At 40.2% G+C, this 144,179-nt stretch overlaps 2 protein-coding genes and 3 long non-coding RNA genes across 8 annotated transcripts; 3 read left to right on the forward strand and 2 right to left on the reverse strand.

Moving 5' to 3' along the window:
* The first annotated feature begins 5,998 nt into the window (after positions 1-5,998).
* On the forward strand, positions 5,999-106,414 carry LOC141351440 (perforin-1-like). The gene is made up of 3 exons (XM_073858161.1): positions 5,999-6,128; positions 103,268-103,785; positions 103,884-106,414. The coding sequence occupies exons 1-3, from the start codon at positions 6,099-6,101 to the stop codon at positions 105,022-105,024; spliced, it is 1,689 nt and encodes a 562-aa protein (XP_073714262.1). The 5' UTR covers positions 5,999-6,098; the 3' UTR covers positions 105,025-106,414.
* On the reverse strand, positions 71,850-97,171 carry LOC141351445 (uncharacterized). Of its 3 annotated transcripts, none has more exons than XR_012359700.1 (5): positions 97,076-97,171; positions 89,622-89,638; positions 89,494-89,511; positions 87,635-87,821; positions 71,850-71,956 (listed from the first exon to the last, which is right to left on the reverse strand). It is a non-coding gene; the product is annotated as an uncharacterized lncRNA (long non-coding RNA). The 3 variants fall into 3 exon arrangements; XR_012359701.1 differs by lacking the exon at positions 71,850-71,956 and adding an exon at positions 90,259-90,304 and having other exon boundaries at positions 87,513-87,821; XR_012359699.1 differs by lacking the exon at positions 71,850-71,956 and having other exon boundaries at positions 87,513-87,821.
* Positions 106,415-109,547: 3,133 nt separating the features above from the next.
* On the forward strand, positions 109,548-110,138 carry LOC141351328 (uncharacterized). Its single transcript, XR_012359548.1, has 3 exons — positions 109,548-109,622; positions 109,729-109,920; positions 110,002-110,138. It is a non-coding gene; the product is annotated as an uncharacterized lncRNA (long non-coding RNA).
* A 14,678-nt stretch (positions 110,139-124,816) lies between these two features.
* Positions 124,817-132,860, reverse strand: LOC129442488 (uncharacterized). 2 transcript variants are annotated; one of them, XR_012359689.1, is made up of 2 exons: positions 125,107-132,860; positions 124,817-124,915 (listed from the first exon to the last, which is right to left on the reverse strand). XR_012359689.1 is itself a non-coding variant. In XM_055202611.2 (2 exons), the coding sequence occupies exon 2, from the start codon at positions 131,622-131,624 to the stop codon at positions 125,712-125,714; it is 5,913 nt and encodes a 1,970-aa protein (XP_055058586.2). In that variant the 5' UTR covers positions 131,625-132,252; positions 132,444-132,860; the 3' UTR covers positions 124,823-125,711. The 2 variants fall into 2 exon arrangements, 1 of the variants encoding a protein (XP_055058586.2); XM_055202611.2 differs by having other exon boundaries at positions 124,823-132,252; positions 132,444-132,860.
* Positions 132,861-142,823: 9,963 nt separating this feature from the next.
* On the forward strand, positions 142,824-143,222 carry LOC141351329 (uncharacterized). Its single transcript, XR_012359549.1, has 2 exons — positions 142,824-142,983; positions 143,141-143,222. It is a non-coding gene; the product is annotated as an uncharacterized lncRNA (long non-coding RNA).
* Positions 143,223-144,179: the final 957 nt, after the last annotated feature.

The raw sequence follows: 144,179 nt of genomic DNA on the forward strand, positions 1-144,179 counted from the left end.
TTCCTCAGCACTGCCTAGAGGACGATAATAGCCGTGACATGCGCCCTTGGCAAGGAGCAGGCTGAGGTGGCGGCGTAGATGGACCGGAAGGGGGCACCTGGCTTCCAACGCGGCATGATGGCCTCAGTCTGCTGGAGTCGAGTACTGCTGTAAAGCACTCTACCATATCGCCGAAAAGGCCAGTCTGGACATTCAGGAGACAATTCTTATCGACCTCACTCATGTCTGCGAGACACAGCCTGAGATGGTGTTCCTGGACCAGTAATGTGGACATCGCACAACCAACAGCCTGGCGGTGACCTGGACGCACTGATGGCTGAGTCGTGACCTCCCTCGTGTAGATCTGTCAGAGCCTTAACCTGACATACATGCGGCAACACCGCGTAGTGCAGGGGCCGCCTCTTCGCGAACCTGATTTGCAGACGCCGTTCGTGCGGACAACTGCTACCAGTCGGTGAGGAAAGGACAGTCTGTCCCCTCCAGAGTCGGGACATCACCATACCTTTAGCAGCCCGTGAATCGAGAGAGGTGAGGGCTGAGGGCTGAAGGGGTCAACAGATACCGGCAGTCTCATAGAACATGAGCCAACCGTTCTCGATGACCCAGCCGGCACATCATGGGCCTCGGGGAAGGTAGGTACTGGGGGTGAGTGTTAAGACGCACGAGCAGCTCCGTATACCAAGCGTAAAGGGCAGGACAGATCGGGTGGGGTAGATTGGGTCTACTCCACGCTACTGTCACCGCCGCCCGAGGGAGCATGGCCGTCATCTCAGGATCAAACTCGGGGTGTGCAACCCAGCCCGAAGGGGCTGACGGCCCACCTCCAATGCAGCAACATGTATTGGGGGGACCAACAGATACCGGCAGTCTCGTAGAACACGAGCCAACCGTTCTCCATTGGAACCGCTGCTGCGGATCAGCACTGAGAGCCAGAGGACATACCTGCTGACCGATTCAGTACTGTGATGCAGAAAAAAAATGTCCAAAAATTTTCCCATGGCACCTTTAACTAAGCTCCGCAACCGAAAGGGCGGGGCGTTCCCGGAGGAACATAACCCGTCTCCGCATATCCGCAAGGGCATGCTCTCGCAGTGAAAACATGAACCCTCCACAAACGCCATCTCAGCGTGCTGAATGCCCAACACGAGAGACGGAGATTGTGACCATCTTTGAACCCATACATTTGCCACATCCGGAACTGCACGGACGAAATGACGTCTTTAAAAAGACGCACCCCGCCGTGACCAGGGCCGGATTAACCATACGGGCAACTGGGCAAATGCCTAGGGGCCCAAGACCTCCAAAGGGCCCAGGGCAGCATGGGCACGAGCAAAATACTGTATTTGGTAATCTCCCGCTGGCCGCTTTATATTAAACAAACTGTCAACACGGGCTTTTACGCTGCAAAGAGAGACACTGCAATATGACTTTGAACGTGAGTTGAGAGCGGTTGAGAGTCAGTCTCATGCGGACTGACCAATGAACAGAGGGCCTCAAGTTAAGACCCTCTCCTCATTGGTCAGTCTGCATGAGGTGGGTCAAAGGTTCGCCGAGCGTTACGCGAGCGTTACGCCGAGCGTTTTCTGCTACTGCAGAAAAAAAGAGAGACATATGCTGCGTCCGAAAACTCTAAATTGCTGCCTTCTGAGCCAGCTTTCCAAGGCAGAAAGGCATCAAGGCATGTCCGAATTCAACGTTTGGTTTACTTCCTGTCTCCTGAGATACCTATGCGTGGACGTACATTAAGAATGTGATTGGTCAAGTCGGGTCGAGTTCGAAAAAATAAAATGGCGGCCAAGGACTCGACTGGACCACCAATTTAGTGTAAATAAAGGTAGATTTTCACTTTTTACACCTTTTAATTGCATTTCTAGAGAGAAATTAGTATTGTAGTTTTTAAATATGTGATTAGTTATCACAAAGGCGCTCTCTGTATAAATTTCAAACACGCTGCCTTTGAAGTGTGTCCGAAAGTCTTTCTCTGAGCTACCTTCATGCCTCCGAAGTCATTTCCTCATGAGGCAGAGAGGCAACGAGTCACTGCCTTGCAGGGACGTGCACAGACATTTTGAGGGGCAGGGGCTCAAGTGAAATAAAGGGCACCTTTCATAATTATGTATATTTTTTCTTTTTTTTTTAAACAAAAAGTATATATATTAACACAATTCTGACTTCCTTTTTAAAAAAATTATTTAAAAAGTTAATTAATTTTATCTTCCTCAAACTCACGCAATTGTTTAATTTTCAAAAGATGTCTACAAAATAATCAGTTCACACAGACACCATGGTCTCCTTAGTATTCTAGGTTTATAGAGCAGCAAAGGAAGCCATTACACAATGTGCATGTTTTGAAAACATTAAATTACACATTAATTACAAATTTGTTAAAATGCTAAAAAGAAAGTTGTGACTGCTGAGTTAGCGCTACAAGACAATAAATGCTATATCATATGCTAGCGTTTAGCTGATTAGTTGTTAGTTGTTACTCAAAATGTATTTTTGTCTGATAAGGGCTCAAAATATAAGGTCTGTTTACTAATGTGAGCTTCTGGCATGAGCCTCAGAGCAGAGCAATTAGAGCAGAGCTCAACATTATTATTCAGAGCTCAACATTATTATTCATGACCCTTTCAAATAGGGCAAAAACAGACCATTTAATTAAAATGACAAATTCTAGGGTTGTAAATAGACATGTAAAAACGTTTCTGGATAATTTTTGCACTTAATAAAGCAATACCTTCTATGTAATTGTCAAAGAACAATTTAACATATTATGACAACACATCCTATGGCACCTTTAATCTTAGGTTTCATATTTATTAGGGTTACACATGTCAGATACAACAAATATAGATTAGACCTATTTTATTTGTATTTTATATTTTACTTTTTTGTGATGTCAGTGAAAATTCAGACTGGGCAAGTAAAATACTGAACCATCAGATTTCTTCCCAATCTACTCCAGCACTCCAGTATAACACATTATACTTATTTAACAGACATTACTAAAAATGCAAACCAAAAAGCTTACTACTGCAGTTAGCAATTATTTTATTGTTTGTGCTTTATTATTTTATGAGCAGTCTGTTTAAACTACATATACTACACTGTTACAAGTTTGCAACTCTTCAGGTTAATATGGGATTGCCATGGAAAACAATGTGCCTGAATCGTTATGTGTAACAACGTGTCCCATATTTTGTGCATAAAACTGTTAATATAAGAATGCTGTCTTCCTCACACACTTACCGGTAGCTGCCTGCATAATCATGTGCTGAGTCCCAATTCGCCTACTTATACTACGACCTAAAAGTATGTACTGTTTTTGTGAGGAAAATGTACGTACTTTTGAGTGTGTAGCAAAACAGTATGCACGTTCTGGGACGTACTTCGACGACGTCATGCAACGTGAACGACAACATGGTTGCCTAGTTATGCACACCAAACGCAGGTCGTTTGTGAGGCGGCTGGTTATGATGTTCATGTGCAACAATGTGTGTAACGAAAGCTACTTATTTTAAAATCAAAATAGTTCAAGTTTATAGTATAACTATTGTTTAACGTATTTTATGCTTATTTTATACTTATGTATGCAAAGCAAAAATACCGCGATGAAAATGAACCATGCTTTTACTATAGTAAAAGTTTAGTAACCATATTCCCTAATAAAGTTAACATTTGTACAGCCACAGTATTACTACAAATAAGTCAGTGTTGTTAAACTATGATTAGTGTAGTAAAAGGTGTTTATTTTCATAAGGGTTTATAGTAAGGTATAAATCTAAGACGGAAACATAAAAAGAAATACATAAAAAAGACACATGCATGACACAGTACTACAGCCATGGTACTTTATTTTCACAACATCAACCGAATATTACGACACAATGAAAGATAACTTTAATTAGGGTTAAACATTTGAATTCTTACACTTAAAAGCTGAGGGCGCATCTCCGCTGCTGCGTCTGGCTGCCACATTTACATCACCACAAAGCTTCTCCCTCCCGCACGCAATGGTTTGTGGGCAATATTAGCCGTTAGAGTGTGGATCGATCTGCACTTCGAAATCTAACCGGAAATAGTAGACCATCCGGGTATCTTTGGGATACTCATTTCAACATACTACGTTTTGGGACGTACTAATTCTAGTTTCGAATACTATTTAGGACGGATAGTATGCGAATTGGGACTCAGCAATGGACATCGCGTCTCTTCAGGCTGAGCTTTGGCGCTTGAAGCGAGAATGATGCAGCACGAGTGTAGACAAGCCAATCATAAAGCGAAGTATGTTAGAGAGGCGGGACTAAGGAAAGGTAAAGCCAATCATATTAGCGATGTGAATTTTGGAGGCGGGACTCATCTGTTAACCGTTTGTGTGCCACAAATAGCGCTATTTTTCTTTAAATACGAGTTTAAATCTCATTTAAATGATTCCTGAATAAATTCATGTTAAATTAAATAAGCAACAAGTAAAAAACACAAGAAACAGACAGACATCAGTTGTTATATGAATAAAGATCATATTATTATTTTTTTTAAAGCACCCCAGAAAAAAAGGGCACTTTCTCTCCAGGAATAAAAAGGGCAGGTGCTCAAGCCCCCTTTTATGTCTATGTGTGCACGTGCCTGCTGCCTTGAGTTTTCGGACGCAGCGATAGAGAAGCTAAAAATTAAAAATCCGAAGAGTTCACAACACACATGTGAGTAAACAACATTTAAATCATCAATCCAGTTTATTACTTTATCTGGAGGTAAGGCGCCAATAAAATAAAATAAGCCTTTATGTGTTTATGTCCTGATGGTTTTTAGCTGCCTTCCAGCATGTTTGCTTGTGCTTCACAGTGTTAAACTTACTTTCTCTGTGTTCATTTATAAATCTACGTTCAAGATGTAACCTATATGATCTTAAATTTCTGTGAGGAAATTCATGCGTTGATGTTCAGTTCAGACTTGCAAATTAAAGATAATTTTCTTCACTTTGGTTTGGGTGTCTAATATTAGGCTATATGATGGTCTTGTAATAATAATTAAGTAAAAGCCTATTTTCATTTTTAGACAATGGTAGTGCATTTGTATGAGCATTCAAATATTTGTAAATCAAAATACACCTGATGACAGTTAGAATTTGAAGTATTGAGTATATTTACTGTATATTAAAGTAATATATTCTGTATATGACCATATTATGGTGATCCTGGGGTCGTGATGATGGGGCCCTTGAATATTGTTGCCCAGGGTATAACAAAGTGTTAATCTGGCCCTGGCCGTGACACGAGAGAATGGCTGTCTTTAAAAAGACACAAATTCCACCCGTCACGTCGTAGTGACTGACAGAAAGGGAAGCTGTGCTGCTGATAGATCTCTCCTTAGTGCCAGTCAACATGTATTCTTTTGGCAGCTGACATCATGAGATTAGACACTTCTAGCAGCTGCTTAAATACCCATATAGACTACTTAACATTATGAACAATATATTTATGTTTTATTTTCACTTGTTACCTTTTTGTCCACTTAAGTTACTGCTTTTTAAATGTCCCCCCAGATAAAAAACTGTTACATTTTTAAAGTTTTTTTTTTTTTAATAATTCCTCAGCTAAATATTTATTATATGGGTTACACAGTATTTTATAAATAAAACAAATAAGTAAAGGCAGTAGGCCTTGTATAGGTTTAGAATGTATATAGTATTCTAATAACTTACAGATTGTCTTTTTAAAATCTGTGTTATGTTTAAATAGTACAGTTATGGAGAATACAGGAAAGTGGACGCAAAAAGGAGCGACAAAAGCATCATGAGACCGGGTCGCTGAATGCGCTGTTGAGCAATTTAAGAGCACTGCAGCCCTTGAACTGGGATGCACCCTCGCACTGCGTCCCAAACCGCCTACTTCCATACTATATAGTAGGCAAAGAGTACGCGAAGTAGTGCTTGTCGCCTACTATATAGTATGGAAGTATGCGGTTTGGGACGGCGCGAGTGTTTCGAAATCGCCAATCCCTCCGAGTGAGTGGGCGGAATCTGCGTGAGAGTGTGGTGCGAGTGATTCACTGTCTTTATTTCTAAAACTTTCTCTTGTGAATTCTTGGAACTGCCAAGCATGCCAAGTTTGTCAGCGTTTTACGCGGAGGTAAGTGATGTGTATTTATATTATAAACATAAGCAGCATGTCGTATATATTCTGTAATCTGTTTAATAAAAAATTGTAGTAATATACAATTACTTTAGTAGGCTGCGGAGCCCGCCTCGTCACCCCTTGGAGAAAAAAAATCCGTAATCATCGTTTTGTAATTCGTCCCCTCAGTTTATAAACCGTACTCCCTGATTATTAAACTGTTCCCTCAGTTTTACGAACCATGCGCTCGGATTAATAAACCGTACAGACGAGTTATTAATCCGTGCTTTCAGATTTGTAAACTGTACCCTCCGTTTTTGCAATCCTACTCACAGTTTTGCAAACTGGATTTGTAGCCCCTCCCTAATTTTAGAAATCGCTTTGTTGCTGTTATTCTTGCTTTCCAAACTTTATATTCATGTTGGATATTTTCAGAAATTAATAAAGTTTTAGTTTAAGTTTAGCTGTTTTATATGTTCCTAACTGCAAACGTGCTTTATGTTATACGTGATTATTTATGTAATATTTTAATCGGATGCTACAGTCCTTTGTGCATTTAAATGTAGCATGCAATTTTAAACAATTATGCAATTTAATTTAATTATTTAAATACGTATTTGGTTAATATGTTATTATTAAATAACTTTGTAAAATGCCAGTCAGCCAAAGACAAAATCCAAGAATCTGTGCACTCTCCTCTTGAAAAGTTGACACAGTATGGTCATCCAACTCTCTATCATATTTTAGAAAATTAAGGAAATTCTCACTGTAAAAAGTAATTCATTGGCTTTGTAAATCTCATTAACCCAGATAGCACAGGTACGTCTGCAAGATGTCTGGTAAAGATCTGGAGATCTGGAATACATCTGGTGTGTAAAAACATCTTATAAAGGTCTTAGAAAGAGCTGCTTTACATACATTCTAAATCAAAAACGTCTTGCAGACGTCTTCAATATGTCTATATGACGTCTTTTAGGAAACGTCTCAGAGACGTATTGCAGATGAGCAAACAATCTAAATAATACGTCTTGCAGATGTAAACGCAGACATCAAATAGACGTCTTCGAGATGTATGTGTGCTATCAGGGAAAATAAATTTTAGAGTAACTAAAATCTCACTTAGGTGATTTTCTGAGTTGGGCAAACCAAAACAAACTAAATAGACTAAAAATAGACAAAAACAGATATCTTTGTGTAAAATGTAGCCTACACATACTTTTTATATGTATAGACCCTTTTACTGTTTGTACACAATGATGACGTGGTAACGTATGCAAGCGCATCTTGGCAATGGATGGCTAGAATCAGCAGTGAAGCTACACAGACACAGAAAGTTATTTAAAAAAAGACTTTATCAAACTTTTCAACACAGCTACCAAATGCGTGTACTATAGTGGAGTGGATAAAAGATGTTAGCAGATGGCCAAATATAAAGTGGCCAGATACATATATACGTATATTATTATATTATATTAGTGCAACCAAACGCAACAACCAGACATTTTGATGCTGGGAAACCGTTTTGATAAACTTTCTGTGTTGCTAACACGTTATAAAAACTGGGGAACAACATCACTTCTGTTGCCAAGATGGGTGCGCAGGCTATTTGATCACGTGCATAAAAGGGTCAAATTTCATCATCAAATAAAATGATCAAATAAAATAATTATTTAAAGGGACAGTAATTAGGATTTACCCCCATCTAGTGGTGAAATTATATTTTGCATTCAAACGAATAGTGCTCTCTAGCGCCTCGCTTTTTCCAAATGCGTGTTGCAACTACGGTAGTTGTTATGTAATCACTGATCTTTGTGTCCGTTTCAGCTGGTTCAATGTAAGTAAAAAAAAGAAATTCTAAGCTTACAAAGAAAAGTCAGATCATTGGCAAAGGTCATTTGACACCAATGAGGACACATTTATGAATAAAGACATTGATTTTCATTAATAAAAACGTACAGTCCCTTTAACTAACAAATTATTTCTAATAAATATCCTTAATATTTATTGCATATTTTAATCAATATATTTGAGAATGTCACACTTAAATATTTATGTGTTTAAAACTGTAATAATTGCTCATTTAAAAATTTAAATTTTATGTTTTTAATTTAAACTTAACATCAACAATCAAAATTTTTACATTGTATTATTTGGGTAAATATAGTAGATCACATGTTAATTTAAAAATCAACAAAGCAAAGAGGTTTTATTCAGCACCAGATGAAATTGCGTCTTTTGCAGACAACAAGCTTTGTCTAAAAGTTAATAAAAGTAATTACATTTTCGATATGTACTTTGTTAATTAAATAGGTGCAGGATCCAGCTGATCCATCTGTCTGGAATCAATAAGTGATTCTGCAACCTCTCAGAGTTTATTCAGCTCATTGCCTTTGTAACATGTACTGTTTGGCATTTTTAGAGTATTATGTTGACTTTAGACTTATGTCATGTGTAAATAAATGTTCAATAAAATTATTGTGTACAATTGCTTTGTTTATCGTTCATAAATGATGGTATGAAATAAATTCTCTTTACATTAAGGAAATTCAACCAATTTTTTATTTAAATAAAATTCACAAAAAAGGTACATCTACTTAACATTTGTAATTATATTTACTCAATGTTCTTAGTAGGCTTCAATAGGATTTCAATTGCATTGCTTTAAGATCTTTGATTACATTTACTCAAATTTTTTTGTGATAGGAAAGTAATTTAATTATTCAAAGAGCACAGCTATATTTACACTTTGGTGACCTAAATAAATATGTAAAATAAAAAGAGTGACGATTATTCTATCAGTATTTGCAAAGATAGCTGTTACCAGTTAATATAACAGCACAACAATGTATTCAGATAAATAAACTTTACGCAAGGACACAGACAATATTTCATTAACAAAGTACAAATTTTAAAGGTGACATAGAATGGTTGAAAGGAGTATTTATACTTGTTCTGTGACGTGACATGTAGACAAAAATGTTTTTGTTTGGGTCTGTAATGCCTTAGAAGTTTCCTAAAATCCTCTCTCAGATAGCTCTATTAGGGTGGGGGATTTTAAACAAGTGGTTTTGCACCTATTTGGCTCCCCCTACTGGCTTAACTTGCAATCTCATTACTGATTGTCTGACTTTGCTGCCACTCAAAAAATGTAGCCAATTATTTTAAAGTGGATGGGCAGTTAGATGCCTGTGATGTCATAAGCATCAGTTTTTCAGATTGGGCAGTTTTCTGGCTGACATTTCTAAGATAAATTTCTATGAGACTGAGATGTTTAGCATGTTTAGCACATTTTGTATGTTTGTGAATGTGGGTAGACTGCCATTATTCAACAAAGACAAGGTAAAAATGGTTTTTCATTCTCTGTCCCCTTTAAGTGTAAATGTTCATAAACATTTTGGCCTGTCTTTGGCTGACTGCAATTTTACATACTATTTTGATTACCAAATAAATATTTAAATAATTAAATACAATTGGATAACTGTTTAAAATTGCATGCTACGTTTAAATGCAAGAAGGAATGTAGCATCCAATTAAAATATTACGTAAATATTACGTACAACGTAAAGCACGTTTGCAGTTTGGAACGTATAAAACAGCTTAACACAGTTAAAAATGTATTGATTTCTGGAAATATCCAACATGAATATAAAGCTTGGAAAGCATGAATAAAAGCAACAAAGTGATTTCTAAAATGAGGGAGGGGCTACAAATCTGTGAGTACAGTTTGCAAAACCGTGGGTACGGATTGCGAAAGCGTGCGCATGGTTTATGAATTCGTGGGTACGGATTGCAAAAACTGAGGGTACGGTTTACAAATCTGAGAGCACGGATTGTTAACTCGTGCGTACGGTTTAGGGCTGGGCGGTATGATGGTATATTCCGTTACCGCGGAATAAAATGTCAGACGTAACAGATTTTTATATTCCGGCGTCTATTCCGCCGAATGCAAATAAGTGGGCGTGACTAACTCTGCCCTCCCGCATGTTAGACTGAGTGTGACGGAGAAACATGTAAAATAATTCACTTATAAAAAATGAATGAGTTATTTGTGTAATTTTTATAATAAGTTCCAGTGAATCCACTGCGGGTCTCGCAGCGAGACTCGCGCTCTCTCTCTCATGCGCGCTCTCTCTCTGTGCTCATGCAGCAGCGGCCGGTCTGTCGCGTGCAGAGGTCTCTCTATGCACGCACAAGGAACTGCGACTCCAAATAAAGAGCTCTTCTCGCACATGATCCTAATAGTTATAAAGTTTTCTGAACTTTATGCAAGCTAAGACAAAACTCGCGTTTATATCAGTGACACGTGCGCTACTGGAGCGATGTAGTTTGACGCGTCATTTGCTTATAGTACAAATATATTTGATCGGAAAGACGAGAAAGAGACGCAAATGTTAAGTTCTAATAGAAAGTAAAGGGCGTCAAGACCTTAAAACACACTTCATGATCATCACATCATAGCACCTGTCATATTTATAATATCTAGAGCTTTGTCTCTCATATACAGGTGTTTAACCTGTCTGTAGGCTTTTGCATTTATAATTGTTCATTTTACATATTGCCTACTTTTAGTGTAATGTATGCATAAATACAAAATACAATGAAGGCATACTATAGCTTCAATAGTCTATAAAATTAATAACTCAATTATAAACAAGATTCTGTCTTTTCAAGACTTATCTGTTGTTATCTTCTGGGTATTTTCACATTAACATTATTAACTTTAAATTGCTAATACGTATTTTAAAACTGCGGTGAGCATTTAGTTAAAAGCTATAGTGAATTGCAATTTTCTGTACATTTTTATAATAAAAAAAACAATATAAACTGAAAAACATGTATACCGTGAAATATACCATTCCGTGAAATAAAATGACTTATTCCGTGAAATAGATTTTTGGTCATTCCGCCCACCCCTAGTACGGTTTATTAATCCGAGCGCACGGTTTCTAAAACTGAGAGAACTGTTTAATAATCAGTGAGTATGGTTTATAAACTGAGGGGACGAATTACAAAACCGTGATCACAGATTTGCGGGTCTTTTTCCCAAGGGTTGACCAGGCGTGCTCCATACTTTTGAGTTCAGCTTGAGTGCTATTTACCGGGGGAGGGGTGTTCTATGGTGGCCAAATGATGCACAACACAACTAATTTTAAAAAGCAAACGTAAGTTCACAACACAAAGAACTTAAGGCACAACACAAAACAATAAAGCACAACACAACAAAATAAAGCCACAACACAACTAAATAAACCACAACACAGCAGAAACAAACCACAACGGAAATGCACTTTCAATATAAAAATGTGCCACGTTGCCGTCATATTTGGAAGGTCGCGCTCTGCTGTTCCCAGCTAACACACAACATCCTAGTTGCGTTACTGGTCATTGAATTGCTTTGGATTAGTGTGTGTGTTTTTTGAGATATGATGGTAGTGCGCTTCTTCAATGTGGGTTACTCGTACTCTTTAGCCAATTAGATGCAAGCTCACCATTCAACCAATCATAACCCGCCTCAAGGAGCTCAGCTTTGCTAGCCTGGTCCAACCAGAATCTCGTACATTCATTTAATTTGTACACAGAGTCTGGCCACGCTTCATTGCAAAGCGTAACTTCCGTTAAGGGGGGTCCTCTGTTGAAGTTTAAAACTATTGGATCTCCCCAGAGTCACTCAGGATCTGCCATAGCCAATTGCTAACGTGACGTCTGGTCGTGACGTATGTCATGCGCCGAAACCGACTGGAAACAACAAGTCTGAATGATCAGTAGTGATCGACTGATATATCGGCCAGCCAATACATCGGGCCGATTTTAGCAGGGTTTAGATGTATCGGCATCAGCCGATTTGCGACTTGCCTTCGCCGATAGTTTTTCCTCGGCATTAATTATAGACAGGCCTCCACAGGCAGCTCTGTGTTGCTGGAGATGCTGCCTGCAACCCGTGCATTGCCCCTCCCCCCACTAGCAGAGCGGAGCGCTCCAAGCCTGCTCTGGTAAGTTTTAAACTTCAAAGCATCTTTTAACTGTTTGACTGAAGTATTGCCATATACTTTGAAAGTGTAAACACGTTGCTCTATATGTGCGTGCAACCATAGCTAAGAAAGTTTGGTGGTCCAAATGGAAAACGCGAAATGCCTATAAAACTGCTTGCCATTGTATTTAGGGAGCTTCAAATAGCTTTTAGTCTAACCGTATGCATACGGCAGCTGTTATGAACACTGGTCATAGGATTAAATAATGCTGACGTTGTTCCGTGATTCTGTGGTATTTGTAGGAGTTTTATTCAGAGACCACCACTCTGACGTTTGGACGTGATGCGTGCTCATAATGCCGCAAGCGAACGCAGGTCATGTGATCAACCGAACAGCTGATCATAGCTGGACAGGGTGGGTTTTTAATTCTCATCTCCATAAATATATGTAGTAGTAAAAGGCTAAAAATCAATATCCATTGCTGATAGTTTCTCATCATTGTGGAGAGCGCAGTTCATGGTTGCATACGTTTATGGTTGTTAACGCGGAGTTTCGCGGAATTTTCGTCAGCGGAAAAAATTAGAAATTCGACCCTAAGCACTTAGTTCCGAGCAGTTCCCACATGACTTTTATGTGACTGGAGAACTGTTATTTTGTAGGTTTTGTCAACATTTCCGTTCACTGGGAGCGCAAAGATACATGCACTCTCTCATCCATGTCTCTCTCACTGCACCTCTTTCACGCGCTCTACTATCTGACCGAAGTCCGAACACAAATCCTCATGTGTTTGTTCAGTTTTATGCATTTCAAGCGAGCTAAGGCAAACTAACTATCCCTCGCATTTATTATAGGGCCATAGGGTGTGTGAGGTACAGAAGTGGGGCAATGTGCATGTTTTTCAGAATTATTTTTAAGTTGTTTTTTGATCAGTATTGCTGTTTACATTTTCCTTGTCTTCTTATGAAAGACATTTGCTCTACAAGAGGTTAAGTTAAGTGCACTAAAACTTAGACCTAAGCATAAAATAGGTTGTAAATAGACGGGTTGCACGGCGACGTCACTAACTGGTTGCGCGCGCAACCGAGAAGCAGAAAGAAGAGAAGTGCATTGTGTTGTATGCTAGTAGCGGTGTCTGTAAGTCAAAATGCCAAGGAATTGTTGCGTGGAAAATAGTACTGTTCTGTTGTTTAATAGGCACAATGACAGCCTTTGTAATGTAGGACGACGCGACAACCAGCCATAACTTCTGATAACTCTTTATTATATCCAGTACCGTAACACACACAGTATATGTCACTACTGTTTCCTGTGTATTCCAAAACTACCGTAAATAACCTAATACTACATCCCCCTTTCCAAATAAGGATACTTTTCTTTTAAACCTTTAGGGATGCAACATAAACTTGAAATAAAGAAATATTTATCTTTTCAATAAACAATAAACATTCTCAAACAATACGGTTTAAATAACAAATTCTACATTTTGAACAATACAACTTTTTTCCTAACTAGAAGGATGGGGTAGACTGCCCAAAACCTTCAACCGAGTGTGGGGATTATTCTGCCCCATTGGCCTCTCAGTGTATATCCAGGGTATCGCTAACTACATTCAAAGTCCTTCAGATACCCAGGAGGTGCTCTAATCCTGGTAGGATATCTTCTGGCAGCTTGTGCCGTCGGCTGGTGAACCTTCTGACTTTCTGGTGTGACCATTAAATCTGAAGAGTGTGGAGATACCTGGCTCTCTGTCAGGTCAGGAAGATCAGAAGAGACCACAGGAGCAGTCGGAGTTGGTGAGAGATGAAACCTGTTTCTCCTAAGTGTACCCCTTGGTGTCTCTATAAGATAAGATCTGGGTGTGCCAGCCGCAGACACCCAAGTACCCCTTTCTGACATGTCTTTGACCCAAACATGTTCCCCAGGCTGCAAGTGTGTCATGTTATGTGCTTGTGTCTTCTGTCGAAATTTTGTTTCTGTTTACATTTGTATATCAGCTCCTTCTTCACCAGCATTTTCACATCTGGACACTTTGGATTAAGCTGAGATGGGATCAAAGGAACCCGCGTTCTTATCTTCCTTCCCATGAGGAGCTCAGCAGGACTATAACCATTAGCCAGAGGAGATGCACGGTAAGCCATAAGTGCAAGGTAGGGATCATTTGCCTTTTTGAGAAGATTTTTAATTGTCCTCACTGCACGCTCCGCCTGTCCATTGCTTTGCGGAAAATGAGGACTCGATGTCACATGGCTGAAACCCCAGTCCAGTGCAAATACACGAAAACACTCTGAAGCAAACTGTGGTCCATTGTCGGAGCGCACAACCTCAGGGATTCCATGACGTGCAAAGATGGATTTAAAGTGTTCAACCACAGCCTCTGAAGTTGTCGACGTCAGTTTTGCAACCTCAAAGAACCTAGAAAGTAGTCCACGATGACCAAGTACATCTTGCCGTCTTTCTGAAACAGATCTGCTCCAACTGTGGACCATGGCCTCGACGGAAAATCAGTAGGCAACATCGGCTCTCTGAGGTTAGTTCTCTCTCGTGCACATGTGTCACAGTTCTCAATCATTTTCGTCAGCTCTTTACTAAGACCTGGCCACCAAACCGATTGTTTAGCTCTCTCCCTGCACTTTGTGATGCCCAGATGACCTTCATGCACTTTCTGTAGCATCTCGGCTTGGAGCGACGCTGGAATCACAATCCTGATACCATTCAACAAAAGTCCATTTTGCACAGAAAGGTCCCCTGCAAATGACAGGTAAGGCTGAAAAACTTTTTCAATTGAGAATTTACTTGGCCATCCTGACACACAATATTTCTTTAGCTGCAGGAGTGTAGAATCATCATCTTGATGTTTCTGGATCTCTCTGAGTCTTTTTTCTGTAGCCGGCAAACTCGACATGACAGAATCAGCATACAGATTGATGTCCTCTTCAGAGAGCCCTTCTGCTGCATCGCTAATGGGAGCTCTAGACAACACATCCGCCGTTGCTATGTTTTTACCCGCCACATGTGATATGGTGTACGAAAATCTCAACAACCGCATGCGAAGCCGCTGAATGCGTGGAGGGAGCTCATCCAATTTCTTTGAGCTAAGCAGAGGAACCAAAGGTTTATGATCAGTCTCGATGTGGAAATGTTTCCCAATGAGAAACTCGGCAAACCTCTCACAAGCCCATGTGGTGGCCAGCGCCTCCTTCTCTATTTGCACATACCGTTTCTCTGTATCACTGAGAGACTTTGAAGCATACGCAACAGGTTTCCACACATTCTCTGCTTGCTTCTGTAGGAGAACAGCACCCAGCCCATAAGAAGAGGCATCCGCAGAAACTACTGTATCCTTGTTTGTATCATATAGCGCCAAACCGGGAGGTTTTGTCAGTTCCTCTTTGATTTCCTCAAAAGCCACCTGCTAAGGTGATCCCCAGACCCACATATTGGACTTTCTCAACAAGTCTCTGAGTGGTTGTGTTTTCTCCGTCAAATGTGGCAAGAATTTACCAAGGTGGTTGACCATTCCCAAAAACCGCCTTGTTTCGCTGACATTACATGGTTGTTTCATGGCTTTTATTGCTTCCACCTTATCTGGGTCTGCACTCACCCCTGTCTCCTCAATGATTTGTCCAAGAAACTTGATTTTACTCCTGGAAAACTCACATTTCTCATTGAGAGTGACACCTGCTTCCTGAAGTCTTGAGAGCGTCCGTCGCAGCCTCTCGTCATGTTCACTTTGAGTGGACCCCCAGACAAGCACGCCATCCATTTGACAGACGACACCTTCCAGACCCTCAAGTATTCTGGACATGCGTTTTTGGAAATGCTCAGGTGCTGAAGAGATTCCAAAGCATAGACGGTTATAACAGTATCGTCCAAATGGAGTAATAAAGGTGGTGAGCAAAGAGGATTCCTTAGAAAGTGGAACCTGCCAAAAGCCAGCATTGGCGTCGAGCTTGGAAAACACTTTGGCTCCAGCAAGTTGTCCCAACGTGTGCTCCACCGAAGGCAAAGGATGTTTTTCCCTCATAACTGATCTGTTCAGTTCAGTGAGATCTGTGCAGATTCTCACTTTCCCAGTCGGCTTCGGCACTACGACCATGGGAGCACACCACTCTGTCGGTTCCTCGACCTTTGAAATAACCCCCTGATGTTCCATTCGGGTTAATTCTTACTTCACTTTTGGTAAAAGAGGGAGGGAAATGCGTCTAGGTGTTGACAGAGAAAAAGGTTTTGCCCCTGGCTTTAGCACAATGCTGTACTCACCCTCCATTTTGCCTAAGCCGCTGAAGAGTTTTGGAAACTCAATTTTTGAGTCAATTTTGAACACTACATCCAAATCGTCAATTTTTATCTCAGTCATCCATGGGCATCCAGCCAGATTTGTTGTTATTGAGCCTAGGAATGCAATGTCTTCATCTGCATTCTCAGTTATTGTGGCAATATTTACCTCGTGCACTTTCTTTGACTTGCACATTTTTGCATAATGTCCTGTCTTATGACACCAGTTGCATATTGCATCTCTTGCTGGGCATAGCTGCAGGTTATGGCCTCTTGTGTCTCCGCATCTAGAACACTGAATCCCCTTTTTATATTTTTCATGAGGTGGTTTCTTTGCAAATTGTACATAATGTGGCTTCACTTGTTTTGATTTCACATTGCTGTACTGTTTAGCCTGCACGCTGTATAACTGTTTGTTTATGATTTCCCCTTTAAAGTTGGACTTGAGCAATTCTTGTTGTTTTTTTACTAGTTCACTTTGTCGAACTCGTACAACAGTTTTCTCAAGTGTCAATTCAGGGTCTAGTTGTAGGGTCTAGTTGTAGCCTTTTGTCTGTCAGACCCACGACGAGTCGATCTCTTACCATCTCATCGTGCAGCTCTCCGTATCCACAGTGCTAGGCTAAACAAGCAGTTCCGTTATAAAGTGATCTACAGACTCACCCACGGCTTGCTGTCGCTGATTAAATTTAGCTCTCTCAAAAATCACATTTCTGCGAGCGATGAAGTGATCATTCAGTCTTTGCTTCACAACTTCGTAATCAGCCGCATCCTCGGGACTTAAATGCATGGAAGTTAATATGTCTTCTGCTTCCTCACCCATCACGTAGATCAGAGCATTCACCTGATTTTCATCCGCCTGCGTCTCCAATCCCGACGCAATCCGAAATCTTTCGAAGCGTTTTATCCATTTCAACCAGTCATCCGCTTTAAATGTGAATTTCTCAGGCGGAGAAACCTGAAACTGATTCATGATGATGCCGTGAACTTGTCCAGACAGCCCCCCTTCGGCCCACAGGACAAAACGAAACTGAAACGAAACTAATGTCCCGACTTCAAAAACTCACTTAAAAGTTGCTTTTCTGCACTTCTGACACCATGTTCTGTTGTTTAATAGGCACAATGACAGCCTTTGTAATGGAGGACGACGCGACAACCAGCCATAACTTCTGATAACTCTTTTTATTATATCCAGTACCGTAACACACACAGTATATGTCACTACCGTTTCCTGTGTATTCCAAAACTACCGTAAATAACCTAATACTACAAGTACCAACAGAGTCAGTGCTGGGTGCCTGATGTTAACATACCAGTAGATGCGACTATTACGTTACTAGCATTATAATTATAACATTATAATTCATACATGTATCACAGTAACACTGCAAAAATAAAGACAAAAAAACAGATCCAACTAAAATCAAGTCTTATTTATATACAAACAATAAAGAACGCTTCAATAATTAAGGTTGTTGCAGTAGCGGATCAGCTCACCAATCGGGCTTTCTGCCTCCTGGATGCGTGCGCACCCTGCAATGTTTGTAAACTTGCAACCCCTCTATAGTTAGTTACTTTCATGGATAAAGTAAAGTGTTCCCCTTGTTATGCTGCTTGGTTGCTGCTACTGTGTGCAATGGTGTAATTATTTTATTTATGTATTTTAAGCAGCACTGAATTTTCTTGTTCTATCTTACCTGTTTTTACTATTTGTTAAATATAGTTCAATAAATGTTCCTTTTTTAAATTAAGAGTTGTAATATTTGGTTTTATCATTGTGTCATTTTTATGATGTAAACTGAATGAGCAAAAGCAGTATCGGCTCCAAATATCGGCTAAAGAAAATCAGCAGCCAGTATCCGTCATCGGCTAAGGCTGATGGAAAAAAATCGGTATCGGCATTGGCACAAAAAAAATCCATATCGGTCGATCCCTAATGATCAGCCCAACAAAACAAAATCTTGCTCCGGCTTTAACTTCTGTATATTCGGCAGTTTTGCAACAACGGACCGAATAGCTTTTCTCACGTCTTTCTCCGCTGCCATTAATGAACTTCAACTCAAACTGACGCACAACCTCAACGTCATCGTTCTTAGCCACCCCCCTCTGTTCGCTGATTGGACCTGCAGATTTTTGCAGGAGAAAACGAAACTCTACAGTGCAGTCCCAGTAGTACTGAAATGAAATGAAAATTAAGCGGAAGCACATTGGAGGGCGGAGCCAGGCTACAGCTTTGCACACCTTTTGCACAAGCTTTACGTCATCAACCAAGCATGGCGAACGAAGAGCAGGATATACTTGTAAGTTATTACTTTATTTCATATTATTTTCATATTAAATTAATATTGCATTAAGGTAGCACAAAAAATTAGCAATGTAGTATTGTGTGTGTGTGTGTGTGTGTGTGTGTGTGTGTGTGTGTGTGTGTGTGTGTGTGTGTGTGTGTGTGTGTGTGTGTGTGTGTGTGTGTGTGTGTGTGTGCGCGTGTGTGTATAATGCTATATTGCAAAATTTTTGTGTTACCTTAATGGATTTAAGCTGTCTTTTGTGTTTTCATATACACTTGCTGTTTCTCTGACTTTCTCATCGACCTAAAAGTCATCCTCACCCTGATCTCTCATGCAGTGACCTGATCCTTACTGAAAAACTACTCATAAGGTGCGTTCCATTCGACCGTAAGTGGACTGCGAAGTGGACTTCACAGGGTATTCTGCCATCTTAAGTGAGATTCCAATCCGAAGGAAGCGAACATGTTCAGTTCGAAGGGCACTGCGCACAGCCTAGGGAATCAGGGAACATCGTTACATCACTTCACAGGAAGTGGAGAGCGATAACCACCCAACTGTCATTGCGCGCATCACGTGATCACCAGTCAGAACGGTCAGACCGCTATGAAATTATATGACAATCGTTTAAAAACACATAAATACACATAGTTAACCAAATATAAGTTTACTTTCATATTTGAATGACGGTTACAGCAGGGCTTCAATTCTGTTATGTAATAGCAGCAATAGTCAATTAAAGTGTATAATATGTTTTTTTTATTGTAAAGTGTACATATTTTAAATGTGATAGTAAATAAAAATTTAAATATGAATGTAGTCCTATATATATTTATGTTATATCAATCTGCGTGAGCCCGTCGTTGACTTTCTTTGATGACGTTTGCAGGCCGTTCCAAATGAGCGGTTATTGTCCACTTCAACTGATATACCGTGCTCAGGGAGTAGGGAGCAGTGAACACTCCGTAGGGACCCTGTTAAATGGAACGCACCTATAGTCAGTAACAATCATATTCCTGTACATACACTGCAAAAACAAACACTTTAGGCATAAGGAAAAAACGATATAGTGTTTACTATTTAACTAAACAGATATGTCACGGGGTGACTATGTACAGGTGGAACTAAAGTGTTGAAAATATTTCCGCCTGGGCCGTTTTTTGTGTAACACCTGGCCGATTCCGGGCAACGTTAGCACACAAAATACGCATCAGGTGTGTGAAGAGAATGTGGCGATCAGTGATTGGATCATCGAGAGGGAGGAGGACTTATATAAAGGGCTGCTTAAGAAGCAGGAAGCGGTGAAGTTTGTTCCGTGTGTTCGCCGGGAGTGATACAGAAGTAGCTGGTGTGGTGGTGAGAACGGATGTTTGGACTTACAGGCTGTGGTGGGAAGAAAAAGGAGATTTATACATGAAACACGGAAGAGATAAGTGACAAGCCATTTGTTTACATTCTGCTTTCATCACTGCGTGGTGTGTCTTGAAGGAATACTGGATGTTTGAAGCACACAAAGAACGGAGCTTATTGGATATGCATTAGAAGAGCGAAGCGGATCTGGTGGCTTAATGCTTTTGAACATTTGTCATGTATAATGAGAAGTGAAGTATGAATATTTAAAGGGACAGTTCGACATTTTGGGGAATTCCCTGTTTGTATGCTACCACTAGTATTCTTGCCAAAAGCTCAAATCCTCCTAAACAACGAATGTATTGCCCTGTGTTACGTTGAACTGGGGTGAGAACGACCGCTGTTTGGTGTGTTGATGTCTTTCCCTCAATGCCAAATCTAACTACCAGTGTCTGTTAATCACCCAGTTTATATCCGTGTTTCCTTGATGGAGGTGGTAGAGGAGGGAGTCCCCGGTTTGTGACCTTACCCTCTGTGTCTGTCCCACGCCTAGACTGCACTACTGGCTAGGACTCGGAACCTGGTTGGATACGTATCACTGGCCTTATATCACCGTGAGTGTGTGGAGTGCTGTGGATGATTTCTTTTGAGTGTATACACAAGGAAAATTGCAGTGCTTTTATCAGTGTTTGTCAGTGATCGTGTTCTAAACCGAGGGAAGAGCTCTGAAATTTTTTTCAGGCCAAGTCATATTCCTTTTAAACAGTGATGGGAATAACGGCGTTATAAGTAATTGGCGTTAGTAACTGCGTTATTTTTTTCAGTAACGAGTAATCAAATAAATTACTGTTTCCCCCGTTATAACGTCGTTATCGTTACTGACATTAAAATGCTGCGCGTTACTAAAATTGATCTCACTGTAGTGATTTTCACCCGTGTAGGCTTGCTCTCTCTCAGCCAGACACTGTTTTTCTCTTGTGTGTGTTGGGAGAAACATAACTGATGATGATTGGTGTGTCTGTGTGTTAGAGGGGGTGGGAGAGTCCAGTTCCATCCCGAGAAAAGAGATCCTCTGCGTGGGGCAAAGTTTGCTCTTTTCCCAGTTGACCCGAAGACCCAGACGGGCGAGATGCCGAAGCACTAAGTCTCTGTGCTCGCAAAGCGTCCGCCGAGAATGCGCTATTATAAGCCAATCGTCGAGGTAAGCCAAAATGCGAACACCGCTCTCTCTCAGGGGCTTTAACGCCGCTTCCACCACTTTCGTAAATACCCGGGGAGAGAGAGACAGCCCGAATGGTAGTACTTTGTATTGGTATGCCCGCCCCTCGAACGCAAAGCACAGAAACGGTCTGTGGCGAGGGAGAAGGGACACATGAAAGTACGCGTCTTTCAGATCTATTGCTGCAAACCAATCTTGGGGGCGTATTGACTGAAATATCAGTTTCGGCGTTAACATTCTGAAGGATCGTTTTGGAGAGATCGGTTCAGAACGCGCAAATCCAAGATCGGTCGTAACCCATTGCCCTTTTTTGGAACTATGAAATACGGGCTGTAAAAGCCTGAGCTCAACTCGGCTGGAGGGACCGGCTCGATCGCATCCTTCGCCAGGAGGACATCGAGTTCTGCACGCAGTACATGTGCATCAGATGCTTTCACTGTAGTGAAACGAATGCCCGAGAATTTGGGTGTGTGTCGGTTGAATTGAATTTCGTAGCCGAGGCGGATCGTGCGTAATACCCATCGGGATGGGCTGGTAAGCTGAAGCCAAGCTTCCAGAGACTGTGCGAGGGGAATTAACGGCACAACCGGAGTGCTCGCGGTGGGGCAGACGAGCAGAACAGGTGAGACTGCCGGTGCGCGCGCCGTAAGAGCGCACGTAACTACAGTGTGTGTGTGTGTTGTGACACTGACCTGAGACCGCTGAGGGTGCTGGTGGTCCGGTCTCCGCAGGGGAGAGCTCGGACTCCTTAGAACACCCGCTGGCGATGGAGGAGAGGGAGGATGAGCAGATGAATGCCCGCTCACGGCTTTCTCGATCCTCTGAAGACCTGGAGAAGGAATAGGAATGCACTCTTTTTGTGGTTTTGTGGGTGCCGGCTGAGAAGCCGGCGGAACAGAAACAAAACGAAACCAAAGATTTTCCACCCGGCCCTCCTCCGGGGGAAGGAGCAGTGCGTTCACCGTCTCCCGAAGAGTGATCCCATCCGAATCCAGGTCGCCCGTCTCAGGGCCGCTTAGATCCCCGTTTGCCACCACGGGAAGCGGATCGAGCGGGCAGGGCGGGCTGTCGACGGCTGTTCCCCCTCCGTTGCCTAGATGACGTCCTGGGGGGGGGGGTGCAGGGCGCCCTCGGCGAGGAGCAGACTGGGCAGCCGGTGCTGGTGGACGAGAGGCAGGCCTCTTGCGCCGGGGCATGATCTTGGAGATCGCTTCAGTCTGCTTCTGAGCGGCGGTGAATTGCTGAGCAAAAGACTCCACCGACTCGCCGAATAGGCCAGTCTGTGACACTGGAGCGTCCAGGAACTTGTTCTTGTTCGCTTCCGTCATGTCGGCCAGACATAACCATAGGTGGCGTTCTTGGACCACGAGTGTAGACATCGCACGACCAATCGCCTGCGCCGTCACCTTCGTTGCGCGGAGAGCCAAATCAGTGGCAGCCCGGAGCTCCGAGAAGACGGGTGAATCGTGCCCTCCCTCATGCAGATCTCGTAAGGCCTTCGCTTGATGGACCTGCAGCAAAGCCATTGCATGCAGAGCCGAAGCCGCCTCTCCACAAGCCTGATGGGCAGCGCCCGTTAAATCGGACGACTGTCTGCAAGCCCGAGAGGGAAGGGTTGGGCGGTCCTTCCAGGAGGCAGCGGTGGCCGGACACAGCTGCATCGCGACTGCTCGCTCCACAGGGGGGATCCCCGTATAACCCTTAGCGGCTCCGTTGGTGAGGGAGGTGAGGGGGAGGGCTGAATCGGCCATAACCGGGTAGAGTACGGCGACTTCCAAGTCCGTGACAGCTCCTCGTGCATCTCGGGGAAGAAAGGTACTGGTGGAGAGGGCTGTGAAGCCCGGGCAGCTCCGAAGAACCAATCATCCAGGCGGGACGGTTCATGCTGAGGGGGGTTAACCCACTCTAACCCTACGGTCTCCGCCGCTCGAGAGAGCACACCCACCATCTCCGGGTCAAACTCCGGCGTCACGACCCGACCAGAGGGAGGAAGAATGTGGGAGTCAGCTTCGGAAAGAGGGGCTCCACCCTCGGGTGTTGCGGTCGAAGCGGGTCCAGAGGGAGGCACATTGGATTCTACAGCGCTCGCAGAACACGATGCTGTAGTCTCCATAGGCACCTCTATCAGCTGAGGACGGGAAGGCTGAGAGCCGGAGGACGAATCCCCCGACCGGCTCAGCACAGTTAAACGCAGATCGTCCTTAGAGAGCTTCGCGGTCGCTCCGTGGCGCCGGTCTGAACTCACCGGACGCGGACGCCGTTCCCGTAGAAACGACAACCGCCTGCGTAAATCCAGAAGGGACATCTCCTCGCAGTGAGAACATGCACCCCAAGCGAACGCAGCCTCTGCATGCTCGATGCCCAAGCATTAAAGACAGCGCTCGTGACCGTCCTTTGGACCCATGTACTTGTCGCATCCAAGAACACACGGACGAAAAGCCATCCTGAAAAGGACGCTGATCTCCGGATATACGAGAGAGTGGCTGCCTTTAACAAGGCACAAAGCTCTCCGTATCACTCTCTTAGGGAAATTCACTCTAGATGCTCAGTTGATGATGCGCACAGGGATCAGCAACGCACTCACTAAAACTCAAAACAAAAAAGACGCAGAGTAGTGGAAAAACTGCGGCGTCCGCTGTGGTACTGCTTATCCAACCAACTTCAGCAATCGTTTCCCACCAGAGCAGAAAGTAGCTTCTCAGTAGCAGATACTGCCGGCTTTCGAAGCGATAAAAAGCTGATTTCTATATTTGCACCTGTGGCTTATATACGCACCTGGCGGGGCGGCGCCAGCATTATGCAAATATCTCAATGCCAAGTTCATTGGCGTTTTAGTAGTATTCGAAGCAGATTGGTCTCTCTAAGCGAGTTCCCAATTCGACGGACTGAGAAGGGAACTATAATTACTTTTTTAAAGTAACGTTCCCAACACTGTTTGTAAATAGGTGAGACCAATAGCATTCTAAGGAGAGATGCTTTTTGCCATTGTGCAAGACTGTGTTAATTTAGATTTGATGGGACTTATTTTATGTATGTCTACTCTGAGGACTTTAATTTTGAAAAGCATTCACAATTAGCCTGTTGGTTCAGGAAGCAGGAAGTATCAGTTGTACTGCAGAAGTTCATAAAAATGTGGTAGCTGTGATAACCTCAAACATCTTCTTTCTTTGCATCTGTTACATGCAATGTCTGTAAGTACAGAGTGTTAATATATTGTGTGATATATTTGAGAAGGTTATTTTGATATTTTGATGTACATTTTCTTGATTTATTTAACCTTACTTTATAATCAATTTGTAATCTTTCAACTTCATTCTTAGTAATAGTGAATTTTGTATATTTTTACAGTTTCACAGTTGAATCATAAACTTCATAAACGACTTGATGTCTCCAGCGAAGTTCTTTGAGTCACTGTTTAACTTACTGGATAGTTACATGCTAGAGAAGTCTAACAAGGCCAGTACAGCCATTAATGCCACATTAAAGTCTACTGTGGCATTTATAGGGTTGCCAACTGTCACTATGAAATACAGCAGCAGTGCGAGTATGTTTTTTTGTGAATTAACAGTGTAAACACTTAATTACAACATATGATAGGTTTATTAATAGTTTGTTAATTTACAGCTTTACTTTTAACACAGTCCTTTAATTGAACCATCACCTTTAATATATGTCTAAAACAAAACACTTGTGACTCCTGCACTAAGGGTTAAAACGTTATCCCATCATGTTAATATACTTGTGACAAACTAAAAAATTGATTTGGTAAGATGTAGTTTGCAGGGCATTTCAGATTAAGGTGAAACCGCTAAATAACTCACTATATAAAAATAAATATGAATATCACAACCTTTAATGAATCTTAATTATTTATTAACTGTAAATCTTATTAATTTTAGCATTTACTTATACATTTTTTTTAAATCAAGGTTGAAACTGTTAACATTAGTTAATGCACCATGAACTAACATCAATTACTTTAATGACATAAACATGAATTAATAAATGCTTATATACTCTATATTTTTCATAGTTTGTTGATGTTATATAATGCATTTAATAATGTGAACAAATACAACTTTTTTTTTAAAAGTGGTACAGAAATGTTTATATCATATTATTCAGTGCACATAAACAAACAATCCAGGGTCTGTTCTGCTCACACAACAGCTTACAGTCACAGCAGTAACGTTATGTATGAATATAAACCCTGAATGAGCAACGCGAATAAAACTCGTGTACAATTCGCACAGGATGCCTGTAATCATAGTGACAGTTGTACATTGATTGTACCCTTTATCATCAAATTATTATTTTACAATAGAGGCAGAGCTAAGGTGCTATTTTATGCGTAATGTTAGGCACTTAAAACAACGCATTGTGCGCAACATGCGTATATTACATAAGAACAAAATTCAAGCTCACTAAGGATAAACAGTCAGTGATGAAATAAGGACAATAAACAATAATGTATATATCTTAGTAAAGGTATTAATTGATTTAGTTAGGAGCAGTGAGAGATTAATTGTTTGATTAACATTAGTGACAGATATAAGCAAAAAAGGTAACTTACCCTTTTTTCTGCTTTCTCCTAAGCCCTAAATGGTCGTGTTTGAGGATACTTGCAAAGACGGATTTTTGACACGTAACCTTATGTGTATTTAAGGCCAATAAAGCGGCAAAAATACTCACAAGCTCAAAGAGTAGGGAATGCGCGACTTGCTTTTCCTCTCATACAGAAACAGCGCGCACATTTAACACTGTTGTTGTTTCAATTTAAAATCACTTGTTTTTAAATGCGGCTACATGTACAAACGTCAAGATTTCCTGACCATGCGCACATGCAACTGCAAGAACTGACAGGTGGATGACATCAAAGTACTGCGAGAGCATTTCGGAAGCAGTCTCGTCTAATGAGTTCTCGGTTCGCTCTCACGGAGCTTTGATGTCATCTGACTGTCTCTTGGTTCTCGTGGCGCCACGTGAAGTTTACCCATGAGTTTAACAAACTTGTTGTATATGCCACTGGTTAGATCAGCGTAGCAGTCAAAAACGATCACGTATGTGACAAATCAATTACCCCCATAATACAGGACCCATAGGCTTACTGTGCAAAGACACGTAATTACCTGGCTGTTTGACTTTCTTAGCCCACAAACTGAAAGGCTTGCCAATCTTCCTCATTTCGCTAAGCCAAGTTAATCTCCATTGGTCTTTTACACCTTTATCGATGTCCAAAACATCGGATTCTTCCTGCATTACAAGTATGTCCATGCTAGCAGAGATAAAGTTTTACCTCAGCTTACTGTGAGATACAGCCAGAAAACCCGGAGTGGATCTGGTGCGTATGATTACAGAATGCTTACAGTGGGGAGAGGAACGTGATTTCGCTCCACTCAAGGCTTTGATCACATTCCACTTAACAAGGTGAATACACGGCGTCTTTATGAAACGTTAATTTAATAATTTTGCAACTGACGTAAATCCGTCGTAGACCACTGCAATCGACGGAAATCCGTTGCTACGACGGAGAACTTTAATCCATGATTCCAACACATGTCCAAGACTGGGGGACTGGTCGACCTTCCTCATCGTCCGGTGGTGCTATGGCCATGGAAGTAAGAGTTTTCTTTGATTACTGTGCCTTGTGTCAGGATAGGGAGTGTCTTTACTTGTATACTGCTGTTGGGATATTCTCTGGTTATCTTCACGTCTAACAGCTCTATTGTTGAGTGTTTCTAGATGCCAGTTCATGCTATGACGTCACGCTCAGTTGTTTGAGAAAGGAGATTGGATGTTGCTGCCTCCCTCAACCAGTAAGCCAAAAAGTTAAAGCCTTCACCCTTACCTACATATCACTGTGTCTTTTCTTATTGCTACCAGCCACTGGTCTGTACGTTTGCCTGTATGGTGAAGCGCTAAAGCTCCGTGTCCTTGCCTACCTCCTTGCCCATATGCCGAAGAGCTAAAGTGCTGAGTCTTCCACTGTATGTCCATCTGAGTCAATACTTGTGTACTCATGTGTGTCTTCTTCCACCAGCCTGTACGCTAAAGAGCTAAAGCTCTGCATCTTCACCTGCCTGCCCTCCTGAACGTCTTAGGGCTAAAGCCCTGTGTGCTCACCTGTATACCCACCTGTACGCCCAAAAGCTAAAGCCCTGTGTACTTGCCTATAGACATACTAACAAGCCCAAGAGTTAAAGCCCTGGGTACTTACCCGTATACCTACCTGCAAGCCCAAGAGTTAAAGCTCTGTACCTACCTGTATGCCCACTTATGAGCCGAAGAGATAAAGTCCCAAGTACTCACCTGTATACCCACCTGTGAGCCGAAAAGACAAAGTCCTGAGTACTGACCTGTATACCTATTTGAAAGCTGGAAAGCTAGAAATTCGGTATCCGTACCTGTATGGAGTTGAAAGAGTTGAAGTCCCGTATACTCGCCTGTATCCCCACCCACAAGCCAAGGAGTCAACGTCTGTGCTTGTACCTGGGGGCCACCTCCACCAGTTGCCTGGAATCCGAAGAACCAAAGTCTGTATCTTTACTCGCAAACGGAGGAGTTACCACCAGTGCCCCGAGTCCCACGTTGTGTCCTCCAGCTTGGCCATGGAAGCTTTTAAACAGTTCAACCCCTTTCCATTTTCCCCTTAATTTAAATAAAGCTTTGTTACCATTTTATTTCTCTTGTCTGTCTGTTCATTGGGGTATTTTGGGAACTCATCGGGGTGGAAATAGAGCATTACATACATTACATACATTACATACACACTTCACAAAAGACATACTGTATGAGATCAGGCTCATTTCACTGAAAATGTTTATGTAACTGATAAAGTCCATCCGAGTGGTTATTACAGAATAATCCATTACAATGTGCAAAACAATAGTCCTGTCCAGATTGAGGCTGTGGTGTGATATTCAGGAGGTCAGACGATTAGAATCAAGTATTGCAAATTGTCATGTAATAAGAAGCAATATTTTATGAAAAAATATGAAAGGTTATGCAGACTAAAATAATAGGAAAAGCACATTTTTCATTTCAGGAGTACCTTTTAAAAGAGTGTCACCTGTAAGCTGCCTGTCCACACAGTCCTCCACGTAGCAGAGGCATTTAAGGACTTTGCCAGTGCTGTAGCTCCTTCGGTCACCACTATCAGGATGTCACACAGTGTTCGAATTATGTCAAAGGTTATGGGGGGTCCCCTACCTAAGCCCCACCCCCTGGCCAAGCCTCACCCCCCTCATTATAGGGTCGCTGTGATTTGACAAAGTAAGATGTGATCCTGGATCAACAATCATCTGATCCTGGTTTTAATCAAAGAAACCCCAAATTACCCTTAACTCAAACCCTAAGGGGCGGTTTCCCGGACAGGGATTAGACTAGTCCTAGACTTAAACACTTTTAAGAGCTCCCCAAACTGAAAACAACTGCACTTACATATCTTAAAATACATCAGGGCCCTTTGTTTAACCTCAAAATGCACACAGGTAATGTTTTTAGTAAGGCATGTTTGTTAAAACTAGTTATATTTCCGAATTAAACTAAGGCCTAGTCCTGGATTAAGCTAATCCTGGTCCGGGAAACCGCCCCTATATGTTTTTAACCCCTCAAATTAGTGTGAAACACTGCAAGGCCAGACATTTTCAACAGAATAGTGGTGAAATAGGGTGGACCTCATTCTTAAATTACATAATTTTACTATATAGTAGTGGTTAAATGGATTACATTTTTTAAATCATAGATCGAATAATTTTCGAATCAGCAAAATGAAATTAGAACAAATTAAGAAATGATGAGCATATAAAAATACAAAAGAACAAAGTTACAAATAAAGTAAGATCTAACAGTAGTATTTGGGTATAAATAGAATCAAATAAACATTAACACTGTCTTCTTTATTATATAAATTAAATATAATTAATCTTAGAAGTGATTTTCCTTTGTTTTCTGTTGTTTAGTTAATATAAATGACAGAAACGTAAGCAGATAAGAACTGCTACTTTCAGACCAACACAAAGATCTGACTTCTTTCTGAACTGTTTGCACTCATTTTATGACATAACTGAATGTTTTTATGAGCATAGATGCCAAGACTGTGGTATTTCAAAATAATTTTGTGTTTGCATGCTCGCGCGTCTCCGTGCATCCGCTTATGAGTGTGCGTCCATTTGAGTATGTGTGCGCGTCATTGCCTGTGCACACACACAACAGCTCACTTTAACATCTTGCGCTCAAATTTTTTTAAATCGCTTGCATGTTAACATTTGCAAGGTTTAAAACCACACATGCAAAAGATAAGCTTTCTATAAATAGTTATTTATTTCTGAATGATGCATATTGAGCGATTAGTATTAAAGATACTGTCATTTATTATCATTTATGCATGATTTCTTCTGCTTCCCCAATAAAATGTTTCTTTTGACTTGGTGGACCAGGCAGTTGTCAATTTGTGTGTGTAGCCTCGCCACTGTTATGAAATAATAGTTTGAGAAGAATAAAAAAACCCTAACCCGAAAGATTACTAAACATTCTTACCGTCACTGTGGTGAAAATAATCCACACGACACGCAGACAGAGACATTAACTCGTCCTTCAATTCCTCCAGAAAACAGCGGGAGGCGCACTTGTGAGTTTATATTTATTTCAGACTGAAATCATTTGAATTAGTTTATTGCAAAATTGGGACAAATAACGGCCAGTAGCCTATCGCTTTGTGACAGCGCAACATGAGAATTTTAAATTCATGTTGTATTTTAATTTTTATAAAAAACAGGGGACCCCCCTAATTTATATTTAGGGGGGTCCCTTGAGGCTTATAGCAGGTCCGGGACCAACCCAGACCTCCTTCAATTCGAACACTGATGTCACATGTCAATTCTTTGGTGGATTCAGGCTTTGGCAAAGTTTAGGATGAAAGTGTACTGTCATAACTACAACCTCTGCCATTATTTGGCTACAGCCTTGACACATCTGTTTGCTTGTTAGTTATGTTTACAGTTCTGAAGTGTAGGCAGTACAGTGTAAAAGTTATTTTCAGTATATTACATATATACATTACTGCATTGTAAATGTTCAAAGTCATTCATTTATTTTTAAATTCATGCAGTGCAGGCAACACTGAATTAAAGGTAATTATACGGTATACATGTCAACATTATTGAAACATGAACAAAACTAAATGCAGTGCACCTTGGTTCACTGTAATAAGGTTGGTACAGCGTCCTTTCTCAACCAGCGACGCCCTTTAAGGGTCAATAGCACGATCAAATCATCACTTTTAAAATGACTGCAGATCCTTGTATGAGATGTGATGTTAAAACTCTCACAGCGAATGTTGTGAATCCATTTTCTGCGTGTTTCTTCCTCCACAGGAAACGTTTGGAAACTCATACAGTTGAACTTTGAGGAGTCCTCACATAACTGGACACAGCAATGTTCAGCTTAACTACTTTGATCCCGCTGTAGATATTTAAATTTTCTGAAAGCCATTACTATAATGGTTAACTATATAATGCAATACATATACTTAAGTTAAATATCGCTCTCAAATGAATTGTATGAAAGTAAAGACGTTGAGATTTTCCGGAAATACGTTAGGAGAGCCAGATTGCGCAAAAGGTGTGCAATGCTGACCTCCTTGAGTGCTGCGCTCATGGCGGATTATGATTTGTTTAATGGTGAGCTCGCATCTGATTTGCTAAAAAGTATGAGTGACCCAAGTTAGAGAAGCGTGCTCCCATCAACGTCTCAAACGCACACTCTTATCCAAAGCAATTCACACATGAAACAGAAGATTCGTACATTCACAGTCATTATAAACTCAAAATTCAAAACTCCGTACACGGTTGTGCATTTGTGAATTGTTTTTTTTTTCGTTTGTAAAATGTATTTTATGAATATGTATTTTATTTTGTGTATGTGAATTGTGAATATATATATTTTTCATGCACGTGAGTTAGGTTTCATATGTGTGAATTTGGCTACACGTGTATGCATCGTGTTTTTTGCATGAATTATATTTGAGATCATTCTGCTCCCATAGTAGAGCCCTTTGATTTCGTGATGTGTATAACGCGGACGGAATCATGGAATCCAAATGTGCAGAAACATTTTTCTGTTGTGTAATGTTGTCAAACAGAGTCGCAAACAGGTTTCGTCAAAGCCTGGAACACAGTAGACAAAATAGGTATACTAGCTAACAAAAATATGTAACTGTTACGTAACGTCGACGTTAATATGATGACCAAACTTATGTCATGGTGATGAACAGAGTTACGGTGTGGCGAATGGAAAATTTCTGGATTCATTGCCTCAACATAACTTCGCAACCTGATCTACCTGTCTTGGACACGTCGTGACAATGTAATGGATTTAAAGTTTTATGTTGGTACCAGTTAGTAATTATACTTTTATTTAATATTCTTTGGGCGGATATCTGCAGTACAACTAATTTAACTTGTCCTTATTTGCCCATAAATAAAAAACTTACCATAACATACAGTGAGGAAAATAAGTATTTGAACACCCTGCTATTTTGCAAGTTCTCCCAATTAGAAATCATGGAGGGGTCTGAAACCGTCATCGTAGGTGCATGTCCACTGTGAGAGACATAATCTAAAAAAAATCCAGAAATCACAATGTATGATATTTTTACTATTTATTTGTATAATACAGCTGCAAATAAGTATTTGAACACATGAGAAAGAATGTTAATATTTGGTACAGGAGCCTTTGTTTGCAATTACAGAGGTCAAACATTTCCTGTAGTTTTTCACCAGGTTTGCACACACTGCAGGAGGGATTTTGGCCCACTCCTCAACACAGATCTTCTCTAGATCAGTCAGGTTTCTAGCCTGTCGCTGAGAAACATGGAGTTTGAGCTCCCTCCAAAGATTCTCTATTGGGTTTAGGTCTGAAGACTGGCTAGGCCACACCAGAATGATATGCTTGATATGCTTCTTACAGAGCCACTCCTTGGTTATCCTGGCTGTGTGCTTGTCATGTTGAAAGACCCAGCCTTGACCCATCTTCAATGCTCTAACTGAGGGAATGAGCTTGTTCCCCAAAATTTTGCAGTACATGGCCCCGGTCATCCTCTCCTTAATACAGTGCAGTCGCTCTGTCCCATGTGCAGAAAAACACCCCCAACGCATAATGCTACCACCCCCATGTTTCACAGTAGGGATGGTGTTCTTGGGATGGTACTTATCATTCTTCTTCCTCCAAAACAGGTTTAGTGGAATTATGACCAAAAAGTTCTATTTTGGTCTCATCTGACCACATGACTTTCTCCCATGACTCCTCTGGGTCATCCAAATGATCATTGGCAAACTTAAGACAGGCCTGGACATGTGCTCGACACCTGACACCCACATGACACCTCACCGACAGGTTTTGTGAAATCGCGACAAATGCCTGAAACCACAGGCAAATTGATGCCTGTGCACGCGAGTGACAATCACACAGTGTGAATTATCAAAAACGGGATCTGAGAGAATCGCAGACGAGTTGCCGACACCCGTGTGATATCTGGCATGCTAAATATCTGGACCTGTCGGCGATTCAAAATCATGAAAGAACCGTTTATTGAAAATAATGGTAACTGGTTAATACCGTTATTTTTTCTGTTCTTTGACAAGATTTCTGTCTAATATGACTCTGTGAAGAGCACTTCTGGTCGGAGAAATGAGAAGCTTGCTACCAGCAAGTTAGCCTAGTCAAGCCCAAGTCTCTACTGCTTGATGTATGCACAGACGCACATGCGGTTAAATGTGTCCGGTCCAACTCCAATCAAACGTGATTATCGTATGCCCTTCAAAGATCAGAACTCATGTACAAACTTGAGAGAGAGTTGCACTATTGTGTCTCATACTGTAGTCCATTAAAATACATTTGGTGAATAAAGCACTGAAAAACAACATTATTTTCACTTTATGTGGAGCGACTGTTTATGCTGCATCTTCTTCCCGAAGCGCTGTTTGGAATTCGTCCCCCATCTGTGTGCGCGCGTGCTTAAAGGTGCAATTTGTAAGATATTTGCAGTAAAATCTCCAAAAACCACTAGGCCAGTGTTATATATTTTGTCCAGCTGATTACTATCAATATCTGTAATGTTTTCAACTACTTGTAAATCGTGAGAAAATTTCCATTCAAAACATTGACACGGGGCAGTGCAGTCTCCTATCAATGACGTTAATATCGATGTGACCCTTTGTCACTGCCTTTACTGACGTAAACCACATGACCACACTGGTCGAGCTCGAAAAAATAAAATGGCGGCCAAGGAAGCGGCTGGAGCACAAATTTAGTGAAAATAAACGTATATTTTCACTTTTTAAGCATTTTAATTTCATTTCTAGCGAGAAATTAGTATTGAAGTTTTCAAATATGTGATTAGTTATCACAAAGGCGCTCTTTGTTTATATTTCAAACACGCTGCCTTTGAAGTGCGTCAGAAAGCCTTTCTCTGAGCTGCCTCAATGCCTCCGAAGTCATTTCCTCATAAGGCAGCGAGGCAACAAGTCACTGCCTTGAGTTTTCGGACGCAGCCAGTGTCGTGGACAAATGCGGGACTATGCGTTAACGCCTGTCGGGCTACGCACTTGCTTATGAACTTATGGATAACTCTTTACCGTCTGCCGCTTGTTGTGTCAGCTCCTGTAAGCGTACGGGCCAACCAAACGACCCAAGAAGAGTTTGGAACAAAACGAGGGAGGATCAATTTGGTGTTGCATTATCTGGATAGAGAGAGCTTCACGACAACATTTAACTAGACTGAGATTCTGATCCTGCTTGTGTTTTACGCGATGGGTGAGTTGTTTTGATTCGTAACCCTTCAAAAAACGTATGCTATTATATTGATCACAACATTAGTGTGTCGATTGTAATCAGCGCGTCTTCCCGCGGACGATATGCACATTAAAGGTATTGTACAGCAATATAAATGGTCATTTTAAGACACTTCACAATAAGATTTGTACTGTCAATACATTATGTGAAAAATCATTGTAGATTGTAAGTTGAAAACTTAACTCTGGGCTGTGTTTACCATCGAATTTGGACTAATACTGTAATATCAATATGACTAACAATTTACATCACATATAAACTTACATAATGAAATAAACGATGTCATCAAACGCAACATTTATAAGACTTGATTACCTTATCCATCAACGTGATTTCTCGTTCTCGTCTGATTTATGGCTAAAGTTAAAGACTACAAATCCCATAATTCCACGCTGCTTCAGAGCGTCAGTAAACAACATCATTGTTTTTGTTTGATCTGGCGCCATCTTTCGGCACATAAATACAAATTGTATCTTTAAGTGCATTCAACAAATGTATGCATGTCAGAATTACAGATATGCCACTTACATAATGTAACCTTTTTTAATGTTTGATGGCAAGATAGAGACTTAAGGAAAATTATGTAGACTAATTATTTAACTCTTTCACCGTCATTGACCAGATATCTCGTCAATTAAGAGAAAACCTTCCCCACCAATGACGAGTATTTCCGTCTATCCGCAATACCGCTATTATCCACCAAGTGGCGCCCTTCCGCAACTTTTATACCTGGAAGTATTGCCCTATGGCAAGCGGCTGCATGTCCGTGTTTGTTTTAAAGATCGCTCTGAATGGGATCTCTATGAAAAGTCCGTCACAAAAATGGAATTATCTCAGCTTTTTGCTCAAAATTTGGTGTTTTTGCAGAAACCTACCCATATTCAAAAGCTGATTACAAAAGAACTACTGAAGGTAGGATGAAAGTTTTTTTATGTTTGAAAGCAGAGGGTCTGTTCTTTCATCTGCTATATTGTATGTTTATATATTTAAAGAAGAACATTTTCTGGAAGGCATTAAACTTTGGTAAAAATCATGAAAAACACTGGCGCTGGCTGGCAACTTTTTTTAAAAACCCTGGCGGTGAAAGAGTTAAGTTTAATGTCCTAACGATCAGCCTATTTATTTATGGAAGGTTATTAACCATTTCGGGAACTTCATTTTTGTTCTAACCGGTTCAGGAACGTCAACTTTATAGGGTTGAACTGAAAACCGGAAACGTTAAAATACTGTTTCTGTTCGGAACGAACCAATTGGGAAAAAATTCTGGTTCAAAGCCCTGGTCATGCTAACACATTGACCCCAGGGCATCTTATGAAAAACTTTTCATTATTTTACTCCAAGCCAACAAAAATTTAGCAAGACCAAAACATTTTACAGCTGATCACTTTTAAAAAGTTCAGTGACGACATCCCAAGTATAACAGCAGCAATGACGTCCTTAATATTGCAAAGTAAGTGTTTTGATTAATGCCATTAATGTTTATCTTTTTAATCAGTGCATACCACTAGTCAACTAAATGAAAACAACATGGAAAAGATGATTGCACTTTTATATATTGATTAAATAGGTTTTGAAAAAACCTTAAAGGCGGAGTCCACGATGTTTGAAAAACGCATTGGAAAAGGAGACGGGCCGACTACCAAAACACACTTATAGCCAATCAAATCAAATCAAATGCTGGGTTGCGTATGTGTGGGGCGGGTCTATCAACAGAAGGTCCAAATTCTATTGGGGTAGGGGCGTGTTTGTTTAGGTGATTTCAAATATCAACATTGGCTTTCAAACATCATGGACTCCGCCTTTAATGGATTTATTGCATTTTGTGGATAAAGATAATAATTGAAAATCAAATGATGGATTACATTTTTTGTGTTTTTATAACCTAAAGATGCTATGTGAACGTTTGTAACAGAAAAAGTGTTTTTTATCTTGTCACTTTTGGTATAGAAAACACGAAATTAGTCAAAATGGATTTATTGCGTTTTGGAACCAAACTCAAATATCTTTGTCACCTTTTTACCCCTGATGAGTTTGCACCCCTGTGATTAAGGCTGACTAAAAGAGATAGGTGTTGTATAGCATTTACAGTCAGGCATATTAGGCCTAAAAAAGCTAAATACCAATTTTAAAACGGTTTGGTTTCTTACAAATATTATTATTGTGGATATAATTCTGGATGCTTTAACATGTTTCATTATTATTTTTTTTTACAAGTATGCAGTGTAATAGGTACATCTTTGATGTTTATTACAAACCAAACCAAAAAAATTAAGCAAGTTATGGTCATTTAAAAGTGCCTGCACCATTAAAACTCAATGCTACAAGTGAGCGAGCTGCCTGTGGTAAAGATGGTCGCCAAAATGCGGACGTTCCACTCAATTGGCCAGCAGCGCGGGCGAGACATCTAGCCTTTATACATATCTATGAAAGAACTCTGTGTATGTTTTAAAGATTGCTCTGCATCTGGTCTCTATCAAAAATTTAATTCTCAACTTTTTGCTCAAAAAATTGGTTTTTTGAAAAAACCTACACTATTAAGAAAAATGTTTCTATATAGTACCAAAAAGGGTTCTTCAGTTTGTAGCAGCACCCTTTTTGGTGCTATCCCTTGTGAAAAATTAGCGTACTTAAGTGTATTGAAAGTGTACTTTTTGTGTGCTTAAAATAATAAGAGTATACTTTTTGAGTGCACTTGCTGATAATATAATATAATATAATATAAATTAAAGACCACTTAAGTGTACTTAAATGGAATACACTTTAATGACACTATTTATTAACACACTTAAAGGCGGAGTCCACGATGTGTGAAAGCCAATGTTGATATTTGAAATCACCCAAACAAACACGCCCCTACCCCAATAGAATCTGGACCTTCTGTTGATAGACCCGCCCCACACATACGCAACCTGGCATTTGATTTGATTTGATTGGCTATACGTGTGTTTTGGTTGTCGGCCCGTCTCCTTTTCCAACGCGTTTTTCAAACATCGTGGACTCCGCCTTTAAGTGCACTTTTTACAACTGCACTATGTAATAATATGTATTTAATTTTAACTTATAGTAAGTACACTTTCATCAAAATATTTGTAAACACACTTAAGTGCACTTTTTAAAATGCACTTTTTAATAATGTCTAATTAAGCTTCACTTAAAGAAAGTACACTTTCATCATAATATTTATAAACACACTTAAGTGCACTTTTAAAATGCACTTTGTAATAATATCTAATTAATTTTAACTTATAGAAAGTACACTTTCATCACAATATTTCACAAACACACTTAAGTACACTTTTTAAAAATGCACTTTGTATTAATGTCTAATTTAGTTTAACTTAAATGTAACCCTGGTTAAATAATTATCAATATTATTATTTTAAAAGTTTGCTTAAATATAATAGAGACTATTCAAACATCTACATTTATTTTATAAATGAGGAAATATATGTGAATAATTCTGTAATGACACAAACGGCGTGGAAGCAATTGCAGGTGAAAACACAAAGTTTATTAAATGAACAGAGAGAGAGATGACAGATTAAATGATTAGGCAAGCAATGTCCAGTGTTGTAGGCAATGGTGGCGAAGACTACGGTGGTAAGTTGGTGATGATGTTTATAGGGTGTGACGTTGGTGGAGTGGTGAGCAGTGGTGACGATCCAACCTGAACACGGGAACATCCACACGAAGACGACGACAATAAACAATCCAACTTGACAAACTGTAATTCACAAAACGACACGATGATCCACACAACACAGGAACCAAACAAAGAGTGAGAATCTGGCAGGGAACAGAGAGTCATGTGAGTATTTATGGAGGAGATGCAATGATGATCAGCTAGAGCGAGACAATCAACACACAGGTGAGCCGAATCACTCTAATGAGCACATGGCAGAGAGGTAAGCAAACAAACACACACACATGACACGGAGGAAACAATGGATTTCCTACCGTAATAGTACCCCCTCCCCTAGGAGGTCACTTGACGTTCCCAGCATGCTTTACCTGTTGATTGTAATCATCAACAAGGCGGTGATCCAGTATGTCCCGAGCAGGAACCCACTTTCTCTCCTCCGGACTGTAACCTTCCCAATCCACCAAGTACTGAAATCCGCGTCCCCTCTGTCTAGAGTTCAGAATACGATTAACCGAATACGTGGGCTCGGTTAATCAAGACGAGGCGGGGGGGGGGGGGATTAAGATGAGAATAAATCTCCGGTTTAATTTTGGATACATGAAACGCGGAATGAACCCTCCTGTACGCCGGAGGAAGGTTAAGGCGCACTGTTACCGGATGAATGATTTTAGTAACAGCGAATGGGCCAATAAATTTGGGAGCAAGCTTATTCGATTCAGAACACATCGGAATGTTTTGGATAGAAAGCCACACTTTTTGACCGATGACGTAGATGGGAGGCTTTGACCGGTGGCGATCGGCCTTAGCCTTGGTGCGCGACCTTGCCTGGAGCAGAGCTAAACGAGCTCTGGTCCAGGTACGGTGACACCTTTGGACTAGAGCGTGTGCGGAGGGGTTCGAGACCTCGGATTCCAGACTAGAAAAATGAGGTGGTTGGTAACCTAAACTACACTTAAAAGGAGACATGCCCGTACATGACACTGGCAATGAATTGTGTGCGTACTCCACAATTGAGAGTTGCTGACTCCAGGACGACGGATTCTTGGAGACCAAACATCGCAACACCCTTTCGACATCCTGATTGGCTCGCTCGGTTTGGCCATTGCTCTGGATATGGAACCCTGAAGAAAGACTAACAGTCGCTACTAGCAATTTAGAAAACTCTCGCCAAAATTTGGACACAAATTGGGGACCCCTGTCAGAAACGTCTGTCGGGACGCCGTGTATACGGAAGACGTGATCAATGACGGCTACCGCTGTTTCCTTGGCTGAAGGTAGTTTGGGCAAGGGAATAAAACGAGTCGCCTTTGAGAACCGGTCCACTACGGTTAAAATCACTGTATTACCCTGTGAGGGTGGGAGGGCGGTAATGAAATCTAGCGAGATGACAACGGGACTGACAACAGTAAAAGTAACCCATCCAGAGGTCGATTGGAAGACTTACCAGTGGCACAAACCGAGCAAGCCAAGGCGAAATCGTGGGTGTCACGAGCCATCCCTGGCCACCAATCGTTGCTTGACTAGGAACCTAGTTCTACTAACCCCTGGATGAACAATGGCCCCACTGGAGAGCGTCTGACCGTAACTCCTCCGGCACAAATAAACGGTTCAGTGGGCAACGGGCCAGGGGCGTTACCCCTTCTAAGGCTGTCAAAACCTTTGATTCGACCTCCCATCTGAGCGTGGAGATAATGATGGTCTCCGGCAAAATACGCTCGGGAGTAGCAGTATGATTGGAAAGCTCAAAAAGACGGGATAAAGCATCGGGTTTGATGTTTTTGGAAGTAAGAGAGTGTAAAATCGAAACGACCGAAAAACAGAGCCCACCAAGCCTGCCTGGAGTTAAGTCTTTTGGCAGTTCTAATGTATTCGAGATTCTTATGGTCCGTCCATACAATGAAAGGTACCCCTGACCCCTCAAGCCAGTGACGCCATTCCTCCAGTGCTAGCTTGACTGCTAACAACTCTCGATTGCCAATGTCATAGTTAACTTCCGCAGGAGATAACCGATATAAAAAATACGCACAAGGATGAACCTTTCCGTCTGAGGATGCGTGCTGGCAAAGCACTGCTCCTACCCCCACCTCTGACGTGTCGACCTCCACTATGAATTGACGTGAACGATTAGGGGTAACAAGAATGGGAGCTGAAACAAAGCAGCATTTCAGACCACCTGAACATCAAACTAGGGGAGGTCAAGGTGGTCAGAGGCGCGGCTAGTTGGCTGAAATTGCGAATAAAACAGCAGTAAAAATTGGCGAACCACAGAAATCTCTGCAGGGCCTTGGGAGACTCTGGGGATGGCCAATCTACCACAGCCTGAACCTCATCAGGATCCATGCAAACACCCTCAGTCGAAATGATGTGTCCTAGAAAAGAAACAGACTGTGTATGAAAAACGCATTTTTCCGCCTTGACAAAAAGCCCATTCTCTAGCAACCGCAGAAGCACTCGTCGTGCGTGTTGCAAATGTTCCTGGAGAGACAAAGAAAAAAATCAATATGTCATCCAGGAAAACATATATGAACTGATCTACCATGTCTCGCAACACGTCATTAACGGAACCCAGTTTCCAGTCGATTTTGGGGTTGCGAGTATGGAGCCAGGGATGTCCGAGAACGATGGGAGAGAGAGATGTGTCCGTAATGAAAAAGGAAATCTTCTCGGTGTGATTGCCAGAGGTGATGAGTGTAACCGGAGCAGTGGTGTGTTTGATGGTGGGTAACTGATGTCCATTAAGGGCGAAGGGTGCAATCTGGTGTCTGAGCGGAATGAAGGGAATCTGAAGCTTACGAGCAAGTGAACTGTCGATGAAATTCCCCTCCGCCCCGGAGTCCAGAAGTGCATGGTCGGTGTGAGATTGGTGGACCACCGTAGTCTCACCGGGAGGAGAGTGGATGTAGTTGAGGTCTTGTGAGCAGAGATCCCGCCCGATAGTAGCCTCCGTCTTACTACCTGGCTTGGTCTTTTACCGGGCTTTTCTGGCACTGATGACCCGTCTCTCCACAGTATAAATACAGTCCTTGGGATCTCCGCCTGTTCCTCTCCTCCCGGGAAAGCCGAGCTCGACCCACCTGCATGGGCTCCGGATCTGGGAGAACGCTGATGGGGACCTCGCTGGGAGGACTGGATGGCTCAGGTCTGCGCTGTGGGCTGGTAGAAATCCTTCTACGGGCAGCTATGGTCAGCCTAGCATCGACCCGGATCACCAAATCAACCAGCCCATTGAGAGATGCAGGTAGCTCCGCCGTGACGATCTCCAACTAAATGAATTTAACATGGCAAAGATAAATGCACATTTATATAGGCTATTGATTCAACAGATTTATAGCATTTTGAATAAAAACTTGTCATGGATTTATTGCATTTTGTGGAAAAAATAATCTGTTTTTATAATAAATCTTTGAAAATCAAGTTATGGATTTGAATTTTTTATGTTTCTATAACCTAAAGATGCTGGCTGGCAACTTTTTTTTAAAAAAATGCTGGCGGTGAAAGAGTTAACGGGATGTTACAAATACATTACTAACTGTAAAAATAAAAGTCAATAGGATTGTGTCAATGTTTGTAGAAGCTAGCCCAAAAAGTCAATATTATTTCATTTGCTGAATCATTGTAAAGTACATACTCCATCCAGTGTTTCTTTTGTGGCAATGATGCTGAACATTTGTTCAGATAAGAGTAAGATAATAGATGGTCTGCTGTTGTCATGTGGATCTTAAGATGCAGGCTGTGATTAACACAGATTTCCATCACCTTGCAGTGGTCATCATTTGGTGGACTGTACTGTACAAGGTTGAGCATCAGGTCGAACAAGTCGGTCATGGGTGAAAGGATAAGACATGTAGAAAAAAGTTAATATTAGCCTGGAGTTTGCTTACATGCCGTATGTAAAACATGATTTCACAGAAGCTTTAATATGATTCTGCTCAAGATACTTGTTTTGTTAGTAAATTATGTGAATGCTTGGTGAAAGATTTATTCATAAATTTCAATTATGTCTCTCTTACCCGTGAATGTGTCACTGAATTCACCACTGTTATCAAGCCTATGGGCGACCTGCAGCTTTACATGATACATCTCTCAAATCCAGTGGTCATTATAAAAGATTTTCAAAATGTTTTTAACAGTAAATGATGATTATTTTACTCTCTTACCGGTTTGTGTTGTTAGTCTGCAGGCGGTTCAGCAGGACTGATGATTCAGGGCTTTTACAGGTGAAAATGATCAGGAGACAGCTTGAAAATAACTAAATTTAAAATAAAAAAGGCGGGAATTAAAGAACCCTTTTGTCAAAACAAAGAACCGTTTCAGCAAAAAATGGTACTTTAGTAAGCTATGGTTCTATATAGAACCTTTGTCATCGTTTAAGAACCTTTGAAGAACCATTTTTCTTAAGAGTGTACAAATATTTAAGAGGTGATTAAAAGAGAACCAGGCACGTGCACAGATAGGGCTCAACCTGGGCAGAACACATGCCCTCTTTGTCCTTACACTCCGAAGTGCCCTTTTTTCTAGAGAATTTGATTAGATTTTTTTATATTCTTTAATAAATCAATCCTATTGCTATTGGTAACCCTTAATGTATGTCTGTCTGTTTTACAAATATATTTATCAAATTAAAGTTATTAAAAAACAAAATCTTTTTGGTTCCACTCAAACTGTCAGTCAAACCTATTAACTCCGCCCCCTGATTGCGACGAGCTGAAGTTCCACAGCAGAGCAGCTGAACGTCTTGCAATGGTAAATAAATATCTTCTTGTTGTTTGAGTACAATGCCGTCTCATTACGAAAGAAACACTAGTAACTTATGTCTATAACGGCGCATGTTTTATAAATTTGAGCAGGGCCGGTTTAGACGAGATTGGGCGAGAGGGCAATCAGGGAGGCACCAAGGGCTCCAAACTGTGACCAAAATGAGTTTTTGACACAGCGCGAGCAGTTTTCACTGCTGTTCACGCATGTGCAGGGCACCCGTGACAACAATACGGAATGCAGGATCGGGTTTTACCGCTTATTTGCATGACGCGTCTCAATCGTTTACCTATGGGTTGTCGCAGCCCGGGTGAACCGCGAGAAGATGCGCCCGCGCGGGTTTTAAAATTTAACATTGCAGAGATGAGAGATAGAGAAAACTTCTAGCCTACATAAACACCAAAAACATTACATATTAGAAACGCACATTTAAGGAAAACTGTGGATATCATAGAAGACGAGAGGGATACAAGTATGTATATTGTCCTGCCACTCATCTCATTACAATATGCTATCTGGATATGTATGTATCTTATGCCTAGAATTAGCCAAGAGGGCTGTATGATTCTTTAGTTCATAACTTTTTATTCTGAAATCAACTGCACAAAGTAAAGTCTGTTTAGTATTTTTCAGTAATGCAGTTATTTGGGAAAATGTGAATAAGTGCAGGCTGATTTAAGGTGTGCTCAAATTTTTCTGCTTGTGCTTCTAACATTTTCTGTCAGGGGCTACAGTGCTCCAAATCACCAAAAAGTAAGCCCTGAATGACTAGACTAAATTTTTTATACATTTTCATTGCTGGCTTATTTTAAGGAAAGAGTAGTTCATGAGAGAGAACAACCAACCTAAGTGCACCTTCAAGAGACCAACGTTGCTGGTCCTCAGCACAGTTTTTGCCAGGTAGGCAGATACATGTTGGATATGCTAATGGTATGGCTAATTGAATAGTTTTTTTCTATATTATTTTGATCTTAAATCTCATATTTCCCCTCTTCTCAATGACATACATAAACATGTTAACCAAATAATAAAAATTAGCTTATAAAACCAAAAAGAATAGCTTTTTTTCCCTCAAACATATTTTTATTTAACTTTATGTATGCAAAGCAGAGGAAAAAAAAGAAAATTAATATATTACACAATTAAAAAGAGGGAGTACACAAGAGCAGTTCACAAACATATGACTACAAATAGGCCTAATACAGACCAACACCCAGGAGGCAAATTGTTAAAGCCAACTTAGAAGGCCAGATATCCTTTGTTTGCACTGTATAATGCCAAGATATCATAAAATGCCAATTTTTATTCATTAATGGGGAATTTTTCAATTATTAAAAGTAAATAAATATAAAGTTTTAAGACGATTATTATGTGCTATTTATTTGGAGGGGGTGCCCTTTTTCAGTTTCAACACATGCCCCTCAAAAGGTCTGTGCACAGCCCTGAAGAGAACTATTGAAGGTAGGATGAAAAGTTTTTTTTAAGCATAGGGTCTGTTCTTTCATTTGATATTTTATGTTTATATATTTAAAGAACAACATTTTCTGGAATGCATTAAACTTTTGTGAAAATCTTGAAAAATGCTGGTGCTGGCTGGCAACTTTTTTTAAAAACGCTGGCGGGGAAAGAGTTAAATGCCTTCTAGTGCAAAAAACTATGTTGCATGTGTACACCTGCATTAAACACCTGGTTAATCGTGAAACTAATAATCGTCCCATCCCTAATAGTGTCAGGAGAGATAGGGACAATGGCAATTAAACAGAACATACTTTATAATATAGTGGAAAGAGGAAAGGAGTTGGAGTTTAGTATAATAGAAGTTTAGACCAGTGCGGGCAATATCAAAATAGTAAATTGTTATAACCAGTGCAAGAAACTGTCATTGGAAAAAATAGAGGCACTCACAAAACATTTCAGATGGTAAGGTTTTTTGTTGCAGGGATTTAATGGTATCTTTTTTAGAGATAGGTATAGATGTGGTATAAATGGGAAAGACGGATGGGTTTTTTGTAATGCTGATTGGGTGAAATTTAAGAAAATAAGCGGTGTAATGTTTGAAATAATTCATGGTGATGATGAAATAGAAATATTAAATCAGAGGATTAAGATGGCAATAATTGAGGCTGCAAATCAATTAATTCCTAGAAGAAAAGAAATAAGGAAAAGGAAGATTGTCCTGTGGTGGAATGAAGAATGTGGAAAGTAATATTTTGTAAATGAATAAAGTTTTTAAAATACTTAAGAAAACTCACAATTTTGACAATTTAAACAAGTATAAAATGATACAAGCAAAGACCAGAAGAAATATTAAAATAGCAAAAAGGAATATTAGAGGTTATTTTGTAAATCAATAGGAAGAGAGAAGGAAGTGGATAAAGTTTGGGGTATGATAAGGAGAATGAATGAAGTCAAAAGAGAGACAAGATATCCAATGGTAATGAACAATGAAATTACAGCTGTTAGGGAAGAAGAGAAAGGCAATATGCCAATGATCGCCCACGTCACTGTGACGTCACCGCTCTAGCTGGAGGCAAAAAATAAATAGGAACTCATAGCCGGCGCACTAAAAGTTTGAGGTTTCGACTTTAAAATGTCATCTTGTTGTGTTTTTGGCTGCCAGAATAGAAGGAACAGCACTTTACCGGATCCCGGCAGACATTCCTTCACAGAAATCAAGAAGACAATTGTGGTTGAATGCAATACGCCATACAGACTGGACGGAGACGATCATAAATAATGCTGCTCGTGTTTGTAGTGCACAGTTCATATCATGTAAAATAATCTATGCATATGTACTGGTGTGTTGGTTTTATCTAGTACAAATCAGCAAGTTTCTGTTTTATAGGTGAAAAGTCGCCAACCGCGCAATTGTTTAGCTTAAATATTAAACAAACATACCAATAGATGTGTGTGCCGTCCTTCTTAAAATAATCCCCATTGCTAAGCATAGTTATCCCAGCGATAGGTTACATTAGAAAATAAGACTTGACAAAATTCCCCAAACCACCCAAAAGTAATTCATATGCTGTCTAGAAAATATCCAAAACCTGGTTAAAATCGCAAGAGTTAATTTACAAAAATACCCGTCACAGTGCACAGAATCATTGACTGTAAATATTCAGACAGTTCCTAACCTTCTGCGTCCATGTTTAATAAATGTCTCATAAAACGTGCTAGTTTATGCTTGTCAACATTGCCTCCACGGCTCTTTTTGCCTCCAGCTATGCCTCGCCCACCCAGAGACGTTGCAATGTTTACAAACTTTTAAGGGTTCTATACATTTGTTAAATTCATAGTTTAGATAATATCAGTGAAGAAGGGAAGAAAGGGAGAGAGAAAAGTGAATAAAAATATAGAGAACACTAAATGCGTTGTCCCAGAATCCACCCATCTCTGTGTTATTATTGAAACAAGTTACTTTTAACACAAAATGACACTTAATGTGTTAAAATTACACAAAATGTGTAAAAAGCTTAACACACAAAGATGTGTAAATCCTTTCTAAGAGTGTAGATGACCCCCCCCCCCAGGGGATATGTAGGGGTGTGTGTGGTTTGGTAATTATCACGTGGTAGGGGCCAAATGAGCTCAATCCTATACTCTATCTATATGCATGACTGCCGCCCAGTTCCTCATCAGAACAAAATCATTACATTTGCGGATGATACTACTATGGTGGGATTAATCTCAAAGGGGGATGAAGCTCCCTATAGAAATGAGATCCTGAGGTTTTCAGAGTGGTGTTTAGCCAATAATCTAACATTAAATACCACCAAAACAAAGGAAATCATCCTTTACTTGGGAAGGCACAAGGCAGATCCAGCTCCCCTCTATATAAATGGAGACTGTGTAGAGAGGGTTCAAACTAGGGATGTCCCGATCAGGTTTTTTTGCCCTCGAGTCCGAGTCATTTGATTTTGAGTATCTGTCGATACCGAGTCCCGATCCGATACTTCTATAATACATAAAAAAAGAATAAAGAAGAGCGAAAAAATCAGAACCAGGATGTTTCTTATGTCATGCCGCACGCATTGCTGTTTCCGTGTGGAGTCAAAAGAGTCTAACTCTGTGCCAGCGCATAACTACAGATGTGTTAAAAATAATGAGAATATATATAGTATATGTACAGGGGGTAAATTGGGGTTTGTTTTGTGGGGATGCTCTTTTGGGAGGGAGGGTTCGAGGGGTAACATGTTTAATACCAGGGACGTGCACAGACATTTTGAGGGGCAGGGGCTCAGGTGAAATAAAGGGCACTTCTAATTATGTTTTTTTTTATGTTTTTTTAAACAAAAAGTATATATATTAACTTCCTTAAAATTTAATTAAAAAGTTAATTAATTTTATCTTCCTCAAACTCACGCAATTGTTTCATTTTCAAAAGATGTCTACAAAATAATCAGTTCACACAGAAACCATGGTCTCCTTAGTATTCTAGGTTATAGAGCAGCAAAGGAAACCATTACACAATGTGCATGTTTTGAAAACATTAAATTACACATTAATTAAAAATTTGTTAAAATGCTAAAAACAAAATTGTGACTGCTGAGTAGTGCTACATGCCAATAAATGCTATATGCTAGCGTTTAGCTGAAGTTCTATTAGTTTGCAATTAGTTGTTAATCAAAATCTGTATTTTTGTCTTATAAGGGCTCAAAATATAAGGTCTGTTTACTAATGTGAGCTTCTGGCATGAGCCTCAGAGCAGAGCCAATCAGAGCAGAGCTCAACATTATTATTCATGACCCTTTCAAATAGGGCAAAAATAGACAATTTCATTAAAATGACAAATTCTAGGCTTGTAAATGGACATGTAAAATGTTTCTAGATAATTTTTGCACTTAATAAAGTGCCTTCTTTGTCAAAGAACAATTTAACATATTATGGCAACACATCCTTTGGCACCTTTAATCTTAGGTTTCATATTTATTAGGGTTACACATGTCAGAAACACCAAATATAGATTAGGCCTATTTTATTTGTATTTTATATTTTACTTTTTGGTGATGTCAGTAAAAATTCAGACTGGGCAAGTAAAATACTGAATCATCAGATTTCTCCCCAATCTACTACATCACTCCAGTTTAACACATTATAGGTAGCTCAAACCCCCTTTGATGTCTATGTGTGCACGTGCCTGATTGACGGCCCCGAAGGTTGTGGCATATGGCTGTAAGACGCCACCCAATTGGCCCAACGTCGAAGTCCAATGGCGTGGTGAAGGTATCACGTGTTCTTTCCTTCCGTAGGCTTCTAGAAGAATAATTCCATTTATTTAATTTATTCCTTTGACCTCTGTGGTTAAATTAGAATCTGACTCCAATTTAATATAGTCATAATTTAGTGTATTATTCCAATTATCTGTTGATCATAATTTAGATATTGATTATTTACAAAATTCCCATAGTCTTAGTTATTCGTTCATTAGGGACCCGGTATCGCACAGAGTATACGCTGGCCGTTGCGTATATCTCACGGACACAAAATTGTCAGTCTGGTCTTAGTCAGAGGTTGCCGGGAAAACTAATATTTCTATGTCTGGGCGCTCCATGCTTGCTCCGATCATAAAAATAGTTACTTTAGTTTAGCTCTCATGCAACTTGCTAAGGCAGGTGATACACATAAATCTGAGAGTTTTAATGAATGTGCCCCATGCTCCATTCGACCATCAAAACACCAGTGTGATCATATCCTGACAGAATAATCTTGCGGTAATACCAGACTCCTTCTAATCTACTAGTCATAATAATTTCTGAAAGAATTAAAATAAATCAATACAATTTCTGAAGAATTAAAATGAATCAATTATAACAATTTATTATACCAGGCAGGTTCCAGCTTAAAGAATATCATATAATACAGAATATGATTCAATTCCAATTAAAATGATCAACAGTTGCAAAAGTTACAAAGTCATACCTGGCAATAGACACTCTGGCTACAGAGTACTTCTATCATGAATATAATACACCCAAAATGGTGTAGGAAGATTCTTGTTAAAGGTTTCTTCCATGATGTTTGAATACAAACAGAGTGTGGAAGCTCCTGGTTAAAGAATGGCTCACAGAACATTTTGCCAGGCCACCTTTTATACACAGCTTGAGACAAAAACATAAAAACCCAGTTTGACCTGTACCAAGTGATACTAAAGTACACCTGGTCAAAATCCAGTTTGACCTGTGCCAAGTGATACTAAAGAGCACCTGGTCAAACTAGCCAGAAGTATCTGGCAAAACCCCACCTCTACAAGAAATGCATCTTATATCCAAAGTTCTAAAACCTTGATCCATCTTATCTTAGACTTATAGAAATGAGACCTTTTTACTCATTTCACCATGACCTTTAAAATGAAACCAAACATGAATATAAAATTGCAATCTCAGAACCACAAAATATGTATACATTACATAATATATTTCAGCAGATACTCAGTAATGTGAGCCTAAAGGCTAACAGTGCAAAAGCCTTTGTGATGAAGAGATTAGGAGCACCAAGAGTTTCATGTCTGTAACCAGTTCCACCTAAGAGTCAAATTTGGGTTAGCAACACCACCTGAGGTTTAATTGTTTTACAGTGTCTCTTCATTAATAAACTTAAAGTTTATTATATACCAGCTGTACTACATGGCATTGCTTAAACTATACACGTATACGGAATATTTCATTAAATAATTTCTTGATGTTACAACAAAGAAATCCCTAAATCTAAGATAACCCTTTACTTTTTGTCAAAGTGGACTGTATTACATTTATTTTACCACCACGGTTTTAGAAATCTTTAACATACTCGTTTACAATATCCCCCCCCCCCCCGTGAGACGCGGTGGGCTGCGGGTTTGAGAAAGGAGGGTGAGAGAGAGACACACCGATCGTAAATACCACAGTCCAGAAAACTGGACAGACAAAACATCAAACTTTTTTCACATCAATAAATATGACAAACATTCGCGTAACAATAAACACACGCAAAGGAAAACCAACGCTTTGATTGACACATCGTAAAAACACACTCACTCTGGACCGCTGTCTAAAAAACAAATGACAGCTTGTACCGCTTTTGGTTGATAGGTGCACTACCTGTCAAAACACAGCTAACAAGGGGTTAATAAATCACTTTTTTACAGCTAGTGGGTAGCTATTACTGCTTACGGCTAAGAAACCAGTGCAAAAAGTTAATCTAGAGCCCTGACCAGGCAAATAACATATAATTTCTACTTATAACAATTAACAGAAATTATAATAATTCCTAACCAGTTTCTTTTAACTTAAAAGGCTTACTACTTTTGGAGGCCACACTGTCACAGTACGTTGGAAAAAAACACACTACATCGGTTTTTGTGCTATATTTTTAAATTATTTTAAAAGCACAATGTTTTGTTAGTATTGTGAGTGTACACAAATAAAAGTACAACATTTACAGTTCCATAGTAAGATAAAAAATACTATAGAAGTGAATGAAGCTCATGAATGGTTTTGTTACAAACATTCCTCAAAATATTTTCAGTTGTGTTCATCAGAACAAAGACATATATACAGGTTTGTAACAAAATAAGGGTGAGTAAATGATGTCAGAATTTTCATTTTTGGGTGAACTTTAAATACGATGCGGTCAAAAATTTGGGTGCACCTAACTTTTTTAACCTAAACCAGTGCAAAAGTTCATCTTGAGCCCTGACCAGGCAAATTAGATGGCCACTCTTTTACTTCGATTTCATGATCACTTATTGTCTGGGCAATAACAATTGCAAGGCTGGTGCCCTTTCCAGACATTACTTTTTTAAAAGATGACCATTATCCTCCTGAAACTATCTTGTGTATCCCACCGTCGTCGTCTTGTGTTGTCTTTGTTGGATGAAAGGAAAGTTCTACGTTTGTTTATCTGTGACTGTGAAGTGTGTTTGTGTTGAAGTTGACATCTGTGTTCACCTGCCATCATCAACATCAACAATTCAAAACTCGTCTGCTGGTTTTGAATGACATGTTTTAATTAAAGCTGCAAGCAGCAATGGAAGAGCCCTCGCACACATGAGCGTGGCCTCAAGAAAGCAATGGAGAGTGGGAACATAAATCTAAATGAGTAAATATGGGTGGATAATTAAAGAAATTTTGAAATGCTATACCTCCTATTGGCAGCAGGTGGCGCTATGACTGTAACTGAATATTGCTATGTTGATGTGTTCAGGCCAGAACTCTTATCAAACATGTGAAGGCTGTTGCAGGTCGGGCATTGTATGCCTGAGTTACAACAGCTTCCTGTTTCTTGACAAAACATCAATCTTTGCCAGCCTGCCATGGACACACACTTTAACACCCTTTTTTGAAAAGATGCATGAAGCACATGGTTCACATGAGGCAAAGAACATATTTTGGAATGACGTGCAACAGACATGACACTCCGAACACATATTCTGAATTTGTGCAAGAGAAGTCACCAGCCGCCACTGGTCCACAGTCCGTTGGGCCTTAAGTTCATTTACACGAATGCTCACAAACAGTTTAAAATAATAAAGTTGCATCTATTTTAATAAGCCTGCCAACCGGGGCGTGTAGACACCTTTTACTGTTGCATGTGCCCCAGTGTAAATCTGTTGTACCCAGTGTCCTATGTTGTGCTCCAAGTTTAAGTTTTTACTTTACTTGCCAGTATATTAATTTACACTGCTAATCGCGGCACAAACGGAGCTATATGAAAAGTAATTCACGCTTGTAAACGCGTTGCAGTCCCACATTAACGGAAAAGACAAACTTGCGCGAGCATGCAGAAATTGATGTCCACGAGCGGAGCATCTGTGTTTACTTTTTGTAGCACGCAGTCGCCGCTCACTCAGAAGAGCACGTGACACCACGCGAGAAAACATGACAAAACAAAAGTATGTTTCTAAATAATATTAATCTTATTCTTACTCGAATGTTACTGGCTCCTGTAAATGTACATTCGATTTTTTGTGCAGAGCAAGGAGCAGAAAGTATAGATGATGAGGGAGGTAAAACGAACTATATGCTCAGCCAGTCAAAACCAAGTATAGAGGTTTGCATTATTGCTGAGAAAATCAAAACATGTTTGTGTACTGTTCTGTATTGTCAGATATGTAGATCTACTTTAGGACACTACATAAACAGTTGGCATCACTGCTGAAAAAAACAGTATACCAACAAACCAGCATTTGTTTTGGTGCTGGTTTGCTGGTGACCATCACCATAGACCAGCTTAATTCTCATGCTGGTTTGGTGCTGGTTTAGCTGGTGGTCATCAGCATACCAGCACCAGCAAGACCAGCATATGTTGTGTTTTGGTGCTATATGCTGGTGACCACCAGCTAAACCAGCACCAAACCAGCATGGGAATTATGCTGGTCTATGCTGTTTTTTCAGCAGGTTTAGACACTATGCAGATAATATACACAAACGATCATGCACATATGCTTTTTATTGTAGTAGCTAAGTAATGTTATTGTAATTTTTTATAAAAGACTCATTATCATCAGTACTGTAGAATGCAAATCTGCTAACATGGCATTTATGCCTTAAAACATATTAATAGTCAGTGATGCCACAGTTACTTTGAAAAAGTAATCTGATTACTGATTACTGATTACTCCTTTAAAAAGTAACTAAGTTACTTTACAGATTACTTGATTTTAAAAGTAACTAAGGTAGATTACAAGTTACTTTGTTAGTTACATTCCAGTAGCTGCCAACACCCCCACTGCCTCAACATTAAAAATGACAACCGGTTTTGCCAACACTCACTTTATTGGAAGTGCATTTTTAACAGTAACGTCAACAATGTATCTCCTGACATTTTAAGTTGAACTGTTGTGTTTTAAAAAACTCATATATATATATATATATATATATATATATATATATATATATATATATATATATATATATATATATATATGAGTCTTTCTTGACTTCACTAAACATAAATAGGGGTGAGCAGGGGCCATTTTCAGAAAAACTTAATTTTAAAAGTTAATGTTTTAGACAGAGATATATTTTTGCTGTGGTCAATAACTCACAAGTGTGGTCTATCAAAACCAGCTGGAATTTTGAACAAATGTAAAACGACTTCTGTATAATTTCACTTTAAACAAGAGTACTGAATTGTTACTTTTGACCTTGACAGCAGGGACGAAAGTAACACACAGGTGGGTCAAAAGTAACACAACAAAACATAATAGATTTTTGTGTTACAGTTGTTTTTATTAAATATATATTACTATGACCTCTTTAATATGTAACTGCAAACTTATTTTGTCATTTATCTTTGTAAAAAATAATTAAATTACATTTTTATTTTACATTTCAGTTTTATCAAATGTTTCAAAAGCAACCAACAGTACAAACTTAAATTGCTGAGACTAAAAAAAAATTCAATAGTTTGAACACTATGAAAATAAAATTAAATCAAATTAGAATAATATCAATTTTTTACCATATATTATACACAGTATTAGCAGCGGGACAAAACTAACAAGTGTTACTTTTGACCCGACAGGATTTACTTACTCTATAAACTCGACTTACTTTTATTTTGAAAAACTGAGAAGTCTTCAGGATGTTATATACCTTGTAGATTTATCAGTATTGTAACACATGAAACGAGAAAACAACGCGTTGTAAGAAAAAAAGACCGCTTTTGGAATGTACTTATCATGGTTGAAAACACAGTTCTGGATCTACACGTGGAAATCGGTGAGTTGTTGGCACCCTTCTGTCTCTAGAGACAATGGATTCTGCACCTGACTATTTATTTAGCTGTGGGGCAGCAGCGCCGGCTATGGCTGAATAAGCCAATACGGGAGCCGCAGCTCCTGCCGCACTTGCTGCAAATGTGGGCCATGGTGGGTACTATAGGGGGAGCAGTGGTAGGCTGGGTTCTCTGCTGCTTACGGCTCTTCCTTTCCTCATGCTGGATTCCTCTCTTCTCCTCAGCCTGCTTGATGCCAGTTATGACACTTGCACTCCAGCTATTGCGGTCAGAAATTGCTGTTTCAAGATCTGCTGGGTTAATGTTGCATGACTTCAGATCCCTCTTGCAGACATCCTTTCAGAGGTTATGTGCTAATATGCTGTCATAGTGAGATTTAGATGTTATCAGGGCTCGGAGAAAATCGCTTTGTTACTTTCGTTCTTCAACTCTCCCACACTTACTGGTTTTGCACTGAAGTCCAGCTTTTGTTGTTTGGGTAGTGGATGAACTCCTGCTCACTGCTTCGCATCACCGGGTGGGACTTGCTAGTTTGACTGTCTGCGCCGTGCCGCGACTGCAAATGTTTTTTTTTTTTTAAATTGACGTAGAGTTTTTGTAGCTGCATCTCTCTTCTCTCTTCATTGTACGTTGTTTACGTTTGTGTCGCTTACACGTGACCTGAATTGTCCTCGTGCTGAAAACGTGACTTGTCGCACACCTGACTTCACTTCCCGAGACGCAAGAAGAAATATACAAGAAAATATATATTTTACTAAGGAAAATTTCAAAAATAGTAACGCACAGTGACTTGGATAAGTAACTTTAATCTGATTACTGGTTTGGAAATATTAACGCGTTAGATTACTCGTTACTAAAAAAAGTGGTAAAATTAGAGTAACGCGTTACTAAGTAACGCGTTACCGGCATCACTGTTAATAGTGTTCATGTTAGGTATGTTAAAGAAAAAGTAGTGGGAGGCCTGTGCACCAGTAAAGCTTCATGTCAACGGGCCTGCTGGAAAATAAAACAACCCAGACAGCACACATACACTTTTGCCGACGTTGTGCCGACTTTCAAAGTTCCATCGGCAAGATGTCGCTCAGGGAGCGTTTGCTAATTGGGAAGATGTCGTCTAGATGTCGGCATCTCGTCGCAAATGCCCTCGGGCCGATGTTTAAACGATGCAATTTCAGCCGCTCTGCACGGGCTTTACGGGCATTTATTTATTAATTTAAACCTTTATTCATTCACACTTATTCAGAATAATGTGCTTCTGTGCAATAATAACTAAAAACAAGTACACCACTGTCAATAACCGTGTCATGACCTGGTCTCTCCATTTCTTGTCTTATCCGAGTTTGAGAGATTAGGTTGTGACAGTACGTGTCTGCCCTGAGAGAGTTGTGTGACATGCCCTTCCGCGGTCCACGTTTCTCTCAGGGTTCGTGAATTGTTTCCCGCTCCCTTATGGTTGATTAGCTTCAGGTGTTTGTTGTTTAGAATTCCCTATTTAATATCCTTCTGTCCTGTCCTCCGTGCGTTGGTATTATTCTCTGTTCCCTTTCTAGATCCCTGTGTTAGTCTCTGTTCCTGGTCTCTTGTGTAAGTTTATGTAGTTAGTGTTTTCAAGTGTTTATGTTAGTTAGTTTAGTTTGTGTGTTCTGTTATTGTAATGTTTTACCCCCTCGTGGGTGTTTTGGTTCCGTATGTTCATGTTTATTAAAGTATTCTTTATTTAAGTCTGCGTTTGGGTTTTCCTCGTCTTCCTCGTGTTCCAGCCGTTACAAACGTTGCAAATTTATTCATTTCACAAATATAACACATAAACAACTTGGATAAATCAGTAACAGAATATGTAGATGTGTCACACATAAATATAAATTACATATTCTGTAACTATTATACACTGCTATACTACTGTGTAAACGTTTTTAAACATTTAACTAAAATATTTCTTATACCCTTCAAAATAATATACTCTTAAGGTATATGATTCAATTATGTTTGTGGATAAAAATATAGTGTCAACATATACATTTATATCAATTGAGAACTAAAATTTAATTTAAAACTTTTTTTCAAATTACTTGGACAAAATGATAAACAAGTAATTTAAGCTCATAATACATTGAAATTTCTTAAAAAATATCTCAGGGTGAGATCTCAAAAAATTACTGAAAAAACCCAAGGGTATATATTTCAAATTCTAGGCAAAGGGTGGCTGCATTTGAAATGCTAAAATATAACAGTTTGGATTTCAGAAGTTTTAGACTCAAGATAATTCACACATGTTGTACAAATGGGACATGGCCTGTGAAAACCCAGCAAAGTATTTCTTTGTGACTTGCTGTTTTCTACATAAAATCATCCTACACAATACAGAAAGCATTCTCTGAAAATACAACCCCAAAACAGAAAAAGTTGGGACATAGTAGAAATTGTGATTAAAAAAGGAATGGAATAATTTACAAATCTCATAAACTTATATTTTATTCACAGTAGAATATAAATAACATATCAAATGTTGAAAGTAAGATATTTTGAAATGTCATGCCAAATATTGGCTCATTTTGGACTTCATGAGAGCTACACATTCCAAAAAAAGTTGGGACAGGTAGCAATAAGAGGCCAGAAAAGTTAAATGTACATATAAGGAACAGCTGGAGGAGGACCAATGTTTAGGAATAGGAATGTTGTCCCATTCTTGTCTAAAACAGACTTCTAGTTGCTCAACTGACTTAGGTCTTCTTTGTCGCATCTTCCGCTTTATGATGCACCAAATCTTTTCTTTGGGTGAAAGATCTGGACTGCAGGCTGGCCATTTCAGTACTCAGATCCTTCTTCTACGCAGTCTTGATGTTGTAATTGATGCAGTATGTGGTCTGGAAAATGCAAGGTCTTCCCTGAAAGAGACGACGTCTGAATGGGATCATATGTATCTAGAACTTGGATAAACCTTTCAGCATTGATGGTGCCTTTCCAGATGTGTAAGCTGGCCATGCCACACGCACTCATGCAACCCCAAACCATCAGAGATGCAGGCTTCTGAACTGAGCGCTAATTACAACTTGGGTTGTCATTGTCCTCTTTAGTCTGGATGAAATGGCATCCCAGTTTTTCAAAAAGAACTTCAAATTTTGATTCGTTGGACCACAGAACACTTTTCCACTTTGCCAAAGTCCATTTTAAATAAGCCTTGCCCAGAGAAAACGCCTGTGCTTCTGGATCATGTTTGGATATGGCTTCTTTTTTGACCTACAGAGTTTTAGCTGGAAACAGCGAATGACATGGTGGATTGTGTTCACTGACAATGATTTTTGGAAGTATTCCTGAGTCCATGTTGTGATTTCCATTACAGTAGCATTCTTGTATGTGATGCAGTGCTGTCTAAGAGCCCGAAGATCACGGGCATCCGGTATGGTTTTCCGGTCTTGACCCTTACGCACAGAGATTGTTCCAGATTCTCTGAATCTTTGGATGATATTATGCACTGTAGATGATGATAGCTTCAATCTCATTGCAATTTTCTCTTAGAAGCTCAGAAAACTATTTTTCGCTGCAGCATTGGGAGAATTGGTGATTCTCTGCCCATCTTGACCTCTGAGAGACACTGCCACTCTGTGTTTTATGTGTCTTGTTTATAGAAATAAAGACTGATAACTGAGACTACTTTGACTCTTGTTTATTAGTCTCTCGTGCTCTGTATATCTTTCATGAGGTTACCCGGATGTGTCACAGTATTCCGGTCCCCACTACAACAAACATATAACACTTGTTCCTACTGTTACATCCTTTTCCTTTTTTTTTTTTTTTTCAATTTCTGTTGTAACCAAAGAAAATTATATTTGTAACCTAAGAACATTAAATGTTTTAATTATTACTTATATTCGGTAATTTATGTTATAACAAACAAACATTCAAGTAATATATTTGCATATTACTTTTGTGAGGTAATTTCACATTTCCTTTAGAAGAAACAAACATTTCCTTTAGAACAAAGAAACATTTAGGTAATATTTTTACATATTACTTATATGAGGTAATTTCACATTTCCTTTAGAACAAAGAACTTTTTTTTTTTTTTAACTTGTCATATAGTCATTTAAATATTGTGGTTTCCTTATTACACGTCCTGCTTTTGTGACAACAGACGCTGGGACGTCTGATTGTTGAGTGTTCTGCTTTAAATTATCCACAGTACTTGTAAGATGTGATTGTGTATCTGCAGTTTCTGACTGTTTTGTATTGTCTGGAACAACAGTCTGTGTTTTGGTGTAGACCCCGGTGTTCACTCCATGATCCTTTCTGAGATGTCTCCTGTTCCTTCTTATGACCCCTCCAGAATCCAACTGGACATTGTATGATCTCGAGTCGATGGGTTCAATCACAGTCCCCTTTTTCCAGATCCTATAAGGTCCAAATGGTTGTATTCTCACAGAGTCCGCTGGTTTTAATGTGTCCATGTCTTTGGCTGACCTGTTATAGTATGTTTGTTGACGTTGTTGGTTTGTTCTCAATTCTTTAATGGAATTCTGAATCTTTGGTTGCAGGAGACTGGTTTTTGTGGGTAGAAGTGTCTTGGTGCGACGGCTAAACAACCTCTGTGCTGGGCTGGTTGATAATCCATGTGTTGGAGTGTTTCTATGATCCAGGATTGCTAAATATGGATCCTGTCTTGACATTTGTGCTTTCAACATCAATCTCTTGGCCGTTTTGACAGCTGATTCTGCCTTGCCATTACTCTGAGGATAGCCAGGCGATGAGGTCTTGTGCAGAAATTCCCATTGATGACTAAACTTCTCGAACTCCTTTGACGAAAACTGTGGACCATTGTCAGAGATGACAATGTCTGGAATACCTTGACGGGCGAAGTGACCTTTCAGCTTTCTTATGACCGTAGTAGATTTTGTGTCTGTCAGATAATCAATTTCCCAAAAATTGGAATAGTAGTCTACTGTAATTAGATAGTCCTTGTTGTCGAAAGTAAACAGGTCCGTGCCTACCTTGGCCCAAGGTCTGTCTGGTATTTCATGTGGATGCAATGTCTCCTTTTGCTGGTTGCAGTCAACTGCGCGGCAGGTGTCACATTGCTGTACATACGATTTGATCTGCTCGTTCATTCCTTGCCAGTACACACACTCTCGGGCCCTCCTAAGGCATCCTTCCACGCCTAAATGTGAGGAGTGTATACGTCTTGTTATTTCCTTCCACAGTTGCTTAGGGATAACAGCTCGTTCGCCCCTGAAAACAAGTCCATCCTGGTAGCTCAGCTCCTCTTGAAACAGGTAATAATGACATATTTCCTGTGGTGTGTCAGCTTTGTTCCTCGGCCAACCTTGTAATATGGCTTTAATCAGTGTCTGCAAAGTGTCGTCCTCTTTTGTTGCTGATCTAATTAACTCAAGCCTGTCAACAGAGATTGGTAGGTGTTGTGTCATGTTTATAGTCTCCAACTCTGCCTCAACAGATCCTGTGGGCATGCTTTCAGGCAAATATGCTCTACTTAGTGTGTCTGCTAACCACATCTCTGGCCCTGGCACATACACAACATCCACATCATATTTTTGAAGTCTCAACATCATTCTTTGGAGTCTTTTAGGTGCACTCAGCAGTGGCTTACGCAGGATGTTTTCTAAGGGTTTGTGATCACTTTGTGCTGCTACCTTCCGTCCATATGTATAATGGTGAAACTTTTCCATTCCAAAAAGTAGAGCTAATAACTCTTTTTCAATTTGTGCGTAGCCCCGCTCTGTGCGTGTTAATGCTCTGCTGGTGAATGCGACTGGCTTACCTCCTTGCATGAGTGCAGCACCAAGGCCTCCCTCCGAGGCATCACACTGGATGGTAAGTTCTTCATCAGGGTTGTAATACTTTAACACTGGAGCATTTGCAATTGTTTCTTTTATCTTACCGAACGCCTCTTCATGCTGCAAGCCCCATCTCCATTCACAGTCTTTGCGGGTTAACTCTCTCAGGGCCTCACATTGGTCAGAGAGGTGTGCACAAAACTTTGAGAGGTAATTTACCATCCCTAGTAGTCTCTGAACTCCTTTCACATCTGTTGGTTTCGGCATGTGTGTTATTGCTCGAACTTTGTCTGGGTCTATTTTCAATCCATCGAATGTCAGGAGGTGTCCAATGTATGAGACTTCTCTTTGTTTGTGTTTGAACTTGTCGGCATTTAGCTTGATCCCTTTTTCTCTGCACCTTGCTAAAAATGTGTTCAGCTTTTCATCATGGTCTCTCTCAGCTAATTCTTGTGTCTCCCCTTGTCCTGTAATGAGCACATCGTCAGCAATGATGTATATTCCTGGCAGGCCTTCTAATGCAAACGTGAGCTTCCTTTGAAAGATTTCAGGGGCCGGACTTATGCCCATCGGCATACGTAGCCATCGATATCTTCCAAATGGGGATGCAAATGTGGTTAGATAACTTGTTTCTTCCTCCAGCTTTACGTGCCAGAATCCACTTTTAACGTCGCACACTGTAAACACTTTTGCTTTAGACAGTTCAGGGAGTATGTCGTCTATAGTGGGTAGTGGGAAATGACTGCGCTTTAAAGCCCTGTTCAAGGGTCGTGGATCTATACATACTCTGAGTCTGCCGTTGGGCTTCTGTACGACCACCATATTACTGATCCAATCTGTACTTCTCTCTACTGGCGCAATGATTCCTCTCTCCTGAAGATCTTGAAGCTCTTCCCTCAACGGTTTCATCATAGACACTGGAACCCGCCGTTTTGGTAGCTGTACAGGTTTTACCGTTTTATCAACCTCAAACTTATATTCTCCCTCCAGACAGCCATCGCCTGTGAATACATCAGCAGACTCTTTCTTTATCTGCTGTAGTGACCACTGACTCGACGTAGGTTTTTCTGTGCTGACTATGCTGTCAATTGCAAGAATGTTTTCGTAGTGCACTTTAATGAGCTTCATTGCTTCACTTGCTCTCTTTCCTATTAAGGGAACAGTACAGTTGTCATCAACCACCTGGAATTCCAGCCTGTACAGTTTGTGGTTTCTTGGGTTTCTTATTTTCACTTTGCACTTTCCTAGTGGTTTCACTTTACTTTGATTGTACATTACTAGTACAGACTTTGTATCCTCCAGTTTTATATCAGGGCTCAGCAGATTAATAGGAATCACATTACAACTTGCTCCACAGTCGATTTGAAATTTCACAAGTTCATTTCCCATAAGCATCCCTGCATATAGCTGTGCTTTCTTTTCCTTGTCTTTGTCATTTTTGCTTACTGTCTCTGGGTTTGATACACCAACAGTAAGAATGTCCTCATATTCATCACTGTCTTGTTGAGTCACATTATTTACTGATTTGTGGTTTCCATGTCTCAGCTGTGCTCTACATTTAACTGCAAAGTGATTTGCCTTCCCACACTTTTTACATTTTTTACCAAAAGCTGGGCATTTCTGTTTGCTCTTTTCATGCTCCTTACCACAAAATCTGCACATGATCACAATGCCGGGTTGTTGTCTATCTTGACGTGCTCCATGTCTGATGGCATGCACCTCTTCTACCGCTGCACCTGCTATGGCTTTGCTGTTCTGTCGCGACAGCTCTGCTGCTCTGCATATACGTATGCACGTCTGTAGTGTTAAGTCTTTTTCACGAAGTAGTCTCTCTCTCAGTCCTTCACTGTTAATTCCGCACACTATTCTGTCACGTATTAGTGAGTCTTTGATTTCTCCAAAATTGCATGTCTTAGCGAGCATTCGTAACTCCGTGACGTAATTATCGATCGTCTGTTCCGCTCCCTGACTTTTTGAGAAGAATCGATAGCGTTCAACTGTCTCGTTTATACTTGGATTACAGTGTTCATCAAACTTTGCAATAATGTTCGTTACCGTTCGTGCATCCGCAGCTATATCACTCATCAGCGTTTCCAGCAGTTCCCGACCGCTCTCACCGATGAGGTAGTAAAACAATTTTACCTTCGTCTTTTCCTCCGCGTCCGACATAGTCAGCTCTAAATACAGCTTAAACTGGTCCCTCCAGGATTTCCAGGACTTGGAAAGAATTTCGGCGTCAATGCACAGCGGTGCTGGTGGTTTTAATCCTTCCATCTTGCAGCTCTATTCACGTGCAGCTTTACTCACGTGCAGCTCTACTCACATGCAGCTCTCCGCTCTAACTGTTAATTCTAAACTAGTAAACTAACAGTCTACAATTGCCCACGCTGCCACCATGTTTTATGTGTCTTGTTTATATAAATAAAGACTGATAACTGAGACTACTTTGACTCTTGTTTATTAGTCTCTCGTGCTCTGTATATCTTTCATGTGGTTACCCGGATGTGTCACAGTATTCCGGTCCCCACTACAACAAACATATAACACTTGTTCCTACTGTTACACTCTGAGAGGCTCTTTTTATACACAATCATGTTGCCAATTGACCTAATAAGTTGCAAATTGGTCTTTCAACTGTTCCTTATATGTACATTTACATTTTCTGGCCTCTTATTGCTACCTGTCCCAACTTTTTTTGGAATGTGTAGCTCTCATGAAATCCAAAATGAGCCAATATTTGGCATGACATTTCAAAATATCTTACTTTCAACATTTGATATGTTATCTATATTCTACTGTGAATAAAATATAAGTTTATGAGATTTGTAAATTATTCCATTCCTTTTTTACTCACAATTTCTACAGTATCCCAACTTTTTCTGTTTTGGGGTTGTATAATCTTGACATCTTCAATACTGACTGAGTAAGGTCATGCCAAAGACTGAACTCAATGTTAAATCAGTAAATTCAAACTTTAGATGTCATTAGATGTTAAGACAGTAGCCTGGATTTCATATACAATGTCTATTTATGTATCTTAGAAATATATTGTAAATAATAATGTGCATGTACATAACAAAAACATTTAATCATAAAACATTCTCGTCAGGTCGTCTTTCTTTGTTTCCTACACTTGTCTCTGCAAGCAGCGCCTTTAAACCTTAGAGGTTTTTTCTTGGTTGCCTTTGTTTCCTGTCCCGAACACCGCCTTTTAAACATCTGGACACCACTTCTTCCTCTCCATTGTTTCTCTTTGTTGCTTTAGGATCACCTAAATGGAAACATCCAAAAAAATGTATTAATCATACGATCACATTTTTATATTTAAATGTAGGTGGCAAACATGAACAATCGTGTATATTGGATAGATAATCAAAAAGTGGACCCACAAAGCATACAGTACTTTATGTAGGCATATAAAACATCTGGTCTACTGTGTTGTTGCATTCCTGAATGTGTCTGGCTGTGCATTATAAACAGTGTTAATTCTTCTTTGCATCCTCAGCTATACTTAAAATGAGTGCTATAGGAGGAATTAATGCAAATGTCTTGAAAATTATAAATGTTATTGTTAGAGATATCTAAAGATAACAGTCACCCACTTGCTTACCACCAAACTGTGTTGAACAAGTGCTTGCATCAGTGTTCGTGTAATCGAGTAAAGTTGTAAGGAACACAGACAAAGGATTCCAGAGCAGAGTGATGTTTATTAAGCTCACACAAAAAGTCTCTCAGTCACCAAAGTCACTTTAGGTATCCGGGGAAAAATTAAACCTCCGTGGAATTACAGGGCGAACCGAACGACGGCACAACCCAAAAGGGACAGCTCGCCAACAGCAACAGTCCAGAGCTGTGATATAGAGGAGAAACACAGTTAGTGGTGGTCAACAATGAAAGCGCTAGACAGTGCAACAAACTGAACAGCTCGCTGGAGATGAGCAGTAACAAAGCTCTGGTGACAGTGGTAGTAATCCAGTAAACAAGAGTTGACTCAGCTGTGTGCAGCAGATAATGAACTGACCTGAGACTCGTAGTAATCCAGTCTCTTCACAGCAAAGACAATCTTAGTTCATGAGCAGACCGTTTGCAGAACTGAGAAGACTGAAGCAGTGTGACGGCTGGAACTCTGCAAGGACGAGACAGCAGATAACACAGACTAATATTTGTGAACTAAACTGGGAACATAACATGACAGGACAAGATGGCGAAATGCATCAGAGGCACCTCTAGTACATTCAATGACGGACTCGCAAAGACTGAGGGGAACGAGAGAGTTATATACTGCTGCCGATTGGGGATCAAACAAGCTTCAGGTGATGATGATGTCAGTGAGGAAATCACAGCAAACGGGAACCCCGGCGGCGCACATCTAAAATGGACTTGACAGTGTAAGCCGGGATACCATCAATAAGATGAGGGGCGGGAGCAGACGGGGCAGGATTAAGGGGAGAGAAAAATACCGGTTTTAACGTGGAAACATGCAAAACCGAGCCGACCGAGAGTTGGTGGCAATCTGAGCTTAACTGTCACCAGGTTAATGACCTTAACAATAGTGAATAGCCCAAGGAAACGGGGTGCTTGCTTACGAGAGGGCTCACGCAGAGGCAGATCCTTAGACGAAAGCCATACCTTCTGCCCACAAATAAAAGGAGGGGCTGGTCGGCGGTGACGGTCAGCCGCGGCTTTGGTTCGTCTGGAGGCTTTAAGAAGAAGATTTCAAGCTCTCCTCAAGGTGCGTTTGCACCGTTTGACGAAAGCTAACGCAAACGGAACCGCTACATCGGGTTCTTGAGATGGGAACAGAGGAGGCTGGAACCCCATGGACGCCTCAAAGGGGGACATGTCAAGGGAAGCCGTCGGAAGGGAGTTGTGCGCATACTCTACCCAGGGTAACTGTTGGCACCAGGAATTCGGATACTGAGATGTCAGACAACGGAGCGCTCTACCTAGATCCTGATTAGCCCGTTCGCATTGCCCATTGGTCTGGGGATGATAACCTGAAGACAAGCTGGTCGTACAACCGATCTGTCTACAGAACTCCTGCCAGAAACGAGAAATAAATTGGGGACCCCTATCAGAAACCACGTCAGTAGGCAGACCATGTAAGTGAAACACGTGTTTGATCATGGCACTAGCGGTTTCCTTGGCAGAAGGGAGTTTGGGCAAAGGAATAAAATGAACCGCTTTGGAAAAATGGTCTACTACTGTTAACACTACAGTGTTACCTTCAGAACTGGGTAAGCTGGTAACGAAATCAATGGCAATATGAGACCAGGGATGAGATGGGACAGAAAGAGGCATAAGACAACCAAAAGGAGCTTGATGGGACGTCTTATTGCGGGCACAAACTTGACAGGCTAATACGAACTGTCTGACATCAGGACCCATAGAGGGCCACCAGAAATGTTGGCGGACGGCAGCCAATGTTCTCCGAATTCCCGGATGACAAACTAACTTGGACTCATGACACCACTGGATAACCTCAGAGCGTAACGCTTCCGGAACCCACAATCGCCCCGCCGGACACTCGACTGGCACTTCACCCTCTCGACCAGCCTGCTCTACTCTTTGTTTCGATCTCCCAACGCAGCGAACCCACCACCCGCCCCTCCGGGAGGATGGTTTCATCTCTGGTGGGCTGAGGACCTTCGAACATACGGGATAGAGCATCGGGCTTAGTATTCTTGGAACCAGGCAGGTACGAGAGAGTGAATTTAAATCGCTCAAAGAAGAGTGCCCAGCGGGCCTGACGAGATGTTAATCTCCTGGCTGAACGGATATATTCTAAATTCTTATGGTCCGTCCAGACCAGGAAAGGCTCTGAGGTCCCCTCCAACCAGTGACGTCACTCCTCCAAAGCCAACTTGACCGCCAGCAGTTCCCGATTACCTATGTCGTAATTCCGTTCTGCTGGGTTAAGCTTATGTGAGAAGTGGGCACATGGATGCACCTTGCCATCCTTAGAAGACCTCTGAGACAAGACAGCGCCGACCCTGACATCAGAAGCATCAACCTCAACAATAAATTAGGCTGCCATATCTGGAATAGAGAGAACAGGAGCAGAGATAAACCGGGCAATTATCAAAGGCTTCCTGAGCTGCTTTATTCCAAGCAAACCTGGTCTTAGTTGAGGTGAGCGCCGTAAGCGGCTGAGCAACCTGGCTATAGTTACGGATAAATCGCAGATAAAAGTTGGCGAAACCCAGAAACCTTAATAGCTCCTTGCGGGATGCGGGGAAGGGCCATTCAGCGACTGCCTTGACCTTGGCGGGATCTGGATGTATCTCACCAGCTGCTATGACAAACCGACCTCTGGTGGAACTCGCACTTCTCTGCCTTAACATACAGCTGGTTCTCTAATAGATGTCTAAGAACTTTGCAAACGTGTTGAGTGTGTTCCTGCATAGAGGGAGAAAAGATGAGAATATCATCTAAATACACAAAGACAAACTTATTAATCATGTCTCTCAACACGTCATTGACCAGAGCCTGGAAGACAGACGGTGCGTTACAAAGCCCGAAAGACAGAACGCAGTACTCAAAATGTCCAGTAGGGGTGTTAAATGCCGTCTTCCATTCATCCCCCTCTCTTATGCGTACCAGATGATAAGCATTGTGCAAATCAAGCTTGGTAAAGACCTTGGCTCCATGTAAAAGCTCAAAAGCAGATGACATTAAAGGAAGAGGGTACCGATTCTTAACAGTAACATCATTTAATCCTCTGTAATCAATACAGGGACGCAGAGAGCCGTCCTTCTTTTTAACAAAGAAAAACCCCGCCCCTGCAGGCGAGGTGGAGGGTCGGATGAGACCAGCACGAAGGGCATCCTTAATATATTTATCCATAGCCTCCCTCTCTGGACCAGATAACGAATAAAGTCTACCTTTAGGCGGAGTCGTGCCTGGGAGGAGATCGATAGCACAATCATACGACTGGTGGGGAGGAAGGGAAGGGGCCCGGGCTTTACTGAAAACCTGGCTGATGTCGGCATATTCCGCCAGGACTCTGGTCAAATCGGCCGCTGGTATCTGCGGAGGGGAAGACACAAGAGCAGAAACAGCGGAACCCAAACAAGAAACATGACAAGACTGAGACCAAGACAAAATAACACCTCTCTGCCAATCCACGTGAGGATTATGCTGTACGAACCACCCATGCCCCAAAACAATGGGATACAAAGTAGCATGAAGTAGGTACAGCACAATCTTCTCATGGTGATTCCCAGAGATACGAAGACTTACAGGTGTGGTGCAGTGAGTAATCTGTGCCATCTGCTGGCCACGCAGAGAGAAGACATCCAGGCGATTCTTGAGAGGAACAATGGAGAGACCCCAGGAATGAGCTAATCTTTGATCAATGAAGTTACCTTCAGACCCCGTGTCTAGCAGAGCAATAGTGGATATATCCCGCCCGGCGAAGGATATCGTGACAGGCATGTTAGTGCAGGAATTTGGGGAGAATTTAGGTGTAGAGGCGCCCATCAGTCCTCCCGACTTCACTGATGGGCGGAGCCCTTTTAACGGACAGTCTTTAGCTATGTGACCCGGCTTGCCACAGTACAGACATGGCGCATTGCGAAGACGTTGTTCCTTCTCTTGAACAGATAACCAGAATTTACCAATCTGCATAGGTTCTGATTCAGATGAAGGGGGGGTAGATGAGGGCAGTGGTTGACGTGGAGACAAGGATGTTCTTGGTTGTCGTAGAGTTCGACGCTGTGCACGTAAAGATCGGCGAGCTTTAATGCGGAGAGCTAAATCAATAATTGCCTCCAGTGACTCTGGCAGTTCGTGCGTGGAAATCTCGTCCCGAATCTCATCGATCAGACCGTCAACAAAACGCGCCCGGAGCACTTCCTTATTCCACTTGCAGGTGGCAGCAAGAGTCTTAAACTGAATAGCATAGTCAGTTACTGATAACCCAGACTGGGTAAAATGAGTCAGATGGGCGGCAGCAGCGCCACCACGGGCAGATCGATCAAACAGCCTCTCCATCTCATCTTTAAACTCCGTAAAAAAGTGACAACAAGGATCGTGGGAATCCTAAACAGCCGTGGCCCAGTCCCGGGCCTTATCGACAAGACGAGTGATGACGTACGCCACCTTAGTACGTTCTGAAACATAACGGCGGGGCTGCAGAGCGAAGATCAGAGAACATTGAGATAAAAATGCTTGGCAAGCGGCTGGATCTCCGTTGTATGGTGGCGGGTCAGAGACATGAGGCTCTCTCTCGAGTGGAGATGCAGAATGTTCCCGTTGCATACGGGCCAAACGAGCAGTGAGATTGGCGACTTGGGCAGTAAGATCCTCAATCATGTGATTGGTGGAAGTTAACTGGGCAGTGTGTTGGCCTAACCAGGAGCCCTGTTGTGCAAGCGCCGACCTCATGGAATCGGCCTCTGCGGAATCCATTCTTGGCGAGTCCATTCTGTAAGGAACACAGACAAAGGATTCCAGAGCAGAGTGATGTTTATTAAGCTCACACAAAAAGTCTCTCAGTCACCAAAATCACTTTAGGTATCCGGGGAAAAATTAAACCTCCGAATTACACGGCGAACTGAATCACGGAACAACCCAAAAGGGACAACTCGCCAACAGCAACAGTCCAGAGCTGTGATATAGAGGAGAAACACAGTTAGTGGGGGTCAACAATGAAAGCGCTAGACAGCGCAACAAACTGAACAGCTCGCTGGAGATTGGCAGAACTGAGAAGACTGAAGCAGCGTGACGGCTGGAACTCTGCAATGACGAGACAGCAGATAACACAGACTAATATTTGTGAATTAAACTGGGAACATAACATGACAGGACAAGATGGCGAAATGCATCAGAGGCACCTCTAGTACATTCAATGACGGACTCGCAAAGACTGAGGGGAACGAGAGAGTTATATACTGCTGCCGATTGGGGATCAAACAAGCTTCAGGTGATGATGACGTCAGTGAGGAAATCACAGCAAACGGGAACACCTGCGAAAGACGCGCACATGGATCTGTGAGGCAAACATACAAGACAACAAAGGAAAACAGACACACAGCAAACCGGTAAGACCGAAATCATGACAAAAGTATAACCTTATTAAGTATAACCTTAAAATGTATAAGTATAACCTTAAAATGCAGTCTTCTGCAGAGAGAAATAACAAATAATAACAAACCTTCAGACACTGTGGATAAAACCTATCAATTGCATGACTTTAAACACATCATGTGTCTTTACGGCATAAACACAGATTCCAGAAAATCATTGACAGTGTGAATGAACCAAAAATCAAAGGGTACTGGACCAAGTTTAAGTATAATATGAATGGGCCCTTCTTCAATGTATTGTGTCTAACAGATACCAAATAGCAAAGTTTGTCTCACCTGTGGGTCACAACACTTAGTTCTGTCCTAGTATACACCTCGGTCTAGATCTCATCCAAACACTGTAAACGGAGCAGAACAGAAATGTTAATTTGTAAGTAGAAATGATAAGTGGACCCAGATTTGTTCCAGAATGTATTAAATGAAATTAACATGGTCTGCTTTGTCTAAGATAAAGGATAAATGCACAGTTAAATAAAAGACATTTTAAAAGGGTTGAGTTGTCTGAACCAAGTCATCTTGTTGCTTTGACGTCTTTGTTTTATTTTATCTTTACCCTTCTGCTTGTTAACAGCACACATCTTCAGTTATGTTCAATTATGACTTTATGCATTACTTAATTACTTTATTAATTTTATACACACCTTCAGGATCATGAGTGTACTTTAATAGATAAGACTGAGCAGTGTTGATTTACCATCAGGGATTTTGATCTGTAACTGAATTCAGTCAAAGCAACCAGATGACTGTCTGATGACTCGAATGAGTTAAAGGATTACTCTTCCCACCAAAATGAAAATTGACTGATTATTTACAATCATGTCATCCAAGAAGTTATCTATTACTTTTTTAACAGTACACAATCAGAGTTATATTAAATAATTTCCTGGTTCTTTACATTTATATATTGTATTTATATTTTTGCTTTATAATGTCATTGACTGGGATCAACGCTTTTCAAAGCTCAAAAGTACATCCATCCATCATCAAAGTAATCCACACGCAACCCAGTGGATTAATAAATGTCTTCCGAAGCAAAACAATACATTTGTGAGAAAAACATATTTATAGCTTTTTATGATAGAGACAAGACATTTACAAAGTTAAAAAGACAATTTAAATATGGCGGCACGTGTTATCGCATTGGATGTTATGCATCTCATGACTAGTCGTAATATGAATTGTGATGAAACACAGTAGAGACACGTGAGAAACAATGCGATTGAGTTGTTGTAGTCTGTTTCCATTACATATGCATCGTAACTCGCTTAAAGCTTAAAATATAAAGTTTTTCTCACAAGCCTATCATTTTGCATCAGAAGACCCACTGGGTTATATATGGATCACCTCAATGATGGATGGATGCACCCCTGGAACTTCAAAACACTGATGCCCAGTCAATGCCATTATCAAGCACTGAAGAACCAGGACCAGTGGCGGACAATGACTTATCTTCCGAGGGCGCACAATGCAATGCGAAGCTCATCCCAACATGTATGTAGCCCGTCATGTGTGTGGTTCGTCATTTTTAAAATATGTGTTAGGTGAATCACGTGTCATGTCAAAATAAGTGCCTGCTGCACACACATCTGAAGGGTTTATGATAAAAGAGACCTGCATTATCTCATGCGTAATCAGAGTTTACTGTTAAGTGAATGTGTTGCGTGTATTTTGTGAATGTGAGAGTCTCTTTTATCATAAACGGTTTTGGCGCGTGTGCAGCAGGCACTTCTTTTGACAAGACAAGTGATGCACATGGTTTACATGACGCAACAAACACATATTTTGAAAACACGAGCAACACACATGACACTCTGAACACTTATTTTGAATTTGCACCCCTCAGAAGAGCAGTAACGAGCCGCCACTGGCCAGGACAGTATTTAATATAACTCTAAGGGCTCTATCTTACACCCGGCGCAATGCAGCGCAGTGCGCGATGCAAGTATCTTTCGCTAGTTTCCACCCTAATTTTCACGTTTAGCGCCGCGTTGTTTAAATAGCAAATGCATTTGCGCCACCTTTTGCGCCCAGGGGTGTTCTGGTCTGAAAACGAGGTGTGTTCAGGCGCATTGTTGGTGCGTTGCTATTTTGAGGCAACTTGACTACGCCATTGACCAACAAAAACCTGGTCTAAAGTCTAAAGTCAATGGCGAAATGTGTTTTATGTTATTTAAAGAGCGCATTAGTAAAATGTGCCTATAAACGGGAGGACAACGCGGGTTTGCTTATCACAAATTACATGAATGCGCAGCAGCACAAATGCTTTTAAATATGAAAGATTAAAGGATTGAATGTAAAAGATTATTATTGAGTCTCTTGGACATAAATGAGGACTAATTATGAGACGTTAGAAGGCACAAAGAGCTGCTTCACCTGCAGCCTGGTAAGTAAATAAATGCTTTGCTTTAAACAAATGCATCTGTTTTTAAATGTTTTTTTTTAATGCTACCTCACGGATTTATTGTATATGATGACTCTGTACCTGTGGATATGGTGAGATGAGAAACATTTTTATGTAATGCTTAAAAAAAACTCTTTGCTAAAAAACACTGTCCAAAGTGCTGAAACGTGAGGAGAGCCGTTTGTAAATTCTTTATCTCCTGTTTGTTACAAATAAAGTATTTTTAGAGTACAAACATTATCTTACATACTTGTAAATTATTTTTTGATGATATTGGATAGCCATACATTTAAAGCAATTACAAGCATGCCTTTTACTTCCATGACTAAAAGAAAACGGGTTTTAAAGGTTTTAATAAAAAAATAACAATTTCAATACAAGTGAAAAACAACACAATTATTTAACATTAATCTTACACTGGGGATCTTCTTCCTCCGCTTAGTTTTTCAGTTTACAAAGTCCGTCATCTAAATAGGGATTAGACAAAGCGCCAGCGCAACTTGCTTTTAAAGGGGATGAGAGCTGTGAATCTCATTGGTTTATTGCACGTTACACCCAAAATACTCCCATTACAATAGGACCAACCCTTTTCGACCATGCGCTCGGCGCACAAACCATTTTTCCTGTCGTTAAATTAGCAAAAGTGGATTTGGACACGCCCATTTAGACGTTGCGCTGTGCGCTTTAGACAATGCGTTAGATTGTTAAAATAGGGCCCCTAATTGTGTTTGGCTAAAGAAAGAAAGACAAACATCTTGTATGACATGGGGTTGAGTAAATAATCCTTCATAGCTAAACGTTTACGTAAAAATTATAATTGTATCATTTACTCACCTTCATGTTGTTATAAACTTGCCAAAAATTCTTTAATCTGATAAATGATGTCAATCATATAGTTGATGGTACCCATTGACTTCCATAATAGGAAAAATTAATTTTATTGAAGTAAATGAGCAGCTGTGTTCCTAACATCATTTATCAAAATATCTTGTTTTGTGTATACCACAATAAATAAACTCATGCCGGTTAAGAACATAAACAGGGCCTGTGTGATGATCACTAAAGCACAATGAAAGACATGTAAAGCTATCTTACCTTGAAATAAAATTTGACACAGACTACTGAAAATCTAATGAATGAAAAGACAAAAAATAATATATTACGCACAAATGTTCAGAACAACATTGCAGTATAGTGCTTAGTATAATGTGTTTTAAATAAGTAAATTCAACTTACATTATTTGTATAGTATATATCAGTACAGTGACATGCACAAGTTTGGGCACCCCTGGTAAATAAATTCTGTTAATGTAAACATTTAAGTGAGGGGAAGATAAAATGATCTCCAAAAGGCATAAAGTTAAACATGAAACACACATGATTACCACTGTATGTCCAGTGCTGGCATCGTCTGAAGTCCTTGCAAGGGCCGATGTCATGTTTCCATTTGTGTTAGGTCATCTGACAGAGGCAGGATCCAGACTGCAGCTCACATAATTGCTAGTAGAAATAGAAAAGCAAATTGAGAAAATTTGTATGACTGCTGTTCATAGCTTTTTAGGTAGTGGATAGTTGTGATTATTAAGTTATTTATAACCTGAGGCAAAGGTAAGGTAATGCAATTATGTGTATGCTAGACTTAGAGCTGTTGCGTTTGGTCGATAGACTCCGCGGTGTCAATTTCAACGTCGATAATTAGTCAAAATAAATATTGTGTCATCATGACAAAAATATAGCCTTTTCCCCTTTGACATGGCAGATTTAACATTCACAATGAGAAATATTTGCAAACTGGACTGAAGAAGAAATCAGGGGGCTAGTCACTATCAGCTATGAACATTCACCAGCATAACAAAACAGCGGATGGGTTGGCGTGTAACGCAGTGCTTCCCAATCCTGGTCCTCGAGCACCCCCTCCCAAAAACTTATATAAAACACCTGATTTAAGTTATCAGCCTCCTTCCAAAATGGTAAACATGTCTCCCTAACAAGCTGATGAGTTAAATAAGGAGACATCTGAAACTTTTTGGGAGGGGAGGCTCGAGGACCAGGATTGGGAAGCACTGGTGTAACGCACTCCTTTATGATCTTATCATAAAAAATAAAAAAAACGTGTGGTTTCTCGAGAGAGAAATCACGGATAAGCAAACTACAGATGCTACAAAAAAAAAACTGCCAAGTGCAAGACTTTCTGCTTTGCTACTGTTCGGACGCTTTTACTTGCGCTCTGTGCTTTGCGCTTTTGCTTTTTCGCTTTTATCTTTTGATTCAACTACCAGCAGTTCAGCACAGTGCTCAAACTAAACAATTGGGCTCTCAAACTAAAACTACAAATTCCTGGAACTATATTGATATTTGGAATATTCAACAACTTGGGGTTTCTATCATAGCAGTCTACCAGTCTGCTATTGCCGGCAGCTGACAATCCTAAAACAGGACAACACAGCTGCCCACACTCAAACAGAAGAAAAGAAGAAAAAATGCCTTCTTTTGGATCTCAATCCACCTGCTGCTCAAACTGCCACAGACTTTTACAAAAGATTGCGGTTCTCGAAACAAAGTTACTTGTGGCGCTGCCGACCCTGCCAGAACATACAGCGGAGTTTCATCGTGGTCCTTCTCAACATAAAGCTGGTGAGTCCTGTGAACCTAATGCTTATAAACAGGTCCTAGTGAGCTCAGAGAAACCTGAAGTAATTGAGGACACAAACCGATGGCATAAACAGGGTGCGAGACCCAAAAGTGCTCAAGACATTAGACTGTCACGAGTGTCACAAATTGCTGCATTAGCATCATCTACCCCAGATATGGGTACAACTCGAGTAGCCAATATTGGTATTCTACCACCCCCTGTACGGCTTGAAAATAGATTTGAAGCACTAATGAGTTTGGGTGAAGAATCCCCAAATGTTAATGGACACAGATCACATCAGTCAGTAGCTTACAGAGCTAACAGACGCTCAATATCATACAGGCAGCGGCGCTCCGCTCAGACAGCAGCCGAGCCAAACACGCTGATAGTGGGTGACAATATTATCAGAAACTTTGAAAGCAAGGCTACCCGTACATACTGTTTTCCTCGTGCAACGGTTTCTGATGTTAACAAGGAACTTGGCAACATTCTGATGAAACATAAGTCTGTCAGTCGGATTGTCATACATGTGGGAAAGAATGATATTCGGAAAGAGCAGTCTGAGCTCCTTAAGGTGGATTTCAATGAACTTTTTGAAACACTTGCAAGACTGAAAGTTAAATCTTTCATCAGTGGACCTCTCCCAGCCCGAGGAACAAATATGTTTTCACGGCTACTAAGTTTAAATTCATGGCTGCAAAAAACCTGCACCATGAGAGGACTGAATTACATTGACAATTTCAATATCTTCTGGAGCCAAAGGCAACTTTTTAACACAGATGGTATCCACCCAAACAAACTGGGTGCTAGGTTGCTTAAAGACAATATATTTTTCTCCATGCATCATCCATCAGCTGAGTGTGCCAGTCCACTACTGAACAGCGGAAATGACCACAGGATTTTACACCAGCACCTGGATGGACATTCAGAAGACAAGGATAAAACTCTGCAGTCACAACTACTGTTCACAGACACAGCTCAGGCTGAGCCCTGCCCACAGACCTCGCTACAGCTGGATTGTGAATCAACACCCAAGGACGTTTCTGTTGATAATGACCAGAGGAATGATAACACTCCCTCCCAGCCTTCAGGAACACCAGAATCACAGCTGATGTCGTCACACTCTCTCTCCCTCTCTCCAACATCACCACTTCTGGGCTTTTCAGAGAAAATGGAGAAACTGGTATCTGCTGGAACAAAGCTCTCCAACTCTATTGCTGCGAGTCCCCAAATATCAACCAAGAAACGGCGGGCTCCTCAACCACCAAAGCCTTCAGGCCCAGCCTGCCCTCCCCCTCCATCTGAGAGAGCACTCCGACCTCTGCCTCAACGTCAGGGACCACACCAGCCCTCATCTGCAAACAGCACTGGTAACTGATGTGTGTTGGGCTCCCGCTACGTCAGCAGTAACAATCATAAATATTTTAAGAACAAGCGGGTGCCCGATGTCCCTTTAGCTTTCCCTATCTCTGTCCTGACATGTGATAGAAAGATGAAGGCCGTCTTCAGCCGCACAGCAATTCTATCTAATCTACTGCCTATTATACGTCATTCTGAGATTGATACAGTGCCAAAACCAGTTACTGTTAAGTTAGCACTTCTGAACATCCGTTCACTAAAGAACAAATCCTTTTTAGTTAATGATCTTATCACCACTAACAACCTGGACTTTATGTTTCTAAATGAAACTTGGTTAGATGACAGCTGCAGTGCTACAGTCCTCAATGAATCAGCCCCACCCAACTTTACCTTTATAAATGTCTGTAGAGCTATTAGAAGAGGTGGAGGAATAGCTGCTTTATTCAAAGATGCCTTTCAATGCAAGCAAGTGTTACTTGGTGATTACCAGTCTTTTGAATATTTGTGTATTGCTTTAAAAGGTACACCACGCATTCTGTTTACAATTATTTATAGACCTCCCAAATACACCTCAGCATTTGTTGATGAATTCACAGAACTTTTATCAACAATTTCCTCTGAATTTGATTATTTTGTTATTGCTGGAGATTTTAATATTCATATAGACAATGCAGAAAAAAATGCTGCAATTGAACTGTTAAATGTTTTAAACACCTTTGATCTGACCCAGCACGTGCAAGGTCCTACACACAATCGGGGACACACTCTTGATCTGCTCATTAGCAAGGGTCTAAACATTTCATCCACTGTAATCAAGGATGAAGCCCTATCTGACCATTTCTGTGTTTACTTTGATTTATTGATCTGTCCTGCCACTGATGCTAGATCTGTCTGTGTTAAAAAAAGGTTCATAAATGAGAACACCAGTGAGGTATTTATGAATGCTATATCAATGTTGCCAAACATATCGGCAGACTCTGTTGATGTTCTCCTTGAAAACTTTAACATAAAAGTTAAAGATGCCATTGATGGTATAGCTCCAGTAAAGGTCAAGGTGATCACTGGCAGACGTAAAGCACCCTGGAGAAACACAACAGCAGTACAGCACATGAAAAGAACATGCAGAAAAGCTGAACGTATGTGGCGGAAAACAAAACTTGAAGTACATTATAGCATCTATAAAGACAGTCTTCGTGCTTTCAATGTAGAACTAGGCACAGCTAGACAGACCTTCTTTTCAAACATTATAAACAAAAACATAAACAACACTCGCACTCTTTTTGCTACTGTAGAGAGACTAACAAACCCCCCAAATCAAGTTCCTAGTGAAATGCTCTCTGACAACAAATGCAATGAGTTTGCAACCTTTTTCTCTGAGAAGATCAGTAATATCAGAATGGCGATCAATACGGCCTCATATTGTACTGTGATCAGTCAGATATCATTGCAACAACCTCAGAAATTAGCCATTCTCTCAGAATTTGAAATAATTGATATAAAAACCTTGGAAGAAACAGTACAACATCTTAAAGCATCAACTAGCAGCCTTGACACACTCCCCACATCTTTTCTCAAAAAGGTACTTAACTGCTTAGAAACTGACCTCTTAAAAATAGTAAATACCTCTCTGATCACAGGCACCTTTCCAGAGTCATTAAAAACAGCAGTTGTTAAGCCTCTCCTAAAAAAGAGTAACCTAGACAAAACCATACTTAGCAACTACAGACCAATCTCAAATCTTCCGTTTATAGGCAAGATCATTGAAAAGGTGGTTTTTAATCAGCTGAACAAATTCTTAAACTCAAATGGCTATCTGGACAATTTTCAATCTGGTTTCCGTCAGCATCACAGCACAGAGACAGTGCTCATAAAGATAATAAATGATATTCACTTAAACTCTGATTCAGGTAAAATATCAGTGCTGGTGCTACTAGATCTTAGTGCTGCCTTTGACACAGTAGATCACACCATACTCTTACATAGACTGGAAAACTGGGTAGGGCTCTCTGGGATGGTCCTCAAATGGTTTAAATCATACCTACAAGGAAAAGGTTACTATGTGAACATAGGTAACCATAAATCTGAGTGGACATCCATGACATGTGGAGTCCCACAGGGTTCAATTCTTGCACCGCTTCTGTTTAATTTGTATATGCTCCCACTTGGTCAAATAATGAAAAAGAACCAAATTGCTTACCACAGCTATGCAGATGACACCCAGATATACTTAACCCTGTCACCTAATGACTACAGCCCCATTGACTCTCTATGTAAATGCATTGATGAAATTAACTGTTGGATGCGTCAAAACTTCCCCCAGTTAAACAAAGGCAAAACTGAAGTCATTGTATTTGGAAATAAAGATGAAACTCTCAAAGTTAACACATACCTTGACTCTAGGGGTCTAAAGACACAAAATAAAGTCAGAAATCTTGGTGTAATTTTAGAGTCTGACCTTAATTTCAGTAGTCATGTGAAAGCAATAAGCAAATCAGCTTACTACCATCTCAGAAATATTGCCAGAATTAGCTGTTTTGTATCAAGACGGGACTTAGAGAAACTTGTTCATGCTTTCATCACCAGCAGGGTGGATTACTGCAATGGACTTCTTACGGGGATCCCCAAAAAGACCATTAGACAGCTGCAGCTCATACAAAACACTGCTGCCAGAATTCTGACCAGAACCAAAAAATCTGAGCACATTACTCCAGTCCTCTGGTCCTTACACTGGCTACCTGTTACATTTAGAATAGATTTTAAAGTATTGTTACTCGTTTATAAATCACTTCATGGCTTAGGACCCAAATACATGACAGATATGCTAACTGTATATAAACCTAACAGATTACTCAGATCATTAGGATCAGGTCAGTTAGAAATCCCAAGGGTTCACTCAAAACAAGGTGCGTCAGCATTTAGTTATTATGCCACCTCTAGCTGGAATCAGCTTCCAGAAGAGATCAGATGTGCTTCAACACTAAACACTTTTAAATCTAGATTAAAAACACATCTGTTTAACTCTGCATTTACTGAATGAGCACTGTGCTGCTTCACACTGACTGCACTTTTAACTCAAGTCACTTTTACTTCTGTTTTATTCTCTTTTTAACATTTTAAAGTGTTTTTATTAAAATCACATTTATTTTCTTTAATTGTTATTCTAAATTCTCATGTATCTTTGTTTTTATTGTGATTTTATTGTGTATCTATTATTTTTACATTTTTTTTTCTCTTTTATATATTGTTTTCTCATTTCTATGTAAAGCACTTTGAATGACCTCTGTGTATGAAATGTGCTATACAAATAAACTTGCCTTGCCTTGCCTTGCCTTGCCTAAATATGTCATGTCTTTATGGCATGCGTGCAGGGATGGGCAGTATTTCAAATACATGTATTTAAAATACTTATTTGAAATACAAAATAGTATTTTGTATTTTGTATTTTAAAGCCTTTGAAAAAAATGAAATGTAATTTGTATTTAAATACATTTAAGATGAGTATTTTTGTATTTTTAAAATACTCAAAATACTTTGAGACCAGAGTTCAGGTAAGCAAATATATCTGTGCAGCTTTTAGTGGGCAATAATTGAAATGTTGGAGTTGGGAAAAAAGCAAGGGCGATTTAATTATTGGGTGTGATTGTGATTTGTGTTATAACTGTCGCGAAAGGAAATTCAAATTCACACTTGCACATTGCACGACTGAGACAGAGTGTGGTACGCTGACAAATAGGCCTACACTTTTGACTTAAAGGAAAACCACAATTTTTTAATATTTCACTATGTTCTTACCTCAACTTAGACAAATTAATACATAACTATCTATTTTCAATGCATGGACCTCAGCGCACAGTAACATCTTAACAGGAGTGATGATGTTACTGCACCAGAGGTTGAAGTGCTGCAAACTAAGTGCTCTTCCGCCATACAATATAGTTCTCATTTTTTATTCACTTAAAAATCACATTTTATTTTGTGCCACCATACTTACTCATGTAACCAAGGCCATTATCCTAATGGGCAACATGGGCGCAGCCCAGGGCCCCGAACACTAGGGGGCCTCCGAGACAATTCTATTTTGAGTTTTTAAAAACATTTTGATTGACGTAATTCTGCGTAAATGCTACCTAGAGCAGAGGCCCCCAACCACTGGATCGCAAGAATGTTCTGAAAAAATGTGTATAATAGCTACGTAATAGCTTATGGGATATTTTGTCCTGTAAGAGCCGACTTCAAATAACATCGATAATTTCCACTCTTGTACAAGGCCGCGGTCTCTCTCTCTCTCTCTCTCTCTCTCTCTCTCTCTCTCTCTCTCTCTCTCTCAGCGCATCGGCAATTAGAGTTTGAGTATACAGTACTTCTAAAATACAGAGGTATTATTTATGAATCATTTGCGAATGTACCTCGCAAATCATGTATACGTGAAGACGTTCAACCTTGTAACATCGCAAATGACTGAAAAGTAATTTCAGAATTATCCAGATCAAACCATGATCAAAATAAACTCTTTAACTGCAGTAATAATATTTTAACGAGTACACTTTTAACGTAGGTTTAGGAACCTAAACAGTCCTGTGTCAATCATCATTAAAATCATATCGTAAACGGGAGTATGTGCCTCCGCGCCCGCCCGGCCGCAATTCTTCTGGCATCACTCAAACTTGGGGCTCGAACCTGACCTAAGGTCGAGCTGCCTTCAAAAACAGCAAGCCAAGTTGTTTACTGTTAATTATTATGACTAAATAGGCAGGGAATCTCGTGAAACAATGAAAGTAAAACAATCCGCCAAAATATGATTTAACTTGATTTTGATGATTTAGTCGAGGAATTCTCTTTAAAGAAGAGCAGAAAGAAGCACTTTTAGTTGCTTAATAAATGTTATCTTCTGTGCTGTTCTGATTGTAAAATTATTACTTGATAATATTGTTTAATTTGTTTAAATAATTTTAGCCTACTTTTTAGAGCCCTGCATTTCAGCCCGAGCCCGACGGGGTCCGACCTGTTTACGGGTCGGGTTTCGGGCCAATTTTAACGTCACTGCTGATATGCGGGCCGGACCTCGGGCTTATTTTGGCTTCTCCATCTTTTTATATTTTTCAATTAATTAAAATAACCTTTTGACAGACATTGATGATTGCAAAACAACAACCGAAGACGTTTAACCTATCGAGTCCGCTACGCACAGCCATACATTTACAATGCAGCTGTTGCTTATTTAAAAGCAGGACCTTCAGCCCACCAGGAACAATTATAAATTGAGTACTAGATTAAAACCTTGGATACTGTACATAATCTATGCAGACAGCATCCAAGACATAATCTATTAAAGACTTCTCCCTGTATTAATTTCGTGTAAGAAGGCTGTGTCTTTATTTCTTGTTTGTGTATGGATCAACTTTTTCATTAGTTTAACTGTTGGATGAATACATGAATAGCCATGTTCTGTGGTAAGTCCTTACATTTAAAAAAAATGTATATGCAAAAGCGAAGTTGTAAGATAAGGCAACAATCATGTTTATTCTGTTTCATGTTTATTTCATTTCGTTTTGTATAGCCCTTTTTATTTTTTTATTTCTGCACCCGTTGCAACTGCGAGCAGCAGAGCAACCTGCCTTTGCTTTTTAAAAATAGTGTGTGTTGATGATAAACGTTTAAACTAACATTGTGATATGCTGAAAATATTTATTTTAAATAGTTGTTATTATAGGCAAGTGAAGTGTTGATTTGAGAGGCTCAATTCATCATACATGTCGTCAACTTGCTGTTGGCCGCTAACCACTTGTTTATCATAAAAACTTTAACAAACAAAAACTGCTCTAAAATGTACACTGAAAAAACGAACTTTTTAGTGTAGTAATATTTATTAGATTAACTCTCATAATTTCTACATAATAATATTAACATTTATTGAGAACTAGATTTTCCTAAGTAAAATGATGATAAATACACAATTAATTCATATTAAAAAAATGAACTGTGTGGGAATAGTAAGTCTTATTAGATATTTTCTTGTATTATTTAACTGTTTTATAGTAACTGCACATAATCCTAAAATAATTAAGTAAATTTTAATCAAAAACTTTAGCAGATGCATACATTACATTAAAAATAGGCAATATGTAAAATGAACAGGTATAAATATATGCAAAAACCTACAGACAGGATGAATACCTAGCTTATATGAGAGACGAAGCTTGATATTATAAATATGACAGGTGCTATGATGTGATGATCATGAAGTCTGTTTTAAGGTCTTGACGCCCTTTACTTACTATTAGACCTTAACATTTGCGTCTCTTTCTCGTCTTTCCGATCAAATATGTTTGTATAAGCAAATGGCGCGTCAAACTACATCGCTCCAGCAGCGCACGTGTCACTGATATAAACGCGAGTTTTGTCTTAGCTTGCTTAAAGTTAAAACATTACAACTATTAGCATTATGTTTGAGAAGAACCTTTTATTAGGCGTCGCAGCTCCTTGCGTGTGCCTAGAGACCTCTGCACTCGAGAGACCGGCCGGCTGCTGCACGTCACGAGCACAGACAGAGAGAGGGAGAGAGAGCAAGAGTGAGAGAGAGAGAAAGAGAGAGAGAGCGAGCGAGAGTCTCGCTGCAAAAAATTACAGAAATAACTCGTTTATTTTTTATGAGTGAATTATTTTACTTGTTTCTCCGTCACACTAAGTCTAACAAGCGTGAGGGCAGCGTTAGCCACGCCCACTTATTTGCATTCCGCGGAATAGACGGATTAGAAAAATCTGTTACGTCTGACATTTTATTCCGCGGTAACGGAATATACCGTCATACCACCCAGCCCTAGTTTAAGCTCTTATATATTGATGTTGTTTTGTTGTAAATAATAATTTTGTGAAGTCACCGTTTATGTGATCAGTGTTTCTTTACATTGCTTTACATTGCTGCCACAGCCAGTACGGATAAACTCCTGATACTGGGTGACTTCAACGCCAGAGTTGGAAGTGACCATCAATCATGGAATGGAGTCATAGGTGCACATGGTATTGGAAAATGTAACAGTAACGGTCTTCTACTGCTGCAAACATGCGCTGAATTTGACCTACTTATCACCAACACGTTATTCCAATTACCAAAGCGCAAGAAAAATTCATGGATGCATCCTCGCTCACACCACTGGCACTTGATTGACTATGTCATCGTGAGGAGGAGTGACCGGCACGATGTTAGGGTGACCAAGGCAATGTGTGGTGCTGAATGTTGGACTGACCATCGTCTCATTATCTCCAAACTTAACATCCGGATTAAGCCTAGCAGACGCCCACAAGGACAAAGACATGTTAAGCGTCTTAACATCGCCCGCCTACAACATGAACACACCAGACTGGCCTTTGTTGACGCTTTAGAACATCATCTGGAGTCTCTAAGCTTCGAGCATATAGATGCTGAGGCAGACTGGACTGCTCTCAAGACCGTGCTGCATTCTACAGCCCTTGAATCACTTGGTGTTCCATTACGTACAAACCAGGACTGGTTCGATGAGAACGATGCAGATATCCGAGCACTCCTTGACGAAAAACATCGCCTGCATAAATTATATCTGAATGACAGCAGCTCAAGTGCGAAGAAAACTGCCTTCCTTAACATTCGCAGGACTGTTCAGCAGAAACTTAGAGTCATGCAAGATGCCTGGTTGTGCACAAAAGCTGAGGAGATTCAATCCTATGCTGACAGTAACAACACCAAGTGCCTCTATAATGCACTCAAGCAGGTCTATGGCCCGCAACACTCAGGAACTTCACCTCTCCTGAACCTAGATGGAACAACACTCCTTACGGAGAAGGACAAAATACTCGAAAGGTGGGTCGAACACTACAGTGCGGTCCTAAATCGGCCATCATCCATAAATGAGGAGGCAATTGCGAGATTGCCGCAAGTTGAAATAAACCAGTCCTTGGCAGTTCTACCAACCACTGAGGAAACATGTAATGCCATAACACTTCTCTCATCAGGCAAAGCTCCTGGGTCTGATGGCATTCCAGCAGAAATCTACAAGGCTGGAGGGCCTCGTTTAGTCGAGAAACTGACCGAGCTCTTCCAGACCATGTGGAAGTTAGAAGCAGTTCCCAAGGAGTTCAAGGATACTACTATAATCAATCTATATAAAAGAAAAGGCAATCGGCAGGACTGCGACAACCACAGAGGCATCTCCATACTATCAGTCGCTGGCAAAATCTTGGCGAGAATTCTTCTGAACCGCCTAACTGTTCATCTAGACCAGGATCTGCTACCCGAGAGTCAGTGTGGTTTCAGAAAAGACAGAGGAACCACTGACATGGTGTTTATTGCTCGGCAGTTACAGGAAAAATGCCAAGAACAAAATGTTGATCTATATATGGCCTTCGTTGATCTAACAAAAGCATTCGACACAGTCAGCCGGGAGGGCCTATGGAAAATCATGGCCAAGTATGGTTGTCCAGATAAGTTTATTGGCATTGTGCGTAATCTCCATGAGGGCATGATGGCCAGTATCAGAGAGCAGCAAGAACATTCTGATCCGTTCCCAATCACAAATGGGGTGAAGCAAGGCTGCGTCTTAGCGCCAACGCTGTTCAGCATGGTGTTTTCTGCCATGCTGCAAGACTCATTCCAGAATTACAACACTGGGATCAAATTCATCTACCGTTTTGACGGTGGGCTTTTCAATCTGCGGAGGTTGCAAGCCAAAACTAGAGTGGAGGAAGTCACTGTTCGAGAACTTCTGTTTGCTGATGACTGTGCTTTGGCTGCTGGCTCAAATAAAGATCTACAGGACAGTATGGACCACCTCTCCTCAGCTTGCAACAACTTCGGCCTGACAATCAGCACAAAGAAGACGAAAGTCCTATACCAATCCGCTCCTGGGAAACCCTACACTGAGCCAACCATCCTTGTGAATGGGCAAAAGCTTTCAGCTGTTGACAAGTTTATATACCTTGGTAGTACACTGTCTCGTGCTGTGCACATAGATGATGAAGTTAGCATCAGGACTGTCAAGGCCAGCGCTGCCTTTGGACGTCTACGTGACTCGGTATGGGAAAGGACTGGCATCAAGCAGGAGACAAAACTCAAGGTCTATCGGGCTGTTGTCTTACCAACTCTCCTGTATGGGTGTGAAACTTGGACAGTCTACCAGCGTCATGCCAAAAAACTGAGCCAATTCCACTTAAGCTGTCTGAGGAAACTGCTGAGGATCAAGTGGCAGGATAAAATCCCTGACACGGAAGTCCTCAGCAAGGCAAATATCCCCAGCATTTACACCATGCTTGCGAAGGAACAGCTTAGATGGACTGGCCACGTCACCAGAATGCCCTACGTGAGACTTCCAAAACAAGTCTTCTTTGGCGAGTTGAAAAATGGCAAGCGAGCACAAGGTGGACCTAAAAAGCGCTACAAGGACACCCTTAAAGCTTCCATGAAGAGCTTTGGACTAGACCTGAAAAGCTGGGAATCCCTAGCACAGGATCGACCCGCCTGGAGAAGAAAAGTCCAGGACGGTGCAGTTCTCTGTGAGAGTAGGAGAAGCTCCTGTGCTATCTTGAAGAGGCAGCAGCGCAAATCTACCAAGAAAGTATATATGGCTGCACCACAAAGCTTAACATCCTCCCTGACCTGTCCAGTGTGCCATAGGGAATTCCAGGCCCGAATTGGCCTCTTCAGCCATCTGCGCACTCATCAAAACCTAACATAATGACAAATGTGCCATGGTCATCATCAACTTTGATGGACGAACAAGAAAAAAAAAAACATGAAACCTGTTCAGAACGTTGTATTGTAATTCCCTCCACAGTGCTGATAAAGCATGTCAGAAACACAGTTTGTGTGCGTTTCTGTTCAGAATCAAGTTTATTCAATGACTGACTTGTTGTCAGTCATGAATTTTGTGTAATGATGCTGTTTATAATACTAAAAATAACTAGGTCCATAGACATATGTTAAAGAAAATAACGAACAGAAAATACGATTTATTTTAATATTATTAGGACAGCAATGCTTCAATTTTCAAAAAAACCTAATAGACTATACCTAGACGATTAAAATAAATCTAACTTATAAATAAAATAATTAAGTAACATTTAATTAATTATTTAACATATGTTTTATCATACAATTTTGGGTAAATTTTATTTGATTTTAGTAGGTAAGTTTTACTTATAAAAAAGCAGTACATTTTAATAAAAAAAAGTTCGTGCAAATTGTTACGAGGATTTTTTAAAGTAAATTTTACAAGTTGTTTTTTTCAGTGTAAATAAAAAAGAAATATAACTATTTTCCCATTTAAAACAAAACTGAACTGCTTTATTTGCTGCAAGAGTACAGCTGTACAAGCTGTGTAAGCAGTTATTTTTTGCTATTTCTGCGGATTTCTTTTGCAAAATCTATGCGGAATTTTGCAGAATGATTTAAAATGTTTTAAAACGATAGAGATCTCATTAACTTCTCCGCAGTAAGTTTTATTTCAAATTCAAGTTTTACATATTAAATAGACTATTAAAAAGTTTGTGCTGCTCTCATAAAAATCTCACAGCAGACAGCACAGACTTCTACTCACAAACATACGCAATGCAGTAACTATATCTGCGGACAAAGATTCCTATGGGGAGAATTAAAAAGTTCGGACTCGGGTCGGACTCGGGCTGAGAATTCTGGGATCTACTACTTTTGCGTCAACTTGATTTTAATAATTTAATTGAGGAATTATATTTAAAGAAGAACAGACAGAAGCACTTTTAGTTGTGAGTTGCATTTAATAAATGTTATTTTCTGGGCTGTTTCTGATTGTAAAATTATTACTTGATAATATTGTTTAATTTATTTAAATAATTTCAGCCTACTTTTGCGTCAACTTGATTTTAATGATTTAATTTAAGAATTCTCTTTAAAGAAGAGCAGAAAGAAGCACTTTTTTTGTAAGTTTTATTAAATAAATGTTATTTTCTGGGCTATTTCTGATTGTAAAATTATTTGATAATATTGCTTAATTTATTTAAATAATTTTAGCCATTTAATGTTGCACATACGCTGTAAAAAACAATATAAAAAATATAGACAGTGCATCGTTTTTGCATCCCTTTTTTTAGTAAGTTTTACTAAAAAAAATTACGCAATGGGGCACTTAGTAAATCCAGCCTTTATTTTTTTCAGTGTATATTGGGGGGCCCCAAACCAGCGTTAGCCCAGGGCCTCACAAAGGCTTAACCCGGCACTGCATGTAACTACTCATGTAACAGTCTTTGAATGGGGAAAACATGGAAGTGTTTGGTGGCTTTTAAATTCTTCCCTGTTTAGATCCTAAGGAATGAATGGGACTAGGCTAAGTGCTAACACATTCATGACACGCTGTGCAAAGAAGTGCACATATTGAAAAAAGATAGGCATGTATTAATTCATCTAAGTTGAGGTAAGAACATAGTAAAATATTGAAAAACTGGTGTTTTCCTTTAAAGGCCCTTTCACACGTGAAACGGCAATTGGTGAAATCAGCACACAGTTGCTGATTTCTTTTTAGCTTTGTGCAGTTGAAGCCTTGTTTACATTTTTGCAATTCGCATGGCGCTACTCTAAGGCTTGAACCCAGGGGCGTTGCACAAGATCTTGGGCCCTATGCATAGGCAGTCCTGATGGGCCTCCATGCCCCACCCCATAATATATTTTAGACTTTTCAAGGGCCCTCTCTTCCTTTGGGGCCCTGGTAATCAGTACTGGTTTTACCCCCAGTCTGACGCCCCTGCTTGAACCTGCGGGCTCCTCAGTACTACAAGACTTTTAGGCTTGACGTGCTCTCTGTTGTATAATTCTGTAAATGACAGAGGGCGACTCTTGAGTAATTGTTCTCAAAACCATCAAAAAGCAGCGATGAGAGAAAGTAGTTTGCCGAATAATTTGTCAAACACTCATCTCGTGAGAAGTAAATACGTGGATTTCTTCACATATAAACTGTTTAGGTTGTGGGTCGACAACACATGAAAAAGTTTTTACTTTACTTGAATGGGTGTTCATAAGGCTGACATGACACGTGTCATGAATATGAAGGAGATTTTATGGACGTTTATGACAACTGTCATTAAGTGTCATTTTTTTCAATTTTGTAATTTTTATTGCAAAGATGACATTGTTTGAGATGTCTTTGTTATGACAACTTGACATTAACCCATACATCATAACTTGTCATGACAACTTGACATTAACCAAGACAACATAACTGACCACTTTTTACCAGTTTAATGACAAATTTAATTTGTCATTAAAATGCCATTAAGTGTTAATACTCTGTTAAATAGTTTTATAACAGCATCATGAATATTCTTTAGTTCATAATGTTTATTTGACCGAGTATTAATAATATTTGACATAGTATTAACACTTAATGACATTTAAATGACAGTTTAATGTAATGTTAACCCACAAAGTTAGGTAGTTTCTTAAGTTTGATAATTATTGTTTATGACAGATTTATAACAAGTTTTGTTGTATTGGTGTATGTCAAGTTGTCATAACAATATCTCAAACAATATCATCTTTGCATTAAAAATTACATTATTGAGTAAATGACACTTAATGGCAGTTGTCATAAATGTGCATAAAATCTTTTTCATGTTCATGACAAGGGTCATGTCATGATTATGAAGGTGTCATGTCAGTCTTATGCACACCCCTTCAAGTAAAGTGTTACCAAGTTTTTTTCTAGTTTTTTGTTTCCTACAGGGCAGGGGAAAGCAAGAGGTACGTAAAATAAAATGAAAGTTTCTAAGCAGTTGCACACATCTAAATGCTTTTTGGCATTCAGAAATAGACCCAGATAGATTTCAGCCTAATAGGGATACTTGCACTGAATCACCATGTTCGCATGTATTTTCTGTATTTTCAAAATACAAAATACTGTATTTCTATTTAAATAAATTTTTCCTCGCAGTATTTTGTATTTGTATTTAAATACATTTTTCGACACAGTATTTTGTATTTGTATTTGAAATACATTTCCATGTATTTATGCCAATCTCTGCATGTGTGTGAAAGCACAAACAAATTCAAAAAACTATTGGAAGCGTGAATTAACCAAAATCAAATAATCCCGAACAACTCCCGGATGTGTTCTCTGTATTTTTTCCATAATATGTATGTGAAAAGGGCTACAGACATTAACCATTCATTGAAAGCAAGTTGTCCATTGAACCTTAAATGTCCTTGTCAGTATCGGGAAAGCGGTCCTGAAACAAATATCCTCGTCGTAAGAGATCCATGGCGTATTGTCTCGACTAAACATATGGAGTCCTTCTTTAGGATCTCTGACTGCCGCACTCTTATGTTGTTCACCTGGCGTGTAACACCACAACCCAAATTGTCTTCATTATCCCAGGCACCTGCACAGAAACATTGAGAACACAAGCTCCAGGGAAGCAGTGAGTGTGCGTCTTACCTACACCTGATGTAGCGTGTAAATGCCGGGCGATGGAGGCCCAACATAGCATCCGGTCTCATGAAGGGGGAGAAGCAGTTTTAAGTGGATATCTCAAAAGCCTGAGGCAATGTGGGGGGGGTCAGAAGTGCTGGCTCGTGTCTTCCACTGTCGGTTTGCTGGCATTGGAGAGAATCTTATCTGGATAGGCCGCATCCTAGATGTACATGTCCTGCACAGAGAAACAGATGGCTTAAAGGTGGCATGTCCTTTCTCCGATAAAACTAATATGACAGTATGGTTAAGATCAAAAACACTTAGGGCCCTATCTTGCACCCAGCGCAATTGACTTTGTCAGTGACGCATGTATCATTTCGTATTTTGCACTGGCGCACAGCGGGTTTTTTCCTCCACAGACGCACGTCGGCAAACTAGGGAATGAACTTGCGCTCCCTGGGCGGTTCAGCGCAAAAAAGGAGGCGTGCTCCGGCGCAAACCATCTCTTATGCTATTTTGCAGTTTCAAAAAACAATTGCGCTACTAACCAAAAAAAACTAGTCTAAAGTCAGTGGCGCGTTGCGCGTAGTTCATTATGCTATTTTAAGGGCGCATGCTTGACCATAATGTATAGCGTGCACCACGCGCATTGCTTATCTAATCTTCACAGATGCAACAGTTATTTTTGCAAATCAAAAATTGTTACAATAAAAAATATGAATACATGAGATAAGGGAAATCATTAAATCATAAATTGTTACAATAAAAAATATGAACAGATGAGATAAGGGAAATCATTGTGGTGAGCATTGTGGTGATAGTTTTTATTTATGTTGTGTGAGAGCGTTAAATAATTATCATGCAAATAACGATTAAAATATTTTCATAAGTTTGTTGTGTGGCTGTATTACATTTATTTTATCTAAATAATAATTAAAATGTTTTCATAAGAAACCTTCATGTATGTGAACTTGATTTGTAAGTGTACTTTGGGGTTGGACCTTGCTTGCGTTTCTTGTGTCCGATTTCAAAGCCCCCAAACCCTTTCAGCAGTGAGGGTGGACGCAGCGATGTCCTCCTGTGTGCCCGGCGTGCCCGATTTATGCTGGCAAGCTTGGGATTCCCCCGTCTCCTGACATTGTAGTGCTTGGCGCAACTAATGAGACAATTGCGGCTATTCCTCTCACGCCTGTTTAACCGACGCTGATTTGGCCGGGTTTCTCCCATCCCCATACAAAACAACTTCTCTGTCTTTGACGGCTCTTACAAGAACGTGGGTCTCCTCGGCTGTGAACCGCTCCTGGCGTGCGCCTGTCAAATCCGTCATAATAATAGCAACCCGCCATTGAACTTGCGCCCTTGCGTTTAAAGGGAATGTTGGATAGCGTTCTGATTGGTTTATTTGAAATTACGCCCAAACCACACCTATGAATAATGAACCTATTTTAGACCAACCCCTTATTGATTTGCGCCCGGCGCTAGACTTATTTCTCCCGTTAGGAAAATAGTAACAGCGTCCCCAGATCCGCCCACAAAGTCACTTGCGCTTCGCACTTGCGTTTCAGATCGTTAAAATAGGCCCCTAGTGTTTAAAGTCAAATAATAAAAATGTCTGTAACAGCTGGTTAAAAACAACTTACAGCAAATGATGTTGTGATCTGTTTTGCAAAGACATAAAACATAACAACTGAATATTACAGATTTACATAAATGATGTCCAGTTACACCCACTAAAATGTCTTGAGGTGTCTGTCAGTGAAATACTTACACAGCAGTGCCAATGACCTGTTTACACACAAGAGAGGAAACATATATGAGGGAAATATTAGCTAAGGAAAAAGGCAAGAAATGTATTCAGTCATTTCCAGCCCTTGATGCGTTTAAAATCCACAGTATGGCAAATGACTATGATATGAAACACCTGTTCATTAAATCACTGTACATTTCATACATCTGACATACAATAACATAAATCTGATTGCACTGTGCATAACAAAATGGTTGTCAAAGAATCAGAACTAACTTACGTAATGTCAATGTAAACATCTCTTGTTTGTTTTTTTTAAATTCGCTGCCATTGTAAGCACTCAACTGTCATACAGATCATAATAATACACTTTATACAGTAACTAAAACTGCCAGAGGGGCATCATAAATAGACAAAAATCATATTATTCACACTCACTAAATGTGTTTAAAATTACAATTTACCTCAGATATGCAAGATATTTGCAAAAGCTTTTCTAACAAACGGGACAGAACAATTAACCATAATATTATGTTGATCATTTAAACATCAAACAAACACTCATTATGAAATTAAACAACCAAAATTACTATGTTATTGAACTCAATTATATAATCATCGATAACCATCCTCATATTTTTCCTAAAATTTAAATTACCTCAGAATACTTCCAACTGCTGTTCAGAAAAGCAATGGCCATCTGCCTATATTAAGTTCATTGTTTATATAGCAACAAAAACACAATACTGAACAAGTGAAAGGTATTTAGATTGATTTCAAGTACCATATTTGGTAACACTTTACAACAAGGGTGCACTAATAATCATGAACTCATCCCCAACCAATGCACAGACAATACTGAATTAATGTATTACTAATGATTATCTAAGCTATTCATTAGCTATTCATTAATGATTGCCTCATTAGCAACTAATGAAGAGTCTGTCTGATTAATATATTAGTTCATATATGAATTGTTATTAATTAAATATGTAATTGTGGATTAATTCCATCATCACTTCTTTTATGAACTACTAGTGTTAATTAATTTGTTAAAAACCACAATGAGCCAAAGCCTTATATTTCAACTTCCAGATAATACAAGTAAACTAATATGCATGAATACATTATTAATTACAGCATTAGTAGTGTGTTAATTAATACTATTACTAAATAATGAGTTAATAATGATGTGCCTCAACAAGTAAAGTCACAACATAATGATATATTTGCAAACCATTAGCTAATGATTTATTAATAATTAATGACCATCACTAGAGTTTATAAAAGCTATTTATTAAACACTGTTTCCAAAAACACATTTCCATAAAACACTACATTTAAACACAACATTAAAACATAAAAAATAATATAAAATGAAATAATACAAAAAGAAGACTGATCAAAATTAGACAACACGTTCAGATACCTCACAGTTATCCATATTAATCTGGCACCCGTGCTAATACATATCACAAATGTACATTTTTAAGTCAAACCATTTCAGTCTGTCAGTCGTACAAGTGAATGGTAACAAACTCTGATAGACAAAAAAAACATGCACAGACAAATCCAAATTAAATCCTGCGGCTCGGGACGACACGTAGATGTCCTAAGACACGAAACGATCGGTTTGTGTGAAAAACAAAACAGTATTTATATAATTTTTTTACCTCTATCCATTTTTACACTATCCAAAGCAACACGTGCATTCACTTCATCGTCTTACTCATCTAATGTTTAATGGCGGGTTGCGAAACAACTTTATAGGTGTATACCACCCCCTACTGTATCGGGTGCACGGCATGAAGGCGCTTATAACTATACGGGGCTCCCGATACAGTAGGTGGCAGTATGCACCTTTAAAGTTGTTTCGCAACCCGCCATTAAACATTAGATGAATAAGACGGTGATGTGAAAAATAAACAAAACGGTGATGTGAACGCACGTGTTGCTCTGGGGTTAGTGTTGTATTAGAGGTAAAAAATTATATAAATACTGTTCGGTTTTTCACACAAACTGATCGTTTAGCGTTCTTGGACATCGATGTGTCGTCACGAGCCGCAGGATTTAATTTGGATTTGTCTGTGGATGTTTTTTTTCTCTATCAGAGTTTGTTACCATCCAATTTTTACGACTGACAGACTAAAACGGTTGGACTTAAAAATGTACATTTGTGATATGTATTAGCACGGGTGCCAGATTAACACAGATATATGTGAGGTATCTGAACGTGTTGTCTAATTTTGATCAGTCTTCTTTTTGTATTATTTCATTTTATATTTTTTTTTATGTTTTAATGTTGTGTTTTAAAGGCACACCATGGAACTTTTTGGCCACCAGGGGGTGCTAGACATGTATTTTTCACGCCTAGCGCCCCTTGAGGCCACAAGCGCCGCATCACTGTCGCAAAGGAAAGGAACTGGCCAACCTTAAACTAAACTAAAAACTAAACATTTAAAACACTAAACGATCAACATTTTGAGACAACAGTGAGAAACGCAGTCATGTTACAACTTTCTGATGAGCAACTCGTCGTGGCAGAAGCCATTTCTCAATCTGAAGGTTGCAGCCTCCGGATGTCGTATTTCTAAGCTGCATACGTCATCAAGACTGTCTTATTTCAGAATTTTAACAATTATAAAGTTGACTATTATACTTAGTTAATCGTAAATTGTTGCAGTATGCTTATGACTTGCGAATGTAATGTTCAGTTTACCTTAATAAACGAGGCTTGATGACGTAGGTATGCAGCCTGCATATATGACCTCTGCTGCAGCCTTCCAATTGAGAAACGACCAGAAGTATTTGTAACGTATGCTCTTAAATGAAGTGAGTGAGAAGTGAATCCATGTGCAAAAGGTGTTTATTAGTAAAATCCCAAAAGGGCCAGCAAACCAAGTCCAAACAGGGTAAATCCAATACACGTAATCCAAATAACAGGCGAGGGGTCAAGGCAGGCAGAGACACAATCATACATCCAAACAAACAGGCGAAAGATCAAGGCAGGCGGCAAACAGGCGATAAATCCAATAAAACAGGCGTGGGTCAAAAACAGGCAGATACAGATACAGATACAAAAACAGGGTAGCAGGTAACAGATCAACAGGTAACGGGCTGGGCATACGAATGTAATATACAGCAGCTAACAGGTGAACAGGAAGTGACTTATATACAGAAACAAACAGGAAGTGTGAAGCGTGACATGGCATGATGAGTTTCAAAATAAAAGTCCAAACAGAGCAGAGAATCAAAATACAAGAACAAATAACAAAAATACACAAAATACAAGAAAATACAAGATAAAACCTTACAGAATCCCCCCTCTAAAGGGCGACTCCCGGAGCCCAACATACAAATAACAAAGTCCAAATAGAGGGTGGGGGGGCGGGCCAGGACCTCTTGGCAAGGCAGGGCAGTTCATAAGAGGTCCTGGGTCATGAGGCCAGGATGGTCCAGGGTCGTGGGACCAGCATGGTCCCGGATCATGAGGCAGATGTGGGCCCGGGTCATGGGGCAGGTGTGGGCCCGGGTCATGGGGCAGGCTAGGACCTGGGTCATGGGGCAGGCTAGGACCTGGGTCATGGGGCAGGCTAGGACCTGGGTCATGGGGCAGGCTAGGACCTGGGTCATGGGGCAGGCTAGGACCTGGGTCATGGGGCAGGCTAGGACCTGGGTCATGGGGCAGACATGGGGCTATATCATAGGGCAGGAATAGACCTTGAACACAAGGAAAGGAAAGGTCCGAGCACACTTCGGCCTCCGCCTTGGTGTCCTCTGCCTCCTTCCTGTGTCCGGGTACTACCCCCCCCTAAAAAAAAATTGGGAAAGCTTCCACAGTCCAAGGTGGCGATGTCCCAGATAGTGAATCAGATGAGTTCTTTGAGCCAGGTGAATCAGATGAGTCCTTTGATCCAGGTGAATCAGACGAGCCAAGTGAGCCAGACGAATCAGATGAATCAGGTGAGTGAGATGAATCAGATGAATCAGACGGGACAAGTGAGTCGGGCAGGACAGACGAATCAAGTGAGTCGGGCAGGACAGACGAATCAAGTGAGTCGGGCAGGACAGACGAATCAGATGAGTCGGGCAGGACAGACGAATCAGATGAGTCAGGCAGGACAGACGAATCAGGCAGGACAGACGAATCAGGTGAGTCAGGCGGATCAGATGAGTCAAACAGATCAGATGAATCGGGCAGATCAGATGAGTCAGGCAGATCAGATGAGTCGAGCAGATCAGATGAGTCGAGCAGATCAGATGAGTCGGGCAGATCAGATGAGTCGAGCAGATCAGATGAGTCGGGCAGATCAGATGAGTCGGGCAGATCAGATGAGTCGAGCAGATCAGATGAGTCGGGCAGATCAGATGAGTCGGGCAGATCAGATGAGTCGGGCAGATCAGATGAATCATAGGAGTCGATTGAATCAGAGCAGTTGGATGAATCAGATGAATCGAATGAGCCGGATGAATCGAATGAGTCGGATGAATCGGATGAGTTGGATGAATCGGATGAACCGGATGAATCGGATGAGTCGGATGAATCGGATGAACCGGATGAATCAGGCAGGTCAGATGAGTCCAGGGGTTCGGGTACAGGGCCTTGAGATACACAGGGGACAAACGAGCAGCAGGCAGACCAAACGCACCACAATGCAACGGCAAATTCATAAAGTACATAGTCTATGAGACATACCTCAGCGGTAGTTACAGGCATGGCGGCCATCATAACGGCAGGTGCAGGGTGAATATTAGCTCTCCTAAGTGCAGGTGTGGTGGTGATGATGGCCCTCTGAATAACAGGTGCTGGGATGACGGTGGTTTCCATATAAACAGGTGCAGGTGCAGACACAGACAGGATGGCGGCCATTTTGGGAACAGGCAGGGTGGCGGCCATTTTATGAACAGGCATGGTATTTTCAGTTTTGGGCAGAACTGGCAGATCATGGCGTGGTGTGTTATGTGCGCTCACCGGAGGTGTATCCCCAACACCCACAGTGAACGGTGAACCACATAACAACAGTGCAAAGTCAATGTACTCCTCAAGTGACCATAAATCCATGTCCCGTGGCATCCACAAACGTAAGTGTTCATCAAGGGCATTGTAAAACAGATTTTTGAGCGTGGTATCGTCAAAGTGTACTTGGTAACTTAAATCCAAAAAGTCCTGAACATAATCCTCAATGCGGCGGTGGTTCTGACGAAGTGCAAGCAGGGTGTAGACAGGTTTCATATTGCTGGTGGGAGATTACTGACCTTTGCTGGATTCCGGTGTGGGCTGTATATTCTGTAACGTATGCTCTTAAATGAAGTGAGTGAGAAGTGAATCCATGTGCAAAAGGTGTTTATTAGTAAAATCCCAAAAGGGCCAGCAACCAAGTCCAAACAGGGTAGATCCAATACACGTAATCCAAATAACAGGCGAGGGGTCAAGGCAGGCAGAGACACAATCATACATCCAAACAAACAGGCGAAAGATCAAGGCAGGCGGCAAACAGGCGATAAATCCAATAAAACAGGCGTGGGTCAAAAACAGGCAGATACAGATACAAAAACAGGGTAGCAGGTAACAGATCAACAGGTAACGGGCTGGGCATACGAATGTAATATACAGCAGCTAACAGGTGAACAGGAAGTGACTTATATACAGAAACAAACAGGAAGTGTGAAGCGTGACATGGCATGATGAGTTTCAAAATAAAAGTCCAAACAGAGCAGAGAATCAAAATACAAGAACAAATAACAAAAATACACAAAATACAAGAAAATACAAGACAAAACCTTACCGTATTTCCTTGCCTTTTTTGAAACACATATTGTTGCATCGTCTCTCTCTCTCCCTCGCCACCATGATTTTTCGCAATGGCGCTCGTTTTTCCTCTCTTTTGTGTGAAAATTGTCGCTCCAAATCCAATAAACCGATGTGTTTAGGGAAAGAGATTAGGTCTGCCGCTTTGTAATACGTCACGCGAGTGACAGCGGAACGCAGCAAATGAGGAAGAGAGAAGAGAGAAACGCTCGGCTCTGATTGGTGAATGAATAGGGTTTGGTTTTACACTGTGAGCAAGTTTGACTGCTGTAGCATCCTGGATTGTAATGTAAATACCATAGACACAGTAAAAGAAAGGTAAATACGTGAACACAGCTTCTGAATACAGGGAACTATATGCAAGATAATCGCCGTCATTTATAAAGAAGATCGCATTTATGTATGAATCAAGATCGTGAGTTTATATAAAAAAAATTGCCTTAAAGGGGAATCGAACCCGGGTCGCCCGTGTCACAAATACGTGAAACTAACACGGTGCCACAAAGTCATATAATAGAAATTGCACTCTACACTCCTTAAGTAGCCTCCAGCCAAATTCACATTAAAAACAAATTGTGTGGAGGAAGTGACGTAAGCCATAAAGCAGTCGAATTTTGTAGTTTTTTTGTGCTCTGGTTACTACCAGAAACCCTAAGTTTTAAAATACGAGTAAAAGTGATACAGACCCCGTCAGGCTATGGTAGACATGTCATTCAACCTATTTAAAGTCGATGTACTATCACAAGGGTTTTGAAGAATTATTATGAAGGTTAAAAAATTACATGGTGTCACTTTAATGTAGTGTGTTATGGAAATGTGTTTTTGGAAACAGTGTTTAATAAACAGCTTTTATAAACTCTAGTGATGGTCATTAATTATTAATTAATCATTAGCTAATGGTTTGCAAATATATCATTATGTTGTGACTTTACTTGTTGAGGCACATCATTATTAACTCATTATTTAGTAATTGTATTAATTAACACACCACTAATGCTGTAATCAACAATGCATTAATGCATACCAGTTTATCTGCATTATAAGGCTTTGGATCATTGTGGTAATTAACAAATTAATTAACACTATTAGTTCATAAAAGAAGTGATGATGGAATTAATCCACAATTACATATTTAATTAATAACAGTTCATATATGAACTAATATATTAATCAGACAGACTCTTCATTAGTCGCTAATGAGGCAATCATTAATGAATAGCTAATGAATAGCTTAGATAATCATTAGTAATACATTAATTCAGTTTTATCTTTGCATTAGTTAAGCACGAATTCATGATTATTAGTGCACCCTTATTGTAAAGTGTTACCCCACATTTTTGTCATAGCATAAAAAAAACTAACTTAAACGAGAAATGACATTTCTGTCCTCAATGTTAACATTACCTCTAGTTGGTCAGACTATACATAACAACAAGCTGACACGTATTGTTTTACAGAAACATTTTAGAACAACAAAAATTAATGGAAATTATAATCTCTATTAAATAATACACAAACATTTTAGCAAAAATAACTCAAATCGGAATAGCGCTGCTACTACAAATGTTACTATGACTTTATTTGCTGTGCTGTAGTAGACGGAGTGCCTTATATAAACTTTTAATAGTCACACACTTTTAATATAAGATTTTTGTCCAAAACTTACCTGAACCACGTACGTCTGCGAAGTCAGCTCCCGCACTTTTTTCCTTGTTCATGGCAAGACGAGACTGGAGTGGCTTCTCTGGGTAAAGGAATATATGAAGAGTTTGGTTCCAAAACGCAATAAATCCATTTTGACAAATTTCTGTAAAAACGTGTTTTCTATACCAAGAAAGTGACAAGATGAAAACCAGTATTTTCTGTTACAAACTTTCACATAGCATCTTTAGGTTATAAAAACATAAAAAATTCAAATCCATAACTTGATTTTCAAAGATTTATTATAAAAACTAATTATTTTTTCCACAAAATGCAATAAATCCATGACAGTTTTTTATTTCAAAATGCTATAAATCTATTAAATCAATGTATAAATGTGCATTCATCTTTACCATTTTATATTTATTTAGTTGACTAGTGGTATACAATGATTAAAAAATAAACATTAATGGCATTAACCAAAACACTTACTTTGTTATATTAAGAACACAATGTTTTAGCGAGAAGCTTGATGCTGTCTGGAGAGCCAGCAACCGAGTGCCTCTCGCGGAAATATTAGCTGTTGATGTCTTACGTTTCTTTCCCGTCACAGAAAACCATCACAGGTTTGGCAATGCTATTAAAGTATTATTTTGTTTTGTTTGTTGATCACGAAGTACAAAGTAGATGAGGAAAATTAGGATTCCGTGTACTCGGCGCGCCGCCATGTTTGTTTACATTGCGTGACTGGTGGTCTGTAATATCAGAAATGGATTTATTGCGTTCTGTAAAAAAGGGGGAGTGGCGTTTGTCGCATTTTGGGAAAAAAGGGAGAAAAGATGACAGAATATCACGGCGGGTATTGGATTTTGCGTAAAATTAATTATTTACTTTTAACTACTGACCTGATATAATACTGATTTTGGCAGTAACTCATTTTTTTCAAAAATGGCGTTTATCGCGTTTTGGAACCAAACTCTTCATATCGCAATCTGTTGGTTTGGCACGCTCATGACAATGCTTCATACCGGGGTTTTGCGTGTTCGAGTTGACGTGGAATTGTTTGGTTTTTAGGGGATCACAAAACAATGATACGTGTAAAACAAGCCAATAATCCCTTATTTTTCCTCACTTTCCCGAGTTGCCTTTTCTCTAACTTACTTGAGTATTAACGGCGGCTGGCAACCAGCGTATGTACATTACTGCCCCCTCCTGCTTCGGAATAATGGAACTTAGCAGCTGTGTGTCATTAAAAGCAAAGAAAGCGCTGCTATTTTATTTATTTTACTTGTATATTATATTAAAACATTTACATTTACTTAACGGATTCCATTTTTCTTCACTTATTATCACTTACTTAGTTCTTTTACATACTTGATACACCCATGATGTCGCCTTTGCTCTGGTGGGTTGCAAAGCGAGGAATAACTGGGCACGCACCAACAGAGAGAAGCGCGGCATCGGCCTCCGGTACAGTTGTCCGACTCAAAGCCGACGTAACAGACAAGCTTGATGAGTGGGAAATACCGTTGACTTGACTGAAGATTTGGCCGATGCCTGGCCGATACTTATTAGATGTTTCAGATAAGGAGGCCGACGTACGCTCTTGAGCCGACGTCGGGCAGACGTACGTGTGCTGTCTGGGAAGGATATAGCGTGCTATTTGTTGATCCTTTGTTATTTATAATGTCTCATGTATTTAAGACATATGCCATAGGCCAATACAATTTTCAAATATGTTTAAGAAGCATATTTTTGGGATTGCCTTTTCATTAAAATAGTTCTTCATAGCCTACTTTTATGTTGAAAAACGAGATATGGTGGTGAGTGGGAACTATGTGCTTAGTAATAAGTTAAGTGATCATGTGAACTCAATCACTACAGTATGATTTCACTGTGAGTGTACCGTGACTTTGTCACAGGTCGGGGCAGGCTATGGGCTCTATGTCCTACCCCTGACTCAACCTCGAGGAGACCCCGGAGTTTCCAAAAAACAGACAGACAAGTGGCTTAAAATAGAAACAATAATCTTTATTCATTTAGTTAAAATTAAACACTCTTTAAAATATTCAGTCTGGCCTCTTTCTTCCAGCGAGACGACCAGATCTCAAGCCTCCTGTTTGTGCTTTACAGGAGGGCGGCTCTTTACAGGTTTCCAGGAGCAGGTATGTGAGAGAGACTTTCCTTTACAGGTGTTCGGTAGTAAGGATACAAGAGAGGCTTCCCTTCACAAGGTATCAAAGGTAAGTACACAAGGCGGCTTTCCTTAGTAGGTGTAGATTGGTAAGTGTGCAAAAGAGGCTTTCCTTTACAGGTTTTTGGTAGCAAGGATACAAGAGGGACTTTCCTCCACAGAGTGACAATGGTAAGTACACAGACGACCTTCCTCCGTAGGCATACAGTGGTAAGTGTACAGAAGAGATTTTCCTTTCCAGGCTTTTAGTAGTAAGGATGCAAGAGGGACTTTCCTTCGCAGGGTGACAACAGTAGGTACACAGGGCAGCCTTCCTTGGTAGGTATACAGTGGTAAGTAGGCAGAAGAGACTTTCCTTCACAGAATAACAACAGTCAGTACACAGAATAGGCCTTCCTTTGTAAGTATGCAATGGTAAGTGTGCCGAAGAGACTTTCCTTTGCGGATAGGCGGCGATAATCTTACACGGAGGGCTTTTCCTTTGCAAGTGGGCAGCACTAAGTATACAGAGACTGGCTTCCTTTTACAGGTAGGCAACAGAGGGGGTACACGGAAAAGGCTTTCCTTTACAGGTAGGCTGCGGCTGGTATACAGAGGAGGCTTTCCTATACAGGTAGGCAATGAAGAGTACACCAAGATAACTTCCCATTGCAAGCGAGCAACGATCAGTATGAAAAAGGGTCTTTCCTTGTATAAGCAACAATGATCATCCAGACAGGGCTTTTTTCATAAGCACACAGTAATAGAAGCAGAAGACACGTTGTTATGCAAGTAGCAGTGGTAAGTATTCAGACTGGATTTCCATTGTGAGCAAACAGCAATAAACACAAAGGGCTTCCTCAAATAGACAACAATGGGCATCCAGACAGGGCTTTCTTCATAAGCACACAATAATAGAAGCAGAAGGCACGTTGCTATACAAGTGGCAGGGGTAAGTATGCAGACGGGGCTTCCAACGTGAGCACACAGCAGTGGACACAAAGGGCTTCCTCAAATAAACAACAATAAGAATCCAGACAGGGCTTTCTTCATGAACACAAGATGATTGAAGCAGTAGGCACGTTGCTATGAAATTAGCAGTGGTAAGGATACAGACAGGGTTTCCAACGTGAACACACAGCAGTAGACACAAAGGGCTGGCTTACATAAGCACAGGGAACATCCAAACCGGGCTTTCTTCAGAAGTATACAGTAAGGAAAGCAGAAGAGGCGTTCTATGCAAGCAGCAAGTTTAAGTATACAGGTTGTTCCAATGTGAGCTGACAGCAGTGGACACAAAGGATGGGCTTACATAAGCACAAGAAACATTCAAGCAGGGTTTTCTTCAGAAGTATACAGCAAGGAAAGCAGAAGAGGCGTTCTAGGCAAACAGCAAGGGTAAATATACAAATCTTTCCATTGTGAGCTGACAAGGGTAGACACAGCGGTGAGCAGGTAGATGTAGCTCCCGTCTAGATAGGTCTTGTAATCATTGCGACACAGATCATTGATTGGAAAACTTCAGCTCTACAAGTAAACAGTATTCACGGTCACAGGCACGGACATCAGCAGGACAGGTGCTTCGCACACTCCAATAATAGTCAAAGCCACTCCACGGCAATGCACACATGTAGTTATCCACAACACATAAACTGAAATCCAAGTACTCACAGCAACATAGGGCTTATACTCCACTGCCTTGACCGAGACCCGTCTCTTGAAGTCGAAGTGTCTGCAGAAGTGATGAGATGGAACTCACATATACAGCGCTTCACTTCCACCGGCCAATCTGCCTGCCAGTCACGTTTGCTCCTCTTCTCTCACACAGCAAGGTTGCTTGTGATGTGTCCCAATCAGCCGTCACCACGTTCAATACGCACACCTGGCGCTCGTTTGTTCATCAAAATCGCCAGAGTGATCAGAACTAGCTGTGTGTTTCACTTAATTCTGTCCGGCGGGAAACCGCCTCCACAAAAGTAGTTCTGCTTTGGATTTTACTTTCGTTTTCGTTCGTTCATCTTTTCGTCACCCCATGACAGATTCACATTGTGACCATGATATGAGCACAGTGAATGTTGGATGACCTTACATTATGAGCTATGTTCACAATGTGAGGTCACAGAACATTCAATGTGCACTCTAAAGGGGATCGCACACCGGCCACGCAGCTCAGCGTCGCGTCGCGTCTAGGACAACTCGGAGGTATTGTAAACCGGAAGTGCACATTAAATAGTGCGAGCTTCGTCAGATAGTGTCTACTTCAAAATGCAAAATATACGTTAGCAGCCAATGTTAATCGTTAATGATTTGAGACACATATGATGTTATGTAATGTTAAACTATGTGAGTGGCGCTGTGTGGCGCGACAGGGATTTGAACAACTTCCTGAGTTACAGCTGGGCGGCGCGGACAGGCGCCACCTGGCGGCGCCGGTGTGCGTACACTCATAGAAAACAATGTGTTACATTTTTTTAGAACGGCGCGGCGCTGCGCGGCACTGAGCTGTGCGGCCGGTGTGCGATCCCCTTAACTATGTTCATGATGTGAGGACATAATACACTCACTGTGTGCTCATACAATGGTACACCGCGGACCCGTTTAAGCTTTTAAACATAATTCGCGGGGACGAGTGGTCGCGAGTTGCAGTTCGAACAAAGTGCTGAAAAACCTCCTCTGCCAAATGTGTAACGTTTTAAACAGAAGTAAATGTCAAACAACCTTGCATTAGGAAAATTAATAACTGCTTTATTTATAGGCTAGTATATTTTCTATAGACGTGTAAAGCCATATTATAGCGGATTATTTTACTTTCATTGTTTCACGAGTTCGCCTGCCCATTCAGTCTTAATAATTAATGGTAAACGAACTCAGCTTGCTGTTCTTAAAGGCAGCTCGAAACTTAGGTCGGACTCGAGCCCCAAGTTCAAGACACAGAAGAAAAAAAGGAGGAGAAGATGAGGAGAGATGCCAGAAGAATTGCGTCTGTCGCGGAGGCACATAGACTCCCGTTTTGCTTTAAATGATAATTAACACAGCACTAAATGTGGTTCCTTTCAAACGTTAAAAATGTAGGCTACTCGTTAAAATATTATTACTGCTGTAAAATAGTTTATTTTAATTATGGTGCCACGATCGCTGGATAATTTTCAAGTTTTTTACAGAAGCCTCTAATTACTTTTCATTTGCGATATCCCAGAGTTGAACGTCTTCACGTATTGTTATTATTTGCGAGGTACATTTGCAGATCAAAGTCATACGTCTGTTTAATCAATTGTGTTTTAGAAGTGCACATGCTCAAACTCTTATGACAGCATTGTTTCCCGACGGATACCATTAAATAAAGTGATCTCATTTCCAGAATCTCACATTTTTATTTCTCTAAGATAGAGAAAGAGAGATTGGGTATAACAAATAAAAAAGGTATACAAAAGTTGTATCAGTTTACCTTCATTCGTTTTTCTTACCTTTTATTTCCTCAAAATAAAAAATAAACATTGTAGCCTACTGTCAGCAGAGTAGAGAAATAAATGACACAGAGAAAGATAAATGAAACATGACATCTGTCATTATTGGCAAAATATTTAAAGGGCTATTACCAGAATTTCGACCGCAATAGGCTACTGTCATTTATTTAATAAACGCAAATGTTCAGGCTAATTAAAAGGAAACTTGAAAATTTCATCTATAGCAGTAAATGTATTTTTCGGGGGGGGGGGGGGGGTTACGTACGTTTAAATTCTTACATAATCAATCAGTAATCTATGTGATACAACTTCATCTCAAAGTCCAACAATTTTGTTTAGAATAAATGGCATGCCCACATCATAGCCACTTTTTTCTTTGCCTATTAATACCACCACAGACCTTCACCTACAACCACAACCCACATAAATACAAGAATAGACTGTCAATGTGTGTGTCAAACAAGCCATTTTTTTCACCTGAGTGTAATAGTAGAAAAATGTATATAAACATTGTACTACAATCTTTATAATATAACCAATAATAGTTGTTAGTTAAAGCCTAATGTACTTTTCCTTACAGATCATGGGGCAGTTTTGGACTCAGCTTATTTTCTGTGCTTTGCTTCTCGTGACCATTTCTGGAGGAGATGAATTAGGCACAACAAAAGAGTGTGAAGATGCTCCCTTTGTTCCAGGGCACAATCTTGGTGGAGAGGGATTTGATGTTGTGACCATGGAGCGAAAAGGTTCTTACGTGATCAACATGGAAAAATGGGATTTAGGAAACGGCACCTGTAGAATTCACAAAAACAAATACTTGGATGAAGTGAAACAGAAGTTACCAGCAGCAGTTGTATTCTGGAGGAGCTTGCCAAAGTGTTCAATGAAAGTCTCCAGTCGGATCTTTGAATCAAGTGAATCACTGGTCAGTGATTCATCATCAGCGCTTTCATCCAGCTGGAAACTTGGTCTAAATGCAATGTTCGTTGAAGGATCAGCTGGCGCCACCCATTCAAGAGAAGCAAAATTTGCAATGAGAAAATCAAAAGAAGACAAATACAGTTTTACCAAACATGAAGTTGCATGCAGCTTTTACAGGTGATACAATAATGGAAGCTTTATTCCTCATTTATGTCATTCAATAAAAATTTTAATTTTTTAAAGATTTAACCAGACTGTGAATGTGTTATTTGCAGGTATCAGGTAGCCCAAACACCACCTCTTCATCAGGAGTTTCTTGAAGCAGTCAAATCTCTGCCCCCATCCTATGATGCAACTGCCTACCGTAGCTTCATCAGTACATACGGTACCCATTATATTACTGATGTGCGGTTAGGAGGAAAAACGAAAGCCATAACAGCAATCAACACCTGTAAGGCATCACTGAAAGGACTTACAGATATTACAATAAAAGACTGTTTGGATGTGGAAGCCTCTGGAATAATCAAAAGAGCACATGTGACAGTAGAAACACATTTTTGTAATGAAAAGAAAAAGAAGATGGGTACAGGTCAAAAGTTCAGCAACATTTTCAGTGAACGCCAAACAGAGATTATTGGAGGAAACATAAATGAAGAAGATTTGCTGTTTTCTGGTTCGTCACACCCAAACTCCCTTAAAAACTGGCTTGAGTCTTTGAAGACCCTCCCTGACATTACGCACTACACTCTCAAACCCCTTCATTTTATACTGAGTGAAAAAGATCCTGCCAGAAATGGACTTAAGAAAGCTGTTGAGGATTACATTAATGAAAACTCTCTAAGGAAGGTTTGCTCAGAATCTTGTGCCAATGGCAGAAGGCAAAGTGTGAGATATGAATGTGTTTGTGTTTGTGATAGCAGTCAAATGATAAAGTCTAATTGCTGTCCAGCTGAAGAAGGGGTTGCCACACTGAAAGTCTACAAACTCTACGCTAACGGTTTATATGGAGATGTGTGGGATCAAACAGATGGTGTTGTATCAGTCAAATTTGGTACACAAATCAAACGCACTGTGGTTATTTATAATAATGACAATCCACATTGGCCAGAAACATTTGAGTTTGGTACCATTAAGATCAATATGGCTAATCGACTAAACTTTGAAGTATATGATGCAGACAGCGACTGGAACAGTGATCCCCTTGGTGAATGCTCATTTGCTCTTCGGAGTGGTGTTGTGACCGATACCTGTGTCTTTACATATGGCACCTTCTTTTTCACTTATGAAGTGCAATGTGCACCCAGTCTAGAGGGCCCTCAGTGTAATGATTACAAATCTCCAATGCCTTCCCATCTTGCTAACATTTTCAGCTCAAGAAATGGTATTCTGGTTAAGGACTTGTGGAAGCTAGAATAAACCCGCAATCAACTAAGGGTGCGTTCACACAACAAAATTTCGGGAGTGACAACAAGGGTGGTTCCTTATTAAAGTTTTAATTTCCAAAATGAATGAACATAAAATCAGTTTCAGCAACTGCACGTTTTACCAAAGCAGATATATTCAATACAAAAGTAATCATAATGACTTGTGAAGCAAATCGATCCGTTTTTGCAAGAAATTGAACTTTATTTAAAGCATTAACACAGCCAAATAGGAAGTGCGCTTACGCTCCCGCTCTGTAGGTGGGGCAGAGAGTATGGTTTACCTGCCGCAGGCAAAACCAGCCTCTTAGCACCACCTAGAGAGCGGGAGCGTAAAAGATACTTTATATGTTTCCAAGGTTATATATGGACGCTAATAACGTTGTAATAAGGAGTCATGGGGATTACTTTTGTATTGGATATATCTGCTTTTTGAGCTCTCAAAGTGACGCATCTTTTGCCTTGCATTATATGAATCACAGATGGTTTGTTTTGCAAAATATCTTCTTTATTGCTTCCCTGAAGATAAAAGGTGAGTACATAAAGAGCTAATTTTTATATCCCTTTTATTATACACTTAACCTTATATTAATCGTCCACTTTTAAGGTTTAAACTTTATATATCTCACTTACTGGACTGCACACGTTTTTATGTGTAATGTAATATGTTCTGTAGCGTCTATGAAGGTATTATAATATTACATTAACCTTATGAAGCAAATCTGCTGCGTAGTTTGCAGTCATTTTCATGCACTGTAACGTTATCTTAACACAAAGAGCAACGAATGACATGACAGACAACTGGTTGTCCAGTGCGATTCCGTTCACACGACACAGCTTCTCTGTAAATACGATTGTGAAACCCGAAAAGTTACGGGTGTGAGGTCGGTTATACAGTTGCAATCAGAAATATTCAACCCCCAAAGAGTTTTAAGGATTTATAAATAAAAATCTTTTCAAAGTGCAGGATTCTGCTTTGGATGAGTTTTTTATGAGTTAAGTGAGGCATAAAATCAAAACAGAAAATGTTTGATGTAGTATTTGTGTGTAATAGTATATTTTGTTAAGATAGCCATGTCACAATTATTCAACCCTTATATAATATTGTTATTTTTAAAGCTTTCTGACAGTTTTTATGGCCTGAAGTGAAGCTGAAACATCATTAAGCCTTTAGGAACTCTATAACGATCCTTCATTTGCTTCGGCTGTGATGCATATAAACCCCAACCATCAAGGTCTTCAAGGTGAGTTGCAATCATGGGAAAGACAAAGGAGCTTCCACAAAAGCTAAGATAGGAGATTATTTCATCACATCTGAAGGGCCTTGGGTATAAGAAGATTTCCAAAATATTTAACATTCCAAGAGATTTTTATTATTTTTTTATCAACATTTTTTGAGGTGAGGGGGTTGAATATTTCTGATTGCAACTGTAGAATGTGGTTGTCAAACCTGTAAATAACCGAACTGAGTGTGAACGGAACCTTCTTAAGGACTCAAATATGGGTTTGACAACCGTATTATGGTACCGTGTGAACGCAGCCTAAGATAAGTTTCAAGAGCACTTCTGGAAAAAAGATGGAGCTGTACAAAATGTTACTTCTCAGACTAAACTCATATTCATTAAAATATAATCTAGCACATCTTAAAAATCATTAGATGCAAAATGTTTAAAGGAACAGTATGTAAAAAATGTATATCAATGAATCATAAAATGGCCCTGATATGTCACTAGGCATTAAGAAATCATTTTAATTTCAAATACTTATATTACTGACAACAGTGGTCTGGCCAGGATATTGTCATTTAAAAAGTTGAGTTGCAGCCCTAAACTGATGTTTATGTTGTCATTTTGTGTATTGGCCACCAGTTGTGTGATTGCAGTACCAGTTTTAGCCACAAGTTTTGTGATTACAATACCAGTTTTGTCCACAATCCTACATACTGTTCCTTTAAGTATATCCAGAAACATTATGTGAAATTTTGCATTTTAATTGCTTAATTTGCTTTATTTTTGTTCTATTAAAGCATTTACAAAGACAGACCTGTGTGTTATCTTTATTTCCCGTGAAGTGAAACTTGTGATAAATTTGGCAACTGTCCTGTTACAAATTTGCCACTGAAAACCTCTGCTTATTCATAAATATTTAATTTTTTTGCAGGGCAACAATGCATTGTTTCTTAAAGGGAAACTTCACCCGTTTGCATTAAGCTTTGTACCGTTAGAACCCCAGTCATTTTTTTAAATGGTCGTGAGAAGAAAATATGATGTACCATGTGTCAAAAATTATGATTTATGGCCCTGATTTACGACCTAACACCTTATGAGATGTTTGCTTCCTGTAATAAAATATTATGGTGGTAATTAATGTTTATAATCCGGAAATTACTCCGGAAATTACTCAGGAAATGATGTTTATCCAGGTGTCCTATAGTCTCTGTTGTTTCACGCCTCCCCTCTTCTGTGCGAGTGTTTAAAGAAATCAGAAGATAGTAAAAAAGGCAAGTTAGAATTTTGTTTGTCAGAATGTTTTGCTTTTAAGCATAATGTCTGTGAATAAATCAATACACATGATTAAAGAAATAAGAAGACCTGATGAAGAAATAATGTTAAATTAAATAAATTGAAATAGTATTTAGGTAGGTTTTTTAAAAGAGGTACCGGTTAGGAGTTCAATTGAATAAGCTGTTGTCTTCCTGTCTTGAAAGTTGTAATGTAAATCTTTCCTTCCAAGCCAGTCATCGTCGTCTATCTGGGTCACTCCCCAAGATCTCTGATACGTCCGTACAGTTCAATAGAATAAACGTTTAGGAACTTGGCCAGGTGTTAAGACATTTTCCCTGCAGACATGTAGTCTCTGTCCCTGCTTGATATTTAAATATTACTTCCTTGCAGTCTCTGTCATCTCCCACAAACACGGTGCCATGGTATTACAAAAATCTAGATCAATTGATGGAAACTTTACGAGCTCTGCTAGGTGTTAAGACATTTCCTTTCCCTGCAGACTAAGTGTCTGCTCACGCCAAAGGTCCTTCCTTGATATTTAAATACAACCAATACTGTCGTCTTCATCCTGTATCAAGGTAAGGTGCTAGGTCGTTAGATCAATGTTTCAGAACAGTGCTAGGGCGTGTAGACTTAGGGGATACACAAACCAAACGGCCATTGCTTGATATTTAAATACAACCAATACTGTCGTCTTCATCCTGTATCAAGGTAAGGTGCTAGGTCGTTAGATCAATGTTTCAGAACAGTGCTAGGGCGTGTAGACTTAGGGGATACACAAACCAAACGGCCGTTGCTTGATATTTTAATACAACCAATACTGTCGTCTTCATCCTGTATCAAGGTAAGGTGCTAGGTCGTTAGATCAATGTTTCAGAACAATGCTAGGGTGTGTAGACATAGTGGCTACACATACCAAACGGCCCTTGCTTATATTTTAATTCACCCTTTCCTTAAACACACCTTTTTCTTGGGGACAAACAGATCTTTTGATTTGTAGTGTTTAAATGTAATTCAATAAAAAAAGTAGATTTAAGTATAGCATTGCTTATTCTTTTGCGCTTTAGATGTCTACATAAATAAAATTCTATACATATAGTTATAAGTATGCGTGGGTGAAATGTTATGTCATTTGCCTTATACAGTTTAAAATGTTAATATATTAAATGTATGGTTTAAAATAAAATTACTCTTTTAACAGTGATGAGTAATTATACTTTTAACTACAGGCTTGTCTAGTTAGTTCTTTTTCCCATCGGTTTTCATGAAGATATAGTCTTTACATTAGAAATGTATAAGTATTTATAATTTACTAGAGAAGCTTATATTTCTAGTTGATAATCTTATTTGTAAAAGGTTTGAAAAAATTAAAAATAACCAAATAACCAAATAAAATATAGGGTGGGTTTGTGTCATGCAAATTTGTGGGGTACGGCCTCCTGAGTCTGGTAAGCCCCGCCTCCGTAGTTCAAAAGGTCGGATTCTCATTTGGGCTCTTACAGCAGTAACTGATTTCCACGAGGACATCTCTTTCTCTCGGTTATATTAAAGCGGCCTTGTTTTATTTTTTTCAAACAATGGACTCAGGACTCACTGGTAAGTTATTTTGTTTGTTTTATATGTTTTATTTATCATGACTGATTTACCAAGTTATCTTCATTTGTAAAAACAGTCTTATTGTGTTTTTATTTTAAACATTTAACAGGCTTTTAAATGTACATGTATACGATGCAGGAATTTTTAAAACGCTGCCCACCTACCAACATTTTGATCAGATCGACCAGCTTTGTAAGTGTTTTAATTATATTTTCAAGTAAATACCTGAATGATTATATAATCACATTTATATATGTATATTTTATATTACACGTTTATTCCAAATTAGTGATTCTACTTTGATAAATCTTGAAGAGCAAAGCGACACTAGGAACAGCGATCTGCAAGGTAATACTGTATTATTTTAATTATACATTCAAATTTTTTTTTTCTGAAAATGTGATACTTACATTTTACACTTTTATACCAATAGTAAATGCCCCAGCAATAAATGAGTGTTTTCAAGGCGTTAATGAGGACTGTGAACTGCAAGGTAGCTATATTATGTGTTCTTTACATCTCTTTAATGTGTATTATTGACTGTTACATGTATCTTAATTCTTTTTGAAAAAACGTTTCTTTCTGTTTTATACATGTAGATGCCGCATTACTAGTCACACAACCAGGATTTGTACCACAGAAAACCTCTACAAAATCTTCAAGACTTAGTCTTAGTCGGAAACGTAAGCAGGCCCGTTCTAATAACCGTGATAAAAGGGCATGCCCGTACCATACACTAGTCTCTGATGCGCAACCTCGGGATACCGCCACAGATTTCATTAAAACAGTTGGTAAGTGTGATTATGTAGCTAAATATTCGATGTTTAAATACTGTGGTGTTGTAGTATACTAATCTTGCTGTATTTAAACAGATTTCTATACAGAAAACCTGTTAGGAGCTGGAGATGTCACAAATTCATGGTCTGCAGCGTTGGCAAGGGCCTCAGAAGCTAACGGTGATGCGATAGTACCGGTAGTTACTACCGTACCGACATCGTCTGTGGATTCGCAGACATCTGCGGAGGTTAATCTGCCAAGTGTGGTTGGTGCCGGTGTTGAGGATGCATCTTCTGTGATTTTTGAAACATCTCTACCTACAAACCAGGAACATTTCAACAATGAGTTGTTGCAGGAATTGACAGCGCAAGTGAGAAGACAGGCTGAAGGCATCGCTGCCATAATTTCAAGGTGTACAGATCAAGACATATTGCTGAAAAGACAGGCTGAAGGCATCGCTGCCATAATTTCAAGGTGTACAGATAAAGACATATTGCTGAGAAGACAGGCTGAAGGAATCGCTGCCATAATTTCAAGGTGTACAGCTCAAGAGGCATTGCTGAGAAGACAGACTGAAGGCATCGCTGCCATAATTTCGTGGTCTAAAGATCAAGAGGTATTGACCAGACTTATATTTGAAGCTCACCAGAAGACTTCTGAAGAACAAAACTTGGTGAACAGGTGCTGCTTGATCGATTGGTGGACATTGAAAAAGCCCAGAGAAAGGAATTCGACCTACAGGGAAGTACGGTAATTCTACTTCAACAAGTTAAAGATGCTGTTTCACGCAATAATGGTTTATAGTTGAAATAAGTGTTGTTGTTGCTGGGTTTTTTTTTCTACTATTTTGCGATGCTGTTTTAAATGTGTTTTTAAATATGTTTTGATTATTTTGGTGTTGCTGGGTTTTTTCTACTATTTTGCGATGCTGTTTTAAATGTGTTTTTAAATATGTATTTGGTTATTTTGGTGATGCTGGTTTATAGTTGAAATACGTGTTGTTGCAGAGGTTTTCTACTATTTTGCGATACTGGTTTAATTGTGATATTTTTTTTATTTATTTATTTATTTTTTTTTTGGATTGCTAGTTTTATTACGGTTAAGAGTAATTTAAGTGTTTTTTTCTTTTTGTTTGGCTATATCGACATTGGCTAACGTTAATTTGTAATGCTATTTTGGGCATAATCAGAGAAAATATCTGTGTAATCCTGGAGAAGTTCTAAATATTTCTGAAAATGGCTGGTAAAAGAGTGCGTTCAGATGATGATTTACATAGCTGTCAAGAAATACCTACTGTAAGGGCTAGGCATGAGGCTGAGACTGAAATGTTTGCTGCCGCACAAGACCAATTACTTGAAAGGGTAAACGAAATGATTCGGTCATATCCACATCAAATTTTAGAACCTGTGCCTGCGAGGGTAGACCAAACATACGAACAAATACGTGAAAGGCAAAATGAAATGATTTGGTCATATGAACAAAGATTTGAAACAAATTTGTTACAAACAGGTTATGGCGTAGTAAATCCTACCGATAATTCTAACACGACAGACACCCTTACGGGTTTAAGTCAGAGTGATGTGGACACGCTAGTGCGTGATGGAGGGACAGTAAGTGATTACACAATAGTCCCGAGACCCTATTTTAATGGTCTAGAAATCCACAGAAATCTAAATTTGCGCGAGATCATAACCACAGATTTGGCAGCGTACACTATATTTGTCCAAAATATTCTGTCGGAAATGGTTTCATTCTCCAGACAGATAGGAGGTGAGGGTTCATACATTAATATCAGTCTAAAAGGCCCCAGTCTCAAATCTGACGTTAACACTATACTGTGTCCCAGTAACGACTATGATGAAAATCGTTTTATCGAACAGTTTGAATCGGTTGCACAAAGTAATGAACAGGTGTTGGCAGATGACAGTTTGCAACTGCATGTATCAATACCAAGGAGTAGGAAGATTACAGATATAGCCCATGATGATGTGATTAAGAAAAAAAGGATGTATTTGTTCTCACCTACCAACTTTACAAACAAGCTGTGTTTTGCAATATGTTTAGCAAGCTTTCTTGAACCCCATGCAGAGAATGAGGAGTTAGAACGTATGGCTGTGGATATACAGAATGCTGCAGGTCTAACCCCTCAAGACTGTGTGGGTTTTAACCACATTACAAAGTTTGAGAGTGTGATGGATTTGAAGATTGTGGTGTTTTACAGGTCAAGTGAGGGCAAGTTAGAGAATCATAAGACACATGACAAACCCCATAAAAAGACGGTATTTTTGTACTTGCATGATGCCCATTATCACCTGAAAACTCGTATTAAGGCATTTGTTGGATCATCGTATGTCTGCGAGTTCTGTTACAAAGGATACACAAACAGACAGGGTCACGATTGCAAATATACATGTTCTGTATGTAATGACAGTCGGTGTTACAAACATGCTAAAAAGACAATACACTGTCCAGACTGTTTGAGAATTTGTAAATCGCAATATTGCTTTGATGCTCATAAAAAAACCCTCTGCTGATGCATTTGGGAGATCGCCCTGTGATACCACCAAATACTGCGTTAAATGCGGTAGACGGTACCATGTGGCAGCAAGTAAACCTGACCAGACACATGAATGTCCCGCAGATTGCTGCTACTATTGCGGCGAGGATGTAAGTCACGATGGTGAACATGAGTGTTTCATACAACCTATATCTGTCGAAGAGGTTCAGGAATGCTACATATTTTATGACTTTGAAACCCGTTGTGATAATGGTAAGCATGTTGCTAATTATGTCTGTGCCATGACCTTTAGCGGTGAGAAATTTGAAAGTGCAGGTGAAGGGTGTGTAGAGGACTTCATTCGCAGATTCAGACATCCAAGATATAAAAACCACACATTTGTGGCCCACAATGGGGCAGGTTTTGATAACTTCTTAGTCCTAGAGTATTTCTGCGGGGCGGGTCTCAAACTTAACATTATCATGCAAGGCTGTAGATTGATCTTCATGTACGATGAGACTTACAAACAACGATTCATTGACTCGTTCAGTTTTATGCCTATGGCATTGTCAAAGACACCTGCGGCCTTTAATTTGACCACTACAGAGAAGGGTTACTTCCCCCATCTCTTCAATACATTGCAGAATCAAAACTATGTAGGCCCATACCCTGCAAAAAACTACTACGGCTATGCTACAATGACTGATAGTGCCAGGCTAAAGTTTGATCAATGGTAGGACACACTTGAAGGGAAGGTCTTTGACTTCAGAAAAGAGATTGGATTGTACTGTATGAATGATGTTGTCTTACTTCGGGATGCATGTATTAAGTACAGGAAAGAGTTCATTGCATGTACAGAGATAGACCCCTTCAGATTTACGACTTTAGCATCATGTTGCATGGGTGTGTTCTAAACTCACTTTCTAAAACCTGATACAATAGCTCTGACCCATAACAATGCATACATACATCAGCACAAGACATTCTCGAATGCTTCGATTGAGTGGCTTGAATATGTGAAAAAGGCACGTGATGTCGACATGCATCATGCTCTGAATCACGGTGAAATGAAATTTGGTAATTTCTACCTCGATGGATTTTATGTCCAAAGCGATGGTGTGCAGAAAGGTCTAGAATTTGCCGGTTGTTTTCATCATGGCTGTAAGTCTTGTTTTAAACCTGACAGCATAAATGAGCAGTCCAAAATAGCATATGGAGTCCTCTATCGTGCGTTTAACGACAGAAATGAGGTTTTGAAAAAATCCTACAATATTGACCTGGAGGTGATGTGGGAGTGTCAGTGGCGAAAGCTTAAACAGACTGACCCGGATGTGATGAGTTTTATGTCTACATATTCTGCACCAGAAAGACTGAAACCACGTGATGCGCTGTTTGGTGGCTGTACAAATGCTTACAAGCTGTACCACAAAGCTGCAGAGGGGGAGAGAATTAGCTATGTTGATTTCACAAGTCTATATCCTTTTGTGCAGTCTCGAAGGCCCTACCCCATTGGCCATCCTGAAATAATCTTCAAGGACTTTCAAGACCTTGAAAATTATTTTGGGCTTGTTAAGGCTACAGTCCTTCCTCCCAGAAAGTTGCTCCATCCTGTGTTACCATACAGGAGTTGCGGTAAGCTGATGTTTCCTTTATGTCGTACCTTTGTGGATGAGCAATGCAAAATCATACCTTGTACACACACAGATGAAGAAAGAGCAATTTCTGGGACATGGGTTAGCCTTGAATTGTTAAAGGCCATTGAAAAGGGCTATGTAGTCGTGAAAATTGATGAGGTATGGCATTTTCCTCAAACGTCTGACAAACTGTTTTGTGGCTATGTGAAAACATTTTTACAGTTTAAACAGCAGGCCTCCGGTTATCCGTCACATGTCATCACAAAGGCTGATAAACAGGCATACATTGATGACTATTACCAGAAAGAGGGTATTCAGCTCGATCCTGAAAAGATCCGCAATAACCCCGCTCGTCGCTCGATTAACAAATTGTTGCTTAATTCGTTGTGGGGGAGATTCTCTCTCAGAGAGAACATGCCTAATTGTAAGCTTTTGAAAAACGCTCGAGATTTTTCTCAGTACATCTTTGGTTGTCAGTACGAAGTAACATTTTTCAGGTTTGTGTCTGACACAATTGCCTTGGTGCAATACAAACATGCAGAGGGGTCCTAGACCCGAGATGTTAATGTGTTTATCGGCGCATTCACAACGGCACATGCACGGTTGGAGTTGTACAATCTTATGGATAGGTTGTCCGATAGACTTTTGTATGGGGATACAGATAGTGTTATCTATGTCTCAAGAGATGGAGATTGGGAACCTTCATTGGGACCTTATTTAGGGGATCTCACTAATGAACTTGATTCTGACGATACCATTACAGAGTTTTGTTCCGCAGGTCCTAAAACATATGGTTACCGTACTGCAAAACAACACATATGTCTCAAGACTAAGGGTGTAACGATGACATCAGAGAACTCTAAAGTTATCACACTACAGTCTTTAATAGGCCTTGTTGACGATTTTGTAGCATCATCTGAAAGCACTCAGCAACTCCTGGCACATACTGACACCATTGTCAGAAATAAAAAGAATTTCACACTGAAAAACAAGTCAGTTGTTAAGAAGTTCCGTGTCGTTTATAACAAAAGAATATTGATGAAGGATTACACGTCGAGACCCTTTGGATATTGAAACATGTCTTATGGTAATCAGGGTATGCAAGGTACAGAGGGGTTTGATTTCAGAATTCACCATCCTTTCTCCATGGTAATTTCAGGGCCGTCATGCTCTGGAAAGACGTTCTTTGTAAAAATGCTGTTACAAAACGCTGAGAAAATTGTTTCAAAAATATTGAAAATATTGTGTTAATTTATGATTGTTGGCAGCCAATGTATGATGATTTGATGAAAATGTTTGACATTAAATTTATTGAAGGAATTCCACAGAATCTAAATGACGACTCTATGTTTCCACTGAACAAAATACATTTTTTAATTTTAGACGATGTTATGAAAGATGCTAGTGGTAATTCTGAAGTTGAAAGAGTATTTACAAATTATGTACACCACAAAAATTTAAGTGCATTGTATATTGTTCAGAACTTGTTTTGTCAAGGTAAATCCAGCAGGACCATCAGCTTGAACACCAATTATATGGTTCTGTTTAAAAACTCCAGAGATAATACCCAAATTAACGTGCTAGCCAGACAGATGTACCCTCGAAATACTAAATTTTTCATGGAATGTTATGAAGATGCTACCAGCAACCCCTTCAGCTACCCACTGATTGACTTTAAAGCTAAAACTCCAGAGCAGTATCGTCTCAGAACAGATTTGCTCTCACAAAATCCTGTTGTATACATTCAGAAAAAGAAGCGCTGAATTCATCGAATATTTGAGAATGTCTGCTAGACTTTTAAGAAATCTATCTCTGTTAAAGCTATTATTAAAGGCTACACCTCGACAAAGACGTGTTATTTTAGAGGTTGCTACGGATGAGTTAATTGTTACATTGTGCGAAGTAGCTCTAAATGTTCTTCATGGCAATATACCTCTCACCCCACTACAATATCGGAAACTGAAGAGAAGAAGTAACGAAATCAAAATTGTTGCAGATAAGAAGGTTGGAGTTGGTAGAAAAAGAAGATTAATCAATCAACAAGGAGGTTTTCTGTTACGTCTTTTAAGTGTTGCAATACCGTTCATAACCAGTTTGATCACATCTAAATAAGTATTTGCTGATGGAGTATGCTGAGAAAATGTTTTTTAGTACCGCAGCACCAGCTGGATAACTTGAAAACTGGTACCTCTCGTGAATCTATTCAACATACCGTGGAAAACGACTTGGATATGACCATAAGAAATATTCTCTACAGGTCTGATCTGGACACATATGAAAAAGCTAAGATGTATACAGTTGTTTTGCAGAGATTTTTAAACCTTTCTAGACAAGCGGACAGGAAGACCAACACATTAACATTAACTCTTCCACAGCCTGATCACGTTGAAAATGAAAACCCCGTTGTGACGGGTCCTGTGAATCCGCCGGATACTTTGTCTAATGTTGCTGATGACATTTTAAAGAATGTCCCACAGAGAAGTGTTAAAAATGTTCGATACATTTTGGATAAATTGTCTAAAACTAAGGATATCACATCATGGACTGATTCAGGAGAGTTTGTGTTTAAAGGTAGATTGATTCCTGGATCACACATGCTCGATTTAGTTAAAAGCGTCACATCCCCACAAAAGGTCGCTGATGAACGGAGACCTATTGGATGGAACGAGTTTCTGGAGGCAATTGCTATTTTAAATATACCATTCTCTACTGTGCCTAACCATTATGTCAGACATGTAATTAACTCTTTCAAAAACAAGTCTACTTCAGTTATTACAAACTCGTCTTAGAGGAGTAATAAAAGAAAAAAGAGTCATCAGGGTACACCTCCAGAAAAATCTAATTTTTCAGAAGGGCATGTATTTTCACCCCCTGTTCTTGACAGAGGTCAATGGCTAAATTTTTTAAAACACTGAGAATGATTATTGTTGTTGTTATCTGTAATGTTGAATGTCGTAAATAAAAAAAAACAAAAGATGTAATACTTGTCATTGGTAGTTATTTATTAAGAAAATACAGGCATAAACATTTCACCTGTTTGTACACACTGAATACATTTGAAAACATTTTCATTACAGTTAGATTGTTTTAATCTTTTCACAAATGTAGACACTTTTTTATCATTTTTAATTAAATCATCACTATACATTTTCAGTACATAATCATATTCAAATCCCTTTGTCATATGGTAAAGAAAAAACACACAATGCTGTCCGCATGTGTCTGATGTAAAATCCTGTACTTGCACATTCGAATGTTGAATCTCCTTAGAATTGAGTTTTAAAAAGTTTTTGATAATTGGTGGAAAACCTTGGTAATCTGGTTTATTGCCAAAACTGTCAAAGAAACATCCTAAACGCTCTTCGTTTATGTAGATGGCTAACCAATGTTGACCGGGAAGTCCAGAAGGATGTGTGTTCAATATAACCATTGATGGTAATTTTTTTAAAGGCTCTTTCGGTAGATAATCACACGGTAGTACTCCGAGAAAATGGATGTTGCAGGAAATCCGGTCCATAACTGATGTAAGCTGTACAGTATTCATTTTTGAGTATTAATAGTAGTCAACCAGGATCTGCCGACGATTTGATATTTCTATAACACTGTCAAAAGTAGCGTATAAAATTAAATTTACTGTCCAGGGGAGGAGTTGTCTAAAACGGGCTTCCAGTCTAATATTACCACTCTTAATAAGCGAAATGTGCTGCCCGCACTCCTCATCCGGAGTTAGATTGAATGCGTAGAGTGTATAGCCGTGCAGGAATTCTTCTCTATCAATAGATAGTCCCTGATTTTTAAGATGTCTTCCAGAGGCCAACGCTAACTGATAAAATTCCCTCACTGCAGAACCACTTCCAAATTCAGGTTGCAACGGTTTTGAAGGAATCTGGACACCATCGGCATAAATGGATAAAAATTCAAGGTCGTAGTTTTTAAATGCAAAGGGGTTTTTATCATACGCCCCCACAAAAGCATCATTATCAACCATCGCTACTACGATAGATTTTGGTAAAGTTCTAAGAACAAGTTTTCTTGATTGCAGACACGCGATCCTGCAGGTACTGAGAAATTCTTCAGACATACTCTGTCGATTGGGTATTTGGCAGTGGTTGAAAGCAATGCTTGTGCATGCCCCAATCTTTCAGCCGGTGATACTGTCACTTTTTTCACAAATAAAGATGCTGACAGGATGTTTAGCTTGTAATCCGTAGCGTCGCTTCTCATCAAACAAAATTCATCTTTTCCTCTGGTCATACGAACTTTAATATCAACCCCATTAAGCATCAGTTTCTCTTGAAAGAAAATGTCGCTGTGAACAGGTGAGAGAAGTTCGACCACATTACTGGCGTTGGTGAAGGCTGCCCTCTTTGTTAACCCTTGATTTGCCCCCGCAGGATCCGTTACGTCCATATGCCCCGCGGTGTCTTTGTAGAACAACGCTGCACTGAAGAGTGTTTCAAGAGCATCTTTCCCATAATTGGTAAGACATTCTATTATCCCGCGATAAGGGTATGTACTAGTACTTTGTGATATAAGTCGGTCCCCCAACGACACATCCACCCAAAAATCGAACAGCTTGGATAGTTTATAAGGCCCACAGGAGCTCCATCTGCAATATCTGTGCCATCTGGATTTGTGATTTTGAGTCGTAAAAATAACAATGTATTGTTTAGATCCACATAATCCTCCCCCGTTCCGGCAATAAAAAATTCCAGAGGTGTAGAGTCTGAAATCGCTGATAATGGAGGTATTTCTATATATGTATTTTTCTCAATAGCCATCTGAGTCAGCGGTACTGTAAACAGATCCAGCTCTGATTTTAAACATTCTTCTGACATACTGTGTAGTAAAGCCATGGTCTAAAATATTGTCTTTCTTCTCCTTTTTGCTACCGGACACTTTCTCGACTCCTTACGCTTGCGTTTTACAACTGAAGTTTTTTTCAGATGTCGTTTTCTTTTCTTCTGCGTCTGGCCACTCCTCCGGGCACCTGGGGGTCTAGACTCTCTTTTGCGTGCCATTACCATCAGTCCTGAACCTTCTTGACTATTATTGTTATTGTTAAAAGACTAAGACATTGTATGGCTAACAACATCACTTATTATGTTCTTAGCAGCTGATTTAAGATGTGGTTTAGCTATGTTAAACCCATGTCTTAGTAATGGTATAGCCATTCTAAAGAGTCCGCGAAAAAGACCTCCCAACCCCGCTCCATACATAACCCCACCCCCTGCATAGCCAGGAAGCCCATTGCCTGCCTGATTCTGATAATAGGCAACGTAACGCATGGGGTCAGTATTATGATTGTTGTAATATGCCATTTTTTCCAAACCCTTTAAAAAAGACGTTGTTTCACGGGTCTAAAATGTATTTTAGCACACACCTTTCCGTAGCTAAAACTTATGTCTTGATTTTGGTCGTCTTTCACTTGTATACTTATCTCAGTGATAGAAGATTTATTCACCGGTACGTAATGCAGCCTGTCGTATCTAACATTAATAATCTTGTTGTTCTCACCGTCTATATGGACACACCTTAGTAGTGGTACATGATAATCACCAACTGATTGATATTCTATTATATCTGTGTATATATACATGGTGTAGAATCCTCCATTTATATCTGCTTGATGGGGCGCATACGTCACAGATGTGTGTCCGTTACCATGGTTATCATGAGTTGGAGGGTTTGTCTCTATTGCAATCCCCGGTTTTAACCCTAAAATTACCGCCAACTTTCCGAAAAACTTTAGTGAAGTCTTTGGGGGTCCTTTTAGAAACACCTTGTTTTTAACGTGGTCAAATCCAAAACTCACACCCGATGGTAGATTTGCATTGATCTCCCCGATCAAGAAAACAATGTCATCATAATATCCAGATTTTATTCTGTAAGGTACGTTCGTTGTCTTTTGATCGCCGTTAACGAAGATCTCAATCTCTTTGCCTTCAGCAGGGTAATCAGTGATATGTTTTATACCATTGTCGAGAATAAAGATAGCATCTTCCTCATTAAATGTTTACCATGACGTAGGATACTCAAATTCGATCAAGCCCACCTCCCATTCACCTTTCAGATGCATAGTTCTTGCTAAGCTGGTTGTATAATTAGATATTTTATTTCCCGGATAGGATGCTAACGAAGCATTGCAGGGCAATGTAACATAAAAGCCACCCTCAGCCATGGTAGGTTTTTGCACAAATGCATGGCATCTATGTCGGTCCTTTATTTTATTGACGGCTGTACATCAACCAACTATTTTTCATCGATCCATGATGCAAATTTCGCAGGCCATCCGAGCCATTGTACCAACAATAATGTTTTGTTTCCTTTCTTCTTCTTGTCTAATATTTTTTCAACTTTAAAGGATTTGTTTTCACTTACAAGTATCTTTTGTAACTCTTCCTCATAAAAACGCCTTCGATGACATCCCCATCATAATCACACAATCTGTAAACAGGTGGCTCTCTTGGGATACATGCCGATATAGTGAAAAACTCCTGCGTATAGTTTTCCTCATACCCTCTTGCAAAAGGACCTCTAACTTTAGAAATTCTAACTACGTCCCCAACTTTGTATCTAAATATGGGGTTTACACTGTGAGATCGGCTATCACCGTAAAGATTATGTAACACCTCGGATTTGTTTTCTTTGTTTACATCAATCGGTCTCATCTTGATGCTTCTATGATAGTTGACGTTGTAGCCACGTGTTATGTCTTGAAGTTTATCGATATAGCGCTTTGAGTTTGTAGCCGTTAAATATCTCCACATCCTTCCTCGCAGAGTCCTGTTAAACCTCTCAATTACACTTGATTTTAATTCACTGGATGTTGCAAAATGCGTAATGTTGTACTTAAGTTTTTGGAAATGTTTGTTAAAAAATTCCTTCCCCTTATCTGTTTGTATTTTCTCTGGTACACGTCCCTCTTCCAGTATTGATTCAAAGGCTTTAGCAACCTCTACTGCGGACTTGTTTTTTAACACACGTGTCCAACCATATTTACTAAACAGATCTATTGTTGTCATTTTCCTTAGCATATGCAGACATATCAACTAGATCAGCCTGAAACTGCATATCGATACCATAGACAAATACCCGATTCCTTTTGTATTTTAAAGGCGCAGTTTTATGTAGTGTGTAGGCATCTTCGCCGGAGAGCCATTCTGACACTTCATCATTGGTTAAGCGAACACCCGTTTCTTTCAAAACAGCATCTTTTAAACGTTGTTTACCTCCTAAAGAACCGGGGTTTGAAGGCGTGTAATAAATCCTTTTCATTACTTCTTCAGACATATTGTGACACCAGTCTCCACAAACGAATAACACAGAGGTTCGAAGTGGTACAAGTATTTATTGTGAAAGATTTTACATCACAAGTCATCAATGTAGTGTAGAAACTTTATACACATCACAATATTTTTGTCAAGAAGGTAATCAACCAGTGTTTCAATAATTTCACAAACATAATCCTTATCATTACTAGACATTGTAAAAACACATAAATCAGTCACATATGTACATATGCATAATATATCAGTAATTCTGATAATGGCACCACATTCAGTCATCAAGTCTAAAAAATTTTTAATAGTTACAGAAATTGACTCGTCCTTGTTAATGCATAAACGCATCAGTGCAGACCAATCATTAGAAATATTTTTTACAACAGACATTTGGTTCTCGAGATTTGTAAGTCGTTTAGCATCCACATCACATCTGTTAACAGGTACATTTACATCAGAGTTTTCATTAACAATTTTATAAAGTAAGCTGGTCATCTCACATCTAATACGATGTTTAAGTAGACACTTGACCAATCCAGTCACAAAGCATGTATTCCCCATGGCTTTTGTTAGACACAGTCAATATGAATGATACCCTTCCAGCTGTCCACAGCGTCACGGACAATCCTTTCGTTGTCAGGGCCTCCAAGTTTTTCTCTGATCTCAGAAAGTTTTTCCACAATAAAAATTTCCTCACGCAGCTCGTGTAAGATGCTGTCAACTGACCCCTGAACCCTCAGAGGATGAATCCTTAATCCACAACGGTTCAATGCTTGAGAAATGATATGTTTGAGTTCTGGCTTGAACAGAGCACGTGACAGTTCCTCAAAGTAAAAGTCAAAGAAATAGGCATTAGCCTTAAAAATACAGCTGTGCCTAAGCTGACTAGGATGATTAACCTCACAACCGCTACAGAGCTCTTTCAGCTTTTTGTCAACAAGATGCTGCAAAAGTGCCACGACGATTGTTTTTATGAGCTTGAAGCCGTCAGTCCGGATACATCCGTCTGTGGAGTCGACCCCCGCAAAGTGTGCTGCTCCAGCTACTGAACCAGTACAACCATAGGGAGTCGTAAGGAAGGTCAGGTTGTGATACCCCAGGTCCATGCAAAATTTATCCAACCAAGAGTTGTCAGAAATTGGCATAGTAATATCCATTGGGGATGACTCATCAACAGGCTTTCCAGTATCCGTCTCGAGGCTGTGGTCGTAGGGTACTGGAAACCCTTCAGACGTTTCCGGAGCAGACCCAAGGATATTGTTGTAGCATGCTGGAACAACATCAGGTATTGTAGGGACCGTCTCAAGAGGTTCGCTGCCGCTGTAGGGTGTTGCATTGTCATCAGGCATCGCCGGGGGCGGCTTGAGGGCACTGGTCCAACTGTAGGTTCTTTCATCTTCATCAAGTCCTGGTACGGGAGCGCAAAGGTACTGGTGTAGCATGGGGAAGCCATGGTTTCTTGAAGCCTGTTAAGCAAGTGTGTTGAATGATCCAAACTGGTACCATTTTAATGCCTGTAATAGGTAGGCGGGGTTAGGAGGCCGGCCCCTGAGGGTGGGACACACCTCTCTGGGTGGAACAACTTCACTTTAACGGATGTGTAGCGATCATAAAGTTCACACCATCTAAACAGTTTATCAATGCATGAAAAAATGTTGTCAAACATTCGCACATCTTTCCATTGAAGCAGATATACCAAGTTGTAGTACTTGTAATGCTCAGACTCGGGAATCGGCCAGGTATATTCCATGATCTTTGTCTTGTCGTCGCAGCGAAAAATATAAACAAAGTCATCTGGCAACTTTCTACAATGGTCTCCAACCACCCGGTATCTTGTATGAGGATCCTCGCCGTCCCACTCCGCGATGTACAAAGGGTCGTCGCCGCAGTTGTTCAAATCGTTCCAAACATAGTTATAAAATATGAACCAGTCTTTAGCAGGGAACACCAAACTAGGATCATCGGAAGTAATTCCATCTACCAAATCGCCAGCAAAGAGCCGGACGAACCGCGACTCCTTGTCAAACAGATATCTCCCCACACGTCTATCAGACATTGAGAATTCATGTCTCACAAATTTCTCATTTTCATGGAGAAACTTTGTCAAACTAACACTCTGTTTTTTCTTAGGAGCAAAAGTAATCCTTTCTTCCATTTCCACAACACCTCTTGCCGGAGAAGTACACAACACTCGTCTGGCCCTTTTAGGAGTCTTTGGAGCAGCCATTGCAACACTAGAACTACACCAGTCTTCTTGTTTAAAATACAAACTACCAGACCTTATTTAAACACTCACACAGGAGAGGGGAGGCGTGAAACAACAGAGACTATAGGACACCTGGACAAACATCATTTCCTGAGTAATTTCCGGAGTAATTTCCGGGGTATAAACATTAATTGCCACCATAATATTTTATTACAGGAAGCAAACATCTCATAAGGTGTTAGGTCGTAAATCAAGGTCATAAATCATAATTTTTGACACATGGTACATCATATTTTCTTCTGTCGTGCATCATTCCCTCAGTTTCCCCTGAGAGGGGGGAAATACTGATTTCAGTGAGGCACTTCCTTCTTTCAATGATGTAAAAATCGTCATTTTGCGTCATTGAAAGAAGGAAATCCTGTATCTCTATTGAGTGTGAAAGACTACAGACACTCATTCCTCATTTTTCCAAGGTGGGGGCTATGGGTGGGACCCACTCACGCTTCAGACCAATTACAGATCAGTGGGTGGGACTTACGAAAATATACGAACACAGACGAAAAAAAAACGATCAGCTGCCATCTTTATGCTAAGCTAAGCTAAACAGAAATTGTGGAGCGAGTCAGACTTCATGTTACAATAACAGTGGAAGTTAATCAATATGATATAGAAGAGGGTGATTTTACAAGCATGATGCTCTAATCCGCTGTTCATTGCACCTTTATGAGCCACAATACAGCAAAGAGCCCAGGCAGATCAGAAGCCCGAGGAGAAGCCGGAGCCTGGGCGTCGGCTGGGTAGAGGAGCCCGGGGAAGACGTAGCAACCATCGGCCTCCGCTGCGTAGAGAAGCTTGGACAGACTACTGCCTGTTCTCTCGCTGTGTGCCCTCTTTATAACATTTCTGCATCAGATAAGGATATGGACGTTCGTTTGGTAAAGGTTTTCAGGCAAGAGAGCAACTTTGCACGCGTATGGACATGTTTATTTCACAGACGCGTTTCGGCTTCCGAGCAAACGCGCTGCGGATTATATGAGCTTGGACAGACTCGCGCTGTGTGCTTTCGGTGTAAGATTTCTGGATCAGATAAGGATATGAACGTTTGTTTTGTGAATGTTTCTGGTCGCGTGCTTATTTCAAAGACGTGTTTCGGTTTACGAGCACAAGCTCCAAGAGCTGAGGCAGCGCGGCTGTGGAGATATTGTGCAGGGGACGCGTTTGTGTGGAGGATGCAGGGATAAACGGACGTCTAACTAAAGTAAGTAGTTTCTATTTTCTTTGTTATACTAATGTAGCAGCCCTTCAACTTGGAATAAACAGGCTTGGGAGTGTTTCCAGACGGGTGTACTTTAATTGAGACGAGTGTGCATAGCACCAACACCGTGAAAACTTAAAAAAGGGAAATAACAAAGGCAATTTAGCCAGATATAAAATAATCCCTTTACAAATGCACTTTAGCATCACATTAATTACAGCATAGCAGGTAACAGCCATTATATGAAATGGGTACCGTTATCATCACATGAACATAACAACAACATGAAATTAATTAACATAAAAATAACACATGAACCACATACCTCGCTCCGCATATCAAAGGGTGCTAAAAGTGGTAATCCAGGGAAAGTTGCCGCCATTAACTTAAATTAGACATTGGAGAGTTAGCCATTAAATTAACTTAGACATAGGAGAGCTAGCTAGAAACTTCAAATTATTCTTAAATTACTTCTGCCAAACGAATCAAGCTCTGAGATATAACACTTCAAAAAACATCTTTAGTTGAAAGTTACAGCAATATTTTTACGAGCTCTGGCTCTAAACATGCATCGTCTTGTAACATGACTTCACGTGCTCTCTATTGAACATGAACAAGGTAGAGCGCGAGCGTAAGAGTGTGAGTGAAGATACTAACCCCTTCTACCGATAGCATGATGTCAAAATAAAAGTCACATGAAATAAAAGTATGAAACAGAATAATCATAATAAAACACTGCTAGTGGTCATTTACACTCCCACCACTCACATTATGAAAAGTGAAGACAAGGATCAACCTGGCTGAACGGCTCATACTTGAGTCCTATGTCTGTATCAGTGTTTCTAGATATGTGCAGGTGAGTATTACTTAATGACTAAAGAGAGTAGACTATGTCATAAGGGGGGTTAAAGGTGTAGACAACTAGACTGATCACTCACTCTCGAGGAGGAGAACTAGTTTCTGAATGGGCCTTTCTATAATCAAAGGTTTGGTAGGGCGATCTTGTTTTGCTGATGATCTTTCTCCTACTAACACCTTGACGCGACGCACTAGTCCATCACTCTCCTTTGTGGTTTCAACCACTCTTCCCAAACGCCACTGATTTCTAGGGGTGTCTTCCTTTATAATGACTAAGTCATCTACCTTAAGGTTGCGTCGAGTCGTATGCCACTTTTGGCGAGTGGAAATGTTCATGAGATACTCTCTCTTCCACCGGCACCAGAACTGTTCAACGAAGTACTGGACTCTTCGCCACCTTTTAGTTGCATAGACATCCTCCTTTTCAAATTTTCCAGGCGGTGGAAGGGCAGTTTTGGATTTCATTAGTAAGAGATGATTCGGAGTTAATGGCTCGAGCGAGGTAGGATCATTTACTCCGTTTACAGTTAACGGACGGCTGTTCACAATGGCCATTGCCTCATAGAACAGGGTTCGAAGGGAAGAGTCGTCAAGTCTGCCTAAGTATTGACAGAGTGTGGCATTTAAGACATTACGGACAGTCCGAATCTGGCGCTCCCAGACGCCGCCAGCATGACTTGCTGAGGGAGCATTGAATATAAACTCACATTGCCTTTCTGCGAGGAAGCTCTCGATCGTTCTGGTGTCACATTGCTTCAATGCTTCTTTGAACTCATTTTTAGCTCCTACAAAATTTGTTCCTTGATCGCAATGGAGTTGCCGAACGGCTCCTCTGAGACTGATGAAGCATCTTAAAGCATTGATAAATGCATCTGTGGATAAGTCCTCAAGCATCTCAATGTGAACAGATCGAGAAGCTAGGCAAGTGAAGATTAAGCCGTAGCGCTTTTGCTCTTTACGGGCTTTCTTGGTGATGAATGGGCCGAAGCAGTCGATACCGCAGTATGTGAAGGGGGCAGAGACTTCTACACGCTCCTTAGGCAACTCTGCCATGCGTTGCTCTTCTGCAGGCCGTCTGAGTCTTCTGCACTTCACACATCTGTGTATTAGCTTAGCAACCGACTTACTTCCCCCAATGACCCAAAACCCATTGGCTCGAAGTTCTGTTAGAGTTTGATTCTGTCCTTGGTGACAGATCCTCTCGTGACAGTGGGTCAAGATCAACTTGGTAATATGTCCTTCTTTGGGTAAAATCAAAGGGTGTCTGACCTCTGGGCTTAAGGATGACTGATCCAGTCTCCCACCGACACGAAGTGCTCCTCTTTCTAAGATGGGATCCAAGCGAAACAGAGGGCTGGAGTTTTGAAGACCTTTTCCCCTTTGAAGTATCTTCATCTCTTGGGAGAATGCTTCTTCTTGTGCAAGCTTCACTATTGATTCGGCAGCTCTCTCGCGTTCTTCCACACTCACAAGTTTGCCAAGATGAGTTTGCTTTGAATTCAGCCTCTTGATTCTTGCAATGACTTTCAAGAGTTTTGACCAGGAGGAGAATCGATCTAGACGGGTAAGAAGGTCTGACTTTGAAGGTTCAACTTTAGTTGTGAACACCTGCATTGACCTGACCTCAGGATCACCGAGGAGCAACTCAGGAGTTAGGTAAGACTCTGTATGTATTTCTTGTTCCCACAGGAACTTGGGACCTGATAGCCAGTTTGATGAGGAGATGTCTGCTGCATTTAGACCTCTCGACGCATGGTCAGCAGGGTTTTCTGTTGTGTCTATGTAGTGCCACTGGCTGGGGCTGGTGTGTTCCCTGATCATTTGCACACGATTGGCAACGAAGACATGAAACCTTCTTGCTTCATTATTGATATAAGCCAGGACAACTTGGGAGTCAGTCCAGAAAAATTCTGCTTGGATCGGCATTTCAAGCTTGTTTCTCAGCATGACACTTGATCTTGCAGCAACCACTGCTGCTGAAAGTTCCAATCTTGGAATGCTTGTGAGTTTTGTTGGCGCAACTCTAGCCTTTGCCATCACAAGGCTGCAGTAAACTTCACCATCTTCATTCTTGCTTCTCAGATAGGAACACGAGCCATATCCTATATTGCTGGCATCCGAGAAGTGATGGAGTTCCCTTGTGACAATTTTACAGAAGCCTTGTGGTTGGTAACATCTCGGTATTGAGACTTCCTTCAGCAGTTGTAGGTCACTCTTCCATCTCTCCCACCGTGGACTTAAGTCTTCGGGAAGTGGGTCATCCCAGCCAATGCCTCGACGGCACAACTCCTGGAGGATGCACTTTCCAGTTAAGATAAATGGAGCCACGAATCCGACTGGATCGTACAAGGAGGCAATGATGGATAGGATGCCGCGACGTGTGGAGGGCCTGGTCTGAGGATTTACATTAAAGCTGAAGGTGTCTTGTTCAAGGGACCACTGAATACCAAGAGCACGTTCTGTTGGAGCTGCATTTAGGTCCAGATTGAGGGGTTCAGATGTGACTGCTCTCTCAGTTGGGTCCACAGAGTCCAGAACTGCTCTTTCATTTGAGTTGAACTTGTGTAGATGCAAACCTCCTCTCTTGCACAATTCTCGTGCTTCAGCAATCAACTCCTTTGCTTCTTCTACGGAGGGGACGCTGATAAGCCCATCATCGACGTAGAAGTTCCTTTCAACAAAGGCTGATGCTAAAGGATACTCTTCCTTGTGTTGACGTGCCAAGTACTTCAGACCAAAGTTGGCACATCCGGGTGACGAAGTGGCGCCGAATAGGTGGACAGCCATTTGATACTCTTGTGGCTCTGCTTCGAGGTCTCCATCCTCCCACCAGAGAAAGCGTAAGTAGTTCCTTAGTTCAGGAGAAACGTAAAACTGGTGGAACATTTTCTCGATGTCACATATGATGGCTACAGCCTCTTTCCTAAAACGACAAAGCACTCCAAGGAGAGAGTTGATCAGATCAGGACCTGTTAGGAACGTATCATTTAGTGAGACGCCACGGAACTTCGCTGAACAGTCAAAGACGACCCTTAGCTTCTCTGGCTTCTTGGGGTGGAACACCCCATGGTGTGGTATGTACCATGTAGTTTGCTGTCCTGTCGCAGGAGAGGCTGGCTCTGCGTCACCTTTCTTTATCATATCCTCCATGAAGGACTTGTACTGTTCTTTATACCGCTCGTTATTTTTCAATCTTTTCTTCAAGTGCTGCAGTCGAATTGTTGCCAGCTTCTTGTTGTCTGGTAGCAGAGGAGGCTCTGTGCTCTTGAAGGGAAGGGGCATTTCATAGTGTCCATCTTTCCTTTGAACTATGTTGTCACTCAGAAGCTGAATGAAGCGAACGTCGTCTTGAGACACATACTTGTCTTTGTCTGCATACTTCCTTTCATTGAAGTCTAATTCCAAGACCTTTAGCACGTCGTTGGTTGATGGTGCAGGTATTTCCTTCACTGTCACTCGATGGACGAATCTCTGGTTTCCCTGGCGATCCAGATGTGGATTGGATGAGCCTACTATACTCCAGCCAAGTTCAGTTCTCTGGGCGAATGGATCATTTTCGCCTCCTGTGATGACTTCCTGGGGGGCTAACGCCAACGGGCAATCACTTCCAATTAACAGTCCCACCTCACAGTCCTGCAGCAGCGGAAGTTTGTTTGCTAGATGCTTTAAGTGAGGCCAGAGCAGCGCTGTTTTGGAAGTTGGAATGTAGGACTTGTCAACCGGGATGAAGCCACGAGTGTAGGCTTGGCGTAGCTGAATCTGTTTTTCAGACTGTAGTCCTCGTACTCGTAGACCGTAGACACTTTTGCTGGCTATGGGTGTGTCAACAGATGTCATGGTGCTTAGTTTGAGCTGTACTGGTTTAGTCTCCACGTTCAGATTTTCGAGTAAGTCTTCCAAGACAAATGTCGAGTCACTCTGCGTGTCTAGAAGAGCATACGTTACAACTTCTTTCTCTGGTTCATTTGCCGATGACATGAAAACAGGGACGATGCTTGAGGTGGCGAAGACACGCTGCGTCACTGCATGGGATGTCACTTTGATCTCCTCCTGACTAGTGCCTTTGTCTGTGGAAGTGGACTGTCTCTCTTTTGATTCCACAGATCGGTTCTCTCTCTCTTCGTGTAGACAGGTGGGGTGACGTCTGCCGCAGGTGACACAAGTGTGTCGTGTTTTGCAATCCTTACTGCTATGTCCCTTTCTCAAACATCCGTAGCACAAATTGTTTTCCCGTATGCTGGCTTTCTTGTCTTCTAGAGACTTTGCTGCAAAGGTAGGGCACTTCACGACGCCGTGCATCTCATTTTGGCAGATAGGACAAGGTGGTCTTGACTTGGTATTGAACACTTTCTCAACCCTTTCCGTGGGATTGTTTCTTTTAGTGCTTGTGTGAAGTGCTCTAGCTCTTTTGGACTGCCTGTCATCTGTGTTCTTGATCAGAAGAGGAGATGCGACAGGGTTACAGGCTATCCGAGCCTCCTTCTGGATGAACCTTGTGAAACAGGAAAAGCTTGGGTAATCCCCGGATTCGTCCAACCTTTCCGTGACGACTCTGCTCCATCTGCGTGTGATCCAGTCAGGTAATTTCTTCAGCAACTTGTGGTTCTCTTCACAGTCGTCTAAGATGGCCAATCCCTTCACATGAGGCATCGCTTCAACGCATCCTTGCAGGAAGTCAGCACACTCTCGAAGTGCAGCGGGATCACTGGTACCAATCTTGGGCCATTTCATGAGCTTGTCTCTAAAAGCCCTTTGCACAATGAAGTGGTTTCCGTACCTTTCTTTTAGGACCTTTAAGGCTCCCTGATATGCTTCTTCAGTGTTTCTATAGAAGAATCCCTCTACAGCTTTACGTGCTTCTCCGCTCAGATAGGTTTTTAAGTAGAACATTTTTTCATGAGCTGGGAGAGGCTGGTGGTCTATGAGGGCCATGAAGGACATCTTCCAGTCTACATACTTTAGGGCTTTGCCAGAGAACTTTGGTGGCTCAGGAGCAGGCAGGCGATTAATACTGAGTGAGTTAATGAGAGCTTGGGTAAGGCTGTCTTTCTCAGGAGATGCTAGCGCATTGGCGCATGCTTGTGGAGGCTGGTATGCGTTGGCCCTGGGATTGAGTTGGCTTTTGAATTCAACTGTGAGATCAGTCTCTTTTAGCCAGTCTTTGGAGTCATGTTCAAGGCTCTCGGATGCGTTTACTCTCGCCTCCGCTATTCTTACTTCTGACTCTGCTTGAATTTGCTGTAGTCTTTTCTTTTCCTGACGCATATTTGCCTCTATCCTTTTAAGAGCTACTTGCCTTTCTTCTTCTAACCTTTTAAGAACTAGCTGCTTCTCTTCTTCTAACTTGCTAAGAACTTCTTCTTGAGCTTGTATTTGATATACTGCTTTAATCCTTTCTTGTTGAGCTGCGAGTTCTGCTCCTGCATCTACATGTCTGCTTGAGCCCTGTGAGTGGAGGGATTTTTCTGATAGAGAAAGTACAGTATCTGTCTTTGTGTGTCCGAAGATAGATCCATACTCATCCTTCTTAAGTGCCATCCTCACTCGTAGTTTCTCAAGTTCTGGATTGAAAGCCTCATCTACAGTTTCTAGCCGTTGTCTTATTATTTCGCTGATCTCTGCTGTGAGTGCTATACAAGCATCCATTTTTGGGACAATGTCTGGGGTAGCATTGTGGTTGCGTTGAATGGGCTCATAACATTCACTTACTGCACTGTGTCGACTTTGGATTTCTTCTCTGAATTTATTTAGTTCATCTTGAGAACAGAATGATTTTAGTGCGGTCCTAACCTTTCCTGCCACCTCTTTCCAGTAGCCATAAGCTCTCATGAATTCTTTCTTGTGTTTAATTGCTTCCTGTTTGTGCATCTCGTATCCCTTTTCTGTAAATGTTCTTTCACGGGAACTAGACCTGACTGGCTGTGGGTTATCTGTTTTTGTGAGTGGGTTATGTGTGCCAGCTACTTCTTCTCCATTAAGTGACATTTTTGAAGTTGTGTTGCTGTTTGGTTATATTGAACTACTAAACTATAGTTTAATTACTGAAATATAGCTAAATAACTCAACATACACTTAATACCAAACATGCACTGAGGGTAATTATCATCAATAAAATGTAGGCTAACACACAAACAGCTTAGCAATGAATGCTATAATACAGATTTACCCGCAAATGAATTTACATTAACAGGTTCAATTTGTTCAATATATATATATCACCCTTCTGTATCTTTAAATTCACCTTTCAGATGTATGATTAATTTAGAGCATCAAACATGTACAGTATATTGTTTATAAAGGTGACTTAAGTTCAGTGTTTGCAATCAAAGAGTCCCGTGACTTTATGCAACAATCAGCATAACCGCAATAGACTGATCTTGCCTGAGTGCCGGTTGAAATGAGGGTGTTTGAACAGCAGGTGGCAGTCTTGTACACAGAATAGCAGATGGCAGTCCTTCTAACGTCGAGTTGAGTTGAGTTTCGTTTCACTCCACATCGAGCGACGAGTTTTCACTGTAGCAGCCCTTCAACTTGGAATAAACAGACTTGGGAGTGTTTCCAGACGGGTGTACTTTAATTGAGACGAGTGTGCATAGCACCAACACCGTGAAAACTTAAAAAAGGGAAATAACAAAGGCAATTTAGCCAGATATAAAATAATCCCTTTACAAATGCACTTTAGCATCACATTAATTACAGCATAGCAGGTAACAGCCATTATATGAAATGGGTACCGTTATCATCACATGAACATAACAACAACATGAAATTAATTAACATAAAAATAACACATGAACCACATACCTCGCTCCGCATATCAAAGGGTGCTAAAAGTGGTAATCCAGGGAAAGTTGCCGCCATTAACTTAAATTAGACATTGGAGAGCTAGCCATTAAATTAACTTAGACATAGGAGAGCTAGCTAGAAACTTCAAATTATTCTTAAATTACTTCTGCCAAACGAATCAAGCTCTGAGATATAACACTTCAAAAAACATCTTTAGTTGAAAGTTACAGCAATATTTTTACGAGCTCTGGCTCTAAACATGCATCGTCTTGTAACATGACTTCACGTGCTCTCTATTGAACAAGGTAGAGCGCGAGCGTAAGAGTGTGAGTGAAGATACTAACCTCTCCTACCGATAGCATGATGTCAAAATAAAAGTCACATGAAATAAAAGTATGAAACAGAATAATCATAATAAAACACTGCTAGTGGTCATTTACAACTAAGGTGGCATTTATATACACAATAGCATATCTGAGCGGGGTTTTATATGTCTATATCAGTGGGGAACCTTCAGGGCCTTCTACGCCTTCAGAGAAGGCCTAAAAAATTTATAAAAATATTTTTTATTATAATAATACAAATAAATAATATTCAATAAAAATATGTTTTTACATTTTTTTATTTCTATTTAATTCAATTTAATACAATACATGTAATATATTTTCTCTCATCTATGTTCTAACGTTAAGCTTACTGTCAGGTTCATGTCATGAAAACATCTAATCCAATCAGAATCGTCTGTCTCTATTAAGGCCCGGTTATCTGGCTCATCCATTGGTTAGGACTTCATGAATCCCAGGGAAGGCCAAGCTATGTGTTTTGGTGTGGAGAGTGACGGGCAAATCGACCAATCACGTTTTGATTTCAAGTGGGCGGGCAAAAAACAAAACATTGTAAGCCTTCATGAAGTCCTAATCATGCAACAAACTGGATGCGAGCTGCCATAAAACACGAAAAGACGAAGATCATAGACCGTTAATATTAATACAGTCTAATGGCCCGAATTTCTGCGGTGAGAGTGGTTGAGGTAAATGGCGGAAAACGTGATTGACGTTGTGGCTAGCTTGATAGGGCTGAGGTAAAAACGAAATAACTTAAGCGCGTACTCGTGAAGAGCACAGCTGGGAGAAGCGCGTGCAGAGGAGCCTGCATATGACGCGAACACGAGAAAAATAATGGTTTCAATTATACTTTTACTTCCTGACAGTTTCACTTGTTACGCGAGGATAGTAATGACTGACAGACGACGCCGAATTACATACACTATCATTTCCTAACTACATCTGAGAGAATGCGAAAACATTCAAATATTTTTTACCTCGCTATACCCGACAACAGTTATAAGCCACAAGGAGGTGCACTGAGAACGCAGGGTGCTATATTTCCCCTTATGAAAAAGATTAACAAGGTATCCTACAGCTAAATATATATTTCCAAAAAATAAAAAACAAATTAAAGAACTTAATTTAAGCTTGTTAAATGCAAATTTACAGAGCCCCTGTCATTACAGAGCAGCAGAATCTGTATTTGTGTTTATCAGTTAGATTAAAGTAATTTTAAACTTTAAAACTGCATTTAAAGGCAGACATGCCCATTCTGTAATATAACTTTGTGTGCTCAGATATTTTACACGTTCACTGTATGATTTAACGAAATACGAATAGCCTAGTATTATGGATGGAGAGGCATTTGCACTTCATTGCATATTTTGAAGGCCCAGCTGAAGTACCCACGGTTCGCCACTGGTCTATATTGTGAGAGCAGTGAAGCCAATATAACACAGATGTAATTACAGTAAACACGAGACAAAAAGAAAATTGGTAAAACTAAATAAACATTTAAAATGCATACCCTTTTTAACTACTTGAAAAGACATTTGTACTGCGGATCTGAAACCGCACGTTACTGTTTGAATAAGACTTTGCTACACACCAGGCCAGACTGTTATTGTGTGTAACACAATGTAACATCACGTTTAAAATTAAGTCATGATTGGTGTCTGTCAGACACAGTGGTGATGGCTATTTTCTTTGTTTTACTAACGTGGCATTTATGTACACAATATCATATCTGAGCCTTGTTCCGATTAATGGGAGTGGCTTGCAGAGCTGTGCATTGTGGTGCATAGTGGGAGTTGTAGTTTTTCATACAAATGTGCTCTAAAGTCACTGTAGCTGCCAGTAGAGACAGTTTCATCATTTAAGTTTCATCATTTAAGTTTCATCATTTAAGTTTTATAAGTTCCATAAATAAGTTTAACTTAAGTAACCACTTTTGAATATATCATCTTATATTTGTTTATTTGCATTTCTTTTCCTTTGAAATATGTGTATAAGGTGACTTATTTATGTAGGCTTATGTAACGGGAACAATTATTCTCGTCTAGTAAGGGATTAAATTAGTGCTGCCCTGGAAGACTGAGTAACGAAAGGATCTTTGTCCCCGCACCCAGTGCTTTTAGTCTCTGTACACACTAGAGTATGTATATCAGGAATCAGGACGAAAGGCGAGGGACACGAAGCAGGATGCAGATGCAGGTTACGAACAGAAATGACATTTATTCAAATAAATAACATCAAACAATACACAAGCAAACCAACAGGCAGGAACTGGAACAAAACAGAACACGGAGCACAACTGACAGGTAACAGGCGACGATGAACCGGTGAGTGAATGACAGAAAACAAGGGTATAAATACACAGACAATCAAAAAAGGAACAGGTGTAAAGAGTTAATGTAATCAGTCAATGAAAGTCCAGGTGACAAGGATCAGAGACAAACACAAAACATGACACGGATCGAACCGTGACATAAGCCCCCCCATAAGGAGTGGCTCCCAGACACTCCACCATGACACAAAAACACAAGTCCAGGTGAGCGGATCTGGGGGAGGGACGGAGGGCTCAGAAGCCCAGGCGGAACCGGCAGAGCGGAAGTCCAGGGCGGGTCCATCCACAACGGACCACCATCGCTGGAATAAACAGCGCTCTTCTTCGGCCATCTTGGGCCAGGCAGAGAGTTCAACCACAGAGGAACTGACTTGGAAGGTTCGACCATCACAGGAACCAACGTAGAAGATTCGACCATCACAGGAGCCGACTCGGAAGACTCAACACACACAGGAATCAACCCAGAAGGCTCGACCGCTACAGGAACCGACGTAGAAGGTTCAACCATCACGGGAACTGACCTTGTCCCCACCGTTGCGTAACCCGCTGCATCCATATATGACCGGTTCATCTATCAGGAATCAGGACGAAAGGCGAGGGACACGAAGCAGGATGCAGATGCAGGTTACGAACAGAAATGACATTTATTCAAATAAATAACATCAAACAAAACACGAGCAAACCAACAGGCAGGTAAAAACTGGAACAAAACAGAACACGGCGCACAACTGACAGATAACAGGCGACGATGAACCGGTGAGTGAATGACAGAAAACAAGGGTATAAATACACAGACAATCAAAAAAGGAACAGGTGTAATGAGTTAATATAATCAGTCAATGAAAGTCCAGGTGACAAGAATCAGAGACAAACACAAAACATGACACGGATCGAACCGTGATAATGTATGCTGTTTCCTACCTTATGGGTGAATGCCCCTACAGACCGACAAGGGTAGGCTTCAGTTAGTTTAACGTCACGAGAAAGCCTTCTGAAGTAAAAGTGTATGTGATACAGAATGACATATATAAAATTCACATAATCCTCCCTCCCCCGGTCTATTAAGGTAAGTGAGACGCCCTTACTCCCTGACAGACTTCACTTAAAGATTACGATTACACTTCAGGTAAGTATAAAGAAATATAAATTTTGTTTATTTCCTGTATAATTTCTCAAATAAGAAATTATTTGTAATGACTCAATATGAATGAAAACAAAAAGAAAAATAAATAAAAATAAACAAGTGTATTGCGTGAATTTCTTTGTACTGTCACCCAATCACTTTCAATGTATTCACTATAGAGTCAATCACTTTAAAGTGACAACCAACAACACTTACAATCTCCCTTTTAGCTCTAACTTTACTTATAACTTTATGTCACCAAGTGACGATCTGTGAGGGCGGAACCAAAAGTGTGTAAGATCGGTTCCGCCCGGTGATGGTTCCGTCAGGACGACTGAGGCAAAACACCGGAATTCCCGGGGTTTCCCCAAAACTCTAAATCAAGCCTGATATCGTTCAGGTGAGAGCAGGGGCGGACTGGCCATCTGGCACACCGGGCAGTTTCCCGGTGGGCCGACGTACATTTTGGGCCGATCCATCTCATACTATCTTTAGTCTGAGCAGCCCAGTTAGCGTCTTTTTTTCTAAACAGACCGGCCCACTGACATTTAAGCAGCAGCCCATTGGTTATTTTCTTTTAAACGACATTACGCTGGCCCAATGACTGACCAGCCCAGTCATCGTCCTTTTTTCCCAGCTAGACCGGCCCACTCAGCAGCAGCCCATTGGTTATTTTTTTTGAATGACATTAAGCTGGCCTAATCACCGCTTTGGTCTCTGTGCAAGCGAGCGTGCATCGTCGGTCAGTTCACGTGTCAAAACAGAGAGAGAGAGAGATGGAAAAAATGCAAGGGAGGTGCAGAAAAACTGCGCCACAAAAAGAAACAGGCTCTTCAGGCAGACGCCGAAAAACGTGTTAAAATAACACAAATGTCGATCTTCAACTCGCGTCGCTGGTGATGATGATGATGATGATGATGATGGCGGTGGTGGTGGCACTGGCAGAACCAGCACGCAAAGTGTCAGAGAGACGAGGGAGAAGTGAGTGTAGTCCCTGCGGTAAGCAGAACTGCTTTCAAAACACAAGTTTAGATTGATACCCCTTGATAAACACAAAATTATCACAAAAACACAAAATTATGGTGACAAAGCTGCAATAAAATAGTTTCAAAACGTATCATTTCTCTTCAAGCAAAATCAAACAATCCAGGAGATCTGCTTACAGACAAAATATATGTTTATTGTATATAACAACACACTTGACAGATAATGTAAAAAATATCTTACTGTAATCACACTAGTTTAGTTCAGTGAATGCATACCTGTCAAGTATCCCGTTTTGGCCGGGAAAGTCCCGTATTTTACCCTCCTTTCCCGCCGTCCTCCCGTATTAGTATTTTCCCGTAAATCTCCCGTATTTTAACCTCCGTTATTACAAAATAATTAAGCCCGGGCGGAGTAACAAAAACATTCACAATCTATCTGAGCTCTGTCACTAGCCTCACGCAAAAGATCCACTGATTCCGCTAATCCACTTCGTGTTTTTCCGCCCGCTCCGCAGCATCTCTGTGTCCACTCTCTCCCTGGAGAGCGAAGATGACAGTTTCTGAAGTTCATTGCATTAACAGGTAGATTTATTACATTATATCAGTTGTTAAACCGGAGAATTACTCATTTGGAAGTTTGTTTATGTATTTCTTCCGGTAATGATTTGCTGTCGGTGTTCTAAAAGTGCTAACAACTTAGCAAGCAAACAACAACAAAATAACCACATTCTTAGTATTATCGCTTGTCTAATGGATTTAATGTTCCCGATCAGATCTAAGTTAATATAAACACTAAATTTGCTGTTGTTGGCACACTTTGTAGACAAAAAAAAAACCACCAATGCAATGCCTTCACAAAATAAAGACAGAGAACGGAAAGGGAGGCTGCTAAAGGCAGTTCAACATTGCAAACGTGGACTCAAAGCTTTATCAAGCCAGCAGGTAAATCATATAGCATATTTATTGTCACACTTTAATTCTTGTTATTTATTATATTTCCCATTATAATCACTTGTAATCACTTCTAAGTTAATGCTAGTAATATAGTAACACATCATATATTTATATGCATATTCATTTTCTAAATGACTGTTCTCATTACAAAGAAAAGTGAATGGTTTATAAATAATTTTGCCATTAAGGTATAACGCAAAATAAGTTAAATTAAGGCTTTTCAACCTAATGCCAGTGGGTTTTGTACAGATGCAAATTTGTGTGTATAGTATGTACAGTATGAGTGTAACTTATGAAATGTAGTTTTCACAGAGCTGTGTGTTTCACTAGTTTTCTTGCTAATAAATTAGTTTGTTTAGTTAATTTTAACACAATTATCAGCACACTAAGGTTTAAAAAAATTATCCGGCCCTCACATCGTAACGTTATTTACCATCCGGCCCTCAGCGTAAAATGAGTTTGACACCCCTTATACCATTTTGTGTTGTCATTTAGGCTATAGCACCAGTCTTAAAATGTAAGGGATACTGAAGCTTGTTTGGGTTGGTAGGACTGCTCGCGGTGGGCGCCAGAAAATTTCCCTTATTTTCAAATCCAAAACTTGACAGGTATGAGTGAATGTAGTGAATACTTTCCTGTACGTACTGCAAGTAATAATCAGTTTTCAATATTACTGTAAGCAGCACTTTCATTCTGTAAAAAGTCGCCAATTCAATGGCAAATTTTGCCAATTGCATGAAGCTTGTTTTAGGATTCATAAGTGTGGATTACTAAACTAAACTAAACTAAACTAAACTAAACTAAACTAAACTAAACTAAACTAAACTAAACTAAACTAAACTAAACTAAACTTAACTAAACTAACAAATAACACGTTCTAGAAGTGTTTGTTGTGTCAACTCTCGCTCTTTTCTACCTGCTATTAATTGGGTTTAGTGCTTTTATGGAATTGGAGTTGCTATTGCTGTATACATATTTAAAGGCATGCAAATATGGGTGGTATTTGTAATTATACACTGCAAAAAAATTATTTTCAAGAAAAAAATTCTTAGTATTTTTGTCTTGTTTTCAGTAAAATATCTAAAAATTCTTAAAATAAGATGCTTTTTCTTGATTAGCAAAATGACCCAAGAAAATAAGTCTAGTTTTTTAGACCAAAAATATTAAATTTAAGTGATTTTGTGCATAAAACAAGCAAAAAAATCTGCCAATGGGGTAAGCAAATTTTTCTTGAATTTTTCTTGCATTTAGTGTTTTTAGATTTTTTGCTTACCCCATTGGCAGATTCCTTTAGCTTGCTTTATGCGCAAAACCACCCAAATTCAACATTTCTGGTCCAAAAAGCTAGACTCACTTTCTTGGGTCATTTTGACCATCAAGAAAAAGCATCTTAATTTAAGAATTTTTTGATATTTTTACCGAAAACAAGCCAAAAAAAATTAAGAAATTTTTTTCTTAAAAATAATTTTTTGCCGGGTATGTTGTGTGGGCCGATTTGGGCCAAAATGCCAGGGCCAAATTTTTGTCCCAGTCCAGCCCTGGGTGAGAGCGATCAACACAGCGATCGCTGATAGGCTGAAGAGGAGAGAAGGTTGAGAATATAAAGAGCTTTGAAGATGTCAGACGTTTTTGTTGGTGGCACTTTGTGCATACGTTGCTTGTGCTCGTTGTTACGGTGGAGATCGGCTGGGTTGACTCACACTTATCCCTCAGGGAAGACGAGAGGTTGGAGACGTTGGAATAAGGAAGTTATCATGTGATTTGGATGTGGAGAAGCAAACACGACGCTGGTGGATGTATATTGGGAAATCGGTTGGACAACCAAGCGTGAGTAAACAATCACAACGAAACGCTCTGTGTTATCCAGAAGAGGAGTTACTATTATCTTTTTGGGGGTGTTGAAGGTTACCGGCCCTGTGGAGGTTGAATGCGTAGGCGAGCCGAAGAAGTAACCGGAAGACATAGAGGGGCGTTGTGAATATATTTACCTGTGAAATCTTTTCTCTTTCTCTGGCGTGTACAACGCCCAACCCGCCTCTCGAGCAGCCAAGACCTAGGCGGCCAAGCCTTAAACTTCACGTGGAGTGCGTGTGCAGAGTGCTGTAGTGAGTGTGGCTTTTACCGTGTGTTTCACTAAGCTTGCTGTGTGTGTGCTGTATTGACAGTAAACGAAGCCGCCCGGGCCCTGTGCAGATTGTGCGAAGAAAATAGCATGTTGAGGCCTGAGCCAGAGGAGAGAAACTGTATTAAAGGTCCAGTAGTGTGAGTAACCTACCTGTGCAGTATATCTCTTACCTGTGTTTACAGCAACGCCTCGAAGAGGACCAAGCAGTGTCAGTAGTGAGAAACCCTTTACCTCTGTCTCCACGGATGCTTTGGAGTATATTAAAGGTCCAGTAGTGTGAGTAACCTACCTGTGCAGTATATCTCTTACCTGTGTTTACAGCAACGCCTCGAAGAGGACCAAGCAGTGTCAGTAGTGAGAAACCCTTTACCTCTGTCTCCACGGATGCTTTGGAGTATATTAAAGGTCCAGTAGTGTGAGTAACCTACCTGTGCAGTATATCTCTTACCTGTGTTTACAGCAACGCCTCGAAGAGGACCAAGCAGTGTCAGTAGTGAGAAACCCTTTACCTTTGTCTCCACGGATGCTTTGGAGTATATTAAAGGTCCAGTAGTGTGAGTAACCTACCTGTGCAGTATATCACTTACCTGTGTTTACAGTAACGCCTCGAAGAGGACCAAGCAGTGTCAGTAGTGAGAAACCCTTTACCTCTGTCTCCACGAATGCTTTGGAGTATATTAAAGGTCCAGTAGTGTGAGTAACCTACCTGTGCAGTATATCACTTACCTGTGTTTACAGCACCGCCTCGAAGAGGACCAAGCAGTGTCAGTAGTGAGAAACCCTTTACCTCTGTCTCCACGGATGCTTTGGAGTATATTAAAGGTCCAGTAGTGTGAGTAACCTACCTGTGCAGTATATCACTTACCTGTGTTTGCAGCAACGCCTCGAAGAGGACCAAGCAGTGTCAGTAGTGAGAAAACCCTTTACCTCTGTCTCCACGGATGCTTTGGAGTGTATTAAAGGCCTAGTGTTGTGAGTAACCTACCTGTACAGAGTGTAACTTACCTGTGTCTGCAGCCGTGCCTTGTGGTGGATCCCCTGCGTCCAGTGAGGTCAAGACGGAGTGACCTGAGGGCGAGAGAGACAGAAACAACAGTCAGATAAGTTGTGACTCGGTGCTGGACCAACGTTAATTGTGTGTTCCTTATTTTGCCTCCAGGAGGAAGCGGAGGGCGCCACGAGTTCAAAAACACCACAGAAGGAGACTCCTGGCCCCCGTCCCCTGGTCCAACTCGCCCTGGAGGCGAAAAGAAGATTGTTTTTAAGCTGCCCCTCCCCTTTTTCCCTTACCTTTTAAATATTTAATAAAGATACCTTTTAACTGTAGTATACTCGTCTGTCTGGTCATTGGGGTGGTCTTGGGAACCTCCTCGAGGTGGAAAGTAGAGAGGGGCGTGGCCTGTTAGCTACCTTGGGTCTGCCCCGGCCGTGACATTTACTTTGAATTAAATGACACCACTTAATTTACCTTTTGAAACACAATCACATTCAAAAACAGTGAGAAAATAACCGCTTCAATGAGCATTCACAATTTCACACCCAAAACACTGATGAATGTCCCTGTTAAAATGTTCAACCACAGTTCACTTCAAGTTTTATAACCCAACTTTAAGGTTTTAACTGTACCGTCCATCAAACCACAATGTCCCAAAAGAACAAATAGGAAATACCAGTCTGTAGAATGATGCGTGGAAATATGTTGTCTTGAAGTAGCGTGCGTTGAAATTAACTCGAGAGATGTAACTTAGTTGCCTCTTCCAGTCGCAATATCAATATCAGATGAATCACACAGATGAATTACAAACGAACCACCCTCGAGATGAATCAGCTGAGATGTCGTTTGGATGGCAGGGTAAACTCAAATCTTCTCAAAACAGTGCTTTATATCACGATTATATACAGCAGCCGCTGTCTCACGTGTAAGGACACGTGTTAACCACAAAATAAAACGACGGATCCGTCCATACCAAAAACGTCACTTCAGTGTAAAGTAAATAACGTGACACAGCAAAAATATGTCAGATATAGCAAAAATGTCACAAATACGAGAAGAAAACTCACTTATTAAGCACTTTAACGTGTGCCTGCAGCCAGCATAAAGTTACTGCGTCATTCCAGCAACAGCTGAGCTTCTTGGGAGCCGATCGTCAAAATGCAATCTTCAACTGTAAAACACTTACAGTCCACAATACAGTGATGTCCTCTGTCCGACCAAAACTCCGATTTAGTTCTCTTAAAGCAACTTTATCGAACGAGCTTCTCGGACACGACACGACACACACTTCAGCTTACTCTTCTACTTTTTTCTACTGCGCGCTCTGCTTCGTGCACTCTCACCACTCGCACGTAAACCAGTCTGCGCGTCAAAATAAAAGTCTCTCAAAAATAATTGTTATAAAAGTAGATCCCGTTACATTTATATAGCGGAACTAATGTTCTGAGGTTTGTTTGAGTCAGACGCATATTGATGTAACACCAGCATCGTAGTATTTACATGCTTTGAAGTATGTAGTGCAAATAGGTTGCACGTGTGTGGACTGACTGCACATAGATCGCACGGGCCGAGTTACCTGCGGTTTTGTTAAGTTTCTGGTAAAGTCATTACATTTATAAGTTTACCGAGACACACAGAAGAGAAGTTGCCTCTGTTACCTGTTTTGTGTTGTCATTCCCTTTGGAGTTAATGCGGCCAATGAGGTATGAATAGTTTTTTTTATTTGTAATTATGTTAAGTATAAATGTGTTAATGTTTATTTGCAGTCAATTTATTGTTGTGTTGCTTGTTTATTCATGTGCTTTTCTCTGTGAGAATATTTCTTATTTCTGTAACTTATGTGATTTATGTTTTGTTTAGTTCTGACGGCATGCTTTATCCCATGTTTGATGGCATATTTTGATGGCATCGAGGATGACTAATAAATGCCCGTAAAGAAGAACGCTTTGTGTCCGTGTCTATTAACTGGAGGGAGTTATAGTGAGAACTCAGCCTGCTCGACACGAAGCGGAGACGTGGGGAGATTATGATCTGCACCTGCCGCTCGTCGACGGAGCTGCACGCAAGTTTACATTTGAGTGTGAATTCAAGCATCAAAGATAAGACTGTGCATACAATGTTAACATATTAAGAGGCAAGCAGAACCCGGAAGCACTGTTTGGTTAAACCTTCAAGAAGTCAAATATTTAAAATAAGTTAAATATTAAGAAGTGGAATAGCCTTCAACTGCAAAAGGGGTTCTATAAGTGCTAAAAGTTAAATGTTAATTTGTGATGTGCATGTTTACATGTTGGAGTGATTGTTCAACTCATTAAGTTATTTACTTCTAAGCAATTTGAAGGGTAAATAATTATTTAAAGGGACCATCATAATATTTCACATTTTTGTTGTTATTATTTTGGTGTTAAAGAGAAGTGTTAATTCTGTTTTAAGTGAAAATAAGTTCATTTGAATTGTGAAAAGTGTTTCTAGCAGAGTACACTGTAAAACATACATGGTGAATTCTAAAGTTTAAGTGTATTATTACAATATAAACAAAAGCTTACTGGTAACATTAAACTAGGCTTGTTAGTTACTTTAGCTCATTCTAAGGTTTAGCTACTAAACAAAGGTGCTAATTCATAAAATATCAAAATGTCAGAGCACGAGTATGAGACAAGTGAGAGGCTTAGATGCGAACAATAGAGAAACAGTATTACAGCAGCAGTTTAAAGGCCTTGATATAGATGCAAACCTATCAAAAGAGACTGAGGTAGCTGTAGAAACTCAAGCTACTTTAGAGGAAAGTCTAAGAAGAAGCCAGAGGAAACGAGAGCTTACGGAAAAGGGTAAAGAACTGTATGAAAGCCAAACTAAAAAGCTTCAACATCGCTTTACTACCTCTTATGACAAATGGAAA

The sequence above is a fragment of the Misgurnus anguillicaudatus genome, chromosome 20 (genome assembly GCF_027580225.2).
Source record: "Misgurnus anguillicaudatus chromosome 20, ASM2758022v2, whole genome shotgun sequence".
Taxonomy (NCBI): Eukaryota; Metazoa; Chordata; class Actinopteri; order Cypriniformes; family Cobitidae; genus Misgurnus; species Misgurnus anguillicaudatus.

Coding starts and splice junctions, on each gene's coding strand:
- LOC141351440 (XM_073858161.1), top strand. CDS start 6,099: ATGCCAAGTTTGTCAGCGTTTTACGCGGAG. Junction 6,129..103,267: donor TGTCAGCGTTTTACGCGGAG/GTAAGTGATGTG, acceptor TTTTCCTTACAG/ATCATGGGGCAGTTTTGGAC. Junction 103,786..103,883: donor GTTGCATGCAGCTTTTACAG/GTGATACAATAA, acceptor TGTTATTTGCAG/GTATCAGGTAGCCCAAACAC.
- LOC129442488 (XM_055202611.2), bottom strand. CDS start 131,624: ATGTCACTTAATGGAGAAGAAGTAGCTGGCACACATAACCCACTCACA.